Below are 144,179 nucleotides of genomic sequence, written 5' to 3' on the forward strand. Positions count from 1 at the left end.
ATTCCGCTTCAGAAGTTACCCCTGATGTCACTGTCCATATACGGACAAAGACATCAAACACTCCGTCCAGGAGTGGAATCCCTGGCCGTAGGGGGATTCCGCTACTTCAGGGAGCTACAGTGGTGCTATCTACAGGAAGGGGGGTGCTATTTAGAAGGGGGCTGTGTGGCACTACCTACAAGGGGGTTGTGTGGCACTACCTACAAGTGGACTGTGTGGCACTACCTACAAGTGGGCTGTGTGGCACTACCTACAAGGGGACTGTAGGGCACTACCTACAAGGGGGCTGTGTGGCACTACCTACAAGGGGGCTGTGTGGCACTACCTACAAGGGGGCTGTGTGGCACTACCTACAAGGGGGCTGTGTGGCACTACCTACAAGTGGGCTGTGTGGCACTACCTACAAGGGGGCTGTGTGGCACTACCTATAAGGGGCTGTATGGCACTATCTAGAGGGGGCTGTGTAGCACTATCTACAGGGGGAATCTGTGAGTGTTGGGAAAATGGTCATTTTAGTGAGAGTGGAGGGCTGATGGTCAATTTTACTGTGAGTGGTGGGCTGATGGTCTTCAAGTGGATTCCACCTCTGACCTCCAATTGAAATTAATAGGAGGCAGAAAATACCTGTAGTGCTCGAAACTGAAGAGAAGGACCTCCAAGGTTGTATTCTCAGGAATACTGCCTGTGCCATGCGCATCACAGGAAAGACAGCTGGAGCTCAGGGAGTTAAATGCATGGCTTAAAGAGGCTCTGTCACCAGATTATAAATGCCCTATCTCCTACATAATCTGATTGGCGCTGTAATGTAGATAACAGCAGTGGTTTTTATTTTGAAAAACGATCATTTTTGAGCAAGTTATGAGCTAGTTTAGATTTATGCTAATGACTCTCAATGGACAACTGGGCGTGTTTTTACTTTTTACCAGCTGGGTGTTGTACAGAGGAGTGTATGAGGCTGACCAATCAGTGACCTACACTTCTCATTGTTCCATCCCAGCTTCTTTCACTGCACAATCACACTGTGCTGTGGATTATGCTGGGCTGGAACAATGTGCCTAGAATCTAAGTTACGAGGAAAGATTAAAATAATTAAACCTATTTAGCCTTGAAAAAAGACGACTAAGGGGGGACATGATTAATTTATATAAATATATTAATGGCACATACAAAAAATATAGTGAAATCCTGTTCCATGTAAAACCCCCTCAAAAAACAAGGGGGCACTCCCTCCGTCTGGAGAAAAAAAGGTTCAACCTGCAGAGGCGACAAGCCTTCTTTACTGTAAGAACTGTGAATCTATGGAATAGCCTACCGTAGGAGCTGGTCACAGCAGGGACAGTAGATGGCTTTAAAAAAGGGTTAGATAATTTCTTAGAACAAAAAAGTATTAGCTCCTATGTGTAGAATTTTTTCCCTTCCCTTTTTCCCGTCCCTTGGTTGAACTTGATGGACATGTGTCTTTTTTCAGCTGTACTAATTATGTAACTATGTAATTATGTAACTATGTAACCAGAGACCACTATGTCCCAATTAATGACAGGATAGTTAAAATCCCCCATAATAAGGACCCCACTATTATTTGCTGCCTTTATGTGTTTCAGCATTTCACCTTCAGTCCGTTCCACTATATTCGGTGGCTTATAACAAACTCCAATAGTTATTTAACTTTTTTTGCCTGCTCCATGGATATATACCTATATGGACTCCCCCATTGTCTTCATTCAGCATTGGTCTTAGGCTGGATTTTACAAACAGACAAACTCCTCCCCTTTTTTATCTTTTCTATTTTTTCTTACCACCATGTAGCCCTCCACATTAGTTACCCAGTCATGGCTCTCATCCAGACAGTTTATGCCCGCTACATGATAATCCATGTCAGTCATTAGAATTTCCAACTCGTTAATTTTATTTGCAACACTTCTTGCATTGGCCAGCATACATTTGATCTTACCAACACCTAAATTATTGTTAGGTCCATACTTATTCCTAGTCACGTCCCTACAAGGCTTGCTAACCCCAGTCCCTATTAACCAATGCTGTATCCCACTCCCTATCTACTCTATCTAACCCCGTTTTTGTATCCCCAACCTCCCTCCCCATGGATCCTTGTTTAAAAGCTCCTCCTCCAGCTGTATAACCATTCTTTCTACCAGCACAACTGCACCAACCATATTTAAGTGCAGCCTGTCCCTACCATACAGCCAACAGAGAAGTCAGGCCACTTCTCCATGAACCCAAACCCTTACTGCACCAATTTCTAAGTCATTTATTTAACTTCCTAAGCTCCCGCTGTCTTTCTAGTGACGCTTGTGGCATTGGTAGTATTTTTGTAAACACAACCTTGGAGATCCTGGACATGAGCTACAAAGACCTTCCATCTCCCACTGTATTTGTCATTGGTAGCAATGTGTATCATTAGGGCCAGCTCTTCCCCAGCCCCACTCAGCAATCTGTCTATCAGATCTGCAATATGTCTATCCCGAGCCACCGGAAAACAACACACTGTTCGGCATTCACGACAACAGACAACTCTATCTGTCCCCTACCACCAGCATCTGCCTGAGTTTTAATGCACTCCTATTCTTATAATTTCTACAGCAGTCCTTAACCTGGTCGTAGGAGCAACACCCTACTATTGTGATAGTAGCCCTGGGATTACATCCCTAATATCAGCCAAACAGGCATATTTACTAGCTTCCCTGGCATTTCTCCCCATACCGCTTCTTCTAACTGTTACCCACCTACTGATCTCTGGGTACTGAGTCCCCCCCCCCCCCCCATCTCGCTGACCCCAGTCAGTGCCTGTTCAGCAAGCTCTGAACTCCTCTTCAGGTTTGCAATGCACCTGAGTGTTGCAAGCTGCATATTTAGATCCAAAACATGGGTTTCCGAATACACAACATGCGTGCATCTAGTGCAAAGATATTGACCCTCAAATCTTTGTCCCCATGCTACGGGCGACTGCCACATTCAGTAGTGCAGCAATAGGAATGTATCTAAGCCTACCGTGTGGCAAGCTTAGATACAAGGTCTAACAGACAGTATCACCCATGGACCCTGTATCCCGTCACCCCTGGTGGGTACCGGTGTAATAATGGGGGTTAGTGTTAGCCTTTTCAATGGCTAACACTAAGCCCCGCCTTAGTAATGAACCCTGTCAATCAGCCAGCGACTATTACTAAGTCAGTAGTAAAAAAGTTTAAAAGAAAATACAAAAGACATAGAAAAAATATTTTATTGAAATAAAAGCCTTGTTAACCATTTTATTGAAAATAAAAAAAGCCGTCATCGAAGTAGTCCTCGAATCCCACGTAATCCAACATCCGAACCTATAAAAAAAACACAAATACACAAAAAAAAACATTAGTAACACATGTGGTAAGCTTAGATACAGGGCCCATGTGTGATACCGTCTGTTAAACCATGTATCTAAACCTACCACAAGGTAGGCTTAGATACAGGGCCCCAGCAGGCAGTAATCTTATACTGTATAAGATTACTGTCTGCTGGGGCTCTGTATCTAAGGCTAACATGTGGTAGGCTTAGATACTGGGCCCAGCAGACAGGATATATATATTTTTTTTGTGGGGGGAGTAAATATATGTCTCGAAGCTTGTGCCCCTGATCTTTTAAGACCCTAGCAACTCAGATGACTGTTCGAGGTATGCTCAGATGACTGTTCGAGGTATGCACACATTGCACAAGACACACACCTGGTAGCATTGTCCATGTGGAACATGTTTAAATGGGAATAAACAGTAGAATAAAAAAACAAAATAAATACAGTTTCTAACTAAATATTCCTCTCTTCTTTAAGTTGTAGATTTTTTAAAGAGGCTCTGTCACCAGATTCTCAAATTCCTATCTCCTATTGCATGTGATCGGCGCTGCAATGTAGAGAACAGTAACGTTTGTTTTTTTTAAAAACGTTCATTTTTGGCCAAGTTATGAGCTATTTTATATTTATGCAAATGAGCTTTGAAATGGACAACTGGGCGTGTTTTTTTTCGTATTTCCAACTGGGCGTGTATTGTGTTTTTAACGGGGCGTGTTTACTTGTTTTACTAACTGGGCATTGTGAATAGACGTGAGTTGCTACAAAAACTTCTGAAAATCAGGAGCTGTTTTCGCCTCAAAACAGCTCCGTATTTTCAGACGTTTTTGGTCACTGCGTGTGAACATACCCTAAGTATACCAAAGCATTACAGCAGCGATCTAAAGATCGCATAGTAAAGTCCCTTAGTGGGACTAATAAAATAAGTAATAAATGTGAAATAAAGATTATTAATAAAAATGACAGTAAAATAATTTTTTTCCTTAAAAGGTGGTTTTATTTAGTAAAAGTGTAAAGATTAACCGGTTAAGGACTAGGCTGTTTTACAGCTAAATGACCAGAGCAAATTTCACAATTTTGCTATGCGCTTCTTTAGATGACTATAACTCAGCAGGTGAATAAAGTTCATCTTTGAATTTTACACTCTTTTTAAAGGACAGATAGGGCTTTGTTTTAGTGGCATTTGTCAGTATATATCATTTTTATTTTTTTCTCTAAAGTGGGCAAAATTGGAAAAAAATGCAAGAATTTAGCAATTGCGCCAGTTTATGCTAGCATTTTTCACACACGGTATGGACCACGGACAAAATTAATCTCCTTTCACATTCTTCCACTTCTCCCGTGCATGGGGATACCAAATATGTGTGCCTTATTCACTGTGCGGGCATGTGCCAGGGCTTGGCATAAAAGGAGGCTTTTCGGCCTTTTCGGTCCAGGAATTTTGAATTTGATTTTATAGCAGCGTACGGTTTTCTGGGGGGCCTAATGCTGCTGAAACATTAGAAACACCCCATAAATGACTTCATTCACACAAGTAGACCCCACAAGGTTTCCTTCAAGGGGTTTATCATATTTTTAGCAAGTCCAGTTTTCTTCTGAAAGTTTCTTGAATAAGATGGAACAAAAAAAAATCAGCTATTTTTTAGCAAATGCGTCAGTTTAGGCTAGTATTTTTCACATACGGCATAGACCACGGACAAAATTCATCTCCTTTCACATTCTTTCACTTCTCCCGTGCATGGGGATACCAAATATGTGTGCCTTATTCACTGTGCGGGCATGTGCCAGGGCTTGGCATAAAAGGAGGCTTTTCGGCCTTTTCGGTCCAGGAATTTTGCATTTGATTTTATAGCAGCATACTGTTTTCTGGGGGGCCTAATGCTGCTGAAACATTAGAATCACCCCATAAATGACTTCATTCGCACAAGTAGACCCCACAAGGTTTCCTTCAAGGGGTTTATCATATTTTTAGCAAGTCCAGTTTTCTTCTGAAAGTTTCTTGAATAAGATGGAACAAAAAAAAATCAGCTATTTTTTAGCAAATGCGTCAGTTTAGGCTAGTATTTTTCACATACGGCATAGACCACGGACAAAATTCATCTCCTTTCACATTCTTTCACTTCTCCCGTGCATGGGGATACCAAATATGTGTGCCTTATTCACTGTGCGGGCATGTGCCAGGGCTTGGCATAAAAGGAGGCTTTTCGGTCCAGGAATTTTGCATTTGATTTTATAGCCGCATACTGTTTTCTGGTGGGCGTAATGCTGCTGAAACATTAGAATCACCCCATAAATTACTTCATTCACACAAGTAGACCCCACAAGGTTTCCTTCAAGGGGTTTATCATATTTTTAGACAGTCCAGTTTTCTTCTGAAAGTTTCTTGAATAAGATGGAACAAAATAAAATTACCTTTTTTTTAACAAATGCGTCAGTTTATGCTAGCTTTTTCACACACAAAATGGACCACGGACAAAATTCATCGCATTTCACATTCTTCCACTTCTCCTGTGCATGGGGATACCAAATATGTGTGCTTTATTCACGGGCATGTGCCAGGGCTTGGCATAAAAGGAGGCTTTTTGGCCTTTTCGGTCCAGGAATTCTGCACTTGATTTTATAGCCGCATACTGTTTTCTGGGGGGCCTAATGCTGCTGAAAGATTAGAATCACCCCATAAATTACTTCATTCACGCAAGTAGACCCCACAAGGTTTTCTTCAAGGGGTTTATCATATTTTTAGACAGTCCAGTTTTCTTCTGAAAGTTTCTTGAATAAGATGGATCAAAATAAAATTAGCAAATTTTTAGCAAATGCGTCAGTTTATACCAGCATTTTTCACACACGGCATAGACCACGGCCAAAATTCATCTCCTTTCACATTCTGCCACTTCTCCTGTGCATGGGGATACCAAATATGTGTGTCTTATTTATCACATAGAGAAGTAGGAGGGCGGACGATAGAAGAAGCTTATTTCACAAATCGCTTTTTTTCAAAGCTGGTTTTACAAAACTCAACAGAGTTTCTATAACACTTCCAAAATATCTGCTCTTGAAGCAGAAATCCCAAAATATTCATCTAGGGGTATAATGGGAATTTATTTTTTTGGGTTTTCTAAAATAATAAATTGCAGGTTTATGCAAATGGAGCTCTCCAGCAGATGAACTTTAGAGAATATGCAAACATGACATCCACCCCCCACCCACCCATTCCCTCCCTCACCCTTGGAGTAAAATCAGGGGAAAAATAAAAACGTAATGTAGGGCAAATATATTTTCAACGAATTAACTAAAATCTAATAATTCAGAACAGTGTGGTATTTTTTAAAACATGGCTCAATGCACAGGCCTGGTTGTGAGGGACATGAGGGACAGAAATATCGGGAATCTTTGCGGTGCCCGTCTTTTCTGCAGACGCGGCACTTTTTCTGAGGGTTGCTTCTGGTTGGTGTTGGGGGAATTGGACTGATGAAGTGTCTTTCAGTCAGTCGCGTGACATGCTCAGACTGGGGGCATTCTCGGGTGTCCTGAACATCAAAAATGAGGCCTTCAATAATTTTTTCCTGGAAATCCAGGTATGTGTCTCTGCCTCTGTTTTTTTTGTAGAGCACAAATGAGTTGTGGATTGCCACCTGTAACAAATAAATGGCCACTTTTTTGTACCAGGTTTTAGTTTTGCGTTTTACTAAATAGGGCTGTAAAACCTGGTCGCTTAAATCCACCCCCCCCCCATGTACTTGTTATATTCGGACACGCTCACTGGTTTGTGCTTGTCCGATGTTGCCCCTCTTTCCCTCACTGCCACTGTTCCTGCGGTATGAATCGTGCTTAGCACATACACATCTTTGCGATCCCTGAACTTGACCGCCAGCAATTCTTCAGATGCATAAGCACAGGAGTCCCCCTTTACCATGCGCTTCCCCACTAATTGCTGTGGAAAACCAATTCTGTTTTTGCGCATGGTACCACATGCCCCAGTCCTTGCAGCATGCAAATGCCTAAACAGGGGCACACTCGAATAAAAATTATCACAGTACACGTGGTACCCCTTGTGAAGCAGAGGCTGCATTATCTCCCACACGATCTTACTGCTGGTGGAAAGATCAGGGGGGCATCCAGGAACATTTATTGTGCGGTCCCGCCCTTCATAAATTCTGAAGGTGGTGGTATATCCTGACCCGCTTTCACACAATTTGTAGAGCTTAACGCCATATCTTGCCCTTTTTGAAGGTAGATATTGGCGAAAGCTAAGTCTGCCATGATAGTTGAGGAGGGATTCGTCCACACTTACATTCTGCTCAGGGGTGTAGAGTTGCAGAAATAAATTATTCAGGGAATTTATTAGCGGTCTTATTTTGAACAACCGATCCCGGTTTGCATCGGTACTTGGGGGGGCCTGTGCGTTGTCATTGAAGTGGAGGAACCTCATTATTGTCTCATAACGAGACCTGGGCATTACTGCAGAATATACTGGGGTGGCTTGGGCGGGTCTTGTTGACCAGTAAGACCTAATGGAGGGCTTTTTGACAATACCCATATTTAGTGTGAGCCCCAAATTTTTTTTAAATTCCAGCAAATTGGTGGGCGTCCAATCTCTGGCATGGGTGGATGAAGGTTTCTGCCTTATATATTGAGTGGCATATAAATTTGTTTCGTGGACAATCTGATTTAGGATGTCGTCCGTTATAAATAAATGGAAGTAATCCATTTGGACAAAATTTGTATTGTCCACGGTTATGCCAGGAGTGGCAGTAAATCCGTGGATTCTAGGCCCAAAAGATGGGGCAGGTGCCCATACAAGAGCCTGGACTGAAGGGACCAGGCTGTCCCGTGCTACACCGCTACTTGGCCCTGCGCTTTCAAGTTCTGCAGTTTCAACTGCATCAGGGACAACGTCCCCTGAAGATGAACCTGAAGTGACGCTGTCATCGTCACTACCTAAAACAGGTTCCATCTCGGACGCCATCTCTGATGCGGTCTCCGACTCAGACCACAGCATGGCGTATGCCTCCTCGGCGCTAAACAACTTCCTCGCCATAACGTAACTAACACTAACACTAACTAAACAAATTTTTTTTTTTTTTTTATAAAACACACAAACTAACTGCTATATATATCTACACTACCGCTAACAAAAAAATAAACCGCTATTGCTATATATATTATATATATGTGGATATATATATAATTATATACTCCCTACCTGCCTATTCTAATAGAATAAAAGATAGAAAGGTAGATATATAGAAAAAAAGATAGATGGATAGATAGATTGTATAGATAGATAGAAATCTATCAATACAGAGAATGTTTTAGAGTGTAACTGTATTTTTTTGTAACTGTAATCTTCTGGCAGCAATTCTCCCGAGTCTCTTCTTCTCCTCAAACTGAAACAATGTTTGAGGAGAAGAAAAGAGGCAGGAGATTTACTGCCAGAAAAGTCAAAATAAAACAAATGTGGTCGCTGTGATAGGTTTTCACAGCGACCACATGTTCAGGGACCATCAGATTGGTCCCTGATACTCTGCCCAGTGCCCAGAGCTGTTGGTAACAGCGTGGGCACAGGGCTGTGTGCACGCGATCGCGTGCACACTGTTTTCTATGCAGAAATGCATGTGATCGCTGTGATTGGTTGTCACAGCGATCACATGTTCAGGGCCCAAAAGATTGACCCCTGACATTCTGCCCAGTGCCCATGGCTGTTAGCAACAGCCAGGGCACAGAGCTGTGTGCACGCGATCGCGCGTGCACAGTCTCTGAAGTGCCGCCGTAAATAGTCTATACGGCGGACTTCAGAGACCCTGACCGCTGGCCGTATAAATACGGCCAGCGGTCGGGAACCTGTTAAATAAAAGTACACATATATGGTATCGCTGCAACCGTAATGACCCAAACAATAATGTTAATATGTAATGTAAACCGCAAGGTGAACACCATAAAATAAAACTCAAAAAACAATGGCGAAATTGCTATTTTTTTCCATTGCCCCCCAAAAAAAGTAATACTAAAAGTTAATCAATAAGTCCCATGTACACCAAAACAGTACTAATCAAAACTACATCTCGTCCCGCAAAAAACAAGCCCTCATATAACTACATTGACAGAAAATGATAAAAATTACGGCTCTTGGCAAGCAACGATGCAAAAATAAATAATTTTAGTTCAAAAGTGTTTTTATTGTGCAAAAGCGGTAAAACATAAAAAACCTAGACATATGTGGTATTGTCGTAATCGTACCGACCCAAAGAATAAAGGTAATGTGTTATTTATGCCGCACGGTGAACGACGTCAATTTAAAACGCATAGACCAATGATGGAATTTCAGGTTTTTTTTCTATTCCCCCCAAAAAAAAGTTAAGAAAAGTTAATCGAAAAATGATATGTACCCAATATGGTGCCATTAAAACGTACAACTAATCCTGCAAAAAACAGGAAGAGTAAGAACGTTATAGCTCTTTGAATGCAACTATAGAAAAACGAAATAAATAGCTTGGTCATTAGGGCTTAAAATAGGCTGGTCACTTAGCGAATAAACTAACTAGGTTGTTTTTTTTTGGGGGGAGGGCTTTACCCTTTGCCAAAAACTTTAATCACAAGCAAAATGACAATACAGGATTCTTTGATTCACAAATGTAATCTATCTATCAAAGTAGAAAAAAAAAAACGTACGTTTCCAAGCATTCGGTCATTAGTTACGATTAATGTGGTTACTGAGTGGCACTGTTTATCCAAGCATGTTATCCGGAGTTCAATGTACTTTTCAGCAGCTGTTTTTCAAGTATTTTTCACACTTTCAAGAACAAGTGGCAGAACTCACCCTCTTCTCCACTCTGCAACTCTTTCACAAGGAACTCTATTTGTCATCATTTAAATCCAACCTTCTAGAAACACACAAAGAACCAATTACAAACAGCACATAGAGGAAAAGAAAAGGACAAAACAGTGGCATAAAATATAAAAAAAAGATTTTACATAAACGAGTGAGATTCAATAGATGCAACCTAAGCTTTTATAAATCACTTCTGCTTTGTTGAATTGGCAAGCCTTTCAGCAAATCTTATAGTCATGATGAAGACTAGTGACTAGTAAATTCTTATGGCGTCTAAGAGATATAATAAAGGTAATATCTCAGAATCTGAAATTGTGCAAAAATGCATGTCTTTATTTGCTTTTATACCATTTTCATAGTCGGCACACTTCTTAGTGCTTATTCACACGAACGTTGAATACATCTGTTAAGGATCTGCCAGGCACATCTTCTGTATCCACGCCCATAGGTAATCAGTCTGCACCTGCTTCTATGTCTGTGAGACTGACTCCATCTTCCACCACTCAGGATGGCAGGCTTAGGAGTGGGAGAGCCTATCACAGCCTGGCCAGACGAAGCTAGCTCCCGCCCTCTGTCTATTTATACCTGCCTTTCCTGTTCCTCCTTGCTTGTGATTCTTCTCTGTTGGTTTCCTGGCCCTGCTGCAGCTTCTTGAACTACTTGTCCCTGCTTCGTTTTGACCCTGGCTTACTGACTACTCTTCTGCTCTGCGTTTGGTACCTCGTACACTCCTGGTTTGACTCGTCTTGTTCACTACTCTCCTGCTCTGCGTTTGGCACCTCGTACTCTCCTGGTTTGACTCGGCTCGTTTACTACTCTTGTTGCTCACGGTGTTGCCGTGGGCAACTGCCCCTTTTCCCTTTGTTCTGTGTTTCCTTGTCTGGTTGTCTGTCGTGCACTTACTGAGTGTAGGGACCGTCGCCCAGTTGTACCCCGTCGCCTAGGGCGGGTCGTTGCAAGTAGGCAGGGACTGAGTGGCGGGTAGATTAGGGCTCACTTGTCTGTTTCCCTATCCCTGTCATTACAACATCCTTCACACGGACGCATGTATTTCAATAGGGCCGTTCACACGGCCGTTGTTTCAATGGAGCGTGTGAAGGGTCCCTTGAAAAAATAGAACCTTTCCTATTATCTTCCATTTTCACGGAACCCTCCATAGACTCAAGTCTACGGGGATCCATGAAAGTGGGTCCAACACGTGTGAAACTCGGACATGAAAAACAACAGTTTTTCAAGTCAGACTTTCCCCACGTTCGTGTGAATAAGCCCTTAGGATGCTAGATCTGGCCGTAACGCTATTTATTTTATGCACATCCCTGTGTACTTATGTGTTAACAGTTAACAGTTTTGGTGTACGAAAAATGTAACTGTTAATGGCAATTTAACTTTCTGTGTATAAATACAAAAGTTTTTGTAAAAACTTCTGCATCACCCGCCTTCCAAGCTTATAATAATTAATGTTATCTATCAGGTTAGAAGAAAATAATATGCTTCGGTATCTGGTTTTAATTAGTAAAAACATATATACATTCCCTTTAACCCCTTCCCGACAGTTTACATACATGTACGTCACCAGCGGCAAGTAATTCCCGCAAAATTCTGTATATGTTTGCATAGGGGTCATGTAGGCACACGAGCTGGTGACTGACAGCCAGGCTCCCACTGTAACGGCTGGGATCGACTATCTTGGCCATTTAAACCCTTAGATGCTGCCATCTATAGTAACGGCTATGAGCAATCTCTCATATGGCTATGTCGATAGAAAAATTTAAAAGTAATAAGACTTGGAAGGCGGTACTGAAAAAAAACGAAACCCTGCGTCATAAACGCCCAAACTAGCTGCAGCGTAAGGGGTACATTTCAAGACTTTCCCTGCAGATTTACTGCTCATTTTAATAACACACTTCACATAATCACATAGGAACTATGTGAAAGGCTTATTATACTAAGTTTCCAAATTTCAAACAATATGTACATAATACTTTGTTCTTTGTACCGGTTTGTCCTTTCTCATTAAATTGCCAAATTGTTGCATAAATTCTTACTAATCCGGCTGGTTTAAATTGAAGGCTTACCTTTAGTAAAACTATACTTATACTAATATACTTGTATATTAGAAAATTTAAAAAAAATAGTTCCCCAACAGAGATGATCAAAAGTTGAAAGTTTGCATTGCCGGTTATTTGGCAAATCTGACCACCCAATTAAATGTATGTCCAATATTCAGCCAGCAAAGCACAAACAATGTCAAAATATTGGCCCTGTGGGCTATGAAAGTCAAACATTGACCCTGTCTTGGCATGGTGTCAGTGGTGGCATCAGCCTTAAAATAGATTGAGAAACATAAGTGGTCGCACCATGTTCCCTTCAGCAAAACTGTAGACATTAGGCATAGCCTTATTAGAAAAATAGTGATGTTTTTGGCTTTTCCTTATTGGCTAAGAAAGCACCATCAATTAGCAGAAAGCCAAAGGCCAAACAAAGTTTGCAAAACAGATGACTGGTGGCAACCAGTGGAAGATGGAGGAGCAAAAGTTGAAGAATGCTGCCTTTAATGCTCCTCTGACTTATCACTGTAGCAGTATTATTTTTGCTGTATAGCAGGGCTACCATGACCTGACCCGACCCAACAGTAACAGCAGTCTCTATCTGAGTGTAATGAGGTGTGCCACCTGTACTTACACCCACAACCTCTACTGTAGCATTTGTGCTATGCTGTGCATAGTCATCCTTTCCAATATTTCTAAATTGTTGCTGCAAACCTTTATCGTCATCCCTTTTCAAGTGTTCACCAAAAACTTTAACATTTTGGATGACCTTGACATTCTAGGCACATTACCTCTTCTTTTACCTCAATCTGAATTGTTACTGTAAATTTTTGGATACAATTAATAACAAGCTTATGCCATTTAGTAGAATATATCAGAATGACAGTATGGTCTTCCTATAAGTGCCTCAAGCCTGAATCCTGTTCACTATTCCTACATTTTCTCTTTGATTAATGGAGCAAAAAACTAATTGTAGCCCACTAAGGCCAACTGTGCTTGTACCCAGACCCCTGCTGCTATTCTCACTCTCTATATCAACATTTAATTTATGGATGCTTTTTTGAAGGAAGAGGTGCCTCATCCATCCTCTTTTTGGATGCTATGACAAAAAATTTCCCACAGCCACTTTGAAAATAAGTGGAAACGTAAAGTTCTTTATTTAGCCATTTGTCTATTCAACAGATATACGCAAAATAACTGTAAAATTTGGCCAGGAATCTTGTTACAGTATTACAATTGTAACTAAGCTAACAGCAGGGAGGCCCTAATCTGACTAGCCAACTATAGCAAGATTTGGAAAAAAAAATGTGACATTTTGGTTGTCCCACGAATGTACAGAAAGCAACTGGGCTTTTGAGGAGGTCCAACTGGGCCAAATTGGGCCATGACTAGTTATGACACAGCATGGGGGGGTTCACAAATTCACCTATATTATTTTGTGAGGTTATAGGCAGAGAGTGGCATACATCTCCCATTGGACCCCATAGTAAAAAAAAAAACTGTTACTATTTGCCTCTTCATGGTACAGCATAGTCTACTTCACTATTCCATACAGCGAAATAGAAGGTATGCAGATACATAATGACTCAGAGTATGCCAAGAAGACACGCTTTTGGAATATGCTGACTGAGTGGGGACCTATGGATACATGCAGCATAAGCATCTGGAGCTTTCACGGCATATACACTGAATGTAGTTCTTAAACGAAGTAGGAACAGAGCTTCTAAGGTCTTTTCTGCTGCTCTCACACTGTTGATGAGAATGATATAGATAGGTATGATATAGATATATCATGAATTTGTATACAGTATATTTAGAAGAGGATAGATAGATAGATAGACTATATAGGTAGGTTGGAAGTACCGCTATATAGCGCAAAACAGGCTGTAACCTTGCTAGCTGTCTGCTTTGTCCTCCCTCCCTGTGCCATATTAAAGAAGTTTTTGTACCTTTCTGGGTGAGTGCCGCATTTTTCATCTTCTCCCTACATTATTTTACATATGTCTAACTTCCTCTTGAATGTTGAGCACCACTGAACAAATGTATATGGAAACCCTTGCCAGATAAATCTGTCTGCAAACCTAGTTTTTCTCTTGCAATAGTTCCAACTCCCTCTCCCCCATTTAGATAGATAGACTATATAGAAAAAGTATTGGCACACCTACAGTGAAGGAAATAAGTATTTGATCCCTTGCTGATTTTGTAAGTTTGCCCACTGTCAAAGTCATGAACAGTCTAGAATTTTTAGGCTAGGTTAATTTTACCAGTGAGAGATAGATTATATAAAAAAAAAATAAAAAAAAATAACATAGTCACAATTATATATATTTATTTGCATTGTGCACAGAGAAATAAGTATTTGATCCCCTACCAACCATTAAGAGTTCAGCCTCCTCCAGACCAGTTACACGCTCCAAATCAACTTGGTGCCTGCATTAAAGACAGCTGTCTTAAATGGTCACCTGTATAAAAGACTCCTGTCCACAGACTCAATTAATCAGTCTGACTCTAACCTCTACAATATGGGCAAGACCAAAGAGCTTTCTAAGGATGTCAGGGACAAGATCATAGACCTGCACAAGGCTGGAATGGGCTACAAAACCATAAGTAAGACGCTGGGTGAGAAGGAGACAACTGTTGGTGCAATAGTAAGAAAATGGAAGACATACAAAATGACTGTCAATCGACATCGATCTGGGGCTCCATGCAAAATCTCACCTCATGGGGTATCCTTGATCCTGAGGAAGGTGAGAGCTCAGCCGAAAACTACACGGGGGGAACTTGTTAATGATCTCAAGGCAGCTGGGACCACAGTCACCAAGAAAACCATTGGTAACACATTACGCCGTAATGGATTAAAATCCTGCAGTGCCCGCAAGGTCCCCCTGCTCAAGAAGGTACATGTACAGGCCCGTCTGAAGTTTGCAAATGAACATCTGGATGATTCTGAGAGTGATTGGGAGAAGGTGCTGTGGTCAGATGAGACTAAAATTGAGCTCTTTAGCATTAACTCAACTCGCCGTGTTTGGAGGAAGAGAAATGCTGCCTATGACCCAAAGAACACCGTCCCCACTGTCAAGCATGGAGGTGGAAACATTATGTTTTGGGGGTGTTTCTCTGCTAAGGGCACAGGACTACTTCACCGCATCAATGGGAGAATGGATGGAGCCATGTACCGTCAAATCCTGAGTGACAACCTCCTTCCCTACACCAGGACATTAAAAATGGCTCGTGGCTGGGTCTTCCAGCACGACAATGACCCAAAACATACAGCCAAGGCCACAAAGGAGTGGCTCAAAAAGAAGCACATTAAGGTCATGGAGTGGCCTAGCCAGTCTCCAGACCTTAATCCCATCGAAAACTTATGGAGGGAGCTGAAGATCCGAGTTGCCAAGCGACAGCCTTGAAATCTTAATGATTTACAGATGATCTGCAAAGAGGAGTGGGCCAAAATTCCATCTAACATGTGTGCAAACCTCATTATCAACTACAAAAACCGTCTGACTGCTGTGCTTGCCAACAAGGGTTTTGCCACCAAGTATTAAGTCTTGTTTTCCAAAGGGATCAAATACTTATTTCTCTGTGCACAATGCAAATAAATATATATAATTTTGACAATGTGATTTTCTGTTTTTTGTTTTATATAATCTATCTCTCACTGGTAAAATTAACCTAGCCTAAAAATTCTTGTCTTTGAGAGTGGGCAAACTTACAAAATCAGCAAGGGATCAAATACTTATTTCCTTCACTGTACACATTACACCTACAGGGGCTTTTATGACATACTATTCTAAAACAATAGGCATTATTATGGAGCAGGTCCCCCACTCCTTTGCTGCTAAAAACAGCTTCCACTCTTCTGGGAAGACTTTTTATAAGATTTTGGGGTGAGTCTGTGGAAATTTTTGCCCTTTCATTCAGAAGAGCATTTGTGAGGTCAGACACTGATGTTGGACGAGAGGGCCTGACAAGTTCTTCCGCACTAAATTTACCCAGCCATGCCTTTGCGGACCCTGCTTTGTGCGCAGGGGCACAGTCATGTTGGAACAGAAAAGGGCCTCCCCAAACTGTTCCCACAATGTTGGAAGCATACAATTGTGCAAAATGTCTGGGTATGCTGAAGCATTAAGATTTCCTTTCACTGGAACGAAGTGATCTAGGCCAACCCCTGAAAAAACAAACCCATAGCATTATCCCTCCTCCACTAACCTTACAGTTTGCACAATGCAGTCAGGCAGGTAACGTTCTCCTGGCATTTGCCAAACCCAGACTCATCCATCAGACTGGCATATAGAGAAGGGTATTTAGTCTCTCTACACAAAACGTTTTCACTTCTTCATAGTCCAGTGTCAGCGTGCTTTACACCACTCCATCCAACGCTTGGCATTGTACTTATTGATGTAAGACTTACATGCAACTGCTTGGCCATGGAAACCCATGCCATGATGGTCTCGTTTTTGTGCGAATCTTAAGGATTGGAACTCTGCAGTTATTGAGTCAGTGCAGTGTTGATGACTTTTATTCACTATAAACCTCAGCACTCGGCGACAATAACTTTATGTGGTTTGCCAATCTGTGTCTGAGTTGCTCTGGTTACTAAAAGCTTCCACTTTTCCACAAATTTCACGAACTAACTTGTTGGCATCCTATTACAGTACCACTTTTGAATGCAGGAAGATCTTTAGAGTAACCTATTATTTCATAAATGTTTGTAAATGCAGACTGCATGGCAAGGTGCTTGATTTATACACCTGTGGCAATGGAACTGAATGAAAAATCTGAATTCAATTATTAAGAGATGTGTCCTAATACTTTTGTCCATATAGTGTAGATAGATAGATAGATAGATAGATAGATAGATAGATAGATAGATAGATAGATAGATAGATAGATAGATAGATAGATATATTGAATATTTATTGAACCTTAAAAATGTGTCATGTTACATAAATGGCACCAATACATTCTAAACATAGCACATAGGTAGGAGCTGATATTTGGGGGAGGTGGGCGTGTCAATGCTACGTGGCGCAATGACGTAGGACGCCACGCCGCCACATGCTGTCTCCTCGGCATCTGACTCTCCGAATCTCCCGCTGATGTCCTGCCCCTGATGTCCTCGGATATCCTTGGTGTCGTTCTTGGTGTTGTCCGAATGGCCAGCAGCTGCTATGTTCTGGTCCCGGTCTAGGCTGTGATTTCTCTATGATTGCTCACCGGCTTTGCTGGGTACTTTGTTGGATACTGGGCCTTGTCTGTCTGCACGTGTACTGCCTGGTGTCTGCACTATAGTGATCGGTTCACATCGCTGTATGTCGGTTCCTGTTTCTTTTTTGCCTCACAAGCTTGGAAGAATACCAGACGGACAATGTACTCTATGCGTATCAGACCAATCTGATTATATATTATTTTTTATATACTATAAACTATGGGAAGCAGAAGGGTATAAGATGATCCATTATGCCATGACTGTCGTTTCTTCATTTTTCGATCTGTCTGGGCTTGATCTGAAAGATTTGTAAAGCAGGAGTTCAGGGCTCAGAAGTTAAGAATTAAGAAATATAGAATCATATGCAAGATCTGCGAGGTGGTGACATTATCAACTTTGTTTGGCTGCTACATATAGACTTTTTCACATTAAATATAACAAAACAACAAACATATGGGTATGTAAATGACAAGGCGAGTAAATAGTCACTCCAAATAGCACAAAAATAAGTTTATTTAGAAATAGGCACGCTACATAAACATGTTTAAAAACATTTAAAACAGCACATCATGCTGGACAAAATACAAAAGTGGGTTGCCGCCCTGATAAGCAGCCAATAGAAATTACCCCCAGAATTAATATACATGTGGTGCCCGCTAGGGATCATTAGTTGACTTTTTCACATTAGAGAAGATTGGATTATATATTTTTTTTAAATGTTTGACCCCTGGTGCAAAATATGGGTCATGGTATTCATTGCATAGTTGCTTGCTGAAACTATCTTTCCACTTGTAAAACCATATAAGAATTGTATAGTTCTATATTTATTGTCTGGGAAAGGGTTACCATGGTCAAAAAAAAGGAGGAAGCTAGTTCAGTAAAAACGAGAGCTGATCCTGGGATTTCTCCCCAATTGGATAGGAGGAATATAAGAGTGGATAAAGGAGACAATAAAATGGACAAATATTTGTCTGCCCCAGTAACAGCATATAGGGGGCCCAAAAGACTTAGTGAGGCTGGTAAGGGGAGTCGCCATGTAAAACCAGCAGAAGATAGCACATCTTCAGCTAGTCTGGTGTCTCAGGCTGGGGTTGAGGATAATCCTACATTGGCCGATATATTAAACATGGTCAAACGGAGTAATGATCTCTTAACAACATGTCGCCCCAGATAAGTGAGATAAAAAAATTACATCTCCGTTATCCGTTCATATACAAACAAGATGAGAGAAAGGGTAGTCGAGATTGAGCAAAGAGTCAGCCAGGTCGAGGACAGAGTGAATGATGTGGTGACGGAATTAAATCAAATTAAATCAGAAAAAGAACAAGTGTCTAAAAAACTGGCCGAGTTGAAAGATAAAAACCATAGATCAAACATTAGGATAATTGGGATCCCGGAGGGATGTGAGGAAAAGAATTGTACTCGGTTTTTTCAGAAATGGCTTGTTGATACGGTCGGAAAGGAGATAGTTTCAGATTTTTCTGTGTAGAACGGGCTCACCGGGTTCCCTTCAAACTCCCAGTAGTAGGCCCCCCCCTCGCACTATAATAGCTAAATTGTATTGTGCAAAAGATAAGGATTCCATAGTGAAAAGAATGAGAGAACTAGGTAAGGTGGAATTTAACGTTAAAAAAATATTAGTCTTTTCAGACTACTCGATAGTAACCCAGAAAGAGAGAAGTAAGTTCTCGGATATAAAGCGAAGGCTTAGAGACGCAAACATACAATATTCCATGATGTATCCAGCAAAGTTAAGGGTCATCGACCAAGGAAGAGTAATGTTTCTGGACTCTGTCAAAATGGCAGGGGAGTGGCTGCATATATGAAAGGGATCAAATAGAAAACTGCAGTAGTAGTTTGATGGCTGGGGGAATACAGGTGTAAGAGGGAAGGAGAAGGAAGAGGGAAAGGGGGAAGAAAAGAGAAAGAAAAAGAAAAAGGAGAAAATAGGGAAAGAGAAAGGAAAAAGAAATGGAAAAGAGAAAGTTGTGAAACGGACTTTGGGATGAAGGGGGCAGCGTCGGGAAAACGTCGAATTTTGTGCATAATGTGGGTGGAGGCGGCGCCAAGGAGATGTTTAATCACCAAATGGAGTGATACTGGTTGGCCCAGTCGTTGGGCCTCAGTGTCAATGTGGGGGTGGGGTGGTGGGAGGGTCCAATGGTTGCGTTTTTTATCATTATAATTATTGCTATGATCAGTGTTTGTTTTTTATAATTATACATGGCTACAATAGTGAAATGGAATATTAGAGATATGGCTGAAAAGCTTAAAGGATATGTGATTTTTAGAACTATCGGGAGAAAACTGCCTGCCATAATATGCCTCCTAGAAACACATATGGTACAAGAGAGGTTACTAAGTATAGATAGGAAATGGATCGAATTTCAATACCACTCTACATTCTCGATTTATGCGCTGGGAGTAAGCGTATTAATACACCGTATTATATGTTTATATGAATTTATATTTGGGGACTTCAATGGGGTAGTAAATGAGCAACTGGACAGATGGAGAGAAAATGGCACTAACCCAAAAACACATGAAACACAACTAGCCAAGGTCATGAAAAACTTCAATGGATGCATATATGGCGGCATATAATTCCGGAAAAAAGGGAATACACTTGGTACAATGCCACACATAGGGTATTTTTCCGAATAGATCTAGTCTGGGAAATAAAAGGGCTCTACCATTGGTCCAAGAGATACATTTTTAGAGCAGATGTGTATCAGATCATGTTCCGGCAGTGGTAAAGCTTGGGTTAAATAAGACAAAAGGAGGTAAAGAATTCAGACATAATCCATTTTGGCTAACTCTGCTAGACGATAAGGAGAGAATAGAGTAAGACATGGATTTCTACTTCAGAGAAAATATAGGATCTGCCTCAGAACTAGTAGTATGGGACACCGGAAAAGTTTTTCTCAGGGGAATTTTGTTCCGAGAAATAGTTAGGAAAAAGAGAACATTCCATTTAGAGGAAGCTGTAAGACGTAAAGAAATAAAAGCCGCAGAAACCATCTATACAAAGGAGAAGGGGATAGAGCATAAGAAAAAGTGGGAGAATGCCATAGAGGTACAAGGAAGCTACCTTCGAGAGAAGAGCTCGAGACCAGGATTGTTTATGGGGGCAAAATACTATAGTCAAGTGGGGAGACCTGGAAAATGACTAGCCAATCTGGTAAAGAATCAAAGGAATAATAATTACGTCTCCGAGATAAGAGACAATAGTGGAGTATTAGTTAGAAATGTGGAGAAAGTGATGAAAGTGTTCCTAGAGTTTTATAAATCTCTTTACAGAACTAGAGCAATATAAACTGAAGCATCAGTGATTGAATACACAAAAGTAATAGGATTCCCTAGGCTTGATGTGCAACAGAGGGAATGGCTGAATCGACCCATAGACATAACAGAAATAAGGCAAGTAATAAAGAATATGCCCTCAGACAAAGCATCTGGCCTGGATGGTTTTCCAACATGGTTTTCAATATACGTATTGAGATACGTATATAGACAATTTGAGAAATGCATGGTGGAATGATTCAAACTGGTACTTGAGTGTGCAGGTTGAACGGATAAACTCCCGTCGTCAATGTCTGACGCAAACATTGTATTCATTTAAAAAACAGATAAAGATGCAACAGATCCGACATCATATAGGCCCATATCCATTAAAAATACAAATGCTAAAATATTAGCGAAAATTTGGGCTAATAGAGTTTGAGCTGTTCAGCCTAGGTGAAACATTTATTGGATAGATGAAAATGTTCTATTATAGTCCTCGGGCAAGGATTTTCAAAAATGGAGAGTTTTCAGAGCCGTTCAGCCTGAGTAGGAGTACAAGACAGGGCTGTCCTTTCTCCCCCCAAATCCTTGCCCTGGCCATTGAACATTTGGCCATTAAAATTAGAGATGATCTATTTATTGGGGGCTTCGGAGTGAGGGGGAGAGAGGAAAAGGTGTCTTTTGTATGCGGATGATCTACTATTGTTTTTGACGGACACCAAAAATAGTCTTCCATACCTGATGGATATGATTTTGGAGTTTGGCCGATACTCCGTGTCAGAAATTAATTGGCCAAAATCGATAATTCTCCCTTTGGACCCAAGGATTAGTGTGAATAGTTTTGAGATACAAAGTGTCGATCGCACAGGCATTGCAAATATCTTGGAATTAATCTGACAGTGGACCCTAAGCGATATATAGAAGTAAATATTGTCCTGCTATTGGATAGAATTAAGATCATGGTAGATATCTGGAACAAGATGCCTCTTTTCAAAATCAGATAAAATTGGGTTGATAAAAATGGTAATTCTTCCTCAAATCCTCTATGTTCTAAAGAATACCCCGATTTGGATAGGGGATAAAAATATATTAAGAAGATATAAAGGAGTATGAATGAACTAATTTGGAACTGCAAAAGAGTCAGGATAAAACAAATACATCTTTCCCTGCATGAAAAGCAGGGGCTCTAGCAGTGCCACATTTTTATTGTTATTTTTTGGCCACTCAGTTAACACTGGTATTAAATTGGAAGAACTTAGACTTGTTAAGGGAGACTAATAAGAACCATCAGACAGAAATTACAGATGTCTTTGAGTTTTTGGAAATATTATTACATGATAAGGGGAAAAAAAAAACAATATTAAGTTTATTAACACTAGTTTGGAAAGACGTTAGAAAGATTTGGGGAGAAACAGGATCTTTTCGTTTTACACCCCTGATCGGTAATCTGACTTTTGGTGACTTAGGTAGAGAAGAAGAGATTAAATATTGGCAAAGTAGAGGATTATATAGGGTCACACACTTTTTTTATGGTAATTCCTTCAATACTAGAGAGAAGATAATTGTGATTAACACAAAACAAATATGCTATGATATTCACAAATAAAGAACCGATAAAAACAAGGGGACATATACAAAGACACCGAAAAAGGCCATACTTACAAATGGACACAGCCAGGTCAGAAACGCTGATGAAAGGGCGAGCAGGTGCTTTAAATAATAATAGCCACTCCCACTAGTCTTGAGGGGAGTGGTGTGTGGTGCATGGGATGTGTAGTAAGAAATAATAAATGAATAGTGTGTGTGCCAGTGTAATACTATAAGTGAAATATAGGGGGCAGTAATGAGTGAAGTGCCTCAATAGAAATAAATGGATAATGGGGTGCAAGTGAATGAAACATGGAGGGATAGTGTGTACGTCATGAGGCACAACGTGTATAGCCAGGTAGAAGCCTATTTGTGACGCCTTGATAATTCATAGAGCGGGCTACCCTGCTTGCTATGCCAAACAACAACACACCATGCTCTCCCAGCATCAAAGACCCGGCTGTGTCCAAGAGAAGCGAATATACATAATAATGAAAAATACCTGGGGTATTGGTAATCATTTTGGCCAAAAGGACGCTAGCTCGCAATCCACGACAAGGATCCCCAGACTTGCGAGTCCCTAACTCCTAAACTGGAACAGAACGTTCCTGATGCACAAACAGAACCGATAAAAACAAGGGGACATATACAAAGACACCGAAAAAGGCCATACTTACAAATGGACACAGCCAGGTCAGAAATGCTGATGAAAGGGCGAGCAGGTGCTTTAAATAATAATAGCCACTCCCACTAGTCTTGAAGGGAGTGGTGTGTGGTGCATGGGATGTGTAGTAAGAAATAATAAATGAATAGTGTGTGTGCCAGTGTAATACTATAAGTGAAATATAGGGGGCAGTAATGAGTGAAGTGCCTCAATAGAAATAAATGGATAATGGGGTGCAAGTGAGTGAAACATGGAGGGATAGTGTGTACGTCATGAGGCACAACGTGTATAGCCAGGTAGAAGCCTATTTGTGACGCCTTGATAATTCATAGAGCGGGCTACCCTGCTTGCTATGCCAAACAAAAACACACCATGCTCTCCCAGCATCAAAGACCCGGCTGTGTCCAAGAGAAGCGAATTTGTAAGTATGGCCTTTTTTGGTGTCTCTATTCACAAATAAAACACAGGATTGATGCCTGTGTAACTAAAAGTAGACTTATAAATTAAGACAGCACGATTTCTCAGATTGTTAAAATACCCAATAAGCACAGGGGAAAGTTGTCAAAAGTATATGGGATATTATTAAACAAAATAACAAATAAAATAGTTAGTAGGGCTGAATGACAATGGCAAAACACGGTAGGTGAGAAAAATAAAGAATACTGGATTAAACTATATAAGTTGAGTCGAATACATTTGACATGCAGGACACATAGGGTAACACATAGACTGTATTATAACTCAGTTGCTATCTTCAAGATGGGGAGAAGGACTTCTACTAATTGTAACAGATGTGGCCATGAAGGGGCTGATTTAGAACATAAGTGGTGGCACTGTACCAAAGTAATAGATTATTGGAAAAATATATTTAAAATCATAGAAGGGATATATTAAATTGTACCAACCAATTTTTTTGCATGTGGAATATTAGGAGATATGAGTGGGAATCCTAAGGCCCCGTCAGAAGCAGCTGTAATTTACAAAATATGTTTCGCGACCTGTCTGAACATGGCTAAAATATGACTTCGAGAGGCAGTGCCAACTGAGAGAAAAAGGGTAGAACTTGGTTGATAATATTATGGCTTATGAGGTAGTTATAAATGATAAGAGGAAACAATATTTAGTGATTAAAAAGCAATGATGACGTCCGTGTGCTGTCACTATCACTTTTTATCAAATTTTTTTGGAGGCAGGATGAATATAAAACAGCAATTCTGGCATTGTTTTTTATTTTATTTTTTACGGCGTTCACTGTGCGGGTTAAATAATGTAATTGTTTTATAGTTTAGTTCGTTACGGACGTGGCGATACAAAATATGATAAACGTTTCAGTTTTTTTTCATAGTAAAGTATTTTGTAAAGAGAAAAAGTGGGTTTTTAATTTTTTTTTCACTTGGGACTTTTATTTATTTATTTCAAACTTTATTTAACTTCTTTTAACTTTTTTTTTAGTCCCACTAGGGGACTTTACTGTGCGATCTTTGGATTGGTTTTATAATACACTGCAATACTACTGTTACTCTGGCATGGTCTAACAGGCAAGCACTATAGGCAGACCTGGGGGCCTTTGGTGCGCCCCCAGGCTGCCATAGAAACCATCGGCAAACTGCGATGCACGCGGGATGCCGGTGGTGTGAGAGAGTGAGCCCCCTACCTCTAAAACATCTCAGATGTGGCGTTCGTTATTGAGTGCCACATCTAACGGGTTAAATATGATCGGAGACCACTGCTAGTCAGCTCCAATCGTTGACCTGAAGCCCGAGGCTGTTAGCAACAGCCCGGGCTTCAGGAGCACCCTACATGATGCGGGAAAAAGTTATTTTGAAGTGCCGTCGTGAAAAGACTTCTTAAGCCATTTTTTCAGCTTCAAAAACAGCTGAAAATTAGGGGCTGTTTTCTCTGAAAACAGCTCTGTCATTTTCAGCCGTTTTTGACTCTGCGTGTGAACATACCCTAATTAGTTTACATTTTATTCTAAAGGGAATGGACATACATGTAGTGACTGGCACAGGGTAGAAGTATAAGGGTATGTTCACATGCAGTGACCATAAACGTCTGAAAATACGGCGCTGTTTTCAGGCGAAAACAGCTCCTGATTTTCAGATGTTTTTGTAGCAACTTGCATTTTTCGGGGCATATTTTATGGCCATTATTGGAGCTGTTTTTCAATGGAGTCAATGAAAAACGGCTCCAAAAACATCCCAAGAAGTGACATGCACTTATTTTTCGCGGGCGACTTTTTACGCACCGTATTTTGACAGCGACGCGTAAAATTAAGGCTCGTGGGAACAGAACACCGTAAAACCCATTGAAAGCAATGGCCAGATGTTTGTAGGCGTAATTAGAGTCGTAAAACGCCCGAATTACGTCTGAAAACACTGCGTGTGAACATACCCTTAGTGTAGTGGTGGTCAGAAAGATGAGCTTGGCTGCTGCAGTAAGGATAGATTGAAGAGGGGAAATTAGATGGAGGAAACACAGGGAGCTCACTTTTAGAAAGATTCTGTTTCAGATAGAGAGAGAATACATGTTAGAGACAGAGGACAGTCAGTCACTGGAAAATCACTTAATAAATATATCTCTCACATCTTTGCCTTGTTCCAGCATTGTCTTACCTTGCCTGCCGCCACAGCTGTAAAGTTTCGATAAAGGATCATTATGAGAGAGCCCCTTTAACTTTTTTTCTAAACTAAGGATGCGTTCACATATATCAATTGCACAAAGACGAAAAACGACCCTGATATTTGGCGGGCAATAGAACATTATATATACAAAGTTGCCACTGGCAAATAACCCCTTATTTCCTAACTATCCCTAAATAATTTTTTCACTTTATTATGCAACTGGAGCAAAAAGACGAACCACATGTATGTTTAAATCATCAAACATGCATGCTGCTGGATAGTCACTACCATTGGACAATGCCTGTTTAGTAAGCGGTGCACGGTGCCAAAGATGGCCGGCGGCTGCAGAACGCCAAGCCTTAGGGTATGTTCACACGGCAACGCCAAATACGTCTGAAAATACAGAGCTGTTTTAAGGCGAAAACAGCTCCTGAATTTCAGACGTTTTTGCAAGTGCACGCATTTTTCACGGCGTCCATTACGGACGTAATTAGAGCTGTTTTTCAATGGAGTCAATGAAAAACGGCCCCAATTACATCCCAAGAAGTGACATGCACTTCTTTGATGTGGGCGTCTTTTTACGCGCCGTCTTTTGACAGCGACGTGTAAAAATACACCTCGTCTGAACAGAACATTGTAAAACCCATTGAAATCAATGGGCAGATGTTTGCAGACGTAATGGAGCCGTCTATTCAGGCGTAATTCGAGGCGTAAAACGCCTGAATTACATCCGTAAATAGGCCGTGTGAACATACCCTAATCAGTGGTCTATTTGTGAGAAACCAGCAGCAAAGCACGTTTATTAAAAGTAATTCAAAGCCCCCCCGACATCTTTCGCTACACAAGTAGCGTCCTCAGCGGTACTGGGGCTAATGGCAGCGCGCCGCGGATTTCCTGGTATTTAGGGATAGTTGGGAAATAAGGGGTTATTTGCCGGTGGCAACTTTGTATACACATATATCAGTTGTATCAGCATCAGTTTTTTTGTCTCTCAAGTGATTATAACTGATGCAAAAATGTATCAGTTGCCATCAGGCTTTTCCACGATTTTTTCGACAAAAAACCATCAGTTGTCGTTAGTTGTCATCAGTTTTTACCATCCGTTTTTAACATCAGTTTTTACCACAATGGTCCACAAAATGGTAGTCTAGGCTCTGAAAATGTGCCCCTGTATATAGTGTCACACACCCCCTGTAGATAATACTGCAGTGTCCTCTGTAGATAGTGCCACCCCCCCTGTATATAGTGCCACACATGCCCCTGTAGATAATGCCACAGTGCCCTCTGTATATAATGCCACAGTACCTCCTGTAGATAATGTCACACAGCCCTCCTGTAGATAGTCACACAGTGTCCCCTGTAGAATGCGCCACACACACGCCCCTGTAGATAATGCCACAGTACCCTCTGTATATAATGCCACAGTACCCCCTGTGTATGATGCCACAGTACCCCTGTAGATGTCAGATAGCGCCCCCTGTAGATGGCGCCAGACAGCGCCCCATGTAGATTGTGCCACATAGCGCCCCCTGTAGATAGTGCTACCCCCCTCCCCCTGTAGATAGCGCCACTAAAGATCCCTCTAGCAGAGAAATTCCCGGCCAGAGCATTTTGGATGCTGTGGCCGGGGATTCCCTCTCAGAGGACCCCCTAATGCCACTGTCTATATATTAGGTTCAACTGTGTCTGCGTCCTGAGGACGCAACCACAGTTGACAGTGGGACATAATCCCGGCCGCACGGAGCAGCGGGACACCGCCCCGGAATCCGGGACTGTCCCACTGAATCTGGGACAGGTGGGAGGGTAGTCGTCAGGGTCTACGCCTGGAGCGTAATCCCCGGCAATGCTATGACCGGGGATTCTGCTCCTAGCTCACATCCACCTTCCCTGCCATGTGCTGTCAGAAGGTGGATGCAGCCGCACCCAGTGTTCATCCGGCCACAATTAAAATAGATAGGATACGGCGCCGGACCTACAGGTAACGTTTTTGGATCCGGCTCCCAGGGAGTTTCGGCGCCGTACGGCGCCACAACTGATGTCGCCTGTGAAAGCTATGGGATCCGTTCTAGCATAATTTTGCCTCCAACTTTTCTTCAACACGCCGGAGGTAAACTGAAGCAAATGCCGGATATATGTGAACGGCACCTTAGAAATATACTTCTGTAGAAAAAGTGAGCTAATGCTTTCATAAAATCTAGTGCGCACTGCAATCAAATCTTATGAAACCAGGCTTTTTCTTTTAAATCAACAGGAACTGTTAGGGCTTGTCCACACGTAAGAAAATTTCCACAGCAGTTACGCATCAACTAGCAGACAATCTGTTGCGGAAAATCCGCACCATATCATGCGTTTGTTACTGCGGAAAATAGTGCATATTTTTGCTGCGTTTTTCTGGTGTGTTTTTTCAAGGGCTGTGTGATGGTGATATTTCTTCTTGAGATGTCATTTCCACATCCTCACACCCCAAATATGTCTGCACTTGATTTTATTTAGGATAAATATGTATTGTATTTATTATAAGTGTGTGTGTAGGGTTAATGGGGACATTTTTGTGGCCTGGGGCAGCGAAGAGAGAGTTAAAGGGGTTTTCCTAAAATCAATATATATCATCCATCCACAGGAGAGGTGATAAATATCTGATTGTTGGAGGTCCAACTGCTGGGACCTCCACCAATCACAAGAATGGGCTTACCTTGCCGTTCCTGGGAGACGCATCAGAATGGAGCAGTAGTGCGCATGCTCGGCCACTGCTCCATTCATTTGTAAGGGGCTGCCGAACAAAGCTCAGACACCCAAAACCCGCACCGATCAGCTGCGTCAGCTGCCTGCGGGCACCGGATGTTATGGCACATTATACAATGTACGGAGCTGGAAGCAGTTGGCTCTGGTCATTACATAGCGGCCGTGCTGCTGCTCTGCTCCTATTCACTTGAATAGGAGCAGAGCTGCAGTACTGCAGCTCAGTCGCTATTCCATGACCGAAGCTATCTGCTTCCTGAGTAGATTAACGGTGCAGGGTCCGGATGTTAGATCCCTACAGATAATGTTCTGATGACCTATCCTGTGAATAGGTCATCAGTTATCCGGTAGTGGACAACACCTTTAAGTTAACGGAGAGCTGCTTTTTCTAACTTGTTAACAGTACCTGCTTCTCCTATTTATGACTGCACATTATTTTTACATTTGCATTTAAGCACACTATCTCTTGGCCGTAATATGGTCGCATTTTATGAACCATATGGCTACAGCGCCTGTACTTCCAGCGGTTTAACTACCAAACATGTAGATCGCCATAGAACCTTATGGTGATCTAAGTTTGGTTCAGTTAAACTAGGGAGGTCCAGGGGTTGTGGCTATAATACAGATGCTAAAATGCACCCGTATCATGGCCATGTGAAAGCGACCTATGGAAAAGTCCAGGAAAATCTATTACTTTAGACTCTTTAGTGAGTATTTCTTTACTAGTGCTGATTGCTTAGCAGTGGTCAAAATCTGTATGTATGTGCACTACCAGCACTTCTGAACACCAAAGAAGATAGTAACCAATCCAAAGTGCATTACAGGGGTTGTTTGCCTGCCAGAGCATTTTTTTTTAAAGTTATAACTATGTCATTATTAATAAAAAATCTATTCTAAGATGTAAACTTTAACAAATTTAGAAAAATTTTCACATATGATACTGGTATATCTTCCCCGTTTGCATTGTTGTAAAATGTGATTTTCTTTAATTAATAGCATTCTTATGTACACTTCACCTCATAGATGATGACATACATATAATTCAAGCCTAAACTTTGCCCAACAGGAAATAATTCCCGGTTTCAAAACCTTTACAAAAGTAAGCTGAAGTGACATTGGCCACATTATAAGCACTAGTTATAAGGTTCCTTTGCTGTGAACCACATTTGGGTCATTGTTATCAATTAGCCATGCTTCAAAAATGTATGGGCAAAAATCAGCCTTGGCTGCCAAAGAAAGAAAGTGCTCCTTACTGACTTATAATGGCAGCCTACAGAGAAGTCTGAATAATTATGTGAAACATAAGCACACAATTTCTGAATGTTAGCTTTTCCTCACACACCAGAAAGAACATTTTACAAAGTGCTGATCTAATTCCAGCAAAAGAAACCCACCGCATGATTTATTCTACTCACAGAAGTCAGACTAAGGTTTTTAGTAGATAATTAAAATACTGATGCCAGAGTAACATGGGTCAAGTAAATGCTACAACTTTTTGTGTAAAGAACAAAGCTGGTGCCACATTTAGACTCCAGTATATTCATAAGTGCTATACTGTTTCTTAACTTTACATATTATTAAACCATACAAAAGATAAAGGGGAGTGGGATGTCTGACAGTAGATGAGGGACAGTGTAAAAATGTAATTCAGGCCCACTGTGCAAGTGAAATCCTGGCTTTGTCAGTGTAATATTTGGTAAATGAGTGTGTACATCTTCCACCATACAAAAACTCTTGCCCATAACACAACCTTAGACTACCAAGCTGGCATAAAATCCTCCACTCTCCTAGACCATCAGAGAAGTAGACATTAACCCTTCCACTACTCTAGACTACCAGAGAAGTTGTAATTACCTCATGCTCATCCCTCGTACAGCAGAAAAGTCTGAAATCTTGTTTTATTTTGTCTAAATTTGGGTGTGTTATATATTCCAATGGTTTTTATAGTCTGAAGAATATTGTATATAGTTCCTATAGAACATAACATTATGACAGACCTGATAAAAATCACACCACGTCCACAGCAGTGAAGTATACAGTGTCGTAACTATCATGGTCACAGGGGTGCAACCGGGTCCAGAGGGGAAGGAAGCCCGCCAGCCCTGGGCCACCATGCGTATGCCGCTTACTGTAGTAGAGCAGACAGCTAGTGGCCTCTTGCCCCACCACTAACTCTGGTAAGTCACAGGCTGCTTTAGAACTGTGAGTTACTAGAGGTTCCTAAGATTGCTGAGGAAGTCAGCCTGACATCCCAGTGCAGGTAGTGTGCTGTCATCACTGCATCGCGCCACCTGCGCCGGGCAGCAGGCGGGAGAGTTTGGAGCCCGTCATGGTAACAGGGTTGAGTAAGTTTCTCCAGCCCTGGGAAGGCTCCTGAAGTCACTGACTATATATGGACAGTGACGTCAAGAGCTTCCACAGCGCCGCAGTCCCCAGGCAGAGCATTAGCAGATGCTCTGCCCAGGCACTCTGTCCCTGGGGTACATACTGACATCACTGTCCATATATGGACAGTGACTTCAGGAGGTTCCCCAGGGCCAGTCTCTGGGTGAAGTAATCCGCAACATGACATACAGTGGGATATGTTTTGGCCTTCTGTCGGAGGTATACTTCGGGAGTACGTGATGAATAAGTGATGAATAGGGCATACTGCAGATAAGAAGTTTTGCAGAGCGTCATGACACACGCAGGGCAAGGCATGCAAATAGGATTTAAAAAAAGTTAGAAAATTCCATTGTCTACAATGGAAGGTGGTTTAGGAGCAGATTTACAATTCAAATCAGCAGAAATGTGCAGCAATTCCACTACACCTAAACTTGGTCTAAGGCAGAGGCATAACTTGAAGCACCTGGACCCCAATGCAAAATCTTTAACAGGGCCCCCCAACTACCATATATCATTTATAATACTAGTGTCTTCTTATGCGGCTTTTGGGCCCCCTGAGGCTTAAGGGCCCGGGTGCGACTGCTACCTCTGCACCCGCCATAGCTATTTTATTTCGGACAATAATCACCCGGGGAAAAAACACTTCTATCTCTCACTGAAATCAATGAAGGGAGATTTGGGGTATTTTTGGCGCTGATTCCAATGCAGTTTCGGCATCAAATTCAGAGTTAAAAAACATTGTGGGTACAGTGCCTTAACCAGGGTAAATACTTTTGTTTATTCTATAATTCATTATTTTGCACAGTAGTATGAAGCTGCAGCAGCTGAAAAGATTACATCACAAGCTAACAAAAAACTTTTCTGGCATGGTTTCCATAGCAACAACCTGTTCGTAGCCGCTTATCCCCAAACTCTAGAGGGATTCAATTTAAAACTGAAGCTTCTCATTGCTCTGATGTCACATTATTAGTAAACTAACAAACTGTGAGCGCAATCAACAAGGTGCAATAGCACACTAAACCTTGTATTGTATTAATAAGTAGACACCTGTGTGTAATATTTTGACACCAAATAACAGACTGTTAGTAGGTTAGTATGTTTTGAGACACTTACATCCTTTAGGCCCCATGCACACGAACGTAAAAACGCCCGTAATCACGGCCCATAATTACGGGCCCATAGACTTCTATTGGCCACGGGTACCTCCCCGTATGCTTACGGGAAGGTGCCCGTGCCGTTGAAAAATATAGAACATGTCCTATTTTAGGCCGTAATTACGACACGGGCAGGTCCATAGAGGGCTCCCGTAATTACGGGTGACTACGTGTGTCCACCCGTAATTACGGGAGTGTTGCTAGGCGATGTCAGTGTATAGTCACTGTCCAGGGTGCTGAAAGAGTTAAACGATCGGCAGTAAGTCTTTCAGCACCCTGGACAGCGGCTACCGATCACAATATAGATAAAGCTGTAAAAAAAAAAAAAAAAAGACGTTCATACTTACCCAGAACTCCCTGCTTCTTCCTCCAGTCCGGCCTCCTGGGATGACGTTACAGCCCATGTGACCGCTGCAGCCAATCACAGGCCAATCACTGGCTGCAGCGGTCACATGGACTGCCGCGTCATCCAGGGAGGTCAGACTGGATGTCAAGAGAGGGACACGTCACCAAGACAACGGCCGGGTAAGTATGAAATTCTTTTACTTTTATTACGGAAAGGGCTGTCCATTCTCTCTATCCTGCACTGATAGAGAGAAGGGCAGCCGATTAGTGCAGTGCAATTTTGCAGCCAAAAACGTGCCCGTAAATACGGGTGGAATACTGGTGACACCGGACCCGTATTTACGGGCACGGGTCCGTAAATACTGGTGCAATACGGGTCGAATACGTGTGACCAAGGACCCGTATTTACGCCAGTATTTACGGGAGGACAAAAATACGTTAGTGTGCATGAGGCCTAACATATCCTATTCCCTATAAACCCCTTTAAATAATAATTATAGTCTCAATAATATTCTTCTACAGCACAAAATGGTCAAGTATTTATCAGGCAGACAAAAACCAAAAACAAATAGAACTGAACCTATTTTTGTTTATACAAATTGTCTGTGCATTAATACAATGTATTATGTAAAGCATCAGGCATTTCATTGATGCTATCAAGGAAATTGCAAAAAGTGAACATGGAATACATTTTTACATACCCCAGTTTGCTTAATAAATCGTGTATATTGTTGTGAAATATAACACAGAGGCGTAGCTAGGTTCTCCAGCACCCGGGGAGAAAGATTCAGTTTGGTGCCCCCCCCCCCCAAACCACTTTCCCAACATTTCCTTCCCGCTGCCATGTTTGCTTTCTCTACTTTTTTTTTATGTAACTCGAGCATAAAATCATTTGTACATTTTACAAGAAATGGTTAACATAACAATAAATTGAAAGAAAATAAATAAAGAGGTCAGTGCCGGATCAAAACATATTGTATACCTGAGGCTAATATATGGTCACATAATGAACAGCCTCCTCTTGTGGATAGTGCCACACAGCCCTCCTGTAAATAATGCCACACAGCCCCCCCTTCAGATAGTGCCACACAACCCACATGTAGATAGTGCCACACACCTCCCCTTGTAGATACAGCCACACTTTCCTCAGGAGATAGGGCCACACACGCTCCCCTGTAGATAATGTGATACACATCCCCTTGTAGGTACAGCCAGAACCCTGTAGATAGTGCCACACAGCCCCCCTTGCAGATATTGCCAACCTTGTCGATGTTGCCACACCCACCCCACCTGTAGATAGTGCCACACAACACCCACCTGTAAATAGCTCTACACCCTCCCCCCCTTCCTGTACATAGCACCATTAAAGCTCCCTAGAGGAGCCTGTGATGTCACTGTCCATATATGGATCGTGACGTCAGGGGCTTCTCCAGGAGTGGCATCCCCGGGAAGAGCGTCGGCAATGCTTAGGCTGGGGATTCCTCCCTACCTCCCAACTTTCAAGTATCACAAAGAGGGACAACCGATGCGGCATGAATAGAAACACAGAATAGGGAATTTAGATTGTGAGCCCCAATGGGGACAGTAAAAAAGAGGACCTCTGTACAGCGCTGCGTAATATGTTGGCGCTATATAAGTAACTGGAATAAATAAATAAAATAAATAATAATGCCCTCTAGCTGCACGCCACACAATATAATTCCCCTATAGCTGCCACCAAGCAGTATAATGCCCGCACAGATGCCCTCATACAGCATAATGCCCCTATAGCTGCTCCCATAGAGCATAATACACCTATAGCTGCCCCCATATAGCATAATGCCCCTATAGCTGTCCCCATACAGTATAATGCCGCCTTACAGTATAACGCCCCCATAGCTGCCCCATACAGTATAATGCCCTATAGCTGACCCCATAGAGCTTAATGCCCCCAAAGCTGCCCCCATACAGCATAATGCCCCCATAGCTGCCCACATACAGTATAATGCCCTATAGCTGCCGCCATATAGTAGAATGCCCCCACAGCTGCCCAATACAGTGTAAACCAAAAACAAGGAGAGGACCCGGTATCTGGTGGGCTGAGATACACACAAAAACACATCAATATCGCCAAAGGCAAAAAGATTAGCCCTTGTTTCCCAGACACCTATTGAATGTTTACTAGTATTGTGGCATATAGCTTTATTTGGATAACTATAAGCATACAAATGAAGATTAAAAACGCAATGTGAACTGAAAAGTCTCCATACAATGATACTAATGATATTTCGTAGTTAGTACCGTCTAAGTGCAAAGTCAAATCTCCCTCTCAGGTGGCCGCACTACCTATATAAAACAACTAAGATTCGCGGCTGCAGTCCGCTTGAGTAGGGACATAGAATTATCAGAACACATTGATTTTAAAATTGAAAAAGCCCCCCCGACATGTTTCACCACCGAAGTGGCGTCCTCAGGGCAAAATGGGTCTGTGTCCCGTAGTGTACGCACGCTCGCTCGTGCACGCTATTAAAGGGCCAGCGCGTGCACATGATAATCATCATCATCAACCCACATGATTTCCTGGTCTATAAGAAGGCCCCAGCCCTTCTGATCGTTGCCTGAGCGTTGTTAGTTTATCCCAAGTCTGTCTTGTAAATGGTCCCTTAGTGTTTCCCGTTCCAGTTGTTACCTGTGCCCTATTACCTGTTCCTGTATCCCGTGCTGTGTCCTTGTTCCTGTGCCTACTAGTGTTGGAGTCGTGTCCTACTGCACTTGCTGTCGTTTGCCACGTCCAGTGTCTTCTGCCACGTTCAGTGTCTTATGCCACGTCTTGTACTGCCCGCCACGTCTGGCGCAACCTGCTGCACCGACCTCCATCCGCGCTGAAGCCACAGCCACTGTCTGGACTAGTTCAGATACCCGAGTGTTACAAACTGCTGTAGACTTTCGTATGGACTGAGACCTGGTCAGCTGCCTCTCCACTACGGTGTAGCAGCCTAGTGGGTCCACATACCCAGTCACAGTGACCGTACGCTCAGGCCATGGAACCCGCTGGCCAGCCCAAGACCGCAGTATGGAAGATACAGTCGGAAATGCATGACCTTCGCACACATCAGGATCAACTCCTTGAGGCTGTAAATTCTATCATGGTCCGTCTGGATCTACTCACTGTTCCTCCCCCGGTTCTTCCTCCAGAGGCTGTTGCTGTACCACTGCCCATTGCTCCTCCTGTTTGTTCCGGATCCACAGTTCCTCTGCCTCTTCCTCCTCACTATGATGGTGATCCCAGAGCATTTAGAGGATTTATTAACCAATGCACGGTTCATTTTAGGCTATGGGCTCATCTCTTCCCCTCCGAGGAGGCCAAAGTAGAATTTATCATCTCCCTTCCTGCTAGCAAGGCCCTTGCATGGGTGAACCTAATCTTGGAGCAACAAGGACCTGTATCCTTGGACCTAGCCTTGTTCCTGCATTCCTTTCATGCCATGTTCGAGGAGCCGGGTCGAACATCCTCTGCCACAGCCACTCTGTTGACCCTCAAGCAAGAGGGTTCCACAGTAGGGGAGTATGCTAACTCCTTCTGTACCATAGCAGCTAAGCTGGCATGGAACAATGAGGCACTGGCGGCGACCTTCTGGCAGGGACTGTCTTCTCACATCAAGGACGAACTGGTGGCCCGCGACCTTCCTTCTACCTTGGATGCCCTTATCCTGTTAGCCACTCGGGTTGACATGAGAGTCTGGGAGCGCACTCAAGAGGTTTGACAGTAGAGCCGTGCCCACAGACCAGCACCCTCGGTCCAGAGACCACTATTGCCTTCCCCTAGTGCGCTACCTGAGGAACCCATGCAGGTAGACAGTGTCCGGTTGTCTGAACAAGAGAAACAGCGCAGATGCTCCTCTGGACTATGTATGTATTGTGGCCTTAAGGGTCATTTAGTGTGCCAATGCCCACAGAAACCGGGAAACTCCAGTACCTAGGGTTGGTTGTAGAGGCAACCCCAGGTGGGACGTCTCCAAACGTTAAAACCTCTCCCAAATTATCGATTCCTGTGGCCATCGTCTCCGGAGAGACGTCACATCCCTCCTTCGCCTATCTTGACTCCGGAGCAGCTGCTAATTTCATCCAGCAGCATATAGTGGATCATTTACATCTACCCACAGTTGTTCTGGAGAAATCCCTGGCTGTTGCCTCAGTGAATGGTCTACAATTGCCCGATCCGATTGTGTTCATCACGGAGCCGTTGACACTACGGGTCGGAGCTCTTCACTCGGAGCAAATTACCTTCCTTGTACTACCTAAGGCTATCAATCCTATCCTGCTGGGTCTGCCATGGCTTCGCCTACACGCCCCGGTTCTTGACTGGAGTTCCGGAAAGATTCTTCAATGGGGTTCCAGATGCCATAGCCATTGCCTGTCACAAGTTCATCCTGTTATGCCCCCTCTGCCTCAGTCACTCTCCGATCTACCATCTCAGTATGCCAGTTTTGCGGATGTCTTCTGCAAGCGGGAGGCTGAGACGTTGCCTCCACATCAGAATTATAACTGTTCCATTGAACTCGTTCCAAATGCTTCTCTTCCCCGTGGACGGGTATATCCTCTCTCCCTGCCAGAGACTTTATTCATGTCAGCCTATATCAAGGAGAATTTGGAGAGGGGTTTTATACGAAAATCTTCCTCCCCGGCAGGGGCCGGCTTCTTCTTCGTTAAGAAGAGAGACGGATCTCTTTGACCCTGCATTGACTACCATGGTCTCAACCAGATCACGGTCAAGAACAAATACCCGTTGCCACTTATATCCGAGCTGTTTGATCGCATACGAGGAGCCAACATTTTTTCTACGCTTGACCTGCGGTGAGCTTATAACCTAATCCGGATTTGCCGGGGTGACGAATGGAAGACAGCATTTAGCATCTGTGACAGGCACTACGAATACCTAGTGATGCCCTTCGGACTGTGTAACACTCCCGCAGTCTTTCAGGAATTCGTCAATGATATCGTCCGAGATCTCCTCTATATGTGTGTTGTAGTTTATCTCGATGATATTTTGATTTTCTCCCCAGATCTGATGACACATCGGAGGCATGTTCGTCCGGTTCTTCTGCGACTAAGGGAGAATCGCTTATATACCTAGTTGGAGAAGTGCATCTTTGAATAGAGGTCTTTGCCCTTTCTGGGCTACATCATCTCGGATCAAGGTCTTAAGATAGATCCTGAGAAACTAAAGTCTGTCCTGTAATGGCCACGTCCTCAAGGCCTGAGGGCCATAAAGCGGTTCCTGGGATTCGCCAATTTCTACCAGCAGTTTATTCCAAACTTCTCATCTCTGACCGCTCCCATCTCTACCCTTGCCAAGAAGGGTGTGAACGCCAAGGTGTGGACTCCAGAGGCGGAGTCCGCGTTTATTAGCCTCAAGAAAGCCTTCACTTCAGCCTCAATCCTCCATCATCCTAACGTGTTTCGACAGTTCTCATTGGAGGTGGACGCTTCCTCTGTTGGTGCAGGTGCACTTCTGTTCCAGAGGAGCTCCAAAGGAAAGGCAGTAGTATGTGGCTATTACTCAAAACTTTTTTATTCTGCAGAGCGCAATTACTCTATTGGGGATCGGGAGCTACTGGCCATCAAATTGGCTCTGGAGGAGTGGAGACATCTTCTAGAGGGCACAGCTCACCCCATCTTGGTCTACACCGACCACAAGAACCTTACATCTCTGCAGTCCGCTCAACGACTAAATCCCCGTCAAGCCAGGTGGTCGCTGTTCTTCACCCGTTTCCAATTTGTGCTCCACTACCGTCCCGCTGACAAGAATGTGAGGGCCGATGCCTTGTCCAGGTCATTTGAGATGGATGACACGGTGGAGTCCCTTCAAACTACCATAGACCCATCCTGCATTGTCACTGCTAATCCTTTGCAGGTTAGAGACATCCCTCCAGGGAGGACTTTTGTCCGGTTGGCAGACAGAAGAAGAATTCTCCGCTGGGGACACAGTTCTAAACTAGCTGGGCACTCTGGTGTTCATAAAACCCGAGACCTGATTGCTCGTCACTTCTGGTGGCCCACGCTACCTAAAGATGTTCCGGACTTTGTCTCTTCTTGCACGGTGTGTGCTTCTAACAAAGTTACTCACTCCAAGCGTGCCGGCCTGCTTCAACCTCTGCCTGTACCCAATGCCCCCTGGCAGCACATTGCGATGGACTTTGTCACAGACCTTCCTCCCTCAGCAGGATGCAACACTGTCTGGGTGGTGGTGGACCGGTTCTCTAAGATGGCACATTTTATCCCGCTAACCGGCCTACCTTCTGCTCCCCGACTGGTGAGTCTCTTCATTCAGCACATCTTTCGCTTGCATGGCTTGCCCCTTCACATTGTGTCCGACTGGGGGGTTCAATTTACCTCATAGTTCTGGAGAGCCCTCTGTAAACTCCTGGATGTGAGATTGGACTTTTCCTGAGCTTATCACCCCCAGTCCAATGGGCAAGTCGAGAGCATCAACCAGATCATGGAGAATTATCTCCGCCACTTCTCTTCTCTTTACAGCACTGTGTACAGCTTCTTCCATGGGCCGAGTTCTCGTACAGCAACCACACAAGTGAGTTCACTACTTCCACTCCGTTTTACATTGTGTACAGTCAACATCCTAGAGCCCCTCTTCATGTGTCGACTACATCTCAGGTACCCGCTGCTGACTCTGCATATGGGGACTTTCTGCAAATCTGGCAACAGACCCTGTCCTCTATTTTGCTGACAGTCGATCGAATGAAGCGATAAGCGGATACAAAGAGAAGAGAGCCGCCTCAGTACCTTCCGGGTACCAAAGCCTGGCTGTCCTCTCAGAACATTCGTTTGAAGGTGCCTTCATAAAAGTTTGCTCCCAGGTTCATTGGTCCTTTTGAAATTCTGCAACAGATAAACCCTGTCTCCTTTAAGCTGCGGCTGCCTCCTACCCTCAGAATCCCCAACTCCTTTCATGTGTCTCTCCTGAAACCTGTGGTCCTGAACCACTACAGCAAGACTTCTGGTTCCACAGTTGCTCCCAGCGGTTCTTCTGATGTGTTCGAGGTGAGGGAAATTCTGGACTGCAATAGGGTAGGAGGAAGGACTTGGTGTACTGGAGAGGGTTTGGTCATGAGGAGAGGTCCTAGGAGCCGGAGGAGAACCTCAGTGCTCCTGCTCATATTAAGAAATTCCTCTCTCACTCTGGCCCCAAGAAGAGGGGGCGTAAGAGGGGGGATACTATATCATCCATGGCCGTGGGCCGTCGGGTTCACTCACCTCCCGACGCCCGCAGCCATGGATCTGTGAGCGCTGGTCCCCATCTCCTTCCTAGGAGACGCCAGCGCTCATATCCGCTCTGGTCCGCTGTGTCCGGTAGTGTGCGCGTGCAAGCTCGTGCCCGCTCTTAAAGGGCCAGCGCACGCACATGTAAATCATCATCATCAACTAAAATGATTTCCTGGTGTATAAGGAGGCCCCCACAGCTGCCCCGTATAGTATAATACCCCTATAGCTTCCCCCATACAGTATAATGCCCCAATAAATTATAATGCCACCTTAGATGCCCTCATACAGTATAATGCCCTCTTAGATGCCACTAGTGCCAGTGCCCATATAGATAGAGCCACAGTGCCCATGTAGACAGTGCCCACAGTACTCATGTAGATAGCGCCAGTGGTCCCTGTAGATAGTGCCCCTACATAGTGTCACAGTGCCCATGTAGATAGTGCCACAAACCCCTTGAAAATAGCACCACTGTTCCTGTAAGCACTACCCCCTCCCCACTGTAAATAGCGCGATTGGGACTCCCTCTAGGTGCAGAATCTCCAGCCAGAGCATAGGCTGGGGATTCCGCTCCTAGATGCTACTGTTCATATATGGACAGTGACGTCAGGGACTACTCATGGAGCGGAATCCGCTGCCAGAGTGTCGGCAACGGGGATTCCGCTTCAGAGGAGCCACTGATGTCACTGTCCATATATCAAGGGCTTTCCCGGGGACAGCGCTTAAAGTAGCACTGTGCCCGGGGAGTTCTCGGCGAGCAGAAGAGCTCCCTCTGCTCCTCCACTCTGAACTAATGCTGAAGCAGGGAGCTGACTGTTCCTTGCTTCAGCATTAGGTTTAACTGTATCTGCGTCCTGAGGATGCAGATACAGTTGACTGCGGGACACACCCCAGGCTGTTTGAGACGGTTGGGAGGGATGATTCCTCTCCTAGAGGAGGAGCCCCTGATATCACTGTCCATATATGGATAGTGATGTCAGGGGGGATTCCGCTCCAGGAGGAGTATTTAATTGTATCTGCACCCGGCCCCCTACCGTCTCTCCTAATTGCACCAAGGGCACATGCCCCGTCTGCCCCCGACTAGCTACACTCCTGTATAACATCACTTATTTTATATAAAAAAAAGACTATTTTACAGGATAAACAATTGCAAAGTTTAGGGCTGTGTTAAGTAAGGTTGTATAAGGGCTCATCTTATATGGGAGAATTCCCTCCCACCTCAATATGGAGCCCACCTACCTTAACCAATCATGTAGTAGTCACATGATCACTAGTTTCGCCAATTGAGATCAGGCTCCTTTGTTGCCAAGTGTTGCCACAATCGAGCCTACCTCAGTTGGCCAATTATGTAATAGTCATATGATCACTCATTTAGCCACTGAAGATCCGGCTTACTCATTGCTAAGTCACGCTACAATCGTATCTATGGCAAACTCTGTACATTAGAACCTATAATACCACTGCCTATCATGACAGACACAGTGACATCACTGACCATCAGAAACATACATCCAATATTATACTGGATTCCACTGACACTAATTATCAAGCACTGTCTCTTTCCTCAGTCACTTAGGAATAAGGCCACACACTGCCTCTGAATGAACTAATAAAGCAGATCTATCAACACAACAGGGGGACCTAAGGGGCAATCCGATTACTATAGAAAGCAGGTGAACTTCAACTGTATGTTCAATCTATTTAGATCAGTGCTGACAATTCTGTATATGAACAGAGTTTCTTTCTGTAAAATGTGGAGGTCAAATCCCCTCCCCTAGAAAGGTACTTTTATGTTCAATAACTTATATGTTCTAATATGTTCAATAACTAAGAATGAGATGAGAATTACCATGGTGAACAAAATTCACATTTTTAGCTAATGTTAAGTCATCATAACGGACTATATTGGCAATGTGTTTCAGGATTATTTTCCTTAATTTATGAATGTTTTGGCTTACTGCATGTGGCCATATTTACTACAACCGTTGTAGAACAATTAATAAAGTCGCTGATGGTATCATTTGTACAGTTAGTGACTGCTAAAGGTCTTCATTTGACGAATATATTGGCAGGTCCTACAATGTCTGCACCTGATGGTACTTAGTGGTCAACTAGGCAGCCAAGTTGAGCGCACTGATATATTGACAAATTTACTCTTTTCCAAGTAGTCTTTCAGATTGTCACAATCCGTGATTATGTGGATCCACTAGGCCACACCACCATAGCGGATTAGCAGCTGGCCAAACAACAATCCTAGTCCAATAGTACCTTAAATAGTCCAGACAGTAATGGAGGCTCAGAACAGATGAATTTGTAGACACCAGACGTGGTGTATATAAGCAGGCGTGACCGGTGGCACAACACGACTCCAACAGGTTAAGGTACAGGAACAGATATAGCACGGGCTACAGGATACAGGTAACAGGGCACGGGAACAACGAGAACAGGATAATACTAAGGAACCATTTGCTAAGACTAACATGGGTAAACACAACAACGCTCAGGCAAGGAGTGAAAGGGCAGAGCCTTTTTTATAGTCCATGGTGATCATGGGATAATTGATGATCTTATTCATGTGTGTGCACTTGCCCTTTAAGGCCGGACACAAGCACGCGCGCGCGCACCTTATGGGAACCAGTGCAGCGATGCGTAATTTAGTGCCGGCGTCTCTCAGGAGGGAGATGCCGTCTGGCACTCACTCATCCATGGCCATCGGGGGCAGGTAACAACGACGGTCCGCGGCTGTGGACGTTACACAGATTATGTCCTCTATGGAATGTAACCTAAAGAGTATTGGCGATCATGTCTGAGATGTCTTTGTTATTTTTCAGTAGCCCCCAGTACATAGTTAGAATTTGCCTGATTTTTCAGATGTTTCACATAATTCACATCATATGTGCCAGCGAGCCACATCACCCCATTCTAATTTAATTTAGGGGTTAATAATACTTGCCTACTGTGTTCTCTGGCAGATCAGTAGGTTTCCTGTCGTACTAAGTGTAAGGGATGAAAACTGCCATTAGGGAAGCCTATTCGTTGCTGCACTTTTTCTGTAGACCATTGTTTTTAGACCCCGCTGGTTGTCCTTTAAAATAAAAAAAGCAAGAAAGGTAATTGTATTAAAATTAATTTAATATGTAAAGGAAAAATTACTTTATTCTAATTAAACATCTAGATTAATTTAAGGAACTTGTCTGTGGAGCCAGATCACAGAATCAAAATGTCATCTACAGTATGAATCTGGCCCAGAGACAAATCTTGGGAGCCCAACTGTCCAGATCATTCGTAAACACGAGGCATTCCACCAGTCCAAGATAATATTAGCATACGTGCCCAGTTCCCTCCTATTTTAAGCAAAAGAGGATGATGTACATCAAGAGATTCTGTCAAACCCTCCCCAAAATTATTTCCCATAACCCCCCATGTTCCATCTTGCACCTTCTCTGTTTTTGACCCTGTAACAGAGGAAAAGGTTTCTGCACTTCTCTCCACTGCTCATCTAACCACCTGTCCCCCTGTTCCCATTTCCTCACAGATTATCCTTGCTGTGTCACCAGTTGACCAAAAAATTTCAAACTCTCTCTCATCTGGAACTTTCCCCACATCTTTTAAACATGCTTTAGTCACTCGGATTCTCAAGACGCCCACTCTTGACGCCACCTCCCCTGTTAACTGTCACCCTTTTTCAGCCCTTCCCTTTGCTTCCAAACTTCTAGAATATAATGTCTATAACCATCTGGTCAATTTCATCTCTACTAGCTCTATGATGGACCATTTACAAGCAGACTTCCATGCTTTACAATCTACTAAAGCTGTATTAACCAAAGTATCTAATGATCTCTCATCAGCAAAATCCAATGGTCATTACTCCCTTTTAATCCATCTAGCTCTATCTGCCGCATTTGACACAGTAGATGACCCAATACTCCTTTGCACGCTCCACTCTTTTGGTTTAAAGGGAACCTGTCACCAGAATTTCACCTATTGAATTTTACATATCCCTCACAGGCCACTGCTATCAAAAGTTCATTGCCGTTATCCCCTCTCCTAAACTCCTCCTCCGACTGTAAATAACGGTCTGCAAACATTTTGCGCCGTTTATCGTAATAATCTGGTGTTCCTTTGTGCGCACACACCAAAAGAGGATATCAATGCAGAAGCGCAGGATTTTGTGTGCGGTGGGAAGATGAGGAGCTGTCAATCAAAAGTAAGGAGGCGGGGTAAACTCGGAAAGACTTAGGGAATGAATATATGACTCTTTTCAAACGAATATATTACTCTTTTAGGCTCATTAGCATATGGTGTGGGAACACTAAAAAGCTGAATACTAAAGCTACAGATCTGACTAAGAAGACAATGATAGGTTATATAGAAATTATGTTTCACCCACTACCACCAGGTATTGCTGGTTTAATAGGTGAAATGCTGGTGACAGGTTCCCTTTAAAGAATCCTGTTCTATCCTGGTTTTGTCCTACTTCTCTGACTGCTCCTTTAGTGTCTCTTCTACTTCTTCTCCACTTCCTCTCTATTTTGGAGCTCCCCAAGGTTCATTGTTGGGCCCCCTTCTGTTTTCTCTCTATACAAGCAGGCTATCAGCAAATTTGGTTTCCAGTACCATTTTTATGCAGATGACACACAACTATATACTTTCTCCCAGGACATTTCTGCTGTTCTCCTAAAAAGCAATAAGTTTGCTTAGCCCATATAGTTAGGCTGTGCACTGCGAGAAGGGTGGAGGACAGTGCGGTGTGCGCAGTACGCCGCGACAAATTCCCGGCTAATGCACAGGTACGGTGCCAGAACCAAGCTCAGTATACATTTACAGCACCAGAACAAAGCTCAGTACATACTATATATACATCACCAGAACCAAGCTCCGTACATAAATACAGTACCAGAACGAAGCTCAGTACATATATATACACAGTACCAGAACCAAGCTCCGTACATATAAACAGTACAAAAATCAAGCTCGGTGTATATATCTACAGCACCAGAACAAAGCTCACTACATAAATACAGCACCAGAACAAAGATCTTTTTGTCATCGTCCTTTTTCTCTTTTCTTCTCCAACCGATCCAGACATCCATGACAACGTCTCCTAGCCACGACCCATTACCTCATAGAGCCCCCTGTAGGTAGTGCCCCCGGGAACTCCCCTGTAGATAGCGACCCCTGTAGATAGTGCCCTCAACACTGCCCACTGAACAAAAAAAACTTTACATACTCACCTATCCCGCTCCCGCACCGTCCTCCGTTAAAGCATTCTGGGAGCTTTCCAACGCATACATCAAACGCACCTGGGAAATGCAGTGTGACGGTGACCTTATAGTGTATTAAGACCAAATGCGGTTTTACAGTTTTAATGACAGTCACCTGTTCTAGCGGTGAAAAAAAACCTTATCTTCAACGTCTGAACACACTCTAATGTTCGCATAGTGCGGATACGCTGCGTAAAAGCACACAGCGTATCCGCCCTGGTCACAGCAGGGAATTTTGTCCGAAAAACCACACCAAATTGTGGTTCATCTTTTCGGCTGGAATGACCGCTGCCAAAATCCTGCAATGAAAAAAAAAATTGGATATATTTACCATGGCTGACGTTCTGCAGCCCTGGGATGACATTTCATCTCATGTGATCGCTGCAGCCTCTGATTGGCTGCAGAGGTCACATGGGTTGAAATGTCATCCCAGCAGGCCAGTATTTTTTTCCGCTTATCATTTACGCAGCATATGGATGAGATGTGTTCAAATCTCATCCTCTCTGCTGCTACTGTATTATGCTTCGGATTGTCCGCAACTAAATCCGGGCCGCAAACTCCAAATCTTAGTGTCCATATTTGGGTCTGCAATACCTCTTCGTTGCTTCTGCAACCGTTTTGTATGTTTATATATTACGGCCATGTTTTTGTGTGTCATCCGTATTCCGCAGTCCACACCCATAGAAAGGTCACGTGATTGGATTTTCCAGTTGTTATTTTGCAACATATCTGCAAGATGCAGAACGCACAATATTGTTGACATAATATAACATATAACAGTGCTTTTGAGAAAAGTGATGTTTACAGTGTTTTCAGGTGGGCACGGTGGTCTCTAGTCATGTGTGCAGACGCAGTAGCCCGACGCTGCACTGGTTCCATGCTAGAGTAAAGTCAGACTATAAATTGGTGATGTTTTGGCGCGCCTCGTGGTCAAAATGTTGAGTGTTGAACTGGAGGAGGTCTGTACTACGTAACAGAAGTTTTTTTTTAATTGCTGTCAAAGCCAAATCAAACTGTGCCATAAGTCAAAACACTAAAAAATGTGCAAAACCTGAAACTATAAAACCTTTTTGTAAAAAATAAATAAACAGGCTGTTGTGCCTTCTTCACTGTGGCATATATTATGGCAGACCATGACCCCAGAAGCTTAAATTCCTTTTTCGTCGACACTAGATTACCGCCTATGCCAATGCAGAAATCTTCCTGCCCTTATTTCCTAAAATCAATTTTTAAACCACGCCCCCTAACCACGCCCAATATTCCCCATAAACACATCAAATCCCAGCCAGATCCTTCTGCAAATAACGCGCACGCATTCTCACTGCAGATCTCTAGACTGTCTGGATATCACAGATATTATGGATCCGGTTATGTCGTCTTTGTGTTACTTTTCCTATTTTGGGTATAACATTTTCTCATCACGGCGGCAGCAGCTGCAGGACAAACCAAAAGGCTGAGAACAATGAAAGTCAAGAGGGAGACCCTGTGGTGAATGACTTTTCAATTGATAGGTAGCAGAGTTACATGATGGGGATTTTTTTTTTCCAGTTGTGTAACTGCTACCGGTCAATGGAAAAATCAACCACCAGAGCCCCCCTGTAGATTGCTCCACACACAGCCCCCCTGTACATAGCGCCAGACACAGCCCCCCTGTAGATAGCTCCACACACAGCCCCCCCTGTAGATAGCTCCACACACGGCCCCCCTGTAGATAGCTCCACACACGGCCCCCCTGTAGATAGCTCCACAAACAGCCCCCTGTAGATAGTGCCACACACAGCCCCCCTGTAGATAGCTCCAGATACACCCACCTGTAGATAGTGCCAGACACAGCCCCCCTGTAGATAGCTCCAGATACAGCCCACCTGTAGATAGCTCCACACACAGCCCCCTGTAGATAGCGTAAAATACAGCCTCCCTATACATAGCACCAGATACAGCCCCGTGTAGATAGTGCCACACACAGCCCCCTGTACATAGCGTCAGATACAGCGCCCTGTAGATAGCGCCACACACAGCCTCCCCTGTACATAGCGTCAGATACAGCCCCCCTGTACATAGCATCGGATACAGCCCCCTGTAGATAGTGCCACACACAGCCCCCTGTAGATAGCTCCACACATAGCCCCCTGTAGATAGTGCCACAAACAGCCCCCTGTAGATAGTGCCACACACAGCCCCCCTGTAGATAGCTCCAGATACACCCACCTGTAGATAGTGCCAGACACAGCCCCCCTGTAGATAGCTCCAGATACAGCCCACCTGTAGATAGCTCCACACACAGCCCCCTGTAGATAGCGTAAGATACAGCCTCCCTATACATAGCACCAGATACAGCCCCCTGTAGATAGTGCCACACACAGCCCCCTGTACATAGCGTCAGATACAGCGCCCTGTAGATAGCGCCACACACAGCCTCCCCTGTACATAGCGTCAGATACAGCCCCCCTGTACATAGCATCGGATACAGCCCCCTGTAGATAGTGCCACACACAGCCCCCTGTAGATAGCTCCACACATAGCCCCCTGTAGATAGTGCCACAAACAGCCCCCTGTAGATAGTGCCACACACAGCCCCCCTGTAGATAGCTCCAGATACACCCACCTGTAGATAGTGCCAGACACAGCCCCCCTGTAGATAGCTCCAGATACAGCCCACCTGTAGATAGCTCCACACACAGCCCCCTGTAGATAGCGTAAGATACAGCCTCCCTATACATAGCACCAGATACAGCCCCCTGTAGATAGTGCCACACACAGCCCCCTGTACATAGCATCAGATACAGCGCCCTGTAGATAGCGCCACACACAGCCTCCCCTGTACATAGCGTCAGATACAGCCCCCCTGTACATAGCATCAGATACAGCCCCCTGTAGATAGTGCCACACACAGCCCCCTGTAGATAGCTCCACACATAGCACCCCTGTAGATAGCGCCACACACAGCACCCCTGTAGATAGCGCCACACACAGCACCCCTGTAGATAGCGCCACATACCCCTGTAGGTGCCACATTGCCGCCAGAGCGGAGAGCCATAGAGGTAGGCTTTATTCACACGACAGGGTCCGAGTGTCGGCCGATAAAAACGTTTTTCCCGGCCGTTTTGCATCCGTTCCGATTCTGTTCCGGCCCGTGTTGCCGTTTTTATCGGCCGATTTTGACCTGTTTTGCATCAGTTTTTTTCCCTGTCCGTTTTAAAATCGGATGAATTTCATTTAAAATTGTTGCCACACACAGCCCTCTGCAGATAATGCCACAGCCTCACTGGTAGGTAATGCCACCCAGCTCCCTGTGGGTAATGCCACCCAGCCACCTGTAGGTAATGCCACCCAGCCCCCTGCAGGTAATGCCACACAGCCCCTTGTAGGTTGCACCCATCCCCCCCTTCCAGGAGAAGTCACTGACTTCAATATCCATATATGGACAGTGTAGTCACTGACTTCTCCTGGAGAGGAATCCCCGGCCACAGGGTCGGGGATTCCGCTTCAGAAGTGAGTGACGTCACTGTGTCCATATATGGAAAGTGTGGTCACTCACTTCTTCTGTAGCGGAATCCCCAGCCACAGGGTCGGGGATTACGCTTCACAAGTGAGTGACGTCACTGTGTCCATATATGGACAGTGTAGTCACTCACTTCTCCTGTAGCGGAATCCCCAATACCCTCCTCCTCCTCACATGAACTCTGCACTGTGTGGAGGAGGAGGAGGAGAGAGAGCTCGAGCGACGGAAGACACGGCCGTCACTCGGGACACATCCGGTGATGGCCGTGTATTACCCGACCCCATAGACTATGGGAGCCGGGCGGCCGGGCAAACGGCCGAAAATAGGGCATGTCCCATTTTTTGACGGCCAGGTTTCCCGGGCCGTCAAAAAATCGGTCGTGTGAATAGCCCCATCACTCACCGTCAGAAGAAGGCAGGAGTCTTGCAGCGGCGTTCTCACTGGTGTCGATGCCGGCCCGGGAGTGAACCAGTCCAGTCACCTGACCGGTGAGGTCAGGTGACAGGTCAGGTGACAGGTCAGGTGACAGGTCAGGTGACTGGACTGGTCCACTCACGGGCCGGCGCGATCCCAGTGAGAACACTGCCACAAGGCTCCTGCCTTCTTCTGATAGCTGCTGCAGTCAGCAGCGATCAGCTGTTCTGATGCAGCGCCCAGCGGGACATTTACAGATCGCTCGGGACAGCGGTGAGAAACCAGGACTGTCCCGCCGGATGCGGGACGGTTGGGAGGTATGCATTAGGGTGTATTTACATTTTATTTTACAGCACAAGCGAAACCCGCATTGTAGAAAAGCAGCAATTTGACATGCTTTTTACCACGTACTGCATTTTTTGTGGATTTTCTGCAGCAAAATCTTCACGTGTTTTGTGTGGATTTTGCAGTGAATTTCACCCCTTCTAGATTGAAAAGGATGAAATCTGCAGTCAACATCAAGAGCATCAACAAAGTGAGAATGCTCTGATTTTCGTGCGAGAAATGTTCAGAAGTATGTGGATGAGATTTTTTTCAAATCTCAACCACATGCGAGCAACATTTTTTTTGGCTGTAGACTTTGCACTTGCAAATTTAGACCTACAATGGCTGTCATATTCAGGGTGTGTCTTTTTTTCCTACTACAGAATGCAATACAGCGGCACAACTAATGACTCCCTGACAATGGTGGATTAAATGAGTTCTTCTGGCATTTTATATTAATTGCCTATTCCTAGCATAGGTCATCGGATCGGTGGGGATCCGACTTCCAGCACCCCCGCCGATGAGCTGAATGAAGGGGTCGCAGCTAAGAACGCTGTTCCCCAGGCACAGTGTCGTGCACATCCGTAGCGGATGTGCCTGGGATTACAGCTCAGTCAATTATTCCTTAAGTTAAACAAAGTTCCCAACACAATTATTTTGGCAAATTGACAAGAATATCGGAATATAGTAAATACTGAATGGCTGGAGAGACTCCTGTCATGTGTGGAATAGAATTACAATGTGCTTCGCAGATTACACCCAGCCAAAAAATAAGGGGTCCTAGCCCTCACTAGTTTTGACTAGGCCTCACATCAACCCTAGGATAAGTGAGCCCTGCTGTTCTACTCCGCTGTGCATGTATTCATTCCAGAGTTATGCTGGGACTTGTAGTACTTCAGTGTTCCATTGTGTAATTATTAATTACTGAGTTATGCTGGGACTTTAGTACTTTAGTGTTTCAGTGTGTAGTAATTCATTTCTGAATATCGCTTTTTATCCCTGACAAACCAACTTTTTATCCCCGCACAAACCAACTTACTTTCATTTCTACCCCAGATTTATGACCTTTTTTGCAGCAGGTTTATGAATTTAGAGCATTTTTCCGCAATTTTTTTTTTTTACATCTATTTTTACACTGTCTAACTTTTCACCATTATTCACGAATAGGACCCATTCTGTGGATTCATATTTCCATCTGCAGTTTAGTTATCTATGACGCTAGGAATCCATGCCTCGCTACGGGAAAACTGTCCCGTACTTTATTCTTGTTTTCAGTACAGGACAGTGTTCCCGCGGGGAGGCAGGGACTCCTAGCGTCATAGATAACTATGATTCTGGGAGCCCAGCTCCCTGAAGTGTGTACGGTCCGGGAAATACTGACGACATACGGTCCGTATATCACGGACCAAACATGCTCGTGTGAATCCGGCCTCATAGAAAATGATGAAAGCTTTCTGTGTTTGTGATGTCACCGGATGGAATCCGGAATACTGGAAACAGAGCACTTCATGGATTAGACAATTGGCAAAGTACAAAACCAGCACCTGGGGCTGTGGCTTATACACATGGTAATAGCGGGTTCTGTTATTTACTTTCAGGTTGTGAAAGTGTGACCAGTAAGAAAATCTTTAATGTGGAGGAAAACCTGCCACCATTATGCCACCAATTTCCAAACACGGAAGGTATGCACAAACTATATACATTTACTTAATCTGTAAATTTGGCATAGTGTTATACATTATAGCCCACATTTACTCAGCTGTTTATGCCAGTTTGTTGTGAACAAATGGTTATGTGCAACAAATTTGCCGTAAAATGTGACATTTATTATAAATAAAAATGGCGCAAATTTATTCCTTGTTATTTCATCGCACGGAGGAGATTTGGACAGGTAGCTGAAAACAATGGGACGGGACATCGTGGGAAACACTTGGATTGGACAATGTCTGCATAACCCTATATGTTACTGTAAAAGGGCTATATACATATAACTATAATTATACTATATATATATATATATATATATATATATATATGCTCACTTACTACACACTCACTCACGTGTGTACAAGGGCTGGTATAATAGCTGGGTTTCACCTACTTGGTCGCCCACTATTACTACCCCCTTTATAATCAGGGTCACTAGGGTTATGCCTAGTTCCCCTACCTTTTCCTTATACTAACGTCGATCTAATTGCTTTAGCGGCTACTCAAGGGAATAGGACCGTACAATAAATACAATTGTATAGTAAATAAAGGGTAATATTTATTACTAACAATAATCTCACTTGCATATAAAATACACCAAACTAAACACAGAACACAGTAACTGATCACAGTATAGTATCAGTATACCCGAATACACATAACACGTTAATATATACTGAGTATACTCACACTATACGTAGTACAGTATAAACACGGTATCCTATGTTATGCCTCCACCCACATACCTAAACATACATATGAATACAGTTACGTTAAAATACAATACAATACACGCTCACTATTTCTGCTCGCTCCCTCCTAACATAACTTTCCCTATACTCTAAGGGGTTTATAGTAGGGTTACCAGGGGCAGCAGGAGGATCAAGGGGACAGCAAGGGTTAACTCAGGGACAGTATCAAGGGGTTAACTCAGGGAAACAAGGGTTAACTTAGGGAAACAAGGGTTTACAATATCAAAGGGTTAACTTAGGGAAACAAGGGTTTACAATAACAAGGGGTTAACTCAGGGAGCAGGTAAGTGGTGGGAAAGGTGTAAAGCTTAGGGTGTATAGGGGAGAAGATACTTAGCATGGGATCCAAGTTGATGAGTTGGTGTGTCTTCAGGGAGGCAGGAGAAGACCAGGAGGGAAGTGGAGTCCTTTGGTGGAGTTGGGGAGCAGGCACAAGAGAGTGAGCTTTGGGAAAGTTTGTCCTTTTAAACCTCCCCGTGCACTCCTGTGTGACCTCACAGGCTCATGCACGTGAAAGGGATGGGCCTGGGCCACATGGAATACCATTATCTAATAGGGGGATGGGTATACACCTTTCTGGAGGGACAAATCTATATATTTCTACACTCACATGTATATAGATAGAAATATATAAAACACTTCCCTTTACAGTTACTATGGCATAGAGTATGCATAGCTATTAATCCCTTCCCGACATTTGACGTATCCATACGTCATAGTTGGGTAGGGGAAGTATGGAACGGGCTCACGGAGTGAACCCGCTCCATACGATGCGAGTGTCGGCTGTATGTTACAGCCGACACTTCAGAGTAACGAACGGGATTGCGCTTGAGCGCCATCCCGCTCATTTAAGTCGTTAAATGCCGCAGTCAATGGCGACCGCGGCATTTAAATCTTTAGAAAGAGGGGGGTGACCCCCTCTAATAGCTCATCTCGCCCCCCGCAATGCAATCGCGGGGTGGGTGATGGTTGCTATGGCTGCCTGGGGGCCCAATGAAGGCCCCCAGGTCCGCCATCTTTGTGCTCCTATTAAGCCCTGCCTCTGACAGGACTCAAAAGAAGCCTATCAGAATAGCGATATACTGCAATACATTAGTATTGCAGTATATAGTGCAAGCGATCTAACGATCGCTGGTTGAAGTCCCCTAGGGGGACTAATTAAAAAAGTAAAAATTAGCAAAATAAAGTTATTTTTCTATGTAAAAAAATATATATATATTAAAAGTAAAAAAGAAAACCTTTTTGCCATTTTCCCCCTAGAGCATAGTAAAAAAATAAATAAATAAACATAATTGGTATCGCCGCATCCATAAACGTCTGAACTATTACAATATATCATCATTTAACCCGCACGGTGTACACTGTAAAAAAAAAATGTAAACGCCAGACTCGCTATTTTTTGATCACATAAAAAATGAAATAAAAAGTGATCAAAATGTTGCATGTACTCCAAAATGGTATCAATAAAAACTACAGCTTAACCCGCAAAAAATAAACCCTTAATCGACGGAAAAATATAAAAGTTATAGCTCTCAGAATTTGGCGACACAAAATAAATTTTAGTTTTTACACTTAGGGTTTTACTTGTAAAAGTGGTAAAATATATATATATATATATATATATATATATATATATATACTACCGTTCAAAAGTTTGGGGTCATCCAGACAATTTTGTGTTTTCCATGAAAACTCACACTTATATTTATCAAATGAGTTGCAAAATGACTAGAAAATATAGTCAAGACATTGACAAGGTTAGAAATAATGATTTTTATTTGAAATAATAATTTTCTCCTTGAAACGTTGCTGTTTTCAAAGAATGCTCCATTTGCAGCAATTACAGCATTGCAGACCTTTGGCATTCTAGCTGTTAATTTGCTGAGGTAATCGGGAGAAATTACACCCCATGCTTCCAGAAGGCCCTCCCACAAGTTGGATTGGCTTGATGGGCACTTCTTGCGTACCATACGGTCAAGCTGCTCCCACAACAGCTCTATGGGGTTGAGATCTGGTGACTGCGCTGGCCACTCCATTACAGATAGAATACCAGCTGCCTGCTTCTTCCCTAAATAGTTCTTGCATAATTTGGAGGTGTGCTTTGGGTCATTGTCCTGTTGTAGGATAAAATTGGCTCCAATCAAGCGCTGTCCACAGGGTATGGCATGGCGTTGCAAAATGGAGTGATAGCCTTCCTTATTCAAAATCCCTTTTACCTTGTACAAATCTCCCACTTTACCAGCAGCAAAGCAACCCCAGACCATCACATTACCTCCACCATGCTTGACAGATGGCGTCAGGCACTCTTCCAACATCTTTTCAGTTGTTCTGCGTCTCACAAATGTTCTTCTGTGTGATCCAAACACCTCAAACTTCGATTCGTCTGTCCATAACACTTTTTTCCAATCTTCCTCTGTCCAATGTCTGTGTGCTTTTGCCCATATTAATCTTTTCCTTTTATTAGCCAGTCTCAGATATGGCTTTTTCTTTGCCACTCTGCCCTGAAGGCCAGCATCCCGGAGTCGCCTCTTCACTGTAGACGTTGACACTGGCGTTTTGCGGGTACTATTTAATGAAGCTACCAGTTGAGGACCTGTCAGGCATCTATTTCTCAAACTAGAGACTCTAATGTACTTGTCTTGTTGCTCAGTTGTGCAGCGGGGCCTCCCAATTCTCTTTCTACTTTGGTTAGAGCTTGTGTGTGCTGTCCTCTGAAGGGAGTAGTACACACCGTTGTAGGAAATCTTCAGTTTCTTGGCAATTTCTCGCATGGAATAGCCTTCATTTCTAAGAACAAGAATAGACTGTCGAGTTTCACATGAAAGCTCTCTTTTTCTAGCCATTTTGAGAGTTTAATCGAACCCACAAATGTAATGCTCCAGATTCTCAACTAGCTCAAAGGAAGGTCAGTTTTATAGCTCCTCTAAACAGCAAAACTGTTTACAGCGGTGCTAACATAATTGCACAAGGGTTTTCAAGTGTTTTCTAATCATCCATTAGCCTTCTAACACAGTTAGCAACCACAATGTACCATTAGAACACTGGAGTGATGGTTGCTGGAAATGGGCCTCTATACACCTATGTAGATATTGCATTAAAAACCAGACGTTTGCAGCTAGAATAGTCATTTAGCACATTAACAATTTATAGAGTGTATTTCTGATTAATTTAAGGTTATGCTCATTGAAAAAAACTGTGCTTTTCATTCAAATATAAGGAAATTTCTAAGTGACCCTAAACTTTTGAACGGTAGTGTATGTATACATATATATATATTTGGTATCGCCGCAATCGTATTGACCCACAGAATAAAGTTAACATGTTGTTTTAGTTGCGCAGTGAATTCCGTAAAAACCAAGCGCAAAAAACAATGTTTTTTTCATTTTCTACCCCACAAATAATTTTTTTCACATTTCCTAGTACATTATATGGTGCTACGAAAAACTACAACTCATCCCGCAAAAATCAAGCCCTCATAGGACTATATAGACGGAAAAATAAACAAGTTATGGCTTTTGGAAGGTGGGGATGAGAAAATGAAAATCTGAAAAATGGCTACAGCGGGAAGGGGTTAATGATGTATATTTAGTTAGTTGCATGTACAGCTCTGATCCTGGGTTCTCAGACTGATCGCCTTTTCTTGGGGTCAACTAGGAATTTTTTCCCTAGTGCACAAATTGGGTAAACGTGTGCAGGGTTTATGCCTTCTTCTGGATCAATAGCTTAGAGTAGGAATTGTATGTAAATAAATTGTGTTTAAAAATGAAAACTCTGTCTCCTCGTCATTTCTCAATATTATATAGCAGTCAGGTATTAGTACATATTATGCGAGGTTACTATGGTTACTTTGCTTATGATTAACCAATATGGCTGTATCCATAACGCATTGTGTAATATACACATACAGAAAATATATACATCATATGAGCCGTATAAATGCAACCACTTTAAAGAAACTTTCAAGGTAGAAAATACATTAAAAAAATAAAAACAACTCACTTGGTCCTATTTCATCTGAGAAATTCTTCTGTGTTAGGGTATGTTGACACTGGCTATTTTCAGCCGTTTTTAAGGCCGTAAACGCCCCAAAAAATGGCTAGAAATGCGGGACTGAATGCCTCCAAACACCTGCCTATTGATTTCAATGGGAAAAACGGCGTTCTGCTCCCACGGGGTATAAAAAAAACACCTCGTAAAAAGAAGTGCATGTCATTTCTTGAGCCGTTTTTGGAGCCGTTTTTCATTCACCCAATAAAAAAACAGCTCCAAAAACGGGCGTAAAAAATGGCGCAAAAAACGCAAGTTGCTTAAAAAACATCTGAAAATCAAGAGCTGTTTTCCCCTGAAAACAGCTCCATATTTGCAGACGTTTTTTGTTAAGCGTGTGAACATAGCCTAAGTCCTAAAACAACAGTCACTTTCCTCCTTCTACTTCTCATAAGCCTGTGTCAGGCTGTATACGAACACTGGATATAGAAGGAGCTTCCTGACACTAATCTGTCTGCAATAAAACCAAAAATGTTAAGCCCCACCCCTCAACTAAGCCACACCCTCAGCCGCCTGCCAGCGAAAATGGAAGAAATCAGGATAAACTTGAAGAGGTTGTTGGGATTTGCAGAGAACTCCAGCGCTCAGCTGTAATCCAAGGAGAAAACCAGCAGCAAGTTGATTACACTGAAGTGCCACCACAGGGGAAATTAAGAATTACACAGCTTACATAAGCTGTCTGTGTAATGCATGGAGGTGCCAGTCTTCCAAAGTATGTAAAGTTACTTCAATTTATCACCATTTTCACGACCATACATGATCTTAACAGCAATTCTATTTTTGTCTCTATTGAATTTGCTGGTCATTAAAGGGCCAAACCCTATAAGATATCTGCCACAATGGAAATTATGTTTCTTATAGAAAATCTTTCCTACTTTTGCAGATGTCATTAGTGCTTTGTTGCATGTGTATTTTTTCAAAAATCTACCGTTGTATCAGGAGCGAGCGATTACAAATTTAAAGAAAGCCCTAAATCTCTAATAGCTGATAGAACACTATAAATTGGAACTGGCTGTTTAATAACATATTTGATCAATACTTAGGGTTGTCTAGAATTAGAAGAAAGGAAACCAAGTGAATATGGGTGAGCTGCAATACCAGAGACAGCCCATGGACAACAGAGGCGCTGTTTTAGGAAAATAGAAAGCATTTTCTAATCCTGGACAGCCCCTTTAACAATTCACTTTTCCACTTGTTCACACAGTTCAGATTTTGTATCTATTGCTTAAATCAAAACCATCAACGGAACCTAAACTGAAAAAATATATACAGGAAGGCCCTATAGGTCTCTCCTAGATCCAATTCTGGCTTTGTTTGTTTAAATAAAAATGCATGCAAAATCTGCACTGTGTGAACAAGGCCTTAATGGGGTTGTACGAGATTAAAATTCAAGTTGTAATACCAAACAAAACCTATGGACAGGAATAGTGCTATTATTGGAAAGCAGCCGTATTTTTTAATTTAATGGTTTCATTGTGCTCCATGTTTAATAACTGCATGGCCAAAAAATACATTGCAAAACAGTGGTGATTTGCGGTGAATTGCATGCTGTTTTCACATCAATTAAGAAGCACATGAAAATCACTACAAAACTGCAGTAACATAGCTGGAATCCCAAGCCTAAGGCCAGGATCACACAAACGGTTTTGATGGAGCTTTTACGCCATTTCTTTTTTAGCCAAAAACAGAATGTGACACGAAGGAAAAGAGTTGCATTAGTCTGTCTGTATTTCCTCCTTTTGGATCTACTTCTGACTTTGGCTCCAAAAGTTGAGCCAAAACCATCCACAAAAGCTGCATCTAAACTGTGTGTGTGATCCATTTAAACATTGCAGTTGAGGTGCGATTATAACCACAATAAAAAAACACATCCGAGAAACGCATGTGTTTGTACTACTGCCTTTTTAGATGCGGTTTTGTTTTTTAACCGTAACTGCATCAAAAATCGCACCAAATTGCTTTGGGGTTTTTTAAACAAATTCATCACTGTAGGATGGTCCACATAGGCAATGTTTTGGCGCTCCTCGAGTTCAGTGTCATTGGAGAGAGTACATCGAGAGCAGGGAAGTAGTGCACGGGACTAACATTGTGGCAGAGAAGTGGAGGAGGTCTATGGAAAGGATTGGGCCCTGCCCAAAGCACATATAGGAAAAGAAACACATTAGGCCAGTACATGTCATACATCACAAAACTGGATAGAATCACATTATTTATTCAGAAACTGTACTGTAGCAGGATAGAAACTCTCCCATAGCCTGTTGGTTCCTGTTCTAATAACACGATATCGCCTTCCAGATGGTAGCAATTCAAACACGCTATTAGGCCTAATTCACACGAGCGTGTTTGGTCCGTGATATACGGTCCGTGTGTCGGCCGCATTTCCCGGACCAAACACAATGCAGGGAGCCGGGCTCCTAGCATCATAGTTATCTATGACGCTATGTGTCACTGCTTCGATGCGTGAAAATTGTCCCATGCTGTAATCATGTTTTCAGTATGGGACAGTAGTTCCGCGAAGAGGCAGTGAACCCTAGCGTCATAGATAACTATGATGCTAGGAGCCCGGCTCCCTGCAGTGCGTTCGGTCCGGGAAATGCAGCCGACACACGGACCGTATATCACGGACCGAACACGCTCATGTGTGAGGCTCCTTATCCCTCCTGCCTTTTTTGGTCTTTTCAGCACCCCCTCAAACTCTAGCTGGTTTCCCAGCCCATATGAATTTATGTTTTAGCGTTGATAGAGATTGAAAGAAAATACAGGGCATCTTAACCGGGATTACGTGAAGCAGGTTTAGTACTCTGGGAAGCATATTTATTTTAATACCTGCACATCTGCTGAACCAAGTAATATTGCTTTTCTCCCATCTCTGAAAATCCTTCTTTATTGTCCTGACTCTGAGGATCTTTGGAAAATTATATGAGAACAAGGTTGCGGCGCATGCAGTCAGGCCAATGCACAAATATTTCAGGGCTTTATCTGCCCATCTAAAGAGATAGCTGGATTACAGCTGCATCTTTTAATCTCCACTCAAGGAAACATTCAATGCTTTGGATTTGGCCACATTTATCTTAAATGCTGTCAGAACCAAATATCTCTTATATTCTTGCAAAAATGTGGAAGTGATATATTTGGTTTTGTAAAAAAAACAGTAGATCATCTGCATACGCTGCAACCTTCTGCTCCCACTCCTGTATTTGAACCCCCGAGATATCTTAATTTCCACGTATCTTCAACAGAAATGGTTCAAGGGTCAAGATAAAGATTGTCGTGGACAACAGACATTCCTGCCTCGTCCCTCTCCCGATCTCAAAGGAGGAGGACAAAGTCCCATTAACCTTTACCTGAGCTGTTGGGCGGGAGTAGAGGGACAAGACCCATGAGAGCATATTGGGGCAGAGCCTCAAATGGCGTAAAATCGCCTCAATAAATGGCCACTTCACTCTGTCAAATGCCTTCTCCGCATCTGTTGACAGCATCATCATTGGTATCTTCTGTAACCTCGCACAATTAATGATATTTATAGATCTCACAGGGTTGTCCCTGGCCTCCGGCCCAGGCATAAGACCAACTTGTTCTCTGTGTATTATTTCCTGCAGATAAGGCACCAGGCAGGCTGCCATAATTCTTGAAAAAAGTGTAGTGTCCACATTAAATAATGATATTGGAAAATAGCTAGCACATTGTTCAAGATCTTTCCCATCTTTATCAATCACCGCCATATGTGCTCTGAGAGAGTCAGTCGGTTTCTGATGTCCTTCTATGATAGCATTTATATCTACACCAAAATGTGGCATCAAATCCTTCTCAAATGTACTGTAGTATCTCAAACAGAAACCGTCTGGGCCTGGTGCCTTATTCTTACTAGTCTCCTTTTTGGCTGTTTGATCTCTCCCACAGAGATCTTCTTTTCCAGTTCTTCTATTATCTTACCCATTATAGACAGCATCCCTGCCTCACCAATATATGCCCGTGCACTTTCTACCTACTGGATATATCTTAACCCTCTCTCTTCTCTGCTTCCCCATACAATGCCACGTAGAAATTTTTTCACAGTTTTTTCTGTTATTATCTCCTTCCCCCTCTATCTTTCTGATCCCGGGTAAAAATGTCCTGGCTTAGGAGGGCGGAGCGTAGCCGTGCAGCATGATGGTAGCTTGAGACTAGAGCTCTGTCACTGATACTAGCTAAAACCCTAGCTATAACAGCCCACAAGCTTCAAAAATTGTCAAATCGGCTAAGGACAGACTTAAGGAGCAGTCTAGCTCCCCAAAAGCGGGGAAGGCACAAGCGCACATGGAGAAATTTCTCCATAAAAGACACGATGCTTCACCAGCCCGAAAACTTAAGACGGCGCCCAACCATGCAGCTGCACAACTGCTGGAAGATGACTCAGAAGTGGAGAGCGGAGGTGAGCACTCTGAGACGGGGGACAACTATGACCCAGCACCTGTATCACGGGGGTTTATAAAATGTATCTTGTATAAGGCCCTTACTCCTATCACCAAGGAACTCACTGATATCAAATCTGATCTGCGCCAGATAGGCACAAGGGTGGAGACGCTGGAATCTGCACAGACAGACATGAGAGCTTATCACGAAACAGTGAGAGGCTCTCTGCGCTCCCAACAGGATCAACTAAATGAAATGTTCCTGCGAACAGAGGACCAGGAAAACAGGAGTAGGAGGAAGAACATTAGAATATGGGGTGTACCGGAATCACATGCACATGAAACTTTGCTGAAACTAGCTCATGACATCTTCTCATCTGTACTACCTCCCCCTTGTAGATAGTGCGATACAGCCACCTGTAGATAGTGCCATACAGCCCTCTACAGATGGCACCCACCCCATTGTAGATAGCGCCCCCAAACAAATAAAAGAAAAATGATTATACTCACCTAGGCCCCGTTCCCGCGATGAACGGAACTGCACCAAGCATCAACCATGACGGGATCCTTGCGTAGGCCATCGTGATCCAGTGACGTTTTCACACTCGTCGTCCGAACGTGGCCTGCTGCCTAGTAAATGGCAGAGCAGGGAGAAACTTCCCTGCTCTGCCATAGTATTCAATAGTATTTGCGTCCTAGGGATGCAGAAACTATTGAATGTGGCGTCGCTAACCCTGTAGCCGCCATAGCGGCTGCTAGTGGCACCATCGGGCATGAGGAGTTCCGTGCCAGCGGGTGGCACGGGCCCCCTCATGCTGCGGGCACCGTAGCAGTTGCTATGGCTGCTACAGCAGTAGTTACGCCACTGCTACCCACACATTATATTAAACTCATTATACCGATTACATGTAGACTTATATGCGCACATTCAATATCCTGAGCATGCTCCGCCCATTTAGTTAGGCTGTGCACTGTGAGAAGGGTGTAGGACAGTGTGGCGTGCACAGTAAGCCGCAACAAATCTCCTGACTAATGCATAGATAGGGTGCCAGAACCAAGCTCTGTACATAAATAATAACACCAAAACGAAACTTAGGACATTTGTACAGCACCAGAACCAAGCTCAGTACATAAATACAACACCAGAACAAAACACAGTACATAAATACAACACCAGATCAAAGCTCAGTACATAAATATCATACCAGAACCAAGCTCAGTACATATATACAGCAACAGAACAGAGTTTAGTACATACAAACTATGTATATACTAAATGGATGCCAACCGGCAGAAAACCCTATTTCCCAACTACCATGACAAGGATTGATATCTTTATTAGGCTATGAAAGCAAATAACGAACCACATAAATGATTAAAATAGACCATGCGTGTTGCTGGGTAGGTAACATTATGAAGCACTGCTTCTTTAGTATGTGTTGCAGAGCACTAGTAGGTACGTATGGGAAGCGCCAGCGGCTGCAGACCGCTACGCTATATCGCAATGTATAAAGAGATAAATCCAGCAACAGAGCACATTTTAAAATTCAAAGAAGCCACCCTGACGTGTTTCGCTACGTATGTAGCGTCCTCAGGGGTACTAGGGCTAATGGCGCCGCGCTGCGGATTTCCTGGTATTAAGTAGACCGGACATGCACATCAGATGGATGTCCAGCCAATGAGGGCGGTGCAGACATCCGCGCCCCTCACTGTGTAATGGACACACGGGTAGACCAATGAAGGTGCCACTACAATTGCCAATGGGATGGCGTCTCGTGCGCATGTGCAGAGAGGATACCTAGTCGACAGCTGATTGCAGAAATGCCGAACTCCAAGTGGATGCCCGCACAGGCGCACGGACATATGAAAGCGTTCCCAGCGCATGCGCAGATATGAGGCATCACAAAGGACTGCATAATATATGATTACTGCGCTGATATATGGACTTAGTACCTACATCTATGGCACCTATCATGGCTGTCCATATCAGACGAAAAAATAAATTTTATACTTTCAAATTAATAATAAGGCTTGAAAATGCCTCCATTGAGGAAGTGAAACATTGCATTTGTTGGGTGAATATACTTCACTTTTTTTTCGTGAGTGCTGCTTCCATGCTCTTGTCTTTTTGTTTTATATATATATATATATATATATCTACACTACCGCTAACAAAAAAATAAACCGCTATTGCTACATATATTATATATATATATATATATATATATATATATATATATATATATATATATGTGGATATATATATATAAATATATATTCCCTACCTGCCTATTCTAATATAATAAAAGATAGAAAGGTAGATAGATAGAAAAAAAGATAGATGGATAGATTGTATAAATAGATAGAAATCTACAGTATCTATACAGAGAATGTTTTATAGTGTAACACTGTATTTTTTTTCACAGTATTCTTCTGGCAGCAATTCTCTCAAGTATCTTCTTCTCCTCACACTGAAACAATGTGTGAGGAGAAGAAAAAAGGCAGGAGATTTGCTGCCAGAAATTCCAAAATAAAAACAAATGTGATCACTGTGTGTTTTCACAGCGATCACATATTCAGGGACCATTAGATTGGTCCCTGATACTCTGCCCAGTGCCCAGATCTGTTGGTAACAGCGTGGGCACGCGATCGCGTGTGCACAGTCTCTGAAGTGCCGCCGTAATTAGTCTATATGGCGGACTTCAGAGACCCTGACCGCACAGCCAGCGGTCGGGAACCTGTTAATAAAGATATCAATCCTTGTCATGGTAGTTGGGAAATAGGGTTTTCTGTCAGTTGGCATCCATTTAGTATATATGTTGTTATAGTGCCCGCCAACTGCCAGGGTCTTTTCTCTATTATTGTAGTACATACAAACAGATCCAGAACCAGACTCAGTACATATATACAGCATCAGAACCAATCTTAGTACATAAATACAACACCAGAACCAAGCTCAGTACATATATACAATAACAGAATCAAGTTCAGTACATATATACAACACAAGCACAAATACAGCTCAATAGAGAGATAATTTGCAAATTCCGTTTAACCCCTGCCATATAAGTTTGTACGACATAAAACTACAGCTCCCAGTGTGGCCTGAACAATGATAAGGGTATGCTGGGAGTTGCTATTTCACAAAAGAAAACGATACACCCATCATCTCGCTGCAGATCCTACAGTGACTACAGTAATGATCAGTCACAGGGAGAATAAATATTTACATTTAGTGACTCACAGGTGATATCTTCTCTTTGAGTAGTTATTTTTCTCTTCTCTTTCCCATCGGGTCCAGATTTCCATGACGATGCCTCCTGGCCATGACCCATTTCTGCAGAATTTGCCGCTCAGGTGTCTTTGGCTGCTCACTTTTCCAACATTTCCACACCTATAAACGAAGATAAAATTCTTATGGTGCCACGCTCTATACCCCTGAATATAATAGAATAGTATCATACACTGTGCCCCTGAATATAATAGTGCTACACACTGTGCCCCTGAATATAATAGTACCTTACACTGTTCATATGAATAAAATTGTTTCAAACACTGTAAAGTAAAGCAGCACATACACACATAGTGCCCCCTGTAGATAGTGCCACTCACAATTTTCCCTGTAGGTAGTGGCCCACATAGAGCCCCCTGTAGAAAGTGATGCTCATAGAGCCCTCTGTAGATACTGCTCCCCATAGAGGCTCCTGTAGATAGTGGTCCCCAGAGAGCCTACTGTAGATAGTGCCTCCTAGTGTCCCTGTTTGGGAAACGTCTGTTCTTCTAAGATCGCTTTGACTACTGTTCCAGCTTCTGGGCAGTTCTGGTTTTTCATTGAGACTTTCTCTCTTCTCTGTCTTTCTTCCTAATAGAGGTAAAGGTGGAGTATTTATACCTGGCTTCCTCCACTTGTTCTTTGCTTGTGATTTACTTGTCTTCAGGTGTTTTGCTCAAGCTTCTGACAATACCCTATACCTCTGAATTCTGGACTTCTTGGAAACTGACCTCGGCTTGTCTCTGGATAACCCCTTGCTTACTGGTTTGGAATATCTGCTCCCTTATGGTTTTGACCTCTGCTATACCTAACATCCACTTGCTTTCTGATTTGGACTTACTGTTTACCCTCTGGCTGTCTGGTTATCCTGTTCAGGTTTGCCTGCATTGTACCTCTTATCCAATACTGAACTCTGCTAAAACCACCTGGGTTCTATGCAGCAAAAACCATCCTGCCTTGCCGTTGGCTCTGGCGAAAACCATAGAGTAGCCTTAGACTCTGTTGATCAGAGTTGTGACGGATTTGAGTTTGCGGATTCATATGCAGGCTTTGGGGAATCACTCACATAGCAATTCCATAACAGTCCCATGTAGATAGTTCCCCCATAGAGTCCCCTGTAGATAGTGACCCCTGTAGATACTGGCCACTGTAGTCTACAGACTATAAATAGCGCCCCCTGTAGATAGTGCCCCCTGTAGTCTACATGTTGTAAAAAGTGCCCCCTGTAAAGTCTGCTGTAAATAGTGCTCCCTGTAGAGTACCCTGTAGATAGTGCCCACTATAGATAGTTCCCACTGTAGTGTCCCCTGTAGATTGTGCCCCCTGGAGATAGTGCCCCCTGTAGATAGGGCACGCTATAGAGTTCCCTGTAGATAGTGGCCCCTGTAGCATCCCCTGTAGATAGCGCCCCTGTAGATAGGGCCTCCTATAGAGTTCCCTGTAGATAGTGCCCCCTGTAGAGTCCCTGTAGATAGATTCCCCCATAGATGTCCCTTTAGATGGGGCCCCCATAGAGTCCCCCATAGAAAGTGGCCCCCATAAAGTCCCCTTTAGATAGAGCTTGCTGTAGAGTCCCATGTTGATAGGGCCACCTGTAGCATCCCCTGTAGATAGGGCCCATGTAGATTTAGTCTATATGGCGGACTTCAGAGACCCTGACCGCACAGCCAGCGGTCGGGAACCTGTTAATAAAGATATCAATCCTTGTCATGGTAGTTGGGAAATAGGGTTTTCTGTCAGTTGGCATCCATTTAGTATATATGTTGTTATAGTGCCCGCCAACTGCCAGGGTCTTTTCTCTATTATTGTAGTACATACAAACAGATCCAGAACCAGACTCAGTACATATATACAGCATCAGAACCAATCTTAGTACATAAATACAACACCAGAACCAAGCTCAGTACATATATACAATAACAGAATCAAGTTCAGTACATATATACAACACAAGCACAAATACAGCTCAATAGAGAGATAATTTGCAAATTCCGTTTAACCCCTGCCATATAAGTTTGTACGACATAAAACTACAGCTCCCAGTGTGGCCTGAACAATGATAAGGGTATGCTGGGAGTTGCTATTTCACAAAAGAAAACGATACACCCATCATCTCGCTGCAGATCCTACAGTGACTACAGTAATGATCAGTCACAGGCAGAATAAATATTTACATTTAGTGACTCACAGGTGATATCTTCTCTTTGAGTAGTTATTTTTCTCTTCTCTTTCCCATCGGGTCCAGATTTCCATGACGATGCCTCCTGGCCATGACCCATTTCTGCAGAATTTGCCGCTCAGGTGTCTTTGGCTGCTCACTTTTCCAACATTTCCACACCTATAAACGAAGATAAAATTCTTATGGTGCCACGCTCTATACCCCTGAATATAATAGAATAGTATCATACACTGTGCCCCTGAATATAATAGTGCTACACACTGTGCCCCTGAATATAATAGTACCTTACACTGTTCATATGAATAAAATTGTTTCAAACACTGTAAAGTAAAGCAGCACATACACACATAGTGCCCCCTGTAGATAGTGCCACTCACAATTTTCCCTGTAGGTAGTGGCCCACATAGAGCCCCCTGTAGAAAGTGATGCTCATAGAGCCCTCTGTAGATACTGCTCCCCATAGAGGCTCCTGTAGATAGTGGTCCCCAGAGAGCCTACTGTAGATAGTGCCTCCTAGTGTCCCTGTTTGGGAAACGTCTGTTCTTCTAAGATCGCTTTGACTACTGTTCCAGCTTCTGGGCAGTTCTGGTTTTTCATTGAGACTTTCTCTCTTCTCTGTCTTTCTTCCTAATAGAGGTAAAGGTGGAGTATTTATACCTGGCTTCCTCCACTTGTTCTTTGCTTGTGATTTACTTGTCTTCAGGTGTTTTGCTCAAGCTTCTGACAATACCCTATACCTCTGAATTCTGGACTTCTTGGAAACTGACCTCGGCTTGTCTCTGGATAACCCCTTGCTTACTGGTTTGGAATATCTGCTCCCTTATGGTTTTGACCTCTGCTATACCTAACATCCACTTGCTTTCTGATTTGGACTTACTGTTTACCCTCTGGCTGTCTGGTTATCCTGTTCAGGTTTGCCTGCATTGTACCTCTTATCCAATACTGAACTCTGCTAAAACCACCTGGGTTCTATGCAGCAAAAACCATCCTGCCTTGCGGTTGGCTCTGGCGAAAACCATAGAGTAGCCTTAGACTCTGTTGATCAGAGTTGTGACGGATTTGAGTTTGCGGATTCATATGCAGGCTTTGGGGAATCACTCACATAGCAATTCCATAACAGTCCCATGTAGATAGTTCCCCCATAGAGTCCCCTGTAGATAGTGACCCCTGTAGATACTGGCCACTGTAGTCTACAGACTATAAATAGCGCCCCCTGTAGATAGTGCCCCCTGTAGTCTACATGTTGTAAAAAGTGCCCCCTGTAAAGTCTGCTGTAAATAGTGCTCCCTGTAGAGTACCCTGTAGATAGTGCCCACTATAGATAGTTCCCACTGTAGTGTCCCCTGTAGATTGTGCCCCCTGGAGATAGTGCCCCCTGTAGATAGGGCACGCTATAGAGTTCCCTGTAGATAGTGGCCCCTGTAGCATCCCCTGTAGATAGCGCCCCTGTAGATAGGGCCTCCTATAGAGTTCCCTGTAGATAGTGCCCCCCTGTAGAGTCCCTGTAGATAGATTCCCCCATAGATGTCCCTTTAGATGGGGCCCCCATAGAGTCCCCCATAGAAAGTGGCCCCCATAAAGTCCCCTTTAGATAGAGCTTGCTGTAGAGTCCCATGTTGATAGGGCCACCTGTAGCATCCCCTGTAGATAGTGCCCCATGTAGAGTCCCCTGTAAAGTCCCCTGTAGAGTCCCCTATAGATAGTGCCCCCAATATTGCCCACTGTAAAAGAAAAAAGTGTCCCCAGCAACGCCAGGCCTCATCTAGTGGAACGACGCAGCTGTGCGATGACATCATCGCTCCGACTGCATCATCGCTAAAGCGCTGAATGGCGCAAATCAATTGTATTCGCAAAATCAATTGTATACGCATTCTAAGGACGCGGATACAATTGAGTGCAGGTTTGCGATTCCAGGTTCCAGCATCACCCCGGTTCTCCGAACCGGCTGTAATATTAACAACTGGTTCGGGAGAACAGGGGCAAACCGGCCGGAACCCACCCCTAGTTATACTTGACTCTAACCTGTCCTTCTTCCTCACATTCAATTCATGCCAAATCCTGCTGCTTTCACCTAAAAACATCTCTAATATCTATCCCTACCTCACCACTGCTAAAACACTTATATAGGCCCTAATCACTTCTCGTCTACACTACTGTAACTCTCTACTAACTAGCATTTCACTAAAGTGACTGGCTCCGCTTCAATCCATCATGAATGCAGGTTGAATACAGCAGCCAGGTTGATCTCTATGCCTAGTAGTTATACTAAGACCTCTACTCTCTGTCACCCATTTCACTGGTTACCTGTTTCTTGCAGAATTAAAGGGGTTTTCCCACGAGGGACATTTATGACATATCCACAGGATATTCCAAGAAAAGTAGTAGGGCAACAGCACACGTCTCCAGATCTTCAAAGTGGTTTTATTGTCAAAACATCCACGGCAAACTGGCCTGTTTGCCGTGGATGTTTTGACAATAAAACCACTTTGAAGATCTGGAGACGTGTGCTGTTGTCTTACTACTTTTCTTGGAATTTGCATTATGCCGGAGTGGGTTTACCTGGCTTGACAGCGTGCACTGCACCAGACTCGGGACTTGTGCTGCTTCCACATTTTATTTTTTGGCTTAATATCCACAGGATATGTCAAAAGTGCAAGATAGATTCGGGTCCCACCTCTGGGACCCGCACCTATTTCTAGAACGGGGCCCCCTAAATCCCGTTCTAGCTTTTTGTGCTCATGCTAACTCCCGGCCACTTCCTGATTACATGGTCAGGGGTTACGGAAACAGCGTAACTCATTGAACTACGCTGTTTCCGTAACTCCCATAGTAGTGAATGTCAGTTACAGAGGCAGCGTAGCATGTGAGCTATGCTGTTTCCGTAACTACCATTCAGTTCCATGGGGCTTACGAAAACAGCGTAGCTCAGTGAGCTACGCTGTTTACTCCTTCATGGTCAGAAATCAGCTGGAACACAAAGAGGTAGAACAGGGTTTAGGGGCCCCATTCTAGAGATAGGTGTGGGTCCCAGAGGTGGGACCCGCATCTATCTGACATTTATGACATAACCTATGGACATGGGAAAATCCCTTTAAATTCAAAACTCTCCTCCTTGTCTACAAAGCTCTCCACAATGCTCCACCGTCATATATCTTTGCTTTCATCTCTGTTTACCAACTCACTCATGCTCTTCACTTAGCCAATTACCTACGACTCTTATCCTCCCTTATTACATCATCTCAGTCCTATCTGCAGGACTTCTCCTGTGTTGCAACTATTCCATGGAACTCACTGCCCCAGACCATCAGACGATCGTAACATTGCCAGTTTTAGGTGTTTCTTAAATACTCGTTTCCACAAGGAGACTTATGCCACATAACTACAGTTCATGGCCAATACACAACCCGACCTGCTCACAAATATCTCCACCCCACACTGCTATTTACCCATCTACCTACCCTAATTGCATCACTTTGTACATTATATTCAAGTTGGCTCAAATACTGGCTGGGTGACAGGTTCTATTCTATTTGCCATATATGGAAAAGTATCCACAGGGATGCACTTGTATTGTTACATCAGGTTTACACCACTAAGATCAAGTCTATATATGAAGGGAAGGGGATAAAGATGGGGAATGGCGATGTAACAAAAACAAATTTTTTTTATTATTCTTAAAAAAGATGCTTCTGCATACTTAATTTGTTGGGTTAGGTGTCCCCGAGTAGTACCCAACTTCGGTGCAATGGTGTTAAAATATAACACGTATTCAGTGTGTAAGATATTAGCTCGGCTGTGCAAAGTATATTGTACCAGCGGGAAATAGGGTGAACGGTCCCTTAAAACACCCTATGTATTCAATACAATAGCACTTGGTTCGTTTTATTCTATTTTATTTGAAAACCACCAAATGGGATTGAAATGGACTAAGGTGTAAAACACATTTGAATGTGATCTATCACCTACTGTGTAACATATCAGCTGTCAGGGATAACTGTGAATCAGTAATAGCGGCGTTTCTCGCTGCCTTCTCTGCTGATTCACACTCTGTGCCCGGTCACTGTTTCAGTAAACCGAGCACTAGAGATATCATAAATCTCTGTACACACAGCCTTCTAAAAAAAGCAGTAGCAACATGTGAGACTCTTTCCCTTTCTCCGATTGACGAGCGTGCAGCTGTTTGAGAGCACAGCTGATTGCCCCACTTGTAACTCAATGCAAGCGGCGTGATTCACTTCCTGCTTCACTGGGTTACACTAAGTGCCCGGTCACTGCATTCAGTGAACAGGGTATAGAACGTCTATAAGGTCTACTTAATCCCTCAATTATTTTATAAGTTTCCCTATCTAACAGCCGGGCTTGTCCCGACGCACGTTTCGCCGAATGACTTTCGGCTTCTTCTGGGTGCGCGAGCACTGTCATTTCGGTGCCTCTTATTGGTCCTTAATGATTGACATAATTGTATACTTTTTTACTAGATCTCATTCGTTTGGTTTTGAGTGAGCTCTGTTATTACCCAAATTACCAAACCACAATATTTAACATTTTGTTGTGCAAAAGCGCAATATTGTATTAAAACATAGTTTTATTAGAGGGAAAATAGGCAGTCAGAGAGTTACATCCTATTGTTTACAAACTAAAATAGGAAATAAAAGGAGACACGGCGCCACATAGTGCAAAGTAAAAGCAGGATGGGGCAGAGGAGCCTTGTTTAAGAAAACGCTCACCTGGCCCAAGGACACAAAGGTAGTGGTGGTAATAAAGCTTCTGCTGCCAAGTCCAAATCACAACAAATGGGGTTTGTTGTCCCGAGAATATTTGTAAAAAATAAAAATAGGACCATCGGCGCTGCACGAAGAGACAGAAAATTGGACGACTTAGATGACCATCATGGCAACATTTAATGGAAGGGCTACGCGTTTCGACACCGAACCGGTGTCTTCATCAGGCCAGTACAGACTGTGCAGAAACATCATACATTTATATACATACTGGGAAGGAGAAAAGAACCGCCAAAAACACAGCAGGTTAAAGGTCAGGGGTCAAACACAATACAAAATTAACACATGACAAAGAAAGGACAATAATGATAACTAAAAATATGGTGTGATAACACCACATCAGACATAAAGATTCACATTTTAATAAATAGAAACTAGAACAATAATGACATTGGCCGAAAAGCACAGTACGGCTCACCTTGCTGACTTTGTATGAGGCGAAACATTAGTGAATCATTACCTAAGTGGTCCCAGTGGTAACCACAGCGGTAAATAGTTGATACTCAACCAAATTGAGCATGGGTTATTGATAAAAGATGCACTAAAATCGCTAGATTTTAGTGCCGCTGGAGTGGTGTCCCCGGTTGCCTAGCAACCCAGACAGCACTAGAGCCGGAAGTACGTACTAAGAAGCGAGCTGAACCGCATACAGACTTAGAGGCAAATAACTGAATAGTGACGATCGAATGTGTGGGAAATCCATTACAACAGGTGAGGGGATTCACAGTGGGTTATAATAAAGCATATTAAAATACAAGGACATACACATACGCGTCCCTGGGTGCCAAGCAACCCGGCTGACGCAGAGAATCCTGACATAGCCAATGGAGCACAGCGTGGTGCGGCATGTGACCCAGGGGAGATAAAGAACAAAATTCCTTATATATTGCTGACTATACTTCATAACATGATGTGGTATATATGCACAAGATATTGATAATAAAACGTATATACAAAATACATAAAAATTACATAAAAATCTATATATAATATATAAAATACACATGTTCATAAATTAAATTCCGTATATGTTATAATTACATGAGAGGTATAAAAATTGTATAAAAATTACATAAAAGCAGACCATGGTCTTGATGAAAATTGTGTCGTACTTAAAACATACATAAAGTTTATCATAATGTTTTTACCAACAGAAAACGGGAAAATAGTTGATCGCGGCCAGAACGCCACGATAGTGGCCCAGAAAGACACAGTTCAGGAAACTACACTGAAAATATCACATTCAAAAAAGTAAGTAAATTACGATCCATACTAAAAATATCAAATGGTTGTTATTGTAATAAGGAAAAAATAGCTAATATATTTACGATCCATGCTTAAAGTATCCAATAAGAAAAAGTGATAACTACTATATTTACATGGTAGAGCTGCTTATAGTAATACTGACCAGCAGCAATGGAAAAAAGTCTATATCAGTATGAGAGGAAGGATTCAATTTATTCCAGAGATGATTCGGTGAGATCATTTAACCCATTAGGATATAAAGTACCCAATTTATATATCCAGAAATTTTCTCTCTGTTTTAGTCTAATGAATCTGTCCGATAAGTCAGCTGGTATTTGCTCAATAGGGGTGACTTTTACGTTTACAAAGCTGCAGTCATGTTTTGATGCACAGTGTCGTGATACGCTTTGTTTTAGAAAACCTTTTCCTACATTCGACCTATGCTTGTTGATACGATTTCTTAGGGTCTGCGTTGTCCGACCCACATATTGCAGCTTACATGTACATTGAAGCACATATATTACATATGTGCTTCCACAATTAAGGTAATTTTTAATTGGGAACTTTTCACCCGTCAGTATAGAAACAAACTCCGTACACTTATTGGCGATATTGTTACAGCATAGACATCTATTTCGGCCACAACAAAAGGAACCCTTCACATCAACTAACAGGGCTTGATTGGTCTTTTTGGTACCACACATTTTACTGGGAGCTACTAGGTTTTTATAGTTTCCGCCCGTCTGTAAGTGATTTTAGGATTTACAGAGATTAAAGGCTTTAGGAAGGGATCATTGGTCAAAATATGCCAATGCTTCCTGAATATGGACATGATCAATGAACTACCTTTGTTGAATGTTGTAATAAAATTACTCTTTCGTTCCATATTGTTAGAGCTCCCTATACATGTAGTTGTTTTTATTTGTAAGCATTCATCCTGAGTCAGAGTCCTAGCTTTCAGTTCGGCCCCCTTTAATAAACTCCTTGGAAAGCCTTTTTCCCGGAATCTTTTATTCAAAATTTCACATTCCTTATTGAAATGTAGTTCATCAGAACAATTTTTTCTAATTCTGCGGTATTGACCAAAGTGAGTAATGCGCGCTTTTAAAATCCAGGTAGCTATTCACGTCTACCGTTTTAAAATGTGTTCTGGTTAAAAAACGGCCATCCTTTTTCTCGATCGTCAAATCTAAAAAGTCAATACTACTATCTGAAAACGTGTGGGTAAAAGACAGACCAAACTTGTTCTTATTCAAAGAGTCTATAAAATTATTCGCAGTGAATGCATCACCCTTCCAAATAAAAAACAAGTCATCGATATAGCGCTTGTAGAACACAATTTTATCCCTAAAGGTATGTTCGTTCAGTATAAGAGAATTTTCGAACAGCCCCATATACAGATTTGCGTATGAGGGGGCAAAACGTGACCCCATGGCGCAACCCTTGATTTGTTTGTAAAAGTCACCATCAAAAGTAAAAACATTGTGCGTTAAAATGAACTCTATACAGTCCATGATAAAATTAAGTTGAAAATTAGAAAAACAGGGATCATTTATTAAAAACCCAGAGATAGCTTCTAGCCCTTTTTTATGAGGAATGTTTGTATACAGAGAAGACACATCAGCGGTAAGAAAGTTAATGTCTGACATATCATTATGGGTGTGTAATTCAAAAAGATCTCTAATAAGTTGTGTTGAATCTTTCAAAAAGGAGGGTAGTTTGGAGACAAACGGTTGGAGATGGATATCCACATAATGCGACAAATTGCTGGTCAAGGACCCTATGCCTGAAATAATTGGTCGGCCAGGCGGGTTTACCAAAGCTTTATGTATCTTCGGGAGATGATACATAAAGGGGATAGTGGGGAAAGGGATAGTCAGAAAAGCCCTTTCTTTTTTGCATAGGAGATTATCCCTAAATGCGGTCTCTATCAAAATTTTATAATCAGTCTCAAATTTGGGAATCGGATTGGACTTTAGTTTTTCATAGAATTGGTCGTCTGAGAGTAATCTGGATGCTTCTTTTAGATATTCATGTCTATCTTGGATAACGATACCCCCCCCCCCCTTTATCTGCTGATCGTATGATGATGTCTTGCCTTTTTTGGAGAGTTTTTAGGGCTCTGCGTTGAGGTCCGGACAGATTGTCTTTATTCGACAAAGATGATTTTAAATTCTTAAATTCTGTACTCACTAGATTTGAAAAGGTCTCCAAAGCTGGGCCCCTATGATGTAGTGGATAAAACGAAGATTTGGGTTGTAATTTAGTTCTAACTGGCGTACCAATATCTATAGTTGTTTGATCAGGCAATATCAATGGTGGGGACATAGCAAAATGACGCAAAAAGGTCATTTTGCATATAAATTTATTCAGATCCATAAAGAGTTCAAATCCATCAGGGGATGTAGTAGGACAAAAAGACAGACCCTTGGATAATAAACCAGTTTCATCATCATTGAGACTGTATTGGGATAGATTAAAAATTTTCACTAGATCAGTTTGTATTTCTTTTTCAACGATGGTGGCAGAGCCTTTGGTATGGGGTCTGCCCCCTCTACAACCTCTATATCTACCCCTAGTTTTCTTTTTGAGGATAGCTTTGGAATTCTTGTGAAATATGAGTTTAGAGTTAATGGTAATGGGCTTTGAAGAACCCGTGGTGACAGAACGGGTATGATTGGGGGCACGGAAGGGGGGAAAGAGGATCTAAAAAAGACAAAGAATCAATGGAAATGATGGGGTCAGGAATTTTAGTATGGTAGTGTGGGGAAAGGATAATGTTGGGGGGTGATGTAGAATGCGTGGTAAGATCTAAAAGTGTTAACCCAGAGATGTGGGGTTGTGTATGTCCTTGTATTTTAATATGCTTTATTATAACCCACTGTGAATCCCCTTACCTGTTGTAATGGATTTCCCACACATTCGATCGTCACTATTCAGTTATTTGCCTCTAAGTCTGTATGCGGTTCAGCTCGCTTCTTAGTACGTACTTCCGGCTCTAGTGCTGTCTGGGTTGCTAGGCAACCCGGGACGCCACTCCAGCGGCACTAAAATCTAGCGATTTTAGTGCATCTTTTATCAATAACCCATGCTCAATTTGGTTGAGTATCAACTATTTACCGCTGTGGTTACCACTGGGACCACTTAGGTAATGATTCACTAATGTTTCGCCTCATACAAAATCAGCAAGGTGAGCCGTACTGTGCTTTTCAGCCAATGTCATTATTGTTCTAGTTTCTATTTATTAAAATGTGAATCTTTATGTCTGATGTGGTGTTATCACACCATATTTTTAGTTATCATTATTGTCCTTTCTTTGTCATGTGTTAATTTTGTATTGTGTTTGACCCCTGACCTTTGACCTGCTGTGTTTTTGGCGGTTCTTTTCTCCTTCCCAGTATGTATATAAATGTATGATGTTTCTGCACAGTCTGTACTGGCCTGATGAAGACACCGGTTCGGTGTCGAAACGCGTAGCCCTTCCATTAAATATTGCCATGATGGTCATCTAAGTCGTCCAATTTTCTGTCTCTTCGTGCAGCGCCGATGGTCCTATTTTTATTTTTTACAAATATAAACATCCTTTTGTTAACCATACTATATTATATTTTAATCTTTACTCTTTGTAATTAATTCATATTTCACTATATTTTTCTAATACATAAATAGGTCTGCATTTTTTATATATAGAATCATTTCAGTTATTAACATTTTGTTATTTCTTTATTTTTATTTTAACTATTACCTTTGTAACTGATCTCTTTTACCTTTTTTGGAGTGTATTAACTGGATGGAATTATTCAAAACATTTATGTGTGTTTTGCCAAAAATATTTATTAAAAAAACAACCAAAATTGAATATCTCATTCATACCCTTTGGGTTCATAGAGTCCCTTCTAAAAATCCAATTACTTTCAGTTTTGAGGAGAATATTATCCAAATCTCCTCCCCGTATACCAAGACTGACCTGACATATGGCCCATCCTTTTAGATCTTTCAGTTTTGATTCATGATATCTTTTGAAATGTTTCGCTACCAGGGAGGGTTGGAACAGCTTGCCTGTATGTTTACAATCAAGTTCTTGTTTATCATAGTTCCTAATATTATTCATGTGCTCGCGTATTCTCACCTTTAGTTCCCTTATGGTTTTACCTACATAGTATTGAAGCATTGAAGAACATAAATCACTCCTGCTGTACTGCTGTTCATATGTTCCTTGATGCGGTACATTTTATGTGACCCATCCAAAAAGCTTTTTAGTTTAACAAGTATCTTATAGGCTGTACAGAGGCCACATGGGAAGAATCCTGGGTATTTAGGTTTTCTTTCTCTTTCGCCCCTATAGAAATTACTTCTGACAATTTCATTTCCTATCGTTATCCCCTTCTTGTAACTTGATGATACTGTTTCACTCAAGTGAGTTTTTAAGTAATGATCTAACAAAAGAATTCCCCAGTGACGATTCATGATTTTATTCATCTCACTCCATTGATTGTGATACCTGGTAAGAAACCTAATGTTGTTATCCTGCTTTTTCTCTTTAACGATTAATAATTTTGAATGGTCAGTTATACGCTATTTTGATCTTTCTACTTGAATAATCTCTTGCATATAATCGTTGTTTTAATTCTTTGGCTCTCACCTTAAACTTCTCAAAGGTGGAACAATTTCTTCGTAAACTCAAGAATTCCCATTTTGGTATACCATTTAATTGTCCTCTGCAGGTGAGCACTCTCAGCATCCAAGACACTGTTGGTTGCAGTGTCTTTTCTATAGAGGTCTGTTTCAATCTCCCTTCTATTATTAATTCCTATGCTAATATCCAAAAAGGGGATTTCTGTTTTACTATAATTCATAGTAAATTTTAAATTTATGTCATTTGCATTCAGTTCATCGACAAAATCCAGCAGATTTTCTTTTGTGCCTTTCCAGATGAACACAATGTCATCTATGAAACGTTTCCACATTATCAGATTATCCATATATTTATGCATATGTTCTCCAAATACACAAACTTCTTCCCACCAACCTAGAAATAGATTGGCAAAAGTGTGCGCACACGCTGCCTCCATAGCAGTTCCTTGAACCTGGAGGAAGAAGTGATCATCAAAGATGAAGTAGTTCAGAGATAGAATACATTTTAAAGCAGCCTTCACAAATTCCCTTCTCACAGGGATGTAGTCAACATCCCTCGAGAGAAAATAATCCACAGCCTTACTGCCCAGATCATGTTTTATGCAAGTATATAGGCTTTCAACATCACAGGTGACAGGGAACTCATCTTCTCCCAAAGTCGCCCCCTCTAACTGCTTGAGAATTTGCATTGGATCCCTTGTGTGGGATGGTAACCTATACACACATTCTCTCAATTCATGATCTAGCCATTAGCTGAATTTTTTTGTCAGGCATCCAAGGCCCGACACGATGGGTCTACCAGGGGGCTGGGACACACTTTTTGGTAACATATAGAATGTGGCCATCCTTGGATGACTGACAGATAGTATTTCCTTCTTATTCTTCATGATCGCTCCCTCCTCCAGGCCTCCACTGATCAGTTCCTCATATTCCTTGAGGAACTGAGAAGTAGGATCACTCCAGAGTGTTTTATAGCATGATTTGTTGTGCAGTTGTTTTCTCGTCTCTTGGATATACATATCCTTTGGCCAGACAACTGCATTACCCCCTTTGTCTGATTTCTTAAAGACCATGTCAGTCAGCTTTTTTAATTATTTTATAGCAATTGTTCCACCTTTGAGAAGTTTAAGGTGAGAGCCAAAGAATTAAAATAACGATTATATGCAAGAAATTATTCAAGGAGAAAGATCAAAATAGCGTATAACCAGGCCCTGCGAACTGACCATTCAAAATTATTTATCGTGAAAGAGAAAAAGTAAGATAACAAAATTAGGTTTCTTACCAGGTATCACAATCAATGGAGTGAGATGAATAAAATCATGAATCGTCACTGGGGAATTCTTTTGTTAGATCAAGACTTAAAAACTCACTTGAGGGACACAGTATCATCAAGTTACAAGAAGGGGATAACGATAGGAAATTAAATTGTCCAAAGTCATTTCTATAGAGGTGTAAGAAAGAAAACCTAAATACCCAGGATTCTTCCATTGTGGCCTCTGTACAGCCTATAAGATACTTGTTAAACAAAAAGCTTTTTGGATGGGTCACAGAAAAAATGTACCACATCAAGGAACATGTAAACTGCAGTACAGCAGGAGTGATTTATGTTCTTCAATGCACGTGTGGCCTATAATATGTAGGTAAAACCAGAAGGGAACTAAAGGTGAGAATACGCGAGCACATGATTAATATTAAGAACTATGATAAACAAGAACTTGATTGTAAACTTACAGGCAAGCCGTTGCAACCCTCTCCGGTAGCGAAACATTTCAAAAGATACCATGAATCAAAATTGAAAGATCTAAAAGGATGGGCCATATGTCAGGTCAGTCTTGGTATACGTGGAGGAGATTTGGATAATATTCTCCTCAAAACTGAAAGTAATTGGATTTTTAGAAGGGACTCTATGAACCCAAAGGGTATGAATGAGGCATTAAATTTTGATTGTGTTTCTTATTAATATTTTTAGCGAAACACACATAAATGTTTTGAAGAATTCCATCAAGTTAATACACTCCAAAAAAAGGTAAAAGCGATCAGTTACAAAGGTAATAGTTAAAATAAAAATAAAGAAATAACAAAATGTTAATAACTGAAATGATTCTATATATAAAAAATGCGGACCTATTTATGTATTATAAAAATATAGTGAAATATGAATTAATTAAAAAGAGTAAAGGTTAAAATATAATATAGTATGGTTAACAATGGGATGTAACTCTGACTGCCTATTTTCCTCGAATAAAACGGTGTTTTTAATACAATATTGCGCTTTTGCACAACAAAATGTTAAATATTGTGGTTTGGTAATTTGGGTAATAACAGAGCTCACTCAAAACCAAACGAATGAGATCTAGTAAAAAAGTATACAATATTCGTGAACTGTTACTGATTAGGGGATACATTTGTTATCCCCTTATAAAAGAAAGCCAAATAAACTAAGGAAATACTTAGTAATCTGCTATTGGTCAAGGGAGACATCCATCATCACCGGACCAATGAGAGACTTGAAATCTCACTCTTCTGTGATTGGCGGAAAAATGATATCAATCATCAAGGACCAATAAGAGGCACCGAAATGACAGTGCTCGCGCACCCAGAAGAAGCCGAAAGTCATTCGACTAAACGCGCGTCGGGACGAGTCCGGCTGTTAGATAGGGAAATTTACAAAATAATTGAGGGATTAAGTAGACCTTATAGACGTTCTATACCCGGTTCACTGAATGCAGTGACCGGGCACTTAGTGTAACTTAGCGAAGCAGGCAGTGAAATACACTGCTTGCACAGAGTTATAAACAGCGCAATAAGCTGTGCTGTCACACAGCTAACCAGCTAACCAGCAGGCTCTCTATGCCCGGTTCACTGAATCCAGTGACCAGGCTTAGTGTAACCCAGTGAAGCAGGAAGTGAATCACGCCGCTTGCATTGAGTTACAAGCGGTGCGATCAGCTGTGCTGTCAAACAGCTTACCAGCAGCACGCACATCAATCGGAGCACACAGGGAGAGAGTCTCACATGTTGCTACTGCTTTCTATAGAAGGCTGTGTTTACAGAGATTTATGATATCTTTAGTACCCGGTTTACTGAAACAGTGACCGGGCACAGTGTTAATCAGCAGAGTGGGCAGCGAGAAACGCCGCTATTACTGATTCACAGTTATCGCTGACCGCTGATATGTTACACAGTAGGTGATAGATCACATTCAAATGTGTTTTACACCTTAGTCCATTTACATTTGAATTGACAATACATACTGCTCTGTTCACAACCACAGTATGGTGTGAATGATGTGCAGAATTTAAAGTAATGTTGTTCTTCATCCCTCAATCCCATTTGGTGGTTTTCAAATAAAATAGAATAAAACTAACCAAGTGGGATTGTATTGAATACATAGGGTGTTTTAAGGGACCGTTCACCCTATTTCCCGCTGGTACAATATACTTTGCACAGTCGAGCTAATATTTTATACACTGAATACGTGATATATTTTAACACCATTGCACCCAAGTTGACTACTACTCGGGGACACCGTACCCAACAAATTAAGTATGCAGTAGCATCTTTTTTAAAGATAATAAAAGTTTTTTTGTTACATCGCTATTCCCCATCTTTATCCCCTTTCCTTCATATATAGTCTATTTTATTTGCCAACACAAGGTTCAGGTCCCCTGTATTAAATTAGCACCTTGTGCTTAATGTGTCACTCCTCCCAGTACATTAAATTTGCAAGCTTTGATGTACAGGGACATCTTTGCTTTTGTCTCATTGTTTTTTTATTTGTTTTAGTTATTTGTCATTTTACTTGACAAATATTTTCCCAATTGTAAAGCACAATGGAATATGTTGGCACTTTATAAGTAAAGATTATTATTTGTATTATTATTACACATGGGGCACACAGGCTTCCCCTCACAGTACCCCTAAGCTGGTGATAAATATTATCACGGCATAACTAAACTAACTAAAACTCTATGACTACCCCTATGAAAGTTATGGTGACAGCCTTAGGGCTTTGTTAACACGACAGGTTTTTCCTGATTAAAAATCCGACGTGGAATTAGCAGAGAATCCGCTGAAGAAATATGAAGGTCAACTTACAATTTCTGTCAGGGTTTTGCAGTGAAACCAACAGTTTTTTCTAGCACAAGTTATTTACATTTTTTGTATTAGTGCTCTTGTATAGATTATGAAAATTACATTTTGTAAATCCAAAGAAAGCAGAAATAAATATTCACATCATAGAAAGCTAATTAAAAAAAAATAATTGACGGAGAAAATAAGTTGGAAAAGATTAAATATGTATTTACTGCTCTGTTCTTTACCAACAAATTCTCTTTAGGAATTATTGCCAAAGCAACAAATTATTTAGGAGTTTTTTTGTATTACAATTTACTAAATTTTATCATTGTATTTTATGATATTTTCTTTTGGGCTTATAGATGCTACAATAAGGAATGGCATCATTTATCTACAGATTTTAAAAAAATTGGAAACAAATTCCTCATTCTTTGTAAATGAAGTCTCTTTCTCTACCATGATATTCTATGATCCATGATCTAATCCAGGGTTCTCAAACACGCGGGCCGCATGCATCCCCTGAGTCTGTCATCTGTGGCCCGCAGGGCACCGCAGCTCCCTCGTGAGAGGAGAGATCAGGACGAAGGAGGAATTCACTGGCGCTCCTTCATGACGTGATAAAGGAGCACAGTCCATTGGTGGTAGGTGAGCAATAGCCACGCAGCCCACTGTAGATAGTGCAAACCCCCCCTGTAGATATTACCCCACACACACACCCCTGTAGATAGCACTACATTCCCCCCGGGGCATACCTCCAAACCTTTCCGGGGTGTCTGAGGACAAAGATACAGTTGACAGCGGGACATATCCCCGGCCACCCGGGACAGCGGGACACCGCCCGGAATCTGGGACTGTCCCGCTGTCAACTGTATCTGCGTCCCCAGGACGCATATACAGTAGAGCTCAATGCTGAAGTAAGGAACCTCCACTCACCAAGGACTCCCTGGGCTCAGCGCTACTTTAAGCACTGTGCCCGGGGAAGCCCTTGACGAATCTCTCATATATATATATATATATATATATATATATATATATATATATACACCGTGTTCCAAATTATTATGTACATTGAATTTAAGTGTCATAAACATTTAATTATTAGTTTTTCAATTAAACTCATGGATGATATTGTGTCTTAGGGCTCTTTGGATCATTGTAATCAATCTCAGACACCTGTGATAATTAGTTTGCCAGGTGTGCCCAATCAAAGGAAAACTACTTAAGAAGGATGTTCCACATTATTAAGCAGGCCACAGGTTTCAAGCAATATGGGAAAGAAAAAGGATCTCTCTGCTGCCGAAAAGCGTGACATAGTGCAATACCTTGGACAAGGTATGAAAACATTGGATATTTCAAGAAAACTTAAGCGTGATCATCGTACTGTGAAAAGATTTGTGGCTGATTCAGAGCACAGACGGGTTAGTTCAGATAAAGGCATAATGAGGAAGGTTTCTGCCAGACAAATTAATAGGATTAGGAGAGCAGCTGCTAAAATGTAATCGCAAAGCAGCAAACAGGTATTTGAAGCCACTGGTGCCTCTGGAGTCCCGCGAACCTCAAGGTGTAGGATCCTCCAGAGGTTTGCAAGTGTGCATAAAGCTATTATTCGGCCACCCCTAAACAATGCTCACAAGCAGAAACGGTTGCAGTGGGCTCAGAAATACATGAAGACTAATTTTCAAACCGTGTTGTTTACTGATGAGTGCCGTGCAACCCTGGATGGTCCAGATGGATGGAGTAGTGGATGGTTGGTGAATGGCCACCATGTCCCAACAAGGCTGCAATGTCAGCAAGGAGGTGGTGGAGTCATGTTTTTGGCTGGAATCATGGGGAGAGAGATGGTAGGCCCTTTTAGGGTCCCTGACGGTGTGAAATGACCTCTGCAAAGTACGTAGAGTTTATGACTGACCACTTTCTTCCATGGTACAAAAAGAAGAACCATGCCTTGCGTAGCAAAATTATCTTCATGCATGACAATGCACCATCTCATGCTGCAAAGAATACCTCTGTGTCATTGGCTGCTATGGGCATAAAAGGAGAGAAACTCATGGTGTGGCCCCCATGTTCCCCTGACCTCAACCCTATTGTGAACCTTTAGAGCATCCGCAAGCAAAATATCTATGAGGGTGGGAGGCAGTTCACATCAAAGCAGAAGCTCTGGGAGGCTATTCTGACATCCTGCAAAGATATTCAAGCAGAAACTGTCCAAATACTCACAAATTCAATGGATGCAAGAATTGTGAAGGTGATATCAAAGAAGGGGTCCTATGTTAACATGTAACTTGGCCTGTTAAGTTTTTTTTTATTGAAAGAGCTTTTGATTTCTGTAAATATGACCTCCTAATAATTTGGAACGCGGTGTATATATGGACAGTGATGCCAGTGGCTACTCCTGGAGCGGAATCCCCAATTGCCTTTGCTCTGGCTGGGGATTCAACTCCTAGAGTTAGTCCCAATGGTGCTATTTACAGGGGGGAGGTGGTGCTATCTTTAAGGGGGTGTGGCAGTATCTACGGCACTGTAGCAATATCTACAGTGGGCAGTGTGGCAATATCTACAGAGGGCATTGTGGCATTATCTACAGAGGGCACTGCAGCATTATCTACAGTGGGCACTGCGGAACTATCTACAAAGGGCAGTGTGGCATTATCTACAGAGATAGAATAGCCCTAGGGTGCATGTGTATATAACGTCTACCAGACAAGGCGTGCAGCCTCTGGGATCAGCAGAAGTCACCTTAGTATATAGGTATTATACGTATGGCAGAGTGCACGTGTCCGCAGCGTCTGTCAGAAAAGAAGTGCAGGGGCTACTCTTATAATTTTAACTCATGATTGGTCTTTGGACTCAATATCTATTTACTTAGATGACTGCTGCTGACACCAGCGGTCTCTGCATTTAGGCTGCACTTCTTATCTGACAGACGCTGCGGACACGTGCACTCTGCCATACTTATAATACCTATATACTAAGGTGACTTCTGCTGATCCCAGAGGTCCCTGTATTTAGGCTGCACGCCTTGTCTGGTAGACGTTATATACACATGCACCCTGCCGTACTTACTTAAGTTCATTAGCCCGCTCCACGCATTGGCAATTTTAACCTTTTATGTTTGTTGTGTCTGTTAGTCCTTTTGCTAAATATAGCATAATAAAGAATACTAAATATTTTAATGGTGGCTGGGAAATAGGGCTATTCTGCCTCTGGCATCTGTTTGTTAGTTTATATATTCAGCTTGCCAGCTACCAAGGGTCTACCATTTATTTGTTAGCATTATCTACAGAGAGCACTGTGGCACAACTACAGAGGGCACTGTGGCATTATCTAGGAGGGGTGTGGCACTATCTATGGGGGGGTGTGGCATTATCTACAGATGGCACTGTGGCTCTAAGAAGGGGCGGCCCAATCTTGACATTCTTATGTCTGTCAAACGCTGCCAACTGAGCAGCCAGACTACATTTAGCGACAGTTAAACTGGAAAAGAGGATTGTTAAAATAAGCACGTGGAGTTAACGCGCAAATTTCCGGTAAGTTTAAACCTAGTGGTATTATTATAGTAATGTAGTATTATTATAGTAATGTAGTACTGTTATAGTAGTGTAGTATTATTATACTGATGTAGAATTGTCATAGTAATGTAGTATTATTATAGTAATGTATTACTCTGCGGTGGAGTCAACACGGGTCTGTGATACCTTCTCTTGTTACAATGGGTAAGACTGCATCTCTGACTACTTACTGCAGGTACTGATTACTCTCTCTGCCTCCCCCTACCTATACTATCTTCTAATGTGTATGGGATATTAGAGGACATTAGGGTGCATCAGGTTAGAACCCACTGTGGCTAAGAAATTACATTTCATCTCTGTGGGTAGCCAGTGCAGTCTGTATCCAATCTATTATACTTTTTATTTTAGCATTTCCCTTGTTGAGCTCTATATTACTGCACTGTTAGTACTAGAGTCTTATATGTATATGTTTTTAAATGTATGTTATATTTTTGTAATAAAGTTGTTATATTCTTATATATACTTTGACTATGAGCTCTTTTCTTTCGATATGGTTCTTATAGTTATAGTAATGTAGTATTATTATAGTAATGTAGTATTATTATAGTAGTGTAGTATTATTATAGTATTGTAGTATTGTTATAGTAATGTAGTATTGCTATAGTAATGTAGTATTATAGTAACGCAGTATTGTTATAGTAGTTCAAACAACTAATTGATTAACAATTATTTTGTATTGTACCAAACTTGAAAGTAATGCGGCCTGTCAACTTCAAATTTTTTCTATGTGCGGCCTGTTTACCCAGCCGAAATTGAGACCCCTGATCTAATCAATGTTTTTAAAGGGAACCTGTCACCTCTCCTAAACTCCTCCTCCAACCGTAAATAATGGTCTGCACACATTTTGCGCCTTTTATGGTAATAACTCATCAGTCTCGTTCGTTCCTCGCCTTATGCCCACCCACCGCCAAAAACTGGCCCGCTATGAATGCCAAAATTTCATCTGAGATAGCGCGCATGTACCCGTCATGTATGGTCCGACACCCCTCCCTGCTTCGTCTGGGCTTCAAATCTAGTTACTGCTCATGGACCACTATGGTGTCCCGTTGTGCGCATGCACCAGAACAGAACATCGATGTGCAAGTGCGGGATTTCGTTTCTGCTGGGGGGAGGTGAGGAGCAGTCAATAATAAGTTAGGAGGCAGGGTAAACTAGGAAAGGCTTCAGGAATGAAGATATGACTCTTTTATGCTCATTAGCATACGGCACAGGAACACTAAAAAACTGAACACTAAAGGCACAGAACCTACTTAGAAGATAATTATGGGTTATATAAAAATTATTTTTTACCCACTTCCACCAGATGTTGCTGGTTTAATAGATGAAATGCTGCTGACAGGTTCCCTTTAATTATTTTAAAGCTAACTTGCTAACTATGCACCAAATATCATAGCAACAATGATTTCTGTGTTACACATATAGGGGGGAATTTATTAACCCCTACCCGCACCACGACGTAATAGCACGTCGTGGTGGTTGAGGGGGTAATGTTTGGAGCGGGCTCACCCACTGCTCGGTACGCAGCGGGTGTTAGCTATGTTCCTGGCTTTATAACCCCTTAGATGCTGCAATCAATCACGATTGGAGCATCTAAGATGTTAGAAAGAGGGGGCGCCCCCCCTCTGACAGGTCATTAGCGCCCCCACAATGCAAACGAGGGGTGCCGATGGTTGTCATGGCAGCCCAGGGGCCTAATGAAGGCTTAACATGAGCCTGTAAAAATTAGAATATACTGCAATAAATTAGTATTGCAGTGTATTATACAAGCGATCTAACGATTGTTGGTTCAAGTCCCCTACGGGGACTAATAAAAAGTGTAAAAAAAAGTTTAATAATGTTTTAGTAGTGTAAAAAAAAAAATTTTAAAGTAAAAAAATACTTTTTCATATTAATACTCTGAAGTAATGTAAAAAATAGAAAAATATACAAAATTGGTATCAATACGTCCGTAAAAGTCCGAACTATTACAATATAGAATTATTTAAAGCACACAGTGAACACCGTAAAAATAAAAAATATAAACTGCCAGAATCGCAGTTTTTTGGTCACTTCATATCCCACAAAAAATGAAATAAAAAGTGATCAAAAGGTCTCACGTAGCCTAAAATGGTACCAATAGAAAGTACAGCTCGCCCCGCAAAAAATAAGCCCTCATACCACTCAGGTGATGTCAAAATAAAAAGTTATGGCTCTCAGAATGTGGTGACAAAACACACATTTTATTTTTAACAATTAGTTTCTTCCTTGTAAAAGTAGTAAAACATAAAAAAACTATATAAACTTGGTATTGCCGTAATCGAATTGACCAGTAAAATAAAGTTAACATGCTGTAAAGGATCTGCCAGACACAGCTTCTGTGTCGACGCCCGTGGTTACTCAGTGTGCACCTGCTCCTAAGTCTGAGAGAGTGACACGATCTTAGGACGAGCCTTTAAGGCGCAAATTTTAAAGTCCCGTCCAAAAAATTAGCTCCCCGATATATAGGGCCGTACACGGTCATTGAAGTCCTTAACCTGTCTCCTTCCGACTGGAGTTACCCCCGTCTTTTTGAGTACACAACGTGTTTCATGCCTCCCTCCTTAAACGCTGCTCCCCATCCTTGGCTCCCTCGAGGAAACCTCCGGTCCCTGTTCTCAACCCTGAAGGGGTAGAATTCGAGGTGGCCAAGATTGTGGACAGCAGGATGGTCCAAGGCTGCCTCCAGTACCTGGTCCATTGGAGAGGATATGGGCCTGAGGAGAGGACTTGGGTACCCGCCCGGGATATTCACGCTGGGGTATTGCTCAGGAGGTTCCATCTTTGCTTCCCCAATAAGCCAGGTCCACCTAGAAAGGGTCCAGTGGCCCCTCTTAAAAGGGGGGGTACTGTAAAGGATCTGCCAGACACAGCTTCTGTGTCGACGCCCGTGGTTACTCAGTCTGCACCTGCTCCTATGTCTGAGAGAGTGACAAGATCTTAGGACGGGCCTTTAAGGCGCAAATTTTTTGAAGATAGCCACACCAGATCCCCGACCACAAACAAGGGGTTAGCAGAACGTCTTCTATCTGCCTTAGGCTTTTGTATGCTCTGGGCCGCCTCTAGGTTCTTCTGAACCTGAGCCCAGACTGTGCACAGTTCCTGATGAACTAAATCTACCTCGGGATTGTTGGAACTAGCAGGTGAAACGGAGGAGAACCGTGGATTAAACCCAAAATTACAGAAAAAGGGGGAGACCCCTGACGAGTTGCTGACCCGGTTATTAAGGGAAAATTCGGCGAGGGGAATGAAGGAGACCCAATCATTTTGACAGTCTGAGATAAAACACCTTAAGTATTGTTCTAGAGACTGATTAGTCCTCTCGGTTTGGCCATTAGTTTCAGGTTTGAAGGCCGAGGAAAAAAACAGATCAATCTCCAGCGTCTTTTTTTTTTAAATATCCTTTTTATTGTCAGTTTTCACATTTTCTTACAAACATTTCACGTAAGAGTTACATCATGAGTGCGCAGCACTCATCTGTCATGGGATTAACTTTTAAATTAAATTCAACATAACATATAAACACAACATAGAAACATGGCATAATTGTCGATCTTCAGATGGACCAAACAAACATGACTCCCTCAACTCCAACACCACCTAGATCATCAATGAGTTTCCACTCATCCTTTCTCCCCCAGCTGGTTCACAGTTGCATCCTCCCTAAAACGCCTGCCAAGAGCTGCGTGCAGTACCACTTTGTGTACTGGAAAGGCCTAACAATTTCCGCTATTTCGGCTGTTGTACATTGCGTTTCTATAAATACTTGCCACTTATCAAATAGCTTCTTGGTTCCCGTTTCCTTCCGCCTTTCCACCTCCACCCTCTCAAGAACCAATAACTGTTTCAGCCGTGACACAATCAATTCTAACCCCGGCGTGTCTGCCTCTAACCAGTGACTCAGGAGGCATCTCAAAGCTACCAGTAAAATCGTGTGCACCAACACGGGAGGTGATCTTACTCCTCGAGCACCCTCTTCCTCTGGCGGCCGCGCCTGATGGAATAGTAGCGCTTGAGGCGTCATTGGGAGATTCGTTTTCCAATGGTCCTTAATATATTTCTGTACCATCCCCCAAAATCGTTTCGTATGTACACACCCCCACACTCCATGCCACAAATTCGTCAGTGGTGTATTGCACTTGGGACAACTTGTAATGCGATCAGGGAAAGATTGTGAGGGCAAGATATTAAAGCCATATATAGCTGTATGCATCAACTTGAAATAGGTTTCCCTCCAGCTCTCATTTATCACACTCTTCCGTACCGTCTCCCAACCCCCCAGTATGGTCTCTCCTATATCTGGATCCTGAGTCCACCGTTCCCAGCTTTTAAAACTAATCCTTAATTGCGGACGAACAAAACCCTCTCTCAATGCTCTATACATTCCTGAAATGGTCGCCCGCCCAGTTGTTGAACCTATGACCTCATCCAGAGTGTGCGTAGTAGCTTCCTTACTCAAATCCCTGAGCCTGGAGATACAAAATGTTCGCATCTGAAGTACTTGCAAAAAATTGACTCTATCTACTATGGGTCTGAGTTTAGCGGTGATTTCCTCCCCAGTTAACCACCTCTTTTCCTCTGTATGCATAAGATCCCCTGCGCTACCAATGCCTACCCTCCCCCATGAGGCAATTCCGTCCCCCTTGTCCATTCCCGGTAAAAACTCTGGATGACCGCTCAACGGCATATACTTCGATACCAGGTGGGGTAACCCAAACTGCTTACGTACCACTTTCCAAGCTAGAACTGTATCTCTCAATACAATGGAGGTTTTGAGACGGCACGGAAGAGAAGCGATTCTACAATGTAACAAAGCTTTCAGGTTCCAAGGTGAAGCATACTCCCCTTCCAGATCTAAATTGGAATAATTGCTTGTTTCATGAAGCCAATCTACTACATGACGCAAAAGACAGACCACGTTATAACCCCTGACATTCGGAAAGTTCACACCCCCTTCTTGTTTACCCATCATGAACTTGGTGAGTGCTATACGCGGCCTTTTTCCTGCCCATATAAATTTAGTGAATGAAGCCGTCAATTTCGAGACATCCACATGCTTCAATGAGAGAGGTAGCGTTTGAAAGGGGTATAGCAATCTAGGAAAACTAACCATCTTGATCAGATGACATCTTCCCAAGAGGGACAACGGCAATTGGCCCCATCTAGTGAGTTCCGCTTGTATTTTTTTAATTAACGGGGGATAATTTAAGCCATACAGAGTGTCTGGTACCCTCCCTATTTTGATACCCAGATAGGTAATGCAGTGTTCCACCGGTGATATCCCGCAACCCAAGGATTGCCAAAAGGTCTTTGGCAATGGCCTGCCCAACTCCAGCAGTTCGCTCTTAGCTATATTGACTTTGTATCCCGAGCATTGCCCAAATTCCTGCAAAAATTGAAAAACCTTCCCTAAATGCTCCTGAGGGTTTGACATAAAAAGTATGACATCATCAGCGAACAGGGCTAATTTCACTGCACAAGATCCCACTTGAATGCCTCTGAACATATCCGATTCCTCCAAGAATCTGGCCATAGGTTCCAGTGCTAGATTGAATAGCAGGGGCGACAAGGGGCAACCCTGTCATGTTCCTTTATGTAATTGGAAGGGATCTGATAGGAACCCCGAGGAGTGAACACGTGCTTGCGGGCTATTGTAGACTCCCTTCAGGAAGACCCGGAAATCTCCCTGAATGTTCATTTTGTCTAGCACCATCCCCAGCCATTCCCATTGTATGTTATCAAAGGCTTTCTCTGCGTCTAGCGCTAAAAGTGCCGGCCTGGTACCTGGCTGGGGATCGTGCCTGACTGTTTCTAGCACCGTCAATACCTTGCGTAAATTTGTCACTGCAGCCCTGCCCTTTACAAAGCCTACCTGAGATTTTCCCACCAGTATGTGTAGATACATAGCCAGTCGATTGGCCAAAATTTTTGTGAGCAATTTCTGATCTTGATCTATCAGCGAGATGGGGCGGTATGACCCCGGGTCAAGAGGATTCTTCCCCTTCTTGGGTAACACCTTTATATGCGCTACCTTGGCCTCTGCTGGTAAAGCTCCCGTTCCTAGTAAAGTATTATAATATGCCACCAAGGTAGGGCTGATTTCTTCTCTCAGAGATTTCAAAAACTCCCCTGTGAATCCATCCGGACCCGGGGCCTTTCCGTTAGATAATGTTTTAATGGCGCTCCAAACTTCCTCTAGTGTAATCTCCGCGCTCAAATGACCATTCTGCTCCTGGGTGAGCCCTGGCAACTTCACCTTCTCCAAAAATTCCCTCCCTTTTTGGAGATCTATGGGTGTTTCTGAGTAAAGGGCTTGGTAATATTTACTTAATATGGTATTGATTTTTTTTGGGTCCGAGGTAGGAGTTCCGTTTGATTCTTTAAGTGTTGAAATATGTGCCGGTGCATACCTCCCCTTTGCTAACCGCGCTAATAATTTGCCCGCCTTATTGCCGAAACGCATTAAATCAGCATCAAATTGGGACCGGTAAATACTCTCTCTTTTGTCTAACCATTGATCAAACTGTCGCTTGGCTTCCTTCCAAATCCTCCCCCAATAGCATTGATGGCAAATGTAGGAATGCTGTGTACGCACGCCGTAATCTGTCGCTCGCTGCCTTGTATCCTTCGGTCGTCTTACGTTTAAGATTAGACATATACTGCATGATTTTCCCTCTTATTACCGCCTTGGCTGTACGCCAATACAATGACGGTTCCGAGCGATGCGCTACATTATCCCCATCGAATTCCATCCACCACCCCTTAAGCTTCTGTGTAAAGCCCTCATCCTTTGCCAGAAAAGCGGGAAACCTCCACATAAAATCCGTTCCTCTAGCTACTGTGTCAGCCAATGTAATGGTAACCGGAGCATGGTCCGAAATAACTAGATCTTCAATTGTCGCTTCACGTAAACGTCGCGCCATTGCGTCACTAACTAACAAATAATCAATACGCGACCATGACTGATGAACATGAGAGAAATGTGTATATTCCCGCGCATCTGGGTGTAAACTCCTCCACGCATCTATTAGGGCCGTGTGTCTTAAAAAGTCTGGCAAGATCTTATCTCTATTTCTCTGCGAACTAGTCCCTGCGCTCCTATCCTCCTTTGAAGACCTTTCAGTGTTAAGGTCTCCCCCTAAAATCAAAAACCTAGTGCGATCCTACTGGAGTTGGGTTTCCAAGTGACCAAAAAAAACAGTTTTAACCGTATTTGGACCATACACATTATGAATACTGATGGTTTCCCCTGCATGCTCCATCACTAGATGGATCCAACGGCCCTCGTCATCCCGCTCCTGGGACACCAGCGTAAACGCAAAGTTTTTATGTACCAGAATTATAACTCCCGCCTTACCCTCCCTTGCCGACGAGCCAAAAACCTGACCCACCCAGAACTTTTGCAAATACTTAAACTCCGGCTTGGTAAGGTGAGTTTCCTGCAATAGGGCCACATCAGGATGCAATCGTTTTATGTGCCTTAAAAGTTTGGTCCGTTTCTGTGGGGATCTCAGCCCTTTAACGTTCCAAGAAACTATTTTCATGTTATTGGACTGTGTTTAAGATGAGCTAAAGTGCCTAAAAGTCGTGTGGAGTCCAGGGAGTCAGATCCGTCTTTTCCCAAGAGCCATGTACAAACATTAACATTAACATCATAACCAAACCCTGGCTTGTAAGCCAGAACCAACAAGGCCAACCATCCCTTACCTAACAAAATCATAAAATCACCTGCGGCAAGGGTTAGCAGTCCCTTAATACCCACTGGTGTATGTGACTTCACTTTTTTCTGTTATGCCAGAACGCGCCCCTCCCTCCCCCTCCCCCCCCAGCCTGCCTATATGGCTCCTTCCATGAGGAAGTAACACCTGCCCTTGCCCCCTCAGTACCTCTTTGTCGCCTGCGCACCCTTATGTACATTCCCTTATCATTACTTTAACAGCCTAGAGTCCGTTAGGATTGCATCCTCACATTTCCCTATGAACCTTGCTTCGCTTCAAGCTTTCCCTACCTCCGTGTCCCCTATCTCCTACCACAATTTCCCTCAGTCTGCCATTGTAACAGATAACACTAATCCCTTGAGTGGGGGAGGCATTGTATCACTCCCGGTCAATCCCACCCACCAGGGACAATCTCAGATCCTGATCTAACTCCCTCACAAATATCTTGCAGTGAAAAAGCAGGGCAATATCAGAATGCATATACTTCAACCTTGATAACATTGTAACATTGTAACAATAGGTCAACTATTGACCGATACATAGTGCTGTATAAGACCGCAAAATATCCCCCTCAATAACTTTCATATTATCTGTAAACTTATCTGTATCTGGTCGGAATCTGCAATTGGTCTACAGCGTCCACAAAATCATCATCACAACAGCTTAAATAAAATGCGCCAAAAAGGACTTCGTCCGTCAATCAGGAGACGTGGATCGGGTGCGGTCCCATGTTCGCCTCTGTGGCTTCGGAGAGTGCCCTCTATTTCCGGCTCGACCCCCCCCGGATCTTCCAGGTGTGGGCATTAAGGCTTCTGCCCAGGTACGCTCCATATTTAGCCGGTTCCTTTTGTCTTCTCTTGACTTGCGCTGCGGACTATGTACTGGACTGTGACGCTCCTCTTGCTATGATCTGTTCCCACAAAGCTCCGCAAGTGCGTCCTCCGCTTCCTGTGGAGTGGTGAAAACCTTGTTCCGCCCGTTCTCTTGAAACACCCGCAGGATGGCTGGGTACTGCAGGCTAAAGCGTATTCTCGCTTGGAACAGCGCGGTGCAGATCTTGCTGAAAGCCCGCCTTCGCTTTGCAACCTCCGCCGAGAAATCCTCAAATAGTAGCACTTTCATGCCCATTATTTCCAAAGGACGCGATCTGCTGCGGAAAGCTTTCATGAGTGCCACCTTGTCATTGTAATCCAACAGTTTGAAGATCACTTGTCTGGGACGATGTGAATTGTGGTCAGCTGTTGCTGGGAGGTTTCTGGGGTCCGGCCCCACTCTATGCGCCCTCTCCACCCGGCATGGACGGGGGAGACCTAAGGCTTCCGGCAATGTCCTCTCACACACTCGTTGCAAATCAGCAGATATCACCGCTTCTTTCAGCCCCACCAGTCGCAGGTTGCTCCTCCTGGAGCAGTTTTCCAGATCCTCCACCTTGTCCCCCAACTGCGCAGTAACAGACAGCACCCCTCTGAGTTTGGATTGCAGGCGTTCATTTTCATCCTCCAGCAGCGTCATACGCTGTTCTAACTCATCAGCTCTGATAGTGACTTGTGCCAGTTTAGAGAATCTTGCACCGTTTTTTCCAGCGCCTTTTGCAGGTCTGGCGCTATCTGTTTGGCTACTTCACGGGCCAGGGTTACATAGTCAATGGCTACTGGAAGAGCGGACAGTACATGCTCTGCCGGGCTTGAAAGCTGGGACTGATGGTGCTGCAGCTCATCTTCCTGTGTGTATAGCAGGGTCGCAGTTGCGGGAAGCGCCGCCATCTTACCTCCCTTTACCACGGCCGAGGCTGATTCCTCCATGGCTGGCTTCTGCGCGCTTCTGAGGAGGTACCTGTCCATACAGGCACCACCGATGATGTTGCCGTGTACAGGGCTGGTGACTTCCCCGCTGATTGTCGTCACCGTAGCGACTATTGCGAGCTTACAGGCTGGACGGGAGCGGGAGCTCAGTCACTCGCGTCCTGCATCCCCAGCGCCGGAACCGGAAGTCTCTCCAGCTTCTTACAGAAAGCTCTCCAAAATAATGAAACAAATTGTACCCCTCTGTCAGAAACAATATTGACCGGGACCCCATGGAGACGCAGGATGAGTTTGACAAACAAGGTAGCTAACGTCTTGGCATTGGGTAGTTTCTTGAGGGGTACAAAGTGGCACATCTTTACTGAAGCAGTCTACTACAGCCCACACCACCGACTTGCCTTGGGATGGAAGTAGATCGGTGATAAAATCCATGGAGATATGGGTCCAAGGTCTCTGGGGAATGGAACATAGTAAGCCCGCAGGTCGGGACCTGGTAGTCTTAGACCTAGCACAAATTTCACAAGCGGCGACATAGACCTTAACGTCTTTAAGCAACCCAGGCCACCAATAGGTTCTAGAAATGAGGTGCTTGGTACCCAGGATACCTGGATGGCCAAATAGTGCTGAGTCATGATTCTCCCTGAGCAACCTTAGCCGGAATTGCAGGGGAATAAACAGCTTGTTCTCAGGAAGGTTCTAGGGAGCAGAACCTTGATCAGCCGCAATTTCGGAGACTAAGTCTGAATCCACGGAGGATATGATTATACCTGGGGGCAAAATACAAGCGGGGACAGGAGTTCAATTGATGCTTGTCATCCCCACAGTAGAAGCAGAGACCATTCCTCCTGCGGAAATCTCTACGTTGTCGGGGAGACACGGAGGCCCCGAGTGGCATCTGTTCATCCGAGTTCTCTGTGGAAGAACGAAGCAACGGAACCTCTGGAGCCATCATAGGGGTGCTAAAGGTGAAGGCACCAGAACGTTCAAGTCGTCGTTCCCTGAGACGTCGGTCAAGACGTACCGCTAAAGCCATAGCCTGATCTAGAGAGTCTGAGGAGGGATAGCTAACTAACATGTCTTTCAGGGCGTTCGACATACCCAATCTAAACTGGCACCTCAAGGCAGGGTCATTTCACCAAGAAGCTACACACCACTTCCTAAAGTCAGAACAATACTCCTCAACGGGTCTCTTACCCTGACGTAAGGTCACCAGCTGACTCTCGACCAAGGCAGTCTTGTCAGTCTCATCATAGATGAGCCCGAGAGCAGAAAAAAAAGGTCAACAGAAGAAAGTTCAGGGGCATCAGGAGCCAAGGAGAAGGCCCATTCCTGGGGGCCATCCTGGAGCCGGGACCTAATTATACCCACTCGCTGGCTCTCAGAACCTGAGGAGTGGGGTCTTAATCGAATATAGAGTCTACAACTCTCCCGAAAAGAGAAAAGTTCCTCCGGTCCCCTGAGAACCAGTCAGGCAACTTGAGGTGGGGTTCAAGAGGTGAGGTGAAGGGCACTACCTGGATAGCATCACGCTGGTTGAACCTCTGAGTGAGGTCTTGGACCTGTAGGGAGAGACCCTGCATTTGCTGAGCCAGGGCCTCAAGGGGGTCCATAGTAGAGTCAGGGACCAGGGTAAGAAAAGTTATGGGGCCTGTGATTATGTGAGGAATCGGGGTAGGGAGACGGACAGGCGAGCCCTAATCTACCCGCAACTCAGTCCCTGCCTACTTGCACGGCCCATCCTAAGTGACGGCGTACAACTGGGCGACGGTCCCTACGCTCAGTAAGTGCAAGACAGACAACACAAGACAAGGGCACACAGAAGCAAGGGGGGGTAGGGGCAGTTGCCCACGGAGACACCGTGAGCAACAGGCAGTGGTGAACGAGCCGAATCAAACCAGGGGAGACGTAGTAGCAAAATCAGAGCAGGAGAATAGTCAGGCAAGTCAGGGTCAATATGTAACAGCGGTCAATCGGGTGAATAGCAGGAATCGCAGAGCCAGGAAACCAGACAATCACAGGCAAGGAGCATGCTGCAAGTGAGGGTATAAATAGACCAAGGGCGGGAGCTAGAACCGTCAAGCCAGGCTGTGATAGGTTTTCCCTCTATTCAGCCTGCAAGCCTGAGTGGTAACAGATCGCGTCACTCTAGCAGACCTTGGAGCTGATGAGGGCTGATTAACCCCGGGCATCGACACAGAACCTGTGTCTGGCAAACCCTTTACAGTGACACTTGCCTGTGCATAACAGATTGCTTCACAGCATACCACACATCTATGGATAGTTTTATTTTTTACCCCATTATTATACCCTCTTATTATGCCCTGATATACTCCGCACAGATTACATATGCCCCCACATTATAAACTGAAATACCAGTCATACTTAAACAAAACTACTACCAAACAAAATCCATGCTCCAAATGGCTCTCCGTCCCTTCTTAGCACAGTATGCCCAAACAGCAGTTTACACCCAAAAGTAAGGCATTACCATACCCGGGAGAACATACTTAACAATTTATGGGGTAAGATTCTGCAGTGGCAAAAGCTGGGCACACCATATTGTGCGGTGAATAGGCATATCGGTGGAAAAATTGCAATTTTCACTTTGCATCATCCACTGCGTATTAATTTAATCTAAATTCTCACTACACTCCTTTGATAAATGCCTTTAGGGGTGTAGTTTCTAAAATGGGGTCACTTTTTTTTTTTTGGGTACATCAGGGGTTTTGCGAATACAACATGGCGTCCGCAAACCATTCCAGCAAAATCTATTCTCCAAAAGTTAAATACCACTCCTTTTCTTCTGAATCCTCCCATACATGTAAACAGCAGTTTATAAGTACATATGGAGTATTGCCATACTCAGGACAAATTGCTTTACAAATGTTGGGGGGCTTTTTCTTCTTTATTCCTTGTGAATGTCAAAAATGTTGATGTAAAACTAAATCTTATTGGAAAAAAATTACATTTTCACTGCTCAGTTCTAATTAATTAAGCAAAGAAACCTTTGGGATCACAATTCTCACTATACCCCTAAATGATTCCTCAAGAGGTGTAGTTTCTCAAATGGAGTCACTTTTGGGGTGTTTCCCCTAAACTAGTACTACAGGGGCTCAGCAAATGTGACATGGTGCCCAGAAACCATTCCAAAATCCAAATGGTGCTACTTCCCTTCTGAGCCCTATCATGTGTCCAAACATTAAATTTTAAATACAAAGACTCAAAAGGTTACGTAACGGGTTAGATGCTACTATGAGGTATATAATGCACCTCCAATATGTATGATAGGCAAGCTTCACATATACTGAACAAACTTAATTAGAACCAAAAAGCCAAAGAGCCACAAGATTAATAGAAAATATAAATAGTTTATTGGACATACAACATAAGAATTGCATTAAAATACAAGGAGATCTAAAAGGAACAATGTGGGATATAGCATCAGTGGGTTAAGGGTATCCTACAGTGCTGTTCTGCCTTAGCATGGTAGTACATGACAAATGCACATAGTTATGTCAGTAAAATCTCAATGGTGTAAAGAGCATATCTGAAACAGTCCAATATACAGGCACATTAAGTGCATCATACAATAGGTATAAGGCAAGTGCCCGGGGTCATAGGGTTATAAACCCTTTGCTGCCCAGATGAGAAATAAGTGTAAAGGAGACCGTCTTAAGGAGATACAACCAGCCTAGGGAAAGAAATTAAATAGAAATAGAAGATACACGTTGGTCCACAAGGGAACCACTATGAATGTAGCTGGTTAATAAGGTAGGCTTACCCATTAGAGTCAAGGTTTGTGTTCCCACACTGCAGCCTGCAGTGATAGCGCCCCGACGCGTGTTTCGCCAAACTGGCTTCCTCAGGGGATAATGTGTGACCATGTCGCACTGTGTAAATCTTTATATAGTGTTCAGATAAGTGATGGATCAATGGGTTCCGGTGTGTGTTGCTGCTCATTACCGGTCCACGGCGCATGCGCGGGAGTTCGGCTTGAGCCGCGAGATCCCGACCGTCTGTCGTCACGCTCGTGCCGCGCGTGCGCGCCCCCAGGGACGCGTATCCCTGGAGACAAGGCAGGTGCAGCAAGAGCGTCAAGACGACAGAAAGCCGGGCGAGGCTCCCAGACTCATCCACGCATGCGCAACCCCGGAAATGGACAGTGTATGTATAGGTGTGATGTTCCTAAATAGAGTCCCATCCGAAGAGAGGGAGTTAACTAATAAGTATTGTATTGTGTCCCCAGTATGAAAAGAAAAGGAAGATAGAAAGAGAAAAACAAAGAAAAGAAAAGGAAAAGAAGAAGAAAAGCAGAAAACATAAACAGAACAGAACATGGTGAGTACATAAAAGTGTGTATTCAAACCTGTTATCACAAGCAATATTATTGTAAAAAATATGAATACATTATCATACAGTAAATTAAATACAGAGGTATCACTGTTTACTCCTAAACAAAAGAAAGACCGAAAAAAACTGAAAAAACCAGAAAAAAACAGAAAAAAGCATAACATAAAACAACCCGCACATACAGCAAAGTGACAGATGATGTTAGGGTCATAAAACATAACACCCGAAGAGATATAATAAATGCTGAGTAGAGTATCATACTCAATAAATAAGTTAAATCATAAAAAAGTTTATATATGGACATGAGAAAATCATGAGTGAAAAGTGCATGGCAGATAAATTACTGTCATGAAGTGACAACAAAAGATTAATTATAAACAAGGTGTAGATCAATTATAAACATGGGGTCAAAAAAGGGGACAGACAAAAAGACAAAGAAAAGAAGGTGGAAAGGGGAGGGAAGGGAAGGGAAGGAAAAAGGAAGAAAGGAAAAGTCTAACCATAATTAGCCACAGAGGCAGTGAAGTAAAGGATCATGAATAATCATGAATAGAAGACGCGAGCCAATGTAGATGCTGGCGATAAGTGACACTGAAAAAGAAGCAGTGACAATATATAATGTATTAAAGACCGTAAAGAGGCAAAGAGAAAACGAACAGAACAAGTTGCCCCCATAGTGTAAAAGGAGGAGGGGAAGGGAGGGGGAGGGGAAAAGAAAGGGGGGGAGGGGACATTTAGAGGGAATGATAGTATCAACAATATTAGTAACTAGTAATCAATACTGGGCTCAATTAATTTTCATCTTGTTTGATGGGATTAGTTGATATGTAGAAGATGTAGATGCCCATTCCAGGAGCAGCAGAGTGGAATCACCCAGTCATCTAAGTGTAACAATGCGACAAAAAACAGGCATTAGCAACAGCTAAAGATTCTAAAAAGTAAAAGGAGTACAGATAAAAAGAGAGACTAAAAAGATATAGGATAGATTCTATCACAGAGAAGGGTTATCATAGAAATGCTGAGAAACTCAGATTTTAGATCTCCTTGTATTTTAATGCAATTCTTATGTTGTATGTCCAATAAACTATTTATATTTTCTATTAATCTTGTGGCTCTTTGGCTTTTATGTGTCCAAACAGCAGTTTATGACAACATATGGGGTATTTGTTTTACTCGGGAGAAATTGTTTTACAAATGTCGTAGTGCTTTTTCTCCTTTAATTCTTGTGGAAATGAGAAAAAATTAGCTAAACTTAAATTTTTTTGAAAAAATTTTGATTTTGATTTTCACGGCCTGCTTTCAATAATTTCTGCAAAACACCTGCGGTGTCAAAATGCTCACTATACCCCTAGATAATTTCCTCAAGGTGTGTAGTTTCCAAAATGAGGAATTAGCCAAGATAGGCTAGCACAACGTATCAGGTCAGAGTACGTTGCTGTAGCCCGAGGTTATAAAGGAAGGGAAACTCGAGCGCGCGGTCATTAGCCCCATTTAATCTCCTGAGGGCGCTGCTTGTGTGGCGAAACATGTCGGGGGGGCTATTGTGTTTTTAATATCAATGTTAGGCTAGCACTTTCACTGCAATCCAATCGCTAAATCCGCAGATAGTTCAGCAGTCTGCAGCTGCTGACCGAAGCAGTTACACTCAGTCACCATAAATATCCATTTATATGCTACAGCAACGTACTATGACCTGATACGTTGTGCTAGCCTATCTTGGCTCATTTTTATTTACCTTATATGTTGTACGTCTTTCCTTGTACATTTTAAACTTACAGTATTAAAAGTTATTATTTTATTTTTTTCATTATTGAAGTAGTTGGGAACTAGGGTTTCATTGTGCCTCAGGCATATTAGTTTCTTGATTTATTCATACACCTGCCAACTACCAGGGTCTCTCTAGTCTCTCATTGTTTCCAAAATGGGGTCACTTGTTAGGAGTTTCCACTGTTTTGTCTCCTCAGGGGCTTTGCAAATGTGACATGGCCTCAGCAAACCATTCCTGCTAAATTTGGGCTCCAAAAGCCGAATGGCGCTCTTTCCCTTCTAAACCCCGCTGTGTGTCCAAACAGCTGTTTATGACCACATGTGGGATATTGTTTTACTCGGGAGAAGCTGCTTCACAAATGTTTTGGTGCTTTTTCTCCTTTAGTCCTTGTAGAAATGAAAACAAATTAGCTAAACCTACATTTTCTTTGAAACAAATCAGATTTTCATTTACATGGGCTACTTCAAATAATTTCTGCAAAAAACCTGTGGGCTCAAAATGCTCACTATACCCTTAGATAATTTCCTTGAGGTGTGTTGTTTCCCAAATGGGGTCACTTTTGTCGGATTTCCACTGTTTTGGCACCGCAAGGCCTCTTCAAACCTAACATGGTACCTAAAATATATTCTAATAAAATGGAGACGCCAAAATCCGCTAAGTGCTCCTTTGCTTATGAGACCTGTGTTTAAGTCCAGCAGCACACTAGGGCCACATATACACCATATTTCCTAAAACTGGAAAATCTGGGCAATAAATATTGAGTTGCGTTTCTCTGGTAAAAGCTTCTGTATTACAAATAAATTCGATTAAAAATGAATTTCTGCAAAAAAAATTACATTTGTAAATTTCACCACTACATTGCTTTAATTCTTGTGAAACGCCTAAAGGGTTAAGAAACTTTCTAAATGCTGTTTTGAATACTTTTAAGGGGTGACATTTTTTAAATGGGGTGACTTATTGGGGTTTCTAATATATAAGGCCCTCAAAGCCACTTCAAAACTGAACTGGTCCCTGAAAAAATAGCCTTTTGAAATTTTCTTATAAAATGTGAGAAATTTCTGCTATAGTTCTCATTCTTGTAATGTCCTAGAAAAATAAAAGGATGTTCAAATATGATGCCAATCTAAAGTAGACATATGGGGGATGTTAAGTAGCAACTATTTTGTGTGGTATACCTGCCTGTCTTACAAATAGATACATTTAAACTTAGAAAAATGCAAATTTTGCAATTTTTCACCAGATTTCGGTGTTTTTCCACAATTAAATACTGAATGTATCGAGCAAATTTTGCCAGTAACATAAAGTCCAATGTGTCTTGAGAAAAATAATCTCAGAATCGCTTGAATAGGTAAAAGCATTCCAAAGTTATTACCACATGAAGTGAAACATGTCAGATTTGAAAAATGGGGCTCTGTCAGGAAGTTCAAAAGTGGCCACAGCGGGAAGGGGTTAATAAATGTGTCACATCTTACTCCAGTGAACTGTTTATAAAGACTGTCGTATGAAATGCCAGTCTTACTAAATCTCCCCCTTAATGTGGAGCAGTTTATTTCAGGAGGTCACTGCTTAAGGAAACTTACAACCTAAAAGTGTTGCATCAGGGCCAGCCTTAGGAGTGTAATACCTGTGCGGCCGCACGGGACATCTCAGCTTCCCCTGCTCAAGGGGGCGCCTCAGATAACCTGGCACCCAAGATTTGTAGCCACCACAAATCTTAATATTAATTATATTGTAGTATTATTTAAGACATTGTATAGTAGTATGATGAAATAACTATGTATGGAGCTATTTGGTCACTGTATGTTGGCATTGTTTAAGAATTGTATAGTAGTATTTATATTATGTGGCACTGGTACTTAGGTACTGTACATTATATTAATTTTCCAGGGTATGGTGGTGGCAATGTTTAAGGCAACTGTATGGAAATATTATTTGGCCAACTGGAACTAATAATTTGGCATCGTAATGTATGATGTTTATCGTTAGGCACTGTTTGGTTTGTTTATTTGCCACTATATGAAAGTACACCATGTGGGGAGGGAATGCCAACAAAAGATAATGGAAAGGGTACCATACAAAATAAAGCCAGCTCTGAGCATTGTTCCCACTAGCTGTGTGCTCTTGAAAGGAAAAACAAGTTAAAACCGCATTCTAAGGCCTCATGCCTACTTCAGTCTTTTTCTTCAGGGTGCTAGCCGTTTTTCTGATGGCTAGCACCCTGACCCATTAATTTCAATGGGGCCATTCACACTTCAGTTTTTTTGACGGTCCCGTTGCTCCGTTCCGATCCAAAGTAGAGCATGTCCTACTTTGGTCCGAGATTCCGTGACAGTGAGGCCCATGCAAGTCAATGGGGCCGTCAAAAAAACTGATGGCACACGGAAAGCATCCGTGTGCCGTCCGTGTGTGACGGAGCCGTTGCCTAGCAACGGCCGGGCGGGCAGAAATGCATTACAGATATATTACACTAATTGGCAGCCACTTGTCTCTATCAATCACTGATAGAGAAAAGAGGCTGCTGATTAAAAATAAAATAAAAAGCAGTTCATACGTACCCGGTCGTTGTCTTGGTGACAAGTCCCTCTTCTTCCTCCAGTCCGACCTCCTTATATGACGCGACAGCCTGTGATTGGCTGCAAAGGCCGCTGCAGCCTGGGATTGGCTGCAGAGGCGGTCACGTGGGATGAAGCGTCATCCCTGGAGGCCGGCCTTCTGATGTCACTACCGCCACTACAGCCTGTGATTGGCTGCAGTGGTGACATGGGATGAAACGTCATCCCTGGAGGCCGGACAGGAGGAAAGTAAGTATTTTAATTTTTTTATTTCATTAAAATTTTATTTTCTGAGCTCCGAGCATGGTACTGTCCAGGGTGCTGAAAGAGTTACCGCCGATCAGTGCAGCCCATTAACTCTTTCAGCACCCTGGACAGTACCATGCTCGGCGCTCGGAAATGGAAACACGGAGTGCACACGGGAGTGCACACGGCCGTGAAAACGGTGTCGGAAGTGTGCACGATGCCTTAAGAGCTTTAGGCTGTAGCACGACCCCCACACAAGAAGGGAGTATTAGGATGCAGTTAGACACAGAAGAATATGTTGCAGAAATTTACTGCCACTGAAAATCAGATATATTTATCTGAATGGTACTTGCAGAAATCCATCCACCTGCTGCAGAAACAATCCCATTCAGATAAATGGAACTGACTTTCAGTCGCAGAAAATTTCTGCATCAAAATCTGCAGTGTGTGACTGCACACTATCAAGCCCAATAGCAGTTGTACCTGAGTGAAGAGCGGTTACAAAGTCTCTCTCTCTCCCTCTCCCTCTCTCCCTCTCTCTCTCTCTCTCTGTCTCTCTCTCTCTCTCTCTCTGTCTCTCTCTCTCTCTCTCCCCCCCCCCTCTCTCCCCCTCCGTTGATTTGAATGGTGACTGTGTAATGCTTAATTTCCCCTACGGTGGTGCTGTTGGGAAATTCAACCCTTACTGCCAGGTTTCTCCACAGATTGAAACTGATAACTGGGGTCCCGGTAGAGGGACACTTTGTGATCTGCTTATTGTCAAGGGATCCTTCTAACATGTAGAGATTGTCCAAATCGGAGAACCTCTTCAACTTATTTTAAATATATTTTGACCACAAGCATGAATATATTATGTATTATGTATCCTAAATCTAACAATGAGTGGGTTTGTTTTTTTTTTTAAAATAAAAAAAAACACCTTAGTCTGTGCTGTTTTTCTGCAAATCTGAATCCAGTGTTAATCCTCATTAAAGTTTTACAATCAAGCTAATAAAGGTCAAAATCAGTAGGATCAATTTTGCTTTACTATAGCAATAAAGTACTTGTATAAACAAGAATGCGCTAGTCTAAAAGAATTACAGCCTAACATGTCTTCATTATTTAGAAGGATCTAATATTAAAACTTTACATTTCATTTTGGCTCCGATTCCTTTTTTGAACTGATTTACTGACACTCTGCTGCCAATCTGTGTTCTCTGCTTGGCCCCAAGGACTTATTCATTAAAAGAAAAGGTTAAGGATAAAAAGTAATTTTGAATTGGAAAGACAAGCATAATCTAATGTCAAAAAGTTAACACTTAACTGAGAATGACATGCTCATTCTGCACACTTTAAAATAAAGAAAGTGTGTAATAGCAGCAATTATTCAGCGCCAACCTTTAAAAAAATATAGAGAAAAACAAAACAATGCATGACATATCTGAAATACATAATACAATCTCGATAAATTGAGGAAGGGTGTGTAGTATAAAGTGTTAAATGAAAGCTATGAATAATTTGTGAAATGCTCCAGACAAGTAAAAATTCTGCCTTGCAGGTTACCAATAATAAACAACACAGTATCTGTTTTGCTCTTTACTATTACAAAGACATTGCTGTCAATGCACTGATCTTAGGTCACCAGAGAAGTAGACAGGTTTTCAATATTTGTTTGTCGATATGAAACTGTCACTCACTAAAGATAAGAAGACCATACTGGAAAAGGAGAAGAGCAAAATTCAGATAATGAGGTCAAAAGGGGTAAATAACTGATGGGGTTTTCACCCTTGGACCTGGAAGCTTAAGCAATGGTTGCCACAACTTCCTAATCCTATTTACTTTGCTATATATCCATATGCTATATTACCATACATATCAGTGGCGGAAAAGGTGGACCATAGGCCAAGGACTGTTCCACAGACTTGGGCCCCCCTTCCCCACCGGCACTCTGCCGTGTCTATAGTGAACACCACCTTTCTGTGCGAGCATTAACAAATGGGTGTTACGATTCCTCTTGTCAAAGGGTTGTGTCCTACATACTGACAGTCTCCAACCATCGCTGGCAGTATCATACTGTGTAGGGGCACATCCTCTTGACAATGGGAATGGTAACACACATTTGTCTATTAGTCCTGGGTACACAAAGACTGTATGTGCAATACAAGGATTTCCTACAACAGACATGTCAGGAACGGGGACAGATCCCCCATAGATCCAGTGACTCACAAGTGATATCTTCTCTGATGGGAGTCGTTCTCTTTTCTTCTCCATCTGACACAGACCATTATGGCGACATCTCCTGATGAGACATCTTTGCCCCTCACTTCCACAGCCATTTTCAGCCTCTATAGAAACACACAAATTTAGACACCAAGGCTTAGGCCCATACATCAAAGGAGTTGTCCAGGCATGAACCATTTTTTTTATACTGATGACCTACACTACCGTTCAAAAGTTTGGGGTCACCCAGACAATTTTGTGTTTTCCATGAAAACTCACACTTATATTTATCAAATGAGTTGCAAAATGACTAGAAAATATAGTCAAGACATTGACAAGGTTAGAAATAATGATTTTTATTTGAAATAATAAATTTCTCCTTCAAACTTTGCTTTCGTCAAAGAATGCTCCATTTGCAGCAATTATAGCATTGCAGACTTTTGGCATTCTAGCTGTTAATTTGCTGAGGTAATCGGGAGAAATTTCACCCCATGCTTCCAGAAGCCCCTCCCACAAGTTGGATTGGCTTGATGGGCACTTCTTGCGTACCATACGGTCAAGCTGCTCCCACAACAGCTCTATGCGGTTGAGATCTGGTGACTGTGCTGGCCACTCCATTACAGATAGAATACCAGCTGCCTGCTTCTTCCCTAAATAGTTCTTGCATAATTTGGAGGTGTGCTTTGGGTCATTGTCCTGTTGTAGGATGAAATTGGCTCCAATCAAGCTCTGTCCACAGGGTATGGAATGGCGTTGCAAAATGGAGTGATAGCCTTCCTTATTCAAAATCCCTTTTACCTTGTACAAATCTCCCACTTTACCAGCACCAAAGCAACCCCAGACCATCACATTACCTCCACCATGCTTGACAGATTGCGTCAGGCACTCTTCCAGCATCTTTTCAGTTGTTCTGCGTCTCACAAATGTTCTTTTGTGTGATCCAAACACCTCAAACTTCGATTCGTCTGTCCATAACACTTTTTTCCAATCTTCCTCTGTCCAATGTCTGTGTGCTTTTGCCCATATTAATCTTTTCCTTATATTAGCCAGTCTTAGATATGGCTTTTTCTTTGCCACTCTGCCCTGAAGGCCAGCATCCCGGAGTCGCCTCTTCACTGTAGACGTTGACACTGGCGTTTTGCGGGTACTTTTTAATGAAGCTGCCAGTTGAGGACCTGTGAGGCGTCTATTTCTCAAACTAGAGAATCTAATGTACTTGTCTTGTTGCTCAGTTGTGCAGCGGGGCCTCCCACTTCTCTTTCTACTCTGGTTAGAGCCTGTTTGTGCTGTCCTCTGAAGGGAGTAGTACACACCGTTGTAGGAAATGTTCAGTTTCTTGGCAATTTCTCGCATGGAATAGCCTTCATTTCTAAGAACAAGAATAGACTGTCGAGTTTCACATGAAAGCTCTCTTTTTCTAGCCATTTTGAGAGTTTAATCGAACCCACAAATGTAATGCTCCAGATTCTCAACTAGCTCAAAGGAAGGTCAGTTTTATAGCTCCTCTCAACCGCAAAACTGTTTACAACGGTGCTAACATAATTGCACAAGGGTTTTCAAGTGTTTTCTAATCATCCATTAGCCTTCTAACACAGTTAGCAAACACAATGTACCATTAGAACACTGGAGTGATGGTTGCTGGAAATGGGCCTCTATACACCTATGTAGATATTGCATTAAAAACCAGACGTTTGCAGCTAGAATAGCCATTTAGCACATTAACAATGTATAGAGTGTATTTCTGATTAATTTAATGTTATCTGCATTGAAAAATACTGTGCTTTTCTTGCAAAAATAAGGAAATTTCTAAGTGACCCTAAACTTTTGAACGGTAGTGTATCTATGTGCCCGGACAACCCCTTTTACTCAGACTAATAAATTCAGACCCCAGACTAGATCATAGAATACATACAGACCCCAGACTTTCTAACTATTGCAGTTCCCAGACCAGACCCCCTTTCACAAATACAGACCCATATAGACCCCGGAATAAGTACCCTAAATAAATACAGACCTCGGACCAGACCCCTAAATACAGACCCTAGACCCGACACCTTACACTAATAATGACCCCAGACCTGACTCTCTTAAGTAATACAGACCCCAGACCAGACTCCCTAAACTAATACAGACCACAGACCAGACCCCTAAATACAGACCCCTAAATAAAGACCCCTAAACTAATTCAGACCCCAGACCCCTAAATACAGACCCCAGACCAGATCCCCTAAATACAGACTGCAGACCCCTTAAACTAAAACAGGCCTCCTAAATACAGACCACTTAAAATAATACAGACCCCAGACCAGATCCCCTAAATATACAGACCCCTTAAACCGATACAGAACCCAGACTAGACCCCTTAAATACAGACCCCAGACCAGACCCCCTAAATACAGACCCAAACCCCTTAAACTAATACAGACCCCCTAAATACAGAACCCTTAAAGAAGCACTTTTTTTTTTTATTTCCCCTTCCATTTGTACATTGGTGTTTTAGTGGGGTGCTGTGTGCAGAAATACTTACCGATCCGTGTATCATGTCGTATTCGGGTCCAGCGGCGCCGACGTAATCACATTCTGACCTGGTCTGGAATCACTGCATTTGAGAAAACCGGAACTCAGGCTCTCTATGCATTCCTACGGGAGCCAGAACGAGTTTCCAGAGGAATGCATTGGGAGTTTGGTCAGAATGTGATCACGTGGGCAGTGCTGGGCCCGAAAACAAAGTGATGCACAGATCGGTAAGCATTTCTACACATAGCACCCCACTGAAACACCAATGTACAAATGTAAGGGGATATAAAAAAAAAAAGTGGAGTGCTCTTTAAACTAATTCAGACTCCAGACCAGACCCCCTAAATACAGACACCAGACAAAACCGCTTAAATATACAGACCCCAGAACCTTTAAACTAATACAGACCTCAGACCAGACCCCCTAAATACAGGCACCTTAAACTAATACTGTGACGTCCGTGGTCGCTGATCACTAAGTCCTTCCATCCAGTCGACGCCCTTCTCTACAGAGATGTCTGCACATACGGCCGTCCTGTTCCACAGTGACCACCAGGGTGCGCTCGCAAGCTCAGTTCGGACTTAAGAAGCCAGAGTGCACGCATGTGGCAGATTGAGCTGATTGCTCCCAGAGCACCCTGGGCTATAAGAGGGTCCCAGCCCCATCCTCCCATGCCTGAGCGTTGTTGTCGTATCCTGTTTGTCTTGCAAATGGTCCCCTAGTGTTTCCTGCTCTCAGTGTTCCCTGTTCCTGTATCCTGTATCCTGATCTAGTGCCGTGCTGAGCTGTAGCCGTGCTGTGTTGTATACCACGCCTGTCCTGCTACTCCACACCTGACGTCTACCTGCTGCCTAGTCCCAGCCAAGCCTGCCTTACTACTGTCCAAGCTGCCACAGGTACCCTATATGAACTATAGACTCTGACCTGCGCCCTGTTGGCCAGCTGCCATACTGCCAAGGCAGTATGGCCCAGTGGGTCCACGTACCCTATGTGACAGTATGCTCAGGCCATGGACCCCGCTGGTCGATCCAAGACCATGACGACGTCACAAGAGATGCGAGTGGATATGCTAGACATCCGGTCTTGACAGGACAAATTCCTCCATGCTTTGAACATTCTTGCACATCGGCAGGAGGCACGAGCTGCCATTCCTCCTACTATACCTCCTGGCAGAACTGTTCCTCAGACTACACCTCCTGGCAGTGTTGATCCTCGTTTTTCTTTGCCCCTTCCTGACCGCTATGATGGAGATGCAAGTACCTGTCATGGATTTTTTAACCAGTGCCAGACCCACTTCAGCCTGTATTCAAGGGCATTTTCGTCTGATGGCGCAAGGATCGCTTTCATCATCTCTCTTCTTACTGGCAAGGCCCTTGCATGGGCGAACACTATCTGGGAGAGACAATGACCAGAGACCCGTGTCTTCCAGGGGTTCCTATGGACATTTTGCACGGTTTTTGAGGAGCCTGGACGAGTCTCCTCTACGGCGGCTTCTTTGCTGAACCTACGCCAATGAGACATCTCTCTGGGCAAGTACGCCATCCAGTTCCGCACCCTGGCGGCAGAACTGTTGTAGAACAATGAGGCCCAATGAGGCTATATTCTCGCATGGACTGTCTCCTAAGATTAAAGACGAACTTGCCGCTCGAGACCTGCCGTCTATCCTGGATGACCTCATCCTCCTGGCTGCCTGGATTGATAGAAGGCTCCGAGAATGGCTCCAAGAGGTTCTTTGGGAGGGAGGCCTTCCTAGTCTGGCCCTTACCTTGCAGCAACCCCTACTGTCCTCAGATGCCGATCCTCCTCAGGAGTCTGTGAGGATGGACCAATGTAAGCTATCTACACAGGAGAGACAACGCAGACGCACTTCGGGACTCTGTCTTTATTGCAGCCTTGGAGGCTATCTTGTGCGTCTGTGTCCCCAAAAGCCCCAAAGCCTAGGGTTGGTAGGAGAGACAACCTTGGGTAAAGAAGGACTCCCGTCTAAGTTGTCCATACCCTTGACCATAGTGTCCGTTGAGAAAACGCATAAGGTCTCTGCGTATCTGGACGCTGGATCCACTGCTAATTTCATTTGTAGAGACCTGGTGGACCTTCTCCAGTACCCTCTGCCCCTCTGGAGAGACCGTTGATGGTTGCATCAGTAAATGGACTACCTCTGTCAGACCCAGTTATAGCTGTGACCAAGCCGCTGAGGCTCCAATTAGGGGCTCTCCACACCAAACCTCTACCGTTCTATGTCCTGTCCAAGGCCGTTAGCCCTGTGCTGCTGGGTCTGCCTTGGCTCGACTACATGCCCCAGTCCTGGACTGGAACTCTGGAGAGGTTCTCCAGTGGGGCCCCCGAGTGTCACAGCCGATGCCTGGTGCAGATTCGTTCGGCCCAGCCTCCTCTGCCTCGATCATTGTCAGCATTGCCTGGTCATTATGCTGCATTTTTGGATGTCTTCGGGCGTATGACTGTCCTATCGAGCTGATCCCTGGTGCATCCTTTCCCCGTGGTAGGATATATCCTCTCTCCTTGCCAGAGACTCCATGTCCACCTATGTTAAGGAGAACTTGGAGAGGGGCTTCATATGGAAATCTTCCTCACCGGCAGGAGCCGGGTTCTTCTTCTTCAAGAAAAAGGATGGCTCCCTGCATGCTTGTATTGACTACCGGGGTCTCAACCAAATCACGGTGAAGAATAAATATCCGTTGCCGCTGATCTCTGAATTATTTGATCGTATACGTAGTGCCAACATTTTTTCCAAACTAGACCTGCGTGGAGCTTACAATCTAATCCGGATTCGCCAGGGTGACGAATGGAAGACTGCATTTAACACCCGTGATGGACACTATGAGTATCTAGTAATGCCCTTCGGCCTGTGTAATGCTCACGCGGTCTTCGAGGAGTTCGTTAATGACAACTTCCGTGACCTCCTCTATGTTTGTGTAATAGTCTATCATGATGACATCTTGATTTTTTCTCCAGATCCTGTGACTCATCAGAGACATGTCCATCAAGTTTTGCTGCGGTTAAGAGAGAATCGTCTGTACGCTAAGTTGGAGAAGTGCGTGTTTGAAAGGAATGCTCTACCCTTCTTTGGCTACATTGTCTCAAATAGAGGTCTCAAGATGGATCCTGAAAAGGTAAAGTCCATTCTGGAATGGCCACGCCCTCAAGGCTTGAGGGCCATACAGCGCTTTCTGGGATTCGCCAATTTTTACAGACAGTTTATTCCAAATTTCTCCTCACTGACATCTCCTATCTCTGACCTCACTAAGAAGGGCATAAACACCAAGGTGTGGACTCCTGAGGCAGAGTCTGCATTCAATAGCCTGAAGAGTGCCTTCACGTCAGCTTCTATCCTCCATCATCCCGACATTTCTCTACAGTTCTCGCTGGAGGTGGACGAATCCTCTGTCGGTGCTGGTACACTCCTGTTCCAGAGAGGTTCCAAGGGCAAGTCTATGGTATGTGGATATTTCTCTAAGCTCTTCTCTTCCGCAGAACGCAAATACTCGATTGGGGATTGGGAGTTACTGGCCATCAAGTTGGCCCTGGAAGAGTGGAGACATCTACTAAAGGGCGCAGCTCATCCCATCCTGATTTTTACGGACCACAAGAACCTCACCTATCTCCAGACGGCCCAACAGCTGAATCCTTGTCAGGCCAGGTGGTCGCTGTTCCTTACCAGGTTCCAGTTTGAGCTCCATTATCGCCCGGCCGACAAGAATGTGAGGGCCGATGCCTTCTCCAGGTATTTCGAGACAGAGGACACCATGGAGATGCCACAGAACATTATTGATCAGTCCTGCATTGTCTCTGTCAATCCCCTGCAAGTTGGGGACATTCCTCCAGGGAGGACTTTTGTGCGCCTGGCTGACCGAGGGAGAATCCTCCGCTGGGGACACTTTTCTAGACTGGAAAGGTCACGCGGGGACCCGTAAGACCCGAGATCTGATTGCTCGTCATTTCTGGTGGCCCACGTTGCCCAAGGACATTTTGGACTTTGTTTCGTCCTGCTCAGTGTGTGCAGCTAACAAGGTTGCTCACTCCAGACCTGCTGGCCTGCTCCAGCCGTTGCCTGTGCCCGATGCTCCCTGGCAGCATATAGCTATGGACTTTATTACTGACCTGCCTCTCTCTGCTGGATGCAGTGCTGTCTGGGTGGTGGTGGATTGATTTTCGAAGATGGCCCACTTCGTTCCTCTGACCGGTCTTCCTTCTGCTCCTCTACTGGCCAAGCTGTTCATGCAACACATCTTCCGCCTGCACAGCTTACCACAGCATATTGTGTCTGATCGGGGGATTCAGTTCAGCTCGAAGTTCTGGAGAGCCCTCTGCGGACTCCTAGGTGTGAAGTTGGACTTTTTCTCGGCCTTCCATCCTCAGTCCAATGGTCAGGTCGAGAGGATCAATAAGATCTTGGAGAACTACTTACGCCACTTCATCTCCAAGCAGCATGATGACTGGGTGCAGTTGCTTCCGTGGGCTGAATTCTCATACAACAGTCACACCAGTGAGTCCACACAGAAGACACCGTTCTTCATTGTCTACGTTCAATATCCACAAATTCCTCTCCCGATGCCCGATACGTCTGAGGTACTAGCTGCTCACACGGCTTTTACGGACTTTCTGCAGATCTGGCAGCAGACTCGATCCTCCATCCTGCTGGAGGTTGACCGCATGAAACAGAGGGCGGACACAAGGAGAAGAGAACCTCCTCAGTATCTTCCTGGCACAAAGGTCTGGCTGTCCCCCAGGAATATTCGGCTGAAGGTACCATCGTACAAATTTGCTCCCAGGTTCCTCAGACCCTTCGTGATCCTACAGCAGATCAACCATGTCGCCTACAAGCTTCGGCTGCCTCCTACCCTCAAGATGCCCAACTCCTTCCATGTCTCTCTCCTGAAACCGGTTGTTCTGAACCGCTTTACCAAGACTCCTAGCCCTGCGGTTGCCTCCAGCGATCCTTCAGACACCTTCAAGGTTAAGGAGATCCTGGACATTAAAAAAGTAAGAGGAAGAACCTTTTATTTAGTAGATTGGAAGGGGTTTGGTCCAGAAGAGAGGGTCTGGGAGCCAGAACAGAATCTCAATGCTCCTACCCTCATTAAGAGGTTTCTCTCTCGTTCTGGTCACAAGAGGAGGGGGCGTAAGAGGGGGATACTGTAACGTCCGTGGTCGCTGACCACGAACTCCTTCCATCCAGTCGACGCCCTTCTCTCCAGAGATATCTGCACATATAACCGTCATGTTCCACAGTGACCACCAGGGTGCGCTCGCGAGCTCAGTCCAGACTTAAGAAGCCAAAGCGCACGCATGTGGGAGATTGAGCTGATTGCTCCCAGAGCACTCTGGGCTATAAGAGGGTCCCAGGCCCATCGTCCCATCCCTGAGCGTTGTTGTCATATCCTAAGTTTGTCTTGAAAATCGTCCCCTAGTGTTTCCTGCTCCCAGTGTTCCCTGTTCCTGTATCCTGATCTAGTACCATGCTGTGCTGTATACCACGCCTGTCCTACTACTCCACGCCTGACGTCTACCTGCTGCCTAGTCCCAGCCAAGCCTGCCTTGCTACTGTCAGTGTTGCCACAGGTACCTTATATGAACTTTAGACTCTGACCTGCGCCCTGTTGGCCAGCTGCCATACCGCCAAGGCGGTACGGCCCAGTGGGTCCACGAACCCTACGTGACAAATACAGACCCCAGACCACCTAAATACAGACCCCAAACCAGACCCCCTAAATACAGACTCCAGACCAGACCCCCTAAATACAGTCCCCAGACCCCTCAAACAAATCCATCCCCTTATACTTACCTAGCAACTCAACTCACAGTCTTCTCTCTGGAGTCTTGCTGCCGTTCTAGGACCTGCGGTCATGTGACCAGCAGGTCTCTGAACCATAGTAAGACCTGTAGACATAAGGTAATGTAACCTTTATGTCTTAAGGTCCTTTTGCAGGACATACACAATGCAGTTTTGTCACAGTTTTGGCCACGATTCGCGGCAAAACTGCTACAAAACGGCATTGTATTTTGGGTGGCCTTGGGCCCCAGGCAGCTGCCCAAAACGCCCTAATGATGATCCGCCATTGATACAGATCAGCCATTAACTTGATCATGTAGGAGCAGCAGTGTTGCTTTTCTTTGGTTTTACATGTTCTGATTTATGGTCTGTTTGATTTACGGTCACTTCATTACCAACTGCTATGCTACAAAGGCTACACAGTAATATTAGTTACTAGTTAAGATGTAATTTCAGCAGATACTGACTTGTTACCCTTTAACATTATATAGATAATATAAATTTGACTGCAATACTACAGATAGGATAGCCAAATCCAACAAGTGAGTTGTCCCACTTGGTGCATTATACCATGGCAGCAATATTGAGTGCAGTTTACCCTCTTTTTAGAAATGTCCCCTAGAAGAAGCCAGAATGCTGGTGAAACGCGCGTTGGGTGTTTAATCCTTTTAACTGTCCTTGTGCAATATATGGCTCAAGTTGCCTCCTCAGGCTAATCGATTGAATTTTGCAATTGCTCTCTATTTATCCGGCTGACAGCTGATGGTCTGCAGCGCGACTGTGCTGTTAGCACAGCGCACCCTGCTGTCACAACACGAGCGGCTGGTTGTGTTTCCTCCAGCCACCGCTCCAATCTGACCGCCGGTGCACTTGCCGTGCGGCTCCCTCTATGCTGCCTATTCCGTTCTAATACAGGAATAGGGCTACATGCTCAATTCAGGTCCGCTTACAGTGGACCTGCACTTTGGTATAGAACTTGTGCCGTGTCTCAGCTGACAACTGGGCGCGGGCACATTCAGGGAACCACAGCTGATCTCCACGCTACCGCTCTGACACACAATGACGGCGGCGTGAGAGTGCAGCTGTATGCTGACCATTCACACGTATTACGGCAGACATGCACGGTGGTGCGTTGGTACATTCATTCTGACTAACAGCACTGTCATGTCCTGCAGGAGACTGCAGGCACGAGTGGTTCTCATTTACTCAACCCGTGCATCCTAATATATGCTACTGTTTCTTCACACTGTCACCTCACAATTAAACTGTTGCTCTTCAGTTTGCTACACCATAGCAATTTTGTTATGGTTTCCGTGATGCGTTGGTATATTCAACCTGACTAACAGCACTGTCATGCCCTGCAAGAAACTGCAGGCACGAGTGGCTCTCATGTACTCAACCCGTGCATTCTAAATATTTGCTACCGTTACTTACACTGTAACCACGGTTTGTTTACAATTAAACTGTTGCTCTTCAGTTGTTACAGCATAGCAATTCTGTCAAGGTTTCCAGCACATCATGGCAGTGCAGCCTCGGGCAGCCATTTGTGCTCTTGATTAGCACAATAGATTACAGCTATAAAGCGCTGCTTGTAGGCTCCTGTTCACATTATACAGCAGTGCAGCCATATAGCAGTGCAGCGGGTTATTATTGCCTAATCCTGCGGTACTGCCACTTTACAATTTACTACTGCTTTGCAAACTCAGCAATTTTGACACCATACTTTATATAGCCAAGGTATGTGAGTTTGGGGGTCACTCACACATACCTCTTACACCAAGGATTTTTACAATTATCTCTATTTTAATGCATACAAATAAAAGTTACATATTAATTCAGATCATATACTTTCTCCCTCTTCCCTTCCCTCATACATATAGCTGCCCAAAACGCCCTAATGATGATCCGCCATTGATACAGATCAGCCATTAACTTGATCATGTAGGAGCAGCAGTGTTGCTTTTCTTTGGTTTTACATGTTCTGATTTATGGTCTGTTTGATTTACGGTCACTTCATTACCAACTGCTATGCTACAAAGGCTACACAGTAATATTAGTTACTAGTTAAGATGTAATTTCAGCAGATACTGACTTGTTACCCTTTAACATTATATAGATAATATAAATTTGACTGCAATACTACAGATAGGATAGCCAAATCCAAGAAGTGAGTTGTCCCACTTGGTGCATTATACCATGGCAGCAATATTGAGTGCAGTTTACCCTCTTCTTAGAAATGTTCACAAATTGTTTAGAAGTGTTTCAAATACTATATTTACCTTAGGAATGGTAAGTGATAGCATTGGTTATTGTGGCCAGACTGAGTGATTCTCCCTGGGATCAGTTTTAGGAGAACCTATTCACCATGCGTTCTAAACTCTTGTATTAAATAGAAACATAAAGTCCTCTGCTGAACATTGCCCTACCCCCACCCCAAAATGCACTTACTTAAAAAAAATAGTAAGCATTTACTAAGAAATCGAGGTTCCAGAAGAGGGAAGGAGGCACAATCCTGGTTGTAACGTCCATGGTCGCAGACCGCAGACTCCTGTCGCCCTGCAGATCTCTTCCTCCAAAGAGATACCAGCACATGCGGCTTTCCTGTCCTGCAGTGACCAAAGGGTGCGCGCTAGAGCTCATTCCCGGCCTTAAAAGGCCAGAGCACACACATGTTTTAGATTGACTGATTGCTCCCATGTTCATCCTGGACTATAAGAAGGGTCCTGCCCCTTCCTTCATTGCCTGAGCGTTGTTGTGTTTACCCGTGTTAGTCTTTGCAAATGGTCCCTTAGTGTTTTCCAGTTCTCAGTGTTCCCGTTCCTGCTACCTGTATCCCATGCTACCTTGTTCCTGTGCCGTAGAGAGTTGGAGTCGTGTTGTGTCGTATACTACGCCTGCTGTATTTCACTGCGCCTGGTGTCTGCCTGCTGCCAAGGCCCCATCCGAGCCTGCCATTGCTACTGTCTGTATTGGCACAGGTACCCTTATTCGAACTATTGGCTTTGCCTTGGTATCCTGTTTGGCCAGCTGCTATCCCGCTACGGCGGTATGGCCCAGTGGGTCCACACACCCATCATGACACTGGACTTCCTTGGGTGTCAAAAGCACTGAATGTTAGTGACATCTCCAGATCTCGAATAGATCATGGGGACAAGGCTGGCACTGTGTTGGATACTGCTGCGGAGAGAATTAGACCCCCACAGATTGCACAATAATGGCCTGTCCTATGGATAGGCCATTAATATTCTATCCCGTAAAAACCCTTTAAAGGCCTATTATGGCATTAAGACATTATAGAAGGGCTCCTCTACTCATTACTACCCTTTATAAGCCAGAGCCGCTACACAGAGCAGCGCAACTATCTATTGCATGGCTGCTCGTTCAATTAAATTGGCACTATCTACAACCACTTTCCTCCTGCAGCAGCTGATTGACAGTGTTTTTTTTTAGGGAAGGTGTTGTCCAGTTTGCTGCCTTTAAGCTACTTTTTAAGTTTCTGGTATTTAAACAGAGAATTTGTTTCTCTAAGTATTTCTATTTCATAAGTATAGTCAGGGCCGGCGTTAGGGGGGGGGGCAAACTGGGCAAATACCCAGGGCCACCATCCTCTCAGCGTCCCCTGCCCGTGGCTTCTATGGGGCACGTGGAAGCCTGCGCTGCCCAACGCATAACATTTATGGCCTGGACGGCATGGGCCCCCTCATGCTCGGTGGGCCCCGGTGCTGGTGACAGCTACATTCACTTGTATCTGCGTCCTCAGGACACAGATACAAATGAATATTATAGGCGCTAGGAAGACATCACTGCATCACGCTGTTCTGCCCATGCCAAAAAAAAGTAAACCTTACAGGATGGAGACAAACGGAAACCATTTGCAATGGAAACATTACCATTCAAATCAGTGGTAAGGCAATCGGAAAGCTATGGTTTCAGTTTGGTTTGCGTTCATGGGTTTCACTGATGTAAAGGTCTGACGGAAGCCATCAACGGAACCCCGACGCAGATGTGAACAGGCACTAATTCTGCATTTGGGGCCCTACTTTTAACTTTGCCCAGGGCCACACTTTGTCTAAAACCGGCCCTGAGTATAATCTATCATATCACTTGATTACGTCATGTGTAACCCTGTAGTATTCTACTATCATGTTATAACATCAGGCAGGCTAATAAAAGTTTTTTAGTGCCAAGGGAGCTGCTCAAACATTCTAATATAGGGTGACTATGTAAAATTTGACCTTTCAATGTTTTTAATCATACTGAAAATTCATTAGGTAATTAATTATTAGTTTTCTTTCTTATTTTATTTTTGTGGTTAGAACTACATTTGGGATTAGAGAATATAATAATTTCATTCATCAGTCTACTAAATATGTTTAAGATGTCGAAAAACGAAATATGAGAGGTTGAATACTTTTTAATTAAATCCGCTTTATTATTAATCTTCATAGACAGACAGAAAAACGAATTGTAGTATAGTTATTAAATCTGCTAAACTAACTTGCACTGCAAGGCTGACATCTGTTGACTAAAAATACCCTCAGAACAGCAATTGAAATGCAGTCTTAAGCCTCATGCACACGACCGTGCATTTGCGGCTGTATACTATCCGTAATTACGGAGCAGCAATTGCGGATCATATAAAACACATGGTAACCTATGGGCCAATGCATATGACCCTGGTTTCCATGGTCCATGAATTGCCCGGAGTCCGGACCTCAAAAAAAATAGGACATGTCATTATATGGTCCGCAATTGCGGCCCGGGCTCAAATCAATGCACATTAGGTGTGTGCACGGTCCGTGATTGCGGATGGCTAGCGGATGACATTCCGTGGCCTGTCCGTGCCGTAGTCACGTACCGTGCACTTAGCTATGGTCGTATGCATGAGGCCTTACAGATACTCCAATGTGCTTGCTGCACAGGCTTGAAATTAAGATAAGTTTTGGCCAGTATGTATGTGCTCCCCTCAACCCATATTAAGTCACTACTCCCTTGCCACTTGGTACTCATGCAGATGGATTCCCTTGTGTCAACCTTCTCTTTTTCTGTCTTTAGTATAGTATACATACCCACTGTCTAGCAATATATGTTACACCAAAAGACATGTCATGAGGGATACAAAAAAATTCTTCCTGCCCAAATGGAATGTACAGAGACACTTGGGCAAATTTATGTATTACCACCCAGCTCATATAGTATAAATAACAGGTATTACAGGAATGGCGTTTCAGTGGGGTTTGGGGAATACCAGACAAAACTCATTATTATACCTCTTTGTGAGAATTCCCATTTCCTGCAGCAGCAAAATAATAGGGTATCTCTGCCCCTGTGAACTAGTAGGACAGATGGAATTTTTAATTTAATCAAACTAAGCAACTAGAGTCTCCTCCCTGTATAAAAACATTTAGCCCCTCCGACCATGTGTTTTTTTCTGTCCTTTGGACTTGGACAATATGGGTTTGCACGGCTTGTTTGCATTGTCTTACTTTGTTCATGTTGTTATGCTGAACTTCTGACGTTCCTGGGCGATGTAGTAAGGCTATTTTAGCCTTATGCAGTCTGGAGAGTTTTAGTTTTTTGTAGCACCATTTATTGTGCCATATAATGTACTAGGAAACGAGGAAAAGATTATTTGTTTGGTAGAAAATGAAAAAAAAACCAACGCTTCCGACATTGTTTTTTGCGTTTCGTTTTTACGGAATTCACAGTTAACATGTTAACTTTATTCTGTGGGTCAATAAGATTATGGTCATATCAAATATATATAGTTTTTTCTATATTTTACTACTTTTACAAGTAAAAAACGAAGTGTAAAAATAAAATTTATCGTCGCCAAATTTTGAGAGCCATAACTTTTTTATTTTTCTCTCGATTAAGTGATATGAGGGCTTATTTTTTTGCGGGACAAGCTGTAGTTTTTAATGATACCATTTTAGGGTACATGAGACATTTGAATCACTTTTTATTAGATTTTTTTTATGGGAGATGAGGTGACCAAAAAAATAGCAATTCTGGCATTTCCCAAAATTTTTTTACGGTGTTCACCGTGCGGGTTAAATAATGATATATTGTAATAGTTCAGACTTTTACGGATGTGGCGATACCAAATATGTTTATTTTTATTTATTTTTTACTATGCTCTAAGGGGAAAATGGGAAAAGGAGGGTTTTTGTGAAATGTTAATTTAAAAAATAAAATGTACACAAAAAAACAACTTTATTTTACACATTTTAACTTTTTTTTTATTAGTCCCCCAAGGGGACTTCAACCAGCGATCGTTGGATCGCTTGCACGACATACTGCAATACTAATGTATTGCAGTATATCGCCTTTCTGACAGGCTTCTATAAAGCCCTGCCAGGGGTAGGGCTTAGTAGGAGCACAAAGATGGCGGACCTGGGGGCCTTCATTAGGCCCCCAGGCAGCCATAGCATCCGTCGCTACCCCGCGATTGTATTCCGGGGGGCGCAATGAACTCTTAGAGGGGCTCTTTCTAACGATTTAAATGCCGCGGTCGCTATTGACAGCGGCATTTAACTAGTTAAACTAGCGCGATCCCGCTCTTTACTGTGAAGTGTCGGCTGTAACATACAGCCAACACCCACATTGTATGGAGCGGATTCACTCCGTGAGCCCGTTCCATACTTCCCCCTACCCGGCTATGACGTATGGATACGTCAAATGTCGGGAAGGGGTTAAAAGAAAAAACAACCTCAAATTGAGAGCACAGTAGCTGCAGGGACTGTGATATTCCCTTGCTTGTAGCTAGCAACTTTTAAGTGCCAAGATTGACGCCCTTGCATCCTTGCTGGTAAACCATCTCTGCAAGATGATGTCCATGGCCATGTTAGACTAATGTGCCCACCTGTGTCAAAGTGCAGAAGCTATGGAACTTAAGGCCCGTCAAGCACCTATATAGGAGACCGGGTGACTTAAAGACCGCTCAAATGTCCATACGGAATGGAAGAATTGGCATTCCTTCTTCAGGAAGTTCTAAGCATTGCCAGGGGCAACACCTCAAGTCAATTTATCATTCAAATGGAAATTGTGGAAGTCCATCCGGTCAAGGGACCTGGATGTTGACCCAGGTGAAGCTCTCGTCACCACATCTAGGGGTCCTAGGGGCTTCTAAGTGGATGAAGCTTTGGAATAAAGCTATGATGGCAGAAGAGGAAACATCGCCAAAACCGTCCAGGTTATTGTACCTGCTGAGTCAGTTCAAATCTCCAAGTGTGCGCCTGAAGGGCCTACTCTGTTGAGCAGTGCCTGTAGCGCAATTCGTTACAGACCGCAGAAGAGCTGTTGCACTCCAACTGTTATGGAACTACAACTCCCATCATTTCCTGACAGCCAAAGACTTTATTTTTAATAAAGTAAAAAAGACCTATCCTAAAGCTAAATATGACAGGCTAGGCTGTAGGTGCCTGCTCTCATCAAATTGCAGAAGTTGCTCAGCTTGAATCTTCACCTGTACCAGTGTGGGAGAGCTGGCTGGGAATTCGGGCCTAGTTCCATTGACTTCTGGAAATCTCCAGTGCTCAACAAAATGGATTCTAACAGATCTGAGGTGATATAAATGCCGGGGTTACATGTGATGATATCATCAATTCGACCCCTGACTACCTGGGTGCAGTGGCGCAACTGCCATGAGGCCAGGTGAGCCGACGGCCCAGGCGGCACCACCTACCCAAACGGGGGGGGGGGCGGCATTTTCAGCCCGGGACGGACTGGACTGGGGGGAGGGGCCATGCAGACGCACATAGATAGCAGACGTGCCGAACGTCTGAAACACTCCTCCTCCTCTCTGACGCTGTACACAGCACATGCAGCCAGAGAGGAGCAAGTCTGCAGGTGGAGCGACGAGCAGCACGAGGTATGTTCCTGCCTTGCTGGGACCGGGACCCGTGACGTGAGTATACTGCAAGGGGGAGTCTGGGCATTTTACCGACAGCAGAGGGCTCTATGGGGCTGGAATAATCCACCCCATAGAGCCCTCACATCACTATAATGGAAGGATTAGTGTAGGTGGGGGAGGGTCTGAGCGTCTGACTGCAGAGAGCTCTATAGGGGGGGATTCTGCCCCCCCTTTAGAGCAGTCAGTCAGATGTTCAGACCCCCCTAACCTTTCAGTATAGTAACTAGTCAGGGCTCTATGGTGGGGGGATAATTCCCCCCTATAGAGCCCTCTGCTGTCAGTAAAACGCCCAGACCCCCCCCCCCCCCTGCAGTATACTCGTGGCTTTGTAGCTTTCCTGTGCTTAATCAGTGTGGGAAAGCTACAAGCAGAGCTGTGACTGGTGAGTCTCACAGTCACTCCCAGTGCACACTGCATGCAGCAGCTGCGGCATTAAGTCTGACTGTGAGTCTCTGACCAGTCACCACCCACACGCAGCAGAGAGACAGGATAGTGATAGTGTCTGTCGTTGAATAAACCCTCAACTACTACAGTTTCACACACAGTGGCTATGAAGCTTTCTATAGGGTAGTGGTTAGCTTGTCTGCCTTACATATGGAGGTTGCTGGTTCAAAGCCCAGCTGGGTTTTTTTTTTTTTTTTTAATTATTATTAATATCTTACTTGTATTGGGCTTTGTTCACACTAGCATTAATATACGTTTACCTCTCTTCCGTCAGAGGAAGAGAGGATCAATACGTTAAATGGAAAGCAACGGCTCCATTAGAATTACCATTGCTTTCAATGGTAATTATTTTGTATCAGTTGCTTTCCGTTTGTCTCCGTTCGCTAGGTTTCCGTTCTTTTGAACGGAAATAAAAGTTCTGCAGACTTCACTTTTGTTTCTTTTAAAAAAAACGGAATCTTAGCGAACGGAGACAAACGGAAAGCAACTGATACAAGAGAATTACCATTGAAAGCAATGATAATTCTAATGGAGCCATTGCTTTCCGTTTAACGTATTGATCCTCTCTTCCTCTGACGGAAGAGAGGTAAACGTATATTAATGCTAGTGTGAAAGAAGCCTTAGGGCCTGTTCACATCAGCGTTGGCTTTCCGTTCTGGGGTTCTGTCGGAGGTAACCCCGCAACGGAAAGTCAAACTGAAACCACAGCTTCCGTTTCCGTCACCATTAGCGCAGTTGACTGCGCTATTGATTCCGTCACAAAAACTGAAACCTGCCGGAATGATGACGAACGGAAACCATTAGCAATGTTTCCGTCACCATTGATTTCAATGGTGACTGAAATGGAAGCTGTGGTTTCAGTTTGACTTTCCGTTGCGGGGTTCACCCAACGGAAACCTCCCACGGAACCCCGGAACGGAAAGCCAACGCTGATGTGAACAGGCCCTTATCCTTCCCCATAAACCTGCCCCCGCTAATTAAAATAAATATATAATGTATATAGCGCTGTATCCAGTATCCGTCAGGTTAGCGGGTCCTGCAGGATCGAGCTGTTACCGATCACATCTAAGTTCATAACTTAGATGTGATCGGTAATAGGCGACCTAATGGATTCAGGTCTCAGCGCTATATACAGCTGCTCTGTATACAGGATACAAAGCAGCTGTATCTCAAAAAGTACAAATCATTTTCAATAAAAAAGAATTAAAACTTGCACCAATCGCATTAATAGATATCTTTATATATCATAGTGACATGTCCGAATTTTTCATCGGTGGGGGACCGAGCACTGAGGCCCCCACCGATCGCTAAAACGAAGCAGCAGAAGTGCTCGGGTGAGCGCTGTGCCGCTTCATTTATGATCGACTTTCAGCCGAGTGAGCGGTGTACGGACTCCTAGACTTTCTATTGAGCCCGTACACTGCTCCAAGGAAAGCCAAACAGAATTGAAGCGGCACACCGCTCACCCGAGCACTTCTGCTGCTTCGTTTTAGCGACTAGTGGGGGGTCTCAGTGTTCGGACCCCACTGATCAAAACGTCTGACATGTCAAACGTTTTTAAAAAAGTTGTTACACTTTAAAGAGAATCTTTCAACTGCCCACAGATTTGCATTTGAGTGCAGCATGTAATGGTCAGGGCTGCACAAACTCTGAAGCACTTTACATTTTTTTTTCCTACCCTCTTTCCTTACTTAGATATCGGTGCCGTTATGTTTGGCGCCGATATTTAAATAACCCCATGAACTGCCAATGGGGCGGTAATTGGCAAGGGGGCGTGTAACATCGCTGTGACACTGTCCAATCAGCTACGGACAATGTCAACAACAAGAGCTGGAGAGAGGAGAGCATGTGCGCGTGCACACGCTCTCACTCTTCAGCTCTCGGCAGGCAAGTACAAGACTGTGATCTCAGGTGAGAGATCAGTCTTGTCGTCCTTGTCTGCCGAGAGCTAAAGAGTGAGAGCGTGCGTGCGTGCACAGCTCCGATGCCATGAAACAGAAGAAGAAGAATTCACACTCTTCTTCTGTTCCTTAGTGGTGGCGGAGCTGCGCGCACGCGCTCTCTGTCCAGCTCTTGCTCTGAATCTGTCTGTAGTGATTGCACAGTGTCACAGCGATGTTACACGCCCCTTGCCAATTACCTCCCCATTGACAGTTCAGGGGGTTATTTAAATATCGGGCGCCAAATATTACAGCACCGATATCTAAATAACGAAGGAGGCTAGGAAAAAAATGTAAAGTGCCCCAGAGTTTGTGCGGCCCTCCCCATTACATGCTGCACTCAGCTGTACATGTATGGGGAGGTGAAAGGTTCTCTTTAAAAGAAAGGTGTTATAATTTTTTATTTTTTATTTTATATGTTTTATTTTATGGGCCTATTTTTTCTAATTATTTTAATATGTTCCCGAAGGTAGCTATTTATTCATATGTCTGTGGGGGCAGCCAACTTTATTTTTATTTTTCATACTGCTAATTTTTGTTTTGCAGGTTCCGCTGGACCATTTGGACTACGTCGTAGATTCGTTGGACTACCTCGCTGATTTAAGCTTTTTTTCTTTTTTTTTAAATAAAATGGTTAAAGTGGATTGTGTGGAAGTGTTGTCATTTCAATAAAATACATTTCTTTATGTCTCTGTTTTTTAATACTTCATTACCGCCTTAGTAATGGCTGCTGTCTGATTGACAGCGTCCAGTAATAAGGCCATCACTAACCCCTATTATTACCCCGGTACCCACCGCCACCAGGAGTACCGGAAAGAGCTGGGTACGATCCAGCACCCGACCATCTGAAGTGAAGGGTACTTGGGTGGCCGCAGGCTGGTACTATCAGGCTAGGAAGGGACAAAAACCATGGCCCTTCCCACCCTGGTAATGCTAGGCTGCTGCTGCTGCTTTATTGTATCTGGCTGGCTATGAAAAATGGAGGGGATCTCACGTAATTTTTTTTTCAATTAATTTTTAAAAAATGACGAGGGGTTTCCCCAATTTTTCATAACCAGCCAGATACAATAAAGAAGCTGCAGCCTTGCATCCCCAGGGTGGGAAGGGACACTTTTTTGGCCCTTCCCAGCCTGATAATACCAGCCTGTGGCCTAACCATCGTTTCAGATGGCCAGGTACTGAATCGTACTCGACTCTTCCCGGTATCCCTGGCGGCAGTGGGAACCGGGGTAATAATAGGGGTTAGTGATAGCCTTTTTACTGGCTAATGCTAAGCCCCAGCCTTAGTAATTGAACGCTGTCAATCAGACAGCTACCATTACTAAGACCATAATAAAGTATTAAAAAAAAACAGACATAAGAATTTTTTTTTATTGAAATCAAAACTCCCCCATGCAACCCTCTTTCACAATTTTTTTTTTTTTAAAGTAGATCATTGAAGTAGTCCAATGAATCTACGACGTAGTCCAAAAGGTCCAGCGGAACCCACCCAAAAAAAGTTAGCAGTATAAAATTTTAAAAAAATAATAATTTGCCACAATAGAAACCCCTGCTCCGCCGTTTGCTCTTGTAGGCCACAGCCTGGTTTAGGCCTGAGGCCTACAAGAGATCGGGAGCACGCTGATGACGTCAACCACCCGGCACGATGACGTCACTGCATCATGCCGTCCACGCCGGGCCACTGAACTCGGTTAAAAATCATAAGTCAATTAGGTAATAAAAAGGGGGCATAGAAGATGTTAAACCATTTTCAGTGTTAATTCTGCGTTGCTGATCTATGATACTAAAGTAATATAGTAAAAAGAGTTCTTTAAATCTTTTCTATACATTAAACAGCACTTTACAAATAAACAACAAATGTTTTCCTATTTATTTTTTTTTATATATTGCGTGTTTGATGTGTAAAGCCAGTAATGAGAAAACTCTGATAGATTTGGGGGGGGGGGGGCGCCTTTTTATAGTTCGCCTCAGGCAGCAGAGGGGCTAGGTTCACCCCTGCCTGGGTGATACTATCCCAACAGGTAAGGTTGTCAGACAGGACTATGGCCCTATCCACCACAGGCAGACACTCTCTCTAGCGTAAACTCTGAGTCGCAGTTAATGCTTCCAGGTAAAGCATCTGTGAGTTAAAGTATGCGTCAATAGACTCTTAGGGTCCGAGCTGACTAAAGGTGTAGACAGCTTCTCTAAGGAGAAGGTAGAAACATTACCACAGTCAGTTCAGGTAATGCAACGTGAAACTCCCTCTGACATCACAGAAGTCAATACCGAGGCATACCAAAGTTCCCTAGAAGGGAATTAAGAGGCTCCATAGCCCTTAACAATGTCAATCAGGATGACCGATCAGTTTAGGTCTCTGCATTAAGTCGCATTTCCCCCTGGAGGCAGTGATTCTGATTTCACTTCTGACAACAGAAGGACTAAATTCTGTGACCGGATTCTTTCCTGAAGAGGGCGCTTCCAAGTATCTTCTGAAGCTGGCAAGGCATAACACTTCCTACAGTTGAAGATCAGGCAGTCCGACTATTCAATTCACTTCCTATGGAAGCATTTTCCGTACTGTTCCTTTACATCAGGTCATCCTGGATGTCTCCTTTCTACAATTCCTAGAAGGAAAGGTATCAACCTCCTATTCTTCAGATAGAAGAAAAGTCAAATAGGAGACAATTACATCCTTGGAAATGAGATGTCATGGCCTCCCTAGTCTTGATGGATGCATGCCTTCATATAGAGATGTAATGTCCACGGCTGCGGGCTGTCAGCTCCAATCCCCTCCTGACAGCCGCAGCCACGAGTCAGCAAGCGCTGGCCCCAGCCTCCTCCTCAGGAGACGCAAGCGCTCGCTTCCACTCACCTCAGCCGGATCCCGTAGGGTGCGCGCACACGCTCATGCCTGCTCTTAAAGGGGCAGTGCGCGTACCGGACTTTTGATGAACTTTGACCCTTGAGCACCCTTGACTATAAGAGGGGTCCAGCCCCCTGCTTCTATGCCTGAGCGTTGTTGATGTTTCCTAGTTTGTCTATGTGATGGCCTCCTAGTGTGTTTCCTGTACCTGTTCCAGTTCCTGTTCCTTGCATTCCATGCCATCCTGGTTGAGCACTGTGCTGTGCTAAATTCGTGTCGTGCTGTATTCCACGTCTGACCTGCTTCACCTCGCCTGACGTCTATCTGCTGCCTAGTCCTAGCCGAGCCTGCCCTGCTGCTGTCTGAGCTGCCACAGGTACCTATACGAACTATAGACATCACCTGCACCCTGTTGGTTGATGTGTATATATATGAAGCAGTGTCAAGCTCCCTGTAATTCACAGCTATTTTCTTCAGGATCTCTTCGGTTCCTCACGCCTTTTCTAAGGTGGTGACCACAATATAACGGTTCTCATCGTTTGTTCGTGGATCCTCGGTGTCATCTGGAAGATGGTGCTTGGAACTCAGGCAACGCTTGGCACAGCGGGTAGAGGTAGTCGGATGGATAGGCAGAAGTCAGGACAGGCAGCAGACGTCGTAACGGGTATGGCAGCAATAGGTCAGGGCAGGCGGCAGGTGTCGTAACGGGTATGGAAGCAATAGGTCAAGGCAGGCGGCAGGCAAGGATAGTCAAGTTCAGGCAGAGGTCAGCAACGGGAAATCCAGACAAAAGGCAGAAGGGACGGAAACAGGGAACCAGGCACAGGGAAACTCACGTGGAACTCGGTTGAACAAGCATGGATGCAAGAAAGGAGGAACCTTAAATAGGAAGTCTTAGGAATTAAGGCGCGCGCTGGCCTTTTAAGGCAGGACGAGTCAGCGCGCGCGCCCTCTAGTGACTGCAGTCGCACGTCGAGGATGACGGCCGTGGAGGGAGGTAAGGGATACACTTACCTGACGCCGTCCAGGGCCAACAGAGCGTCCAGATCGGGTAAGTGGAGCTCGGGATGAGCATGTGGTAATGGAGGACGCTGGAACCGGAAAAGAGGCCGTGGGGAATGCTGGGAACGGCGTGTCAACTGTTAAACACACAATAGCTGCCTGTAGGAACGCAGGGGATACCTGTGGTTCCATACCTGGATGATTCATTTGATGCGCCACCTTCAAACTACTGTCCTGTAATTCCAACGCTGTTGGTTAATAAATTAGGAAAGTCAGACATTGGTCCAGCAAGAACAAGGATGTTCTTAGGCTTTGTCATAAATTCCCAGGAGATATTCTCCTTTCCGCCTGCTTGATGGGAAAGAATATTGGCAGCGGAGGGGCTTTTGTTCATGTCAGCAGCTGCAGAGGCAGTTCTTTGAGCCTTAGGACACGGGCGACCCCTCCAGAGAGAGATCCAGAACCGAAAGGTAATACAACCCGTAGTGGTTGAACAATAGGTGCTCCTTGTCATTCTGGATCTTGTTTATTACAGATGCATCTCAACTAGGTTGGGAATACTCCTAGAGTGGTAGACAGACTGGACCTCAAAGAGTCTCCTCAAGAGCTCTATGTCCTTGATCCTAAAGGAACTCAAAGAGGCAGGGTGGTACCCTATCAGAACCCCTTCTCAGGAAGGTGGGAAAGATCTTGATATGGACAGAGTTGAATCTACCCATCCTCTGCTGTATATATGCAAGGCTCCGACTGAGTCAAAGGCTAACAGTCCGGGAACAATGTCTCTGAATCTCAAGATCTTCAAGCAGATCACAAAGATGTAGGAAATGGCAGAGATCCATCTCATAGCCAACAGGTTCAGCGCCAAGGTGGAAACATTCTCTCCCTTTGTCAGGGTGAATATCCCTTGGAAGTGGATGTCCTGTCCATCCCTAGGAGGTTCAGGCTGGCCTACGTTTTCCCTCCAGTTTCCTTGATACCCAGGGTATTGATGAAATTCAGGCAAGACCAGGCCACAGTAAAAGCCATCATACCATTCTAGCCACAGAGGTCATGATATTCCCACCTCGAGGGTGTTACTGGAGTCTTCCCCCAGTGCAGAACTTGGTGTTTCAGGGCACTCAACTCTGCCAGGACATGAAGACATTCAACGTGACAGACTAAAGGTTGACCAGCCCCTTTAGAAGCTAAAGGGCTCTCCAATCAATTCATGAAGAGCTGCCCACAGTCCTGGTGTGGAACTACCAAGAAGACTTACACAAGGGGTAAATTGATTGTTTCAGCTCTATATTCCATTTGAGGAGTGGATAGTTGCAACCCGCGGCTTAACAACATCCTAAACTTCCAGCAGGAAGGATTCGGGAAAAGACTGAGTCTATCGACCAGGAAGGTTGGAAATTTAGTCCAGGCCGCATTTTAGGTAAGATCCTTGTCACAAGAGCCCTTAGTGAAATGGTGCCTGAAACGGTCTGCTAAATGAGACCTGTTATCCTCAGACCTATTGCAAAAGGAAACTTTGAATTAGTCCTAAGAAGTTTATGATCAACTACCTCCGAACCTCATGAAAAGGTCCCACATAAATACCTATCCTAAGAGGTTATGTCCTTCTGGTCATAATCAAGAGTGGACAAAGGCGGTGTAGAGCCCCGTGTGGGGGTGGGGTGTGTGGGAAACCCATACACTCCAATGGTTTACCATGGCACACTAGGATGTGTCATTCCAACGGTGCATCAGTAACTGTGAGCACGGTTTCAGTCCCTCAATTATATTTATACTGGGCTCCTGTGCATCAGCATGGTTTGCACATGAGGGGTGTCCGCCCCTAACCATAACATCTGTCAAAACAGGGGCACTTCAAGCCTTGTCATCAGTGGATCCATACATCAGATTCCTCCAGGACAGGGTCTTGCTGAAGCTACTACGAAACTTCACTCCAAAGTTCAACTCCCTTCCGGTGTTCTGGCACGTGTCTTCCTTTCATGAGGAACGTAAACTAAATTCCTAGATCTCTGTTGTTGTCTTGAGATCTAGTTGGCTTGGAGTAAGAGATTAGGAAGGTTGAGAATTTACTGTTTCCGTAAGGCAAAAAAGACTTCAAATACACTATATTTACCCTGGGTAGATGAAGTGTAGAGTCCAGCAGTCTGGTTTACAGTGTTAGATCTCCGATTCACCTCATTTAGTCTAAAACTACTTTACTGGAGCAGTGGACACCTCTTGGGCTGAATAAAGTCTGATCCCACTGGATCAAATTTACTGTGCAGCTTGGAGCTCGCACTTAATATTTATCAACCATTATGGGCTGAATGTTGGTTCTCTGAAGAGACGGCTCTTGAGCGGTCAATCTTGTGTTCCACCAGTCAAGAGGGCCCTCCCTATGGGGTTTCTTCTTGCTATTTCCCCATTATTGTGCTGCTGCAGGACGTAAAGGAAGAGTAGATTTCTAACGTTAATTTGTTTTCTCCTAGTCCTAGCAGCAGCACAAACTTCCCGCCCTAATTAAGCCTACTATTTTATAATAAACACATGGTAGGAGGGGCTGGATGTCCCTATGTAGGGAGGAGACTCTAGTTGATTAGTTTGATTAAATTAACAATTCTATCTGTTCTACCAGTTCACAGGGGCAGGGATACCCCCATTATTGTGCTGCTGCTAGGACTAAGGGAAAACAGATTAACGTTAGAAATCTACTCTCATACTTCTTTGGGTAATTCCAAAGGCCAATTTATATTAAAGGAAACCAGTCAACTTGCCACTGATTTTGTGACAACCTTGTTGGAGTTTTCTCTTACACATCATTTTTTACATTCAAGGATCGCTTTTTTCTGCAGCTCCAGGGCACGGCAATGGGGGCGACATGTGCTCCCTCATATGCCAATCTGTTCCTGGGGCTGTGGGAGAGAGAAGTAGTCCAAAATACTCCTGGACATGACGCCGTACTCCTATGGTCAAGATATATAGGCAATATTCTGGTTTTATGGCAGGGTTCCACTCAGAATTTGGAGTCCTTCTAATCCCCCTTAACGATAATGATCTGAACATTAGGCTCACGTGGACGTTTAGTAGGTCATGTGTTGAGTTTCTTGATACCTTGATTTCTAAGGATTGTGACAATGTTGTCTCTACAGACATTTTTATAAAAGAGACCTCGACCAATGCACTTCTCCATGCTACCTCTTTCCATTATACAAAAGTCAAGAAGGCCATACCAACGGGCCAATTCCTAAGGGCTCGGCGTATCTGCTCCAATTTAAGTAATTTCGAATATCAAGCATCTGATATGTCAGCACATTTTCCCGATCGCGGCTACAACCAGAGAGATATTAGACGTGGGTCTCTGAGAGCTAAATATTCATCATGTGAGACATTGCTGGTGAGTAAGCCAAAATTAAAACTAACTTTTGATCAAAACGTTAGGTTTATCACTACTTTTAATTCTCAATGGGTTGAAATCCGTAAGATCATGCAAAAACATTGGATTGTACTTCTTACGGTTCAAGATTTATCCAGCTGTTTGCCCAAGAATCCCTCCATTACGTGGAGGAGGTCTAAGAACCTGCGTGATCTTTTGACATCCAGTCACTATATCTCCAAGACCTTGACTAACCCATTTGGTAGTCGTGGTCCTCCATGGGGATCATTCAATTGTGGCAGTTGTGCTGCTTGCAAATACATTTTGTGTTCATTCTCCTTTTTTAACTGCAAAAGGGATAGGGACTACAAAATAGTTTTTAACATCACTTGCAAAACGGAAGCCGTGATCTATTTCGCTACATGTCCTTGCGACTTGATCTACATTGGAATGACTAGCAGACCATTGAAGATATCAGTGCTTGAACATGCTAGTAAGATCCAGACAGCCATTAATACGAAAGAGTTAGATCAACTACAACCTATTTCCCGTCATTTTAATCAGTATCACTTTTGCGACCCTAGGGACCTAAGGGTTCGGGGGTATCGATAGGGTCAATTTTGGGTGTAGGGGTGGTGATATTCGTAAAGCCCTTTTGAAAAAAGAAATGCAGTCGTTCACGTTGCTCAATACCACCACACCTTTTGGCCTGAATGAGGCCACCAGCTTCAAATCCTTTCTTTAATTGTCACAACTTGCGCAAATTTTAATTGTGTGGGGGGGGGGTTCTCTGATTTGTATGTTCTAATTTTTGTCTTCTGCATTCTAGTTTTGCTGGCTATTCTATTATGATGTCTATATCTGCTGTATCCTACTACAAGGCGGTTACATAATTTCAAACATATCATGAAAGAAGATCATCGTTGGATATTTCCCTCTAATTTTATTGGCAAAAGATCGAATTAGATAGCGTCATTATTATGAAATTATGTCTTCATTGATTATATATCATGGTTATTTATATATATATTTTTTATTTTTTTATGTTTTTTGTATTTTGCATTATGTTCCCTATATTTGTTCTTTTTCTTTTATTCTTTTATGTTATTTCTCGTATTATTATTCATTACTATTCTGTATTATATTTTGTATTAGCATTTTTATTTCTTATGTTTCTGTTTATTTATATATATTTTTTAGATATAATTATATATGTATTATATATATACATGTTTTTATATTATTTATTTAGGTATTCATGTATGCTCTGTCCATAGGGCACTTTGCACTTTGTATTTTGCACTGCAATAATGTATTCTAATAAGTATTTGAGTTTTGTGCTCGCACTGTTTTATTTTTGTTTTCATGTTTTGTTTTTCACTTATATATTTCACTTTATATACTTAAATATATTTAATTCATTTTTTAAACTTACACATTTATATATTCATATGTATTTATTATATATTAATTTTCACTTAGTTTGTTTTGATTGACAGGGCATATTTATGTGTTACTTATTTATGTGTTTTTTATCATATATTTTCATATATTTTGCATTTTTTGTATTTATTTTTTGTATTTATTTATTTATTTATCTATTCTTATATTTTGTTTTTTCACTATTATTTGTCTTTTATATTTTTTTGTTATTTAACCCCTTCCCTCTTTAGCCACTTTTGACCTTCCTGACAGAGCCTCATTTTTCAAATCTGACATGTTTCACTTTATGTGGTAATAACGTCGGAATGCTTTTACCTATCCAAGCGATTCTGAGACTGTTTTCTCGTGACACATTGGACTTTATGTTACTGGCAAAATTTGCTCAATATGTTCAGTATTTAATTGTGAAAAACACCAAAATTGAGCGAAAAAGTGCAAAAATTAGCATTTTTCTCAACTTAAATATATCTGCTTGTAAGACAGGCAATTATAACACACAAAATTGTTGCTAACTAACATCCCCCATATGCCTACTATAGATTGGCATAGTCTTTTGAACATCCTTTTATTTTTCTAGGACGTTACAAGGCTTAGAACCTTAGCAGCAATTTCTCACATTTTCAAGAAAATTTCAAAAGGCTATTTTTACAGGGGCCAGTTCAGTTGTGAAGTGGCTTTGAGGGCCATATATATCAGAAACCCCCAAAATGTCACCCCATTTTAAAAACTTCACCCCTCAAAATATTCAAAACAGCATTTAGAAAATGTCTTAACCCTTTAGACTTTTCACAGGAATTAAAGAAAGTAGAGGTGAAATTTACAAATGTCATCTTTTTTTGCAGAAATTTATTTTTAATCCAATTTTCTTTATAACACAGAAAGTTTTACCAGAGAAATGCAACTCAATATTTATTGCCCAGGTTCTGCAGTTTTAGGAAATATCCCACATGTGGCCGTAGCGTGCTACTGGACTGAAGCACCGGCCTCAGAAGCAACGGAGCACCTAGTGGATTTTGGGGCCTTATTTTTATTACAATATATTTTAGGCACCATGTCAGGTTTGAAGTGCTCTTGCGGTGCCAAAACAGTGGAAATCCCCAAAAAGTGACCCCATTTGGGAAACGACACACCTCAAGGAAATTATCTAGGGGTATAGTGAGCAGTTTTAACCGCACATGTTTTTTAAAGAAATTATTGGAAGTAGGCCGTGAAAATTAAAATCTACATTTTTTCAAAGAAAATGTAGATTTAGCAAATTTTTTCTCATTTCCACAAGGACTGAAGGAGAAAAAGCACTGCAAAATTTGTAAAGCAATTTCTCCCGGGTAAAACAATACCCCACATGTGGTAATAAACGGCTGTTTGGACACACGGCAGGGCTTAGAAGGGATGGAGCACCATTTGGCTTTTGGAGTTCACATTTAGCAGGAATGGTTTGCGGAGGCCATGTCACATTTACAAAGCCCCTGAGGGGACAAAACAGTGGAAACCCCCACAAGTGACCTCATTTTGTAAACTACACCCATTGTGGAAATTATCTAGGGGTATAGTGAGCGTTTTGACCCCACAGGTTTTTTGCAGAAATGATTGGAAATAGGCCCTGAAAATAAAAATCTACATTTTATCAAAGAAAATGTAGGTTTAGCTAATTTTTTCTCATTTCCACAAGGACTGAAGGAGAAAGAGCACCACAAAATTTACAAAGCAATTTCTCCCGAGTAAAACAATACCCCATATGTGGCAATAAACGGCTGTTTGGACACATGGCAGGGCTTAGAAGGGAAAGAGAACTATTTGGCTTTTGGAGATCACATTTAGCAGGAATGATTTACGGAGGCCATGCCACATTTGCAAAGCCCCTGAGGGGACAAAACAATGAAAACGCCCAAAAAGTGACTCCATTTAGGAAACTACACCCCTTGAAGAATTCATCTAGGGGTGTAGTAAGCATTTTGACCCCACAGATGTTTCATAGAATTTATTAGAATTGGGCAGTGGAAATAAAAACAATCCTTTTTCTTCAAAAGGACGTAGCTTTAGTGCAAAATTTTTCATTTTCTAAACAAATAAAGGAAAAAAAGAACGCAACATTTGTAAAGCAATTTCTCCCGAGTACGGCAATGCCCCATATGTGGTCATAACCTGCTGTTTGGGCACACGGCAGGGCTCAGAAGGGAATGAGCACCATTTGGAGTGCAGATTTTGCTGAATTGGTTTCTGGGCGCCTGTGGGACCAAAACAGTGGAAACCCCCCATTTTGGAAACTACACCCCTCAATGCATTTACCTAGGGGTGTAGTGAGCATGTTAACCCTGCAGGTGTTTTGTAGAAATTAGTGTGCACTCAATGTTGCAGAGTGAAAATGGGATTTTTTTCCATAGATATGCCAATAGGTGGTGCCCAGCTTGTGCCACCATAACAAGAAAGCTCTCTAATTATTATGTGGTGTTTCCCAGTTTTAGAAACACCCTACATGTGGCCCTAATCTTTTGTCTGGACATTCGACCAGGCTCAGGAGTGAAAGCGTACATGTAAAATTGAGGCCTAATTTGGCGATTTACAAAGTATTGGTTCACAATTGCAGAGGCTCTGATGTGAAATAATAAAATAAACCCCTGATAAGTGACCCCATTTGGAAACTGCACCCACTCAAGGCATTTATTAAGAGGTGTAGTGAGCATTTTCACCCCACAGGTCTTTTTCATAAATGAATGCGCTATGGATGGTGCAAATTAAACATTTATATTTTTCCCTAGATATGCCATTTAAGTGGCAAATATGTCATGCCCAGTTTATGCCACTGGAGACACACACCACAAAAATTGTTAAAAGGGTTCTCCCGGGTATGACGATGCCATATATGTGGAAGGAAACTGCTGTTTGGGCACACTGTAGGGTTCAGAGCGGAGGGAGCGCCATTTGGCTTTTGGAGAGCGGATTTTGCTTGGTAGTAGTTTTGTTGGAGTATTGCTGGTGTTTCCGTTTATAATATGGGGGTACATGTAAGCTGGGCAGAGTACATCAGGGGCATAGTCAGGTGGTATAATAATGGGGTAAAAAAACAATAAAATGATCCATAGATGTGTGTTACGCTGTGACACAATCCTTTCTGCACAGGCCAGTGTCGCACTGATATATGGCGTCCTTTCTTATGCCCCTTTTGGTCCACACTCTGCACCTTTGCAGTTTGGGGAATTTTGCTTGGAAAGTGTTGTCCTGGTATAAGGCCTCATTTACACGAACGTATTATACGCGCGTGCGACGCGCGTGCTTTGCACGCATGTCGTACGCACCTATATTAGTCAATGGGGCAGTTTAGACGATGCGTGAATTGCGCTCAGCGCGTGTGCGCAGAAAAAAACTCACGACATGTTCTATAATCGTGCGTTTTTCGCGCACTCACGCACCCATTGAAGTCAATGGGTGCGTGAAAACCACGCATGCCGCACGGAAGCACTTCCGTGCGAACTGCGTGATTCGCGCAAGAGCTGTCAAACTCCTGAATGTAAACAGAAAAGCACCACGTGCTTTTCTGTTTACAAACATCCAAACGGAGTGTCAAATTCGAGATGAGCGCACCGAACTTCACCGGGTTCGGCCAAACTCGTTTTGACCGAAACCGGTAAAAAATGTTCGGGTACGCGACGTCAGGAGACAGTCACTGTCCACGGTGCTGAAAGCGTTAAACTGGTTCAGCACCATGGACAGTGACTTCCGCTCCGAAAATCCATGAACCTGTAAAAAAAAAAAGACGTTCTGACTTACCGATAACTCCGGTCCGACCTCCTGGGATGACAGTTAAGTCCAAGTGACAGCTGCAGCCAATCACAGGCCAAGCACAGGCTGCAGCCAATCACAGGCTGCAGCGGTCTCATGGACTGCGGCGTCATCCTGGGAGGTGGGGCCGGATGACAAGAGAGGGACGCGTCACCAAGGCAACGGCCGGGAGCCCGGACTGGGGGAAGCAGGAAGTTCTTGGTAAGTATGAAAGTCTTTTTTTAGTCACAGGTTGGTGTATATTGTGATCGGCAGTCACTGTCGAGGGTGCTGAAAGAGTTACTGCCGATCAGTTAGCTCTTTCAGCACCTTGGACAGTGACGGACGTCGACTAGCCTCATCTCTATGATGGCGGCTGCGCGAAAATCACGCAGCCGCGCATCATACACGGATGACACACGGAGCTGCCAAGTGCCTTTTGCGCGCGCAAAACGCAGCGTTTTTTGCGCGCGCAAAACGCACACGCTCGTGTAAATGAGGCCTAATACAGGTGCCCTCGCTTCCAGCAGATATGTTTGGGCCCTCCCCTTCCTGGTTGCCTAATTTTAGGTCCTTGATACATCGCCTCTTGAAACAGAAGAAATGTTCCCCTCTGGCCGGCACAACTGCATATTTTTTATTTCCTGACTTATTGGAGCCATAACTAATTTTATTTTTTCATAGATGTAGTCGTATGAGGGCTTTTTTTGCGGGACGAGCTGTAGTTATTATTGGTACCATTTTGGGGTACATGTGACTTTTTGATCACCTTTTATCCTATTTTTTGTAAGGCCAGGTAAACAAAAAAACGCAATTCTGGCATAGTTTTTTTAGTTTTTTTTATACAGCGTTCACCATGCGTTATAAATTACATGTTAACTTTATTCTGCGGCTCAGTACGATGCCGGCGATACCTAATTTATAGCGCTTTTTTATGTTTTACAACTTTTTGCACAATAAAATTACTTTTGTAAAAAGGATGTATTTTTTCTGTCGCCAAGTTGTGAGAACCATAACTTTTTATCTTTTTTGTCGACGGAGCTGTATGAGGGCTTGTTTTTTGCGAGACGAGCTATCGTTTTTATAGGTACCATTTTTGGATACGTGCGACTTTTTGATCACTTTTTATTCCAATATTTGTAGGGCAAAGTGACCAAAAAACAGAAACTCTGGTATCATTTTTTACTTTTTTTTTACGCTGTTCACCGCGTGCAATAAATAATATAATATTTTGATACCTCAGGTCTTTTCAGTCGTGGCGATACCAAATACGTATGGTTTATTTGTTTTTTTTCAATAATAAAGGACTTGATAAGAGAAATAGGGGGATTGTGTATTACTTGAAACTTTTATTGTTTTCAAACTTTTATTATTTTCACGTTTTTTTACACTTTTTTTACACGTTTTTTCCAAGTCCCACTAGGGGACTTGAATGTCCAACTGTCTGATGTTTTTTTTCTAATACATTGCCCTACCTACGTAGTGCAATGTTTTAGATCTGTCAGTTATTCACCGACAGCAAGCCGATTAGGCTTCGCCTCCCGGCGGGGGCTTATCAGCTTCCGTAATGGCAGAGCAGGAGGCTATTGTGTCTCCTGTTGTCATAGCAGCAGTCGCCAGTCCTGATTGCCTGTCAGGGCTGGTGATCTGCTAGCAACCGCTAAGATGCAGTGATCGCTTTCGATTGCTGCATCGAAGGGGTTAATGGCAGGAATCGGAGCTAGCTCCGATTCCTGCCATTACAGGTGAATGTCAGCTGTAACATACAGCTGACTTCCACCACTGATGATGCCGGATCAGTTCCTGAGCCGGCGCCATCTTGCCAGCGGCTACGGGAGCCGATCAGGCTCTGCCGCTGGGCGGGTCCTGAACAGCTTCCCTGCTAGGCAGACTGGGAGGCCAGTATTAGGCCTCCGGTTGCCATTGCAGCCACCGTAACCCCGGCAATTTCATTGCTGGGGTTCCGATGAGCTGCAACACCTTAAGTGCATAGATCGCGTTTGAGCGCTGCACTTAAGGGGTTAATGGCGGGGATCGAAGCTAATTTTGGTCCCCGCCATTACAGCCGGATGTCAGCTGTAAGATACAGCTGAGATCCGGCGATGATGGCACCGGCTCAGCTGCTGAGCCTGTGCCAAACATTTGGCGTATGGATACGGCATTTTGCGGGAAGTTATGGCTTTCCATGGCGTATCCATTCGGCAAATGTCGGGAAGGGGTTCATTTTTATTTTTTGTTTTGTATATATTTATATATTTTTATATAATGATATTGTTATATTATGATATGTATATCTCTATCTAATTATGTCTTTCGATATGTGCATATAGATTATATATTTGATACGCTGTGAGATTATGGCATTATTTTGATGTTTTATCTGCACCTTTAGAATATTTGGGATGTTATCTGTCATATCCCGTTCTTCAGCATATATTATGCCGCATCATTTATTTCCTACTGTGCATTGTATGCACGGACGCTCATTGGCGCATGCACTGTGATCTGTCTGCATCTCCATGGTGATGTGCGTCTATCGTCAAACGACAAGGCGCGTCGTCACCACGCAGACAAATGGCGCTCCCGGGTATGCGTGGTTTGCATCATGTGGACTGAGCGCCGATCTGCATATTGTCCACAGGTGAAAATACTTGTTGTGTCCAGCATCTCTTTATAAACCCCCATTATTTTAATATTGTCAGCCTCCTGACGAAGCCGGTCCTAGGCGAAACATGCGTCGAGGCATTCTCTTTTTTGTGCCTCATCTCTCCACATCCCTTTCCTCCACCATGTCTCTAGGTATGTCTTCTTATCAATATTACTGGTGATTTTTGCCATTCTATTTCTATTGGTTTTTTGCATTTTGTCATTTCCATACATATCTTTCACCAGTTAGAATTAATTGGATGTACCTAGTATTTCTATATTTGCTTGTCTTTTTGCCATAGCTATAACATTATTAATTTATTGTATACATGGTGTTACTAGGCATGTGATGTTAGGTTTGAGATGGGTTGTGTCTGTTTACCCCTAGGTCTATTTACATCTATACATTGTGATGCTGCTTCCCGTGTATGACCAGCTTTATTTAGCTATCTTTTATACTTCTGTGATACCATGTATTGTCGTTCATTAATAAAGATTTATATTTTTTATGATACGTGGTAGTTATATATTTATACATTCTATTGGGGTGTTATGTCCCCTGTGCTTTTGTGCTTTTAGGTTGTTTCTGCAGTTTGTTGGGGACCCCCTCATTTCTTGTTGAGGTTTCTTGTAGGTTTACTGATTCACCACTGATTGATAGATTTCTTCCTATGCACGCTAATGGGGAGATGTCTTTCAATCAGCGGAAATTGGGCAGAGGGAGCTCATGATCTTCTGTGCCGGCGCGCTGCCCAGATCATAAAACACATTTATCCGTGAGCCTTCAAACTGCTTATAACAAGAGCTTTTTAACCCACAATTGTTTCTAATAAACATGTTGGTGACAAAGCTACCACATGTATCTAAACTTAAATGTGTAGTTACAACTTCCTATAAGGGGCATTGCCAAAACTGAAAAAAAAGACTAAAGGTTATTACTGTCATTGAATTACATACCATACAAAAAGAAGGTTTCCCTCAACCTTCATTGTGCTGAGAAATCAATATAATATTTTATTTCATTTAATTGTATCAACCCAAAAAGTGCCCCTAAGTAATATTCTGTAAAACTTCCAAAATGACTGGCTATTGGTATAGGCGTGAATAATACAAGGATTAACAGCTACATGAACTAAACAGCCCTAACAATGACTAGGAATTTGAAACTCTTGAGAATAATGGAGTAGTTTAAATAAAGTAATGTTAGTGTTGCTTAAAAATACAAACCTTCCTACTTCATTTTATCTAGATTTATTTTATTCTGGTTTGTGGCATATTTGTGGCATTTATGTCCTAAGATATTCTGCTACTTTGTGTTGTAAAGAGTAGCGTTGACATGCTTTTCTCATGCCATTATTTGCATCGTCTATTATCTTTTAAAATCCCATTTAAAGAGTAACTTTGTCTGCTTATATGCCTTATTTAAGAACACAAAAGTCCAGACTGGGGCTATCAAAGAGAGAGCCAAGAACAAAATGCACCTTTCAAACTGGATCAGAGCTCCTTTTACAGATTTGTACTTGGCAGAAAGACCGCACAGAGACAAACAGTTAAGCATACTTAGCAGGAGAATACCAAGAGAATAAGTATGGTTGACTCCATTCCAACTCTTGTTTTCTTTAGAAAATCCAGTGAGGTCTCTGCCATTTTAATTTCTTAGCAACAGGCACGACCATACTCTGGATTATATGCCTATATAAGACATCCTAAGATGTGCTTCTTATACGAAATGCTCCACAGCTCGAAACTAATTGTTATTATGGGATTTCACTCATTTAGGTTTAGTATTTACACAATTAAACTAAAACAGTCCAACCCAGAAAGCAACAACAAAAGGTTGCTTTTCTATACTGACTATCCCAGTACTGGCATTAGGATGGAAGATGGATGGTAGAAGAATGGGAACTGTACTATGTTTCAGACAAGGAGGTCATGAATGGTATTAAAGACAAAGGAATAAAACTTCTCTCATCTGTCCGGTTTTATATTAGATTATATATATATATATATATATATATATATATATATATATATATGTACATATATGTATGTATATATACATATATATATATATTATGGCGGCAGACAGAGATTTATTCAAATGATTTAATACTGAATACAAAGCTAGTGTATTCTCCCCCTGAAGCATTGCCTTTTGAATCCAAATGTGTTATATATAATTTCTGTTCTACTAGCAATCATCTGTAGAAAAATGTAACTTTTCTAATATTTATGTTTTTAATGTTTTTTTTTGTTTAGGCAGGCAATGCACATTAATTATTAATTTTAGTATCTAGTTTTTTAATATTTAAATCAAGTGTGTGTGTGTGTGTGTGTGTGTGTGTGTGTGTGTGTGTGTGTGTGTGTGTGTGTGTGTGTTTTTCTTCGTTTGGTGCATTTATTTTAAATATATGTATTTATCATTAAAAGCAACACTAAACAATTGTATTCAATATCATAAAGCACCTTTGTATTATTTCCAATGACAAGACAATGACAAATGGTTGCAATATCTTTAGAAGTTTACATAGGACATGGAGGCCTACCAATGAAAAATGTGTTAATAACCCTAAGTTATACCAGGCTTGAGAAGGGTTGGCTTTTGAAAATCTTTTCTACAGCGGATATATTTTAATAATCCTCTGTTGCTTTCCTATAAATGGTTTAGTCATACAGATTTTACTTGGTAGCATTATTCCAATCATTGGCTGTTCTATCAGATTAAAATTGGACTTCTAAAGCATCATTTTAGCTAAGAATAGCTGAGAAGATCATTTCACACAATACAGCTATGCTCACAATGGCAAACAGAAGGATGGACACAGTAAAGCATGGTTCTCCCTAAGGGAACACACCGCTCAATGGCTTAGTGAGAAACTGCTACTGATGAGAAATAAAAGTAACAGTATGAAGGAAAAGAAATTAAGCAGAACTCCCTTTGACATTTGTCGTAGCTCCAAGACACATTTTAATATTGATTACTTAAAAAGGTTTCTCTTCTTTCCAAAATGCAGAAATGTGAAACAAAGATTTTACTTGACACAAGTAAATTATGGATTAGCCCATCAGCATGTTATTATGTTTCCCCAGAGAGTAATAGGATAGGTCTAGCTGTAAAAAGCTGTAATAGTAGCAAATATTATTATTATTAATAATAATAGTATTTTCCTCATTAAGGAATAAAAGTACAAAGCGCTTGGAAAAATTTTGCAAACACATTTGCATATGATTTTTTTCATTATTACTTTTTTAAACAAAATCTTAATAAGAGTAGAATGAATAACATTTATGGCAGATCCAAAGAGCGTTTTCTAGACCTGCTTCAGAAAGAAAGAAAGCAGTAGAATAGTGGGTATCTGCCAATGCAGTTTTTCACAATACTTAAGAGATGTGGCATCCTGACCTTTGTGAATGTACCCCTATAGTCTAGCGATTTATGCTACTTGTCAACCTAACAGCTTAGCTTTTAATGCTTTGTTCTCTGCTGCGCTGCAGTCTGGGAGAGCTAGTTTAGTTAGTTTTAGTTAGTGTCAGGTGTCAATATTGTATCTCCCAGGGCGAAAATCAATGATAAACCAAAATAAAAGCAAGATTTAGACACAGGTCTAGGTGTGGCGGGACTATAAGGCCTCCACACAGTTTTTTTATAACGCTTTTAAGCACATTTTTTTTTTTAAAATTGCAGTATTAAGTGTTTTTATGGTGTTTTTTGACATGCATTTCTAAACGTTTTTTTCATTTGTGTTATTTTGTACAAACATTTTTCAGACTTTTTTTTAAGCTCTATTAAATGTCAAAAAAAAAACTTCATACCTTCTACATTCTGCATTCTGATAACCTAACTATGAAATAGTCCCAGGTTTCTTTAGTGGACCTCTGACTGTCTGTCCATGCAAAGTACAGGCTATGATCACAGGGTCATTGACACAGGGTCATTGTGTGCTGCTATCAGCATTGATCATGGCACAAAGAGGATTAAATGGTGAGTCAATGCCCCACTCTAGATTACACAGTGACTGTAGAAGTGCCCTCGCAATCAGCAGGACAACAGACAACCGCACACATGCTTTTTGAACTGGTTGTTGGGTGCACATCACGGATTACCTATCCAATCAGCAGGTGAAAATCCAATTTCCATGTAGTCCAAAATTTCCAGGGCATAATACAGTACTAATAAATAGTTTAGCTGTGAATCCAGCACTGTCGTGAAATAAAGTAAGCTGCAGCACATCTGTGTTTCTCTGCCTCTCTTTCTCACTCTGCTCCTGCTCGCTTCTCCCCCTCCTCGCTATAGAATTCTATGGGCAGCTGTAATCTGATCCTTCAGTGAGCTGAGAATTTTTCTCGTCTCTCGAAATAATTTTAACTGAGAATTGAGAGCGAATAATTAGTGTAGGAGTCAGGGATAATTACCTAATAAATGGAGAAAGAGGCACATTTCTCTAATGAGAAATATTACAAACTTTATTATATTCGCTTGTACTATTTATATATACAAAGTTTCTTGAAACGTTGCTGAACATTTAAGCCATTTTCTAAAGCTGTAGCAGTACAATGTTCCACTCCATGTCGTGAAAAGGAACAGTGCATAGCTAGTGTTTGATAAAGGGCGTAGGAATTATGTGATAGCCTGAAAGTCACTTCTATATTAATTTTGGTGCACTCACAGCTAAAATTTAAAATAAAAATGTATTAACAGCAAATTCTTTTGGAGGGCTGTCTCTTTTGGATTGTATGGGTATGCTTTTTATGATGCAGCTACTGCCAGTCCCTCATAACAAGCATACTTGCGATATGTCGGCAAGAGGTTAAAGGAACCTCAGAGGTAGGGATTGCTGTGGAGGGCACAAGGGGAGAGACATGGAGTGTGTAGGAGAGGGAGGGGAGGTGAATAATTGAATGCAGGGATCTGAGAAGCCTAGGAAATAAGAAAAGGGAGACCAAAATATTCATAAACTTTTTATTACTTAAATTCAGTTGCTGCTGATGGTGGCGATGGTGGCGGGGCCCAATGATTTATTTTTTTAGACTTTTACTTAAAGAGGCTCTGTCACCAGATTATCAAATCCCTATCTCCTATTGCATGTGATCGGCGCTGCAATGTAGATAACAGTAACGTGTTTTTTTTTGTTTTTTTTAAACGATCATTTTTGGCCAAGTTATGAGCAATTTTATATGTATGCAAATGAGCCTTTCTAATAGACAACTGGGCGTGTTTTCTCTTATTTCCGAGTGGGCGTGTATTGTGTTTGTAACATCTGGGCGTGTTTACTTGTTTTACTAGCTGGGCGTTGTGAATAGAAGTGTATGATGCTGACATATGATGCTGACAAACACTTCTATTCACAACGCCCAGCTAGTAAAACAAGTAAACACGCCCAGATGTTACAAACACAATACACGCCCAGTTGGAAATAAGAGAAAACACACTCCCAGTTGTCCATTAGAAAGGCTCATTTGCATAAAAATAAAATTGCTCATAACTTGGCCAAAAATGAACGTTTTAAAAAAACAAAAAACGTTACTGTTCTCTACATTGCAGCGCCGATCACATGCAATAGGAGATAGGGATTTGATAATCTGGTGACAGAGCCTCTTTAACTCACATACAGGTCACAATTATGCAAATATCTTTATATGGTGACCACTCTGCTGTCAGCTACTAAACTCTTTAGCTCCTTTAAAGTGATTGCTGATGTATATGGCTTTTCTTTTAAGTTATCTTGTTTCTCAGCATTTGGAAAATGTTATGTAACTTCCACTTGTAGCATGACTGTCTATGCTATGACATTGTAAATTAGTTTGGCTAGTTTATATTATACCCTGGACACCATAATGGATTAAGGCTACCTGCATTATAGTTAAAACACCATTCATTAATTTGTAGCTTTTAAATATCTACCTTTTAAATAGTGCTAATAGATGTCTATCTAATGAATACAGTAAATTCAGTGAAATTGTTGATCATTTTAGCTTTACAAACATACCGTATCCAACCAGTATATCCATCTGGAACTAAATGCTAAGGTCTTTACTGGACTACTCCCCTTTTTCTGTTCTTTAATTTAAAGAGGCTCTGTCACCAGATTTTGCAACCCCTATCTGCTATTGCAGCAGATAGGCGCTGCAATGTAGATTACAGTAACGTTTTTATTTTTAAAAAACGAGCATTTTTGGCCAAGTTATGACCATTTTTGTAATTATGCAAATGAGGCTTGCAAAAGTCCAAGTGGGTGTGTTTAAAAGTAAAAGTCCAAGTGGGC

General features: G+C 43.0%; 1 long non-coding RNA gene across 1 annotated transcript; it reads left to right on the forward strand.

Annotated features, from left to right (window-relative positions):
- Nucleotides 1-50,499: 50,499 nt before the first annotated feature.
- On the forward strand, nucleotides 50,500-97,486 carry LOC142747945 (uncharacterized). The gene is made up of 3 exons (XR_012882097.1): nucleotides 50,500-50,646; nucleotides 71,247-71,343; nucleotides 97,400-97,486. It is a non-coding gene; the product is annotated as an uncharacterized LOC142747945 (long non-coding RNA).
- Nucleotides 97,487-144,179: the final 46,693 nt, after the last annotated feature.

The sequence above is a fragment of the Rhinoderma darwinii genome, chromosome 3, assembly GCF_050947455.1.
Source record: "Rhinoderma darwinii isolate aRhiDar2 chromosome 3, aRhiDar2.hap1, whole genome shotgun sequence".
Classification (NCBI taxonomy): Eukaryota; Metazoa; Chordata; class Amphibia; order Anura; family Rhinodermatidae; genus Rhinoderma; species Rhinoderma darwinii.